This window comes from Cebidichthys violaceus, unplaced genomic scaffold (assembly GCF_023349555.1).
Source record: "Cebidichthys violaceus isolate CVI_PGR_0920_01 unplaced genomic scaffold, fCebVio1.0.p SCAF_1, whole genome shotgun sequence".
Lineage (NCBI taxonomy): Eukaryota > Metazoa > Chordata > Actinopteri > Perciformes > Stichaeidae > Cebidichthys > Cebidichthys violaceus.
This window is the reverse complement of record NW_027176262.1, coordinates 10,725,306-10,847,201: the sequence shown is the minus strand read 5'-3', so window position 1 is coordinate 10,847,201 and position 121,896 is coordinate 10,725,306. Positions and strand designations below refer to the sequence as shown.

At 40.1% G+C, this 121,896-nt stretch overlaps 9 protein-coding genes across 9 annotated transcripts; 5 read left to right on the top strand and 4 right to left on the bottom strand.

The window, feature by feature from the left end:
• The first annotated feature begins 1,058 nt into the window (after positions 1-1,058).
• On the top strand, positions 1,059-9,672 carry LOC137872014 (solute carrier family 13 member 2-like). The gene is made up of 13 exons (XM_068710207.1): positions 1,059-1,248; positions 3,684-3,812; positions 3,918-4,054; positions 4,405-4,646; positions 4,744-4,788; positions 5,187-5,376; positions 6,147-6,269; positions 6,363-6,572; positions 6,811-6,905; positions 7,935-8,050; positions 8,147-8,308; positions 8,463-8,600; positions 8,912-9,672. Exons 1-13 carry the CDS (start codon positions 1,147-1,149, stop codon positions 9,038-9,040), a joined length of 1,818 nt encoding a protein of 605 aa, XP_068566308.1. The 5' UTR covers positions 1,059-1,146; the 3' UTR covers positions 9,041-9,672.
• Positions 9,673-13,178: 3,506 nt separating this feature from the next.
• foxn1 (forkhead box N1) lies at positions 13,179-23,956 on the top strand. Its single transcript, XM_068710181.1, has 9 exons — positions 13,179-13,216; positions 17,740-17,866; positions 18,588-18,914; positions 19,444-19,539; positions 19,742-19,872; positions 20,073-20,169; positions 22,256-22,463; positions 22,715-23,155; positions 23,643-23,956. The coding sequence occupies exons 2-9, from the start codon at positions 17,759-17,761 to the stop codon at positions 23,954-23,956; spliced, it is 1,722 nt and encodes a 573-aa protein (XP_068566282.1). The 5' UTR covers positions 13,179-13,216; positions 17,740-17,758.
• Positions 23,957-25,988: 2,032 nt separating this feature from the next.
• Positions 25,989-41,552, bottom strand: unc119a1 (unc-119 lipid binding chaperone a1). The gene is made up of 5 exons (XM_068710194.1): positions 41,160-41,552; positions 28,730-28,840; positions 28,378-28,468; positions 27,318-27,490; positions 25,989-27,177 (listed from the first exon to the last, which is right to left on the bottom strand). The coding sequence occupies exons 1-5, from the start codon at positions 41,281-41,283 to the stop codon at positions 27,065-27,067; spliced, it is 612 nt and encodes a 203-aa protein (XP_068566295.1). The 5' UTR covers positions 41,284-41,552; the 3' UTR covers positions 25,989-27,064.
• Positions 41,553-43,305: 1,753 nt separating this feature from the next.
• crybb1l3 (crystallin, beta B1, like 3) lies at positions 43,306-44,578 on the bottom strand. The gene is made up of 5 exons (XM_068718569.1): positions 44,513-44,578; positions 44,299-44,417; positions 44,070-44,202; positions 43,599-43,741; positions 43,306-43,474 (listed from the first exon to the last, which is right to left on the bottom strand). The coding sequence occupies exons 1-5, from the start codon at positions 44,576-44,578 to the stop codon at positions 43,306-43,308; spliced, it is 630 nt and encodes a 209-aa protein (XP_068574670.1).
• A 4,006-nt stretch (positions 44,579-48,584) lies between these two features.
• Positions 48,585-50,877, top strand: cryba1a (crystallin, beta A1a). The gene is made up of 6 exons (XM_068718684.1): positions 48,585-48,625; positions 49,042-49,108; positions 49,275-49,393; positions 49,600-49,741; positions 50,017-50,159; positions 50,653-50,877. Exons 2-6 carry the CDS (start codon positions 49,070-49,072, stop codon positions 50,798-50,800), a joined length of 591 nt encoding a protein of 196 aa, XP_068574785.1. The 5' UTR covers positions 48,585-48,625; positions 49,042-49,069; the 3' UTR covers positions 50,801-50,877.
• Positions 50,878-52,807: 1,930 nt separating this feature from the next.
• Positions 52,808-70,866, top strand: cpda (carboxypeptidase D, a). The gene is made up of 21 exons (XM_068710140.1): positions 52,808-53,561; positions 54,676-54,923; positions 58,694-58,836; positions 59,019-59,188; positions 59,625-60,052; positions 60,224-60,415; positions 61,485-61,652; positions 62,214-62,323; positions 62,538-62,640; positions 62,746-62,888; positions 62,978-63,147; positions 63,254-63,556; positions 63,744-63,939; positions 64,162-64,297; positions 64,517-64,663; positions 64,815-64,913; positions 65,003-65,067; positions 65,175-65,306; positions 65,542-65,727; positions 67,682-67,784; positions 68,395-70,866. Exons 1-21 carry the CDS (start codon positions 52,933-52,935, stop codon positions 68,619-68,621), a joined length of 4,098 nt encoding a protein of 1,365 aa, XP_068566241.1. The 5' UTR covers positions 52,808-52,932; the 3' UTR covers positions 68,622-70,866.
• Positions 70,867-71,835: 969 nt separating this feature from the next.
• gosr1 (golgi SNAP receptor complex member 1) lies at positions 71,836-88,683 on the top strand. The gene is made up of 9 exons (XM_068710152.1): positions 71,836-71,901; positions 72,404-72,515; positions 73,739-73,826; positions 74,353-74,460; positions 74,822-74,913; positions 78,078-78,152; positions 84,499-84,528; positions 87,202-87,285; positions 87,814-88,683. The coding sequence occupies exons 1-9, from the start codon at positions 71,868-71,870 to the stop codon at positions 87,935-87,937; spliced, it is 747 nt and encodes a 248-aa protein (XP_068566253.1). The 5' UTR covers positions 71,836-71,867; the 3' UTR covers positions 87,938-88,683.
• A 2,556-nt stretch (positions 88,684-91,239) lies between these two features.
• Positions 91,240-107,168, bottom strand: trarg1a (trafficking regulator of GLUT4 (SLC2A4) 1a). The gene is made up of 3 exons (XM_068710166.1): positions 106,145-107,168; positions 94,094-94,220; positions 91,240-93,448 (listed from the first exon to the last, which is right to left on the bottom strand). The coding sequence occupies exons 1-3, from the start codon at positions 106,550-106,552 to the stop codon at positions 93,438-93,440; spliced, it is 546 nt and encodes a 181-aa protein (XP_068566267.1). The 5' UTR covers positions 106,553-107,168; the 3' UTR covers positions 91,240-93,437.
• Positions 107,169-110,671: 3,503 nt separating this feature from the next.
• aipl1 (aryl hydrocarbon receptor interacting protein-like 1) lies at positions 110,672-115,051 on the bottom strand. Its single transcript, XM_068718445.1, has 6 exons — positions 114,947-115,051; positions 113,619-113,798; positions 112,173-112,361; positions 111,882-112,058; positions 111,655-111,796; positions 110,672-110,871 (listed from the first exon to the last, which is right to left on the bottom strand). Exons 1-6 carry the CDS (start codon positions 115,049-115,051, stop codon positions 110,672-110,674), a joined length of 993 nt encoding a protein of 330 aa, XP_068574546.1.
• Positions 115,052-121,896: the final 6,845 nt, after the last annotated feature.

The window sequence follows — 121,896 nt, the reverse complement described above, 5'->3', positions numbered from 1 at the left end:
ATTCTGTCCTCCTCGATGTGTTAAGAGCAGTTTCCTTTGTATGCATGGGAGGGCATGTAAGATATTTAAAATAATATGCACAGTATATTCTGTGACGGATGCACTAGAGAATTAACTAGATATCAACCGAAAACAAAATCATTGTATTATCATAGTAATTGTTCATCCTAGTTGATGGATACTGTATAAATAATCCGTCAAAGTTTTGTGCAGGCAAAATTGTTATGTGGTATTTCTCAGTGTGTAGCCTTTCACAATTTACTTTGTTCTTTATTTATATCAAACTCTTTGATCCTCTGACCCACACTTCAACCCTAAACGTCCAGTTTGTCTCAGCCTTAAGCAGCGTTCACATGTTATATGTCCCACCCAAGTAAATGCACTCCTTATTTGTTTGTCATGTTTATATTTAAAAAAAAAAAAATGGTTATATTGTCTTTAAAATCATTCTCGAACTGTTTTTAAGTCGGCAAAAATCTATTTCCCCCCCCTTCCAAGTCTCTTAAAGGATTATGTACAACTAAGTGCAAACTTGAATTACAAATGGTTTACTTTTCTTTCCTTTTTTTTAAAATCTGAAAGTATTTGTTCCTAAAGTAACCGTCAAGGACTTTGAATGTAATTCGATAGAAACTCAAGGTTGCCTCAAGCAATAAAACATCAATCATCATACTCTCTTGTAAAACCTGTTAACCTTTTCACTTCACACACACGGTGGGAGGATTATCTGGTTTGTCTACATTTCAGCCTCTGGCAGGCTTTTCATAGGAATCACAACATCGTGTTTTGTAAGTTACGCCCACACAACTTGTATACAAGGCTATCAACACTGTTATCTAATGGAACTTTGTTTTTTATAGATTGCCCTTTCCTCTTCAAGACATTTACAACACATTGATGCCATTTCAGACATGCCCCCCCCCCCCCCCCCCCCCCCGACACATGGAAACACACCCAGTACATGCAGGGCCCTCACTCTAATAGTTAATTTTTAATTTTTTTTCAGGGTGACATACTTTATGCACAGCCATATATATACTGTGGCTTTCTGCTACTGTCTCTTAGTTAGTAGGGTGGTGTCACTAATTCTTTTTTCTCTTGACTGTTCAATACTTTGGATATCCATCACACCTTGTGGATCATATCATGGCTGGGTTTCTTAGATGGTTGTGGAGGTATAGGAATTACATTGTGATAGTCCTAACACCTCTTTTACTTCTGCCTCTGCCCATTCTCAGCCCGACCCTGGTAAGAAAATAACCATGTGTATGAGTTTTTCCTGTTGTAGTACGTATTCTAGAAATATTTGACTTCAGACCTGCAGAATAGAGATGGCTTGTCTAATTGCATAATATATATTAGTCTAAAGCTATGCAATATGATACTTTCAGCCCTTAAATGTTGCTGAATGTGTATATCTACAGTATATAGGTTAAATTATGTGTTTTTCTGATGTTGAGGTGCCTCGTTGTAAATTCTCAACGCTTCTCCCAAAACTTTAGCGATGACGAGGTTAGCAAGAAAGCCAGTTAAGTGCAGCTCACGTTCTTTCAAAGCAAGTGTCTTTTTTTTCTCTCCATCTGTACTGATGGACACATGGTGCAGTTTATTCATCAACTGTGGAGCTACTGATTGAGAGCCATGGTGGAGATGGAGTAAATAAAATAACTTGTGTTGTAGTATTGTTGCCATTTGAGTTAAAACTAGCTTGATATGGTAGATTATTTTTCGTAGATATTACCAAAACATAGTCAAACATCAAAGAACAGATCTGATAGGACTTCACGGGTTTATTATCACATCTAAACTTTGGCCAAAGGTGTTCTGATAACAAGATTAATGAACTACCTCGATGGTCATTACAGCTAATACATGAATACCACAGAGGCCCAACGTAACACCACTCAGGTCCAGATTCAGATACTTTTACTTCTATTGTAGCAACATATACTCGGCTGCAACAGTAATTTGAATGCTTAAAATCAAAGAACAATGTCATTATTAGGAGTAAGCAGTGCAAAGGTCACAGTGCCCTGACTTTAGATACGACTCTGTTGTAAAAATGATTATGCACGATACATAAGGGAAGTGGCAGAAGAGATTGTCTTGGTGGTGGAGGAAGATACTGTATCAGAGAGAGGTGCTATTTGAAGTAGAGATATGTTTAAGTGTTAATAAGGCAAATAAGGGCTGACCATGACTACTGCAAAGACAGTAAGGACTCAGAAGAGCGAAGAATAGAGGCTCATTAAACAAACACTAGAAACAGAGTTTAGGTCTTAGACAGCCAGTGAAGTATACAGAAGGGGGGTTACTCATATTTTGGGGGATTCTGGAGACAACAGTGACTAAAGCTTGCATCTTTGAGTGAGTTTTTTAATGCTCTCTGATAGATGTGTATTCAAACATTACATTATACAGTGTTTTCAAATGTATACTAACATGCAATTCACTTGAGTGGTTGTATTAATAGAATTTAAATCAGAAAATGATTATACTTGGTTTTTTTTTAATCAAATAAATCTATTTTCTATCTTTTTTTTTCTTCTCAAATTTAATCATTCAGTCCACAAAGTATTTTTGAGAGAGATAGAGTTCCTATAGTTCTGTATTCAAATCTGTGGCCACATTTTGGGAAACCATTGCAATAAAATGAAAATGATAATCAAAAGGGATCAAAGACCTCGGTCTGGAAGGACATTTGTTGCTTTACGTTGTCTTCGTAGCTGCAACGTGGCCAGGAGAGGCCCCGTCATTGACCCTTTGTACCATGTAATCTTTGACTATGATAAATTGAAAAGTGGAATCATGTTCAGGGGCTCAATCTGTCCCATTTAATCAAAGACTACAACCTCTGTTCCTATTCAGCTTGTCACAATTCCTGTACATTGTAAAAGAGATGAGCATTATTATAGCAAACTACAACACCGTTACACTGTTGTTGTTGTTTGATTAAATCTTTGCACTACTGTTTAGTTTAGTTAGTTGATTTAATATTATTCTATTTCATTGTATATATTGTGCATTTGATATTTGCATTTTATGTTTAAGATGTTTATATTTAAGGTTATTTTATTTACCTGTACCATAATTGCTGCTGTAGCAAATAAATATCCCCTCACAGGATTAATAAAGTAACTATCTATTTTATGGCTTTGTTTCCGGTTCAGCTGTTGTAAATGGAACATACAGCAAAACAAGCAATTAAGCACAAGAAAGTATCACTAAATAGAAAAAACTCAATTCATTTCCTTGTTCCTTGACTTTTGTCAGCAGTTATTTTGTTTGGTTCCGGACAACTACACAAACAAAAGCAGGAGATTACTTTGTGTGACTAATAAATGTATAATGTAATTGTTTTATGACTAGCTGATAATATTTCAACTGCAAAATTTCAACATCAAGCACATAAATGTAGCATTTCCTTGTTTAATGGAATTTGCTCAATGTTTGCTACAGATCTCACAGAATGATTAACCTCGCTAAGTGAACAACCGTAAGTTAGCCAAGGAAGTTTATGGTGTGTTGTGGTTCCTTTACAGGCTTTAATGGGATTCTCTCTCTTGAGTAGCCATCACTTGTAATTGTCAAGTGCATTTGACCACTTATGTAATTTGTGTAACATACAGTACTTAATACTGTGTATTAAGGCTGTTAAGGAACATATATGTTTGTCATTCCAGGAGGCAAAATGTGGCTATGTAATAATCCTCATGGCGCTGTACTGGTGTACAGAGTGCATCCCTCTGGCTGTGACCGCCCTGCTGCCTGTCATTCTCTTCCCCATGATGGGCATCATGGAATCAAGTGAGGTATTTCCATCTGTTTCCAATATACACACATTTTAATAAACCACTTTGAAGTAGTTTGACCGGGATTTGGGTTTCCTTACTTGTTTTTTTTCTTTTCTCATCCAGGTTTGTATTCAGTATCTGAAAGACTCCAACATGCTCTTTATTGGTGGGCTGCTGGTGGCCATTGCTGTCGAGCACTGGAACCTGCACCGGAGGATCGCCCTTCAAGTGATGCTTTTTGTGGGGGTGAAGCCATCTTTGTAAGACTTTTACATACTACAAACTACAGCTACAATATAAAGTGTGTGGAAGAACTTGACTGGCCTGCACAGAGCCCTGACCTGAACCCCATCAACACCTTTGGGATTCACTGGTAGCCCGACAATAAGCCAAGTCGACCTCAGTAATACTCTTGTGGCTGATTGGGAGCAAATCCCTGCAGCCAGGTACCAAATGTTGTATAAAGCCTTTCCAGAAGAGTGGCGGCTGTTATAATGTAATTTTTGAGTCCACATACGTTAGGCCATATCATATATATAATATCTTCTCTGTTTCTCTTTACATGATGTCTTCAACTTCCATCTAATCATTTGTTTTGCATCCTCCCCAGCCTGATGATCGGTTTCATGGGCACCACAGCTTTTCTGTCCATGTGGATCAGTAACACGGCCTCCACAGCCATGATGCTGCCCATCGCCAACGCTGTGCTGCAGCAGCTGTGTGAAGCAGAGGCCAACACTGAAGAGAGGGAGTATAACCAGTCTGCTGCAGTGGATGGTGAGGATAACCAGGCATTTGAGATGGGTGACACCAAAGAGAGCAAAGAGCTTAAACAAAGGGCCATCGACATGGGTGTGTATGACGGTCTTTTTTATGTTCTTTAAACTTTTCCTTTTTACATGTTGAAGACTATTTCTTAAATCTCTGTTGTTCTAATGGTGTTTTGCAGAGAAAGATGATCACAAAGACATGAAGGAAAATGGCATTATATCAAGTAGGTTTTTTTTAACTTTGTTTTTGAAGTTAGACCCTTGTTTAGAAAATAATAATAAAAGGTCAAAACAGAGAACATACAAGTAGATGAATAAAAGTGCCACAGTACAGGCCAAATGCATTCTTGCTGTGGTTTGTATCGGGTTTCAAATACTAATCTTAAATTAACGAAAAGTGCTTGTCCTTTTTATAGAATTTGGTTTGATTTAGTCACCCAAGATGTCAGCAAATAATGACCTGCTGCCTTAGTGAAGATATGTGTCAAACTAAACTTTCACCGAACTTAACTTTATTAACTGTGTTAAACAATTACAGCAACTGGTAAAACATGGAAGCCCAAACAGTAAATGTATGTTGCATTCAAGACACAACAATTAAGATGTCTTTTCAATACTGAAGGTCTGGACTCCCCCCCAGAGGTCTGTGACATGAATCCAGAGGCTGAGCGGCGCAGACTGAAGAGGGAGCAGAAGTATTTGAACCTGACGAAAGGCATGAGCCTTAGTGTTTGTTACGCAGCGAGCATCGGTGGGACGGCCACTCTCACTGGAACCACACCCAATGTCATCCTGAAAGGCCAGATTGATGAGTACGACCTGCATAAATGCAAATAAACACACAACACTCATATGAGCAAGTTTTCTGGCTGCAGATTAACTCTCTGGTCCTGGACCCAATCTGTGGAAACAAACCAAGATACCCAGTTATATCTTCCTTTACTCATAGTCTGGTGGGCCAGTTCTATTGCCACCAATATTCATTCACAACTACAGTAGTAGGCTGTTTCTTTTTGGTCAACATTCTTTAGTTTTTGTTAACATTTTACTCACAGATTGCATTGTTACCAGTTAACCACAGTTAACACATTTCAAACAAGTCTCTAGTTTTACTTATTTTTGTTGTTAGGATTATTAGGATATTGAAAAAAAAGATTTGAGCACACTCAATCTTCAATCCACAAGATTGAGTGTCTGTTTAAAAGAATGCTTTTCATTGTAAATTTGCATTCGCACAAAACTGGGTTATGAAAAATGTATCAAAACTCTGCAACATGTATTGGATATTTACAGTTTTCACTTCAACGTAGGTGGTTTACTGGATTACCAGAACTTGGGCTCTTTTAATATGTATAGAATAATTCTTGTAGTTGCCAAGTGACCTCCATTTTAAAGCCATGTCAAGTAGATTCAACAATTACATGTGTATATAAAGTGTTACACTACTAACTGATGAGGGATGACCAAAAAAAGAACACCCCGGTTGTACAAAACAAAATATTTTGTATTCAACTGGCTGGCAGTTGTAGGCTTGTGTGTTCTACAGTTTTTGTGATCTCTATTTTCTTTTCGTCATCAACAGACTTTTCCCAGAAAACGGAGGCGTAATCAACTTTGCAAGCTGGTTTGGCTTCTCATTCCCCAACATGGTGCTAATGCTCGTCTTGTCTTGGTTGTGGCTGCAGTTCATGTTTCTGGGCTTCAAGTAAGTTCAACAGACTGGTGTCATACTCTGGTGTGATATCTATACATCCAGATTATTAAAGCATTGTTTATTTTTAACGTTATGTTATTCCAGCTTAAAAAAATCCTTTGGATGTGGCACAAAGAGAGAAGGTGACAGAGAGGCATACCAGGTAATCAAAGATGAGTACAACAAGTTGGGCAGGATGAGCTTCGCTGAGGGTTGTGTACTGAGTATCTTCACGTTGCTGGTTCTTCTGTGGTTCACCAGGGAGCCTGGGTTCATACCCGGCTGGGCCACTGTGCTCTTCAACAAAGACAAACCGTGAGTACAATAGCTGTTTGTCATACAGCTTTTCATGACTCCTTAGTGAGAAAGTGAAGAGGTGAACAGTTAACCAGGGGATAGTCCAGTATAGTAGGAGGAGATAATAAGGGTCTACTTTTTATCAATCACTGAACTTTGTCTTTTAATCACTACACTAGCCTCAAGATAGTAGCCTGAGTATTTTCACAATGTTAATGCATGAAATGCAGACCCTTCAAATGTGTTTTCTCATCAGGTACGTCACAGATGGCACCGTGGCCATATTAATGGCATCATTCTTCTTCTGCATCCCGTCCAAATTACCCAGATGCTGCGGGATGTCCGAGGATGGTAAGACAGCTGGCATGTTTCAAATTTTGTTCAAGAAACGGGTGCATTTGTATACATATCTTATTATAAAAAGGTGTATAAATCGACTTTTTTAAGGATCACATCAAAGGGTAGTTAAATCGTAGGTCTATCACGTTTATGCCGTCATGTGTTGAGAAACATTGATAAAATAATGATGAGAAAATGTATAAATCATGTTTTAAGAGGAATAAGACTATGTTGAAGCAAGAAGGCATAAACGTGATCTCTTTTGGGCCCTATCTGCATGTCTGGACAGAACAATGGAAAGAGTTCATTCACTGTTGCATCACATTTGTGGTTTAGTTTGTCACATGAAGATAGGAGTGCAGTTTCATGAGCATGTTTGTCCTCTATCTGTGTACTATAACAACCTAAGATACAGTCAATAACTTTTACTGCCCGTGAAAACTCATCTAGCTGATTCAGCGCTTTCCCAGCAAACGTTGTCTTAACTCCTTCCTGAATTGTAGCCTGATAGCCCCCAGGTCAAGCCAGTACGACAGTACATGCTGTGCTGTTCCTTAGACAAATTACTTTTGTATCAGTGATTTTTTTTCCCCCCCTTGGTAACTTAAGTTAAGCGTGTCTTGCTCCTGCCTATAAGCAACAACTTCTTAAGTACCCGTCAAAAAATGGAAAAGCAATGTGTTTTGAACACAGAGAAGTGACACAATGATTAACACACACTTAAAAGTAAAAGGTTTAAAAGCTGTGAGGCAGACTTTGAGGTGCCATAGTCCGTTGGAAAAGGGAGAACATTAGTTTAAGAGAATGAATCCACTTACGACAATGCTTTTTTATTATGATTTTGATTGCCTTTCTATTCATCCCATTTACTTTTTATCTTTACAGAACACTTTTATAGTCACAGCATCTTATCTGTACACAATAAAAGCTCGGTTTTTCTGAAGTTGGTTAAGATATATCATTGTTTATGACTGCCCTAACCAATAGTTGAAAAGAAACTGTCCCCTCTAAAGATTGCCTTTTTTGTCCTCGTTGTAAAAGGTGCTCCTGCTGAAGCCCCTTCACCTCTGCTTAGTTGGAACGTCGTCCATGAAAAGATGCCTTGGAACATCCTTTTGCTTCTAGGAGGAGGTTTTGCATTGGCACACGGAAGTGAGGTAACGCAATTGATCCTCAAGTCCACCTCTTTCTAAAGATAATCTTTTCTATAAATGTTTGGATGCTAATGTGTGTTTTTCCACCTTGCAAAAAAGAAATCTGGACTTTCGTTGTGGCTAGGGGAGAGTCTCATACCGCTGCAGAGCATCCCTCCTTTTGCCATCTCCATCCTGCTGTGTCTGCTGGTGGCAATGTTCACTGAATGTTCCAGCAACACTGCCACCACCACACTCTTTCTGCCTATACTGGCTTCTATGGTGAGACAGGACGTCATCCTCTCTCAATCTTTAAAAGAATACATTGTTGGGTGAACAAATTAACTGCTGTTCCTCATCAACAATGAAAGAAAGAAGAAGAAAGATTTATACTAACAAGTGTGTGAATGTCCCTTTTTTAATGTGTTTAATCCAGGCAACTGCTATCAAGATACACCCACTGTACGTCATGTTTCCCTGCACCATCTCGGCCTCGCTGGCTTTCATGCTGCCCGTAGCCACTCCACCCAACGCCATCGCCTTCTCCTACGGCAACCTTAAAGTCATGGACATGGTAAGACCTTTTAGTAAAGATAGACCCCATAAGGGAGCATGTTGACATTCATGCAGTATTTTGGATAAAGGCTCATATCTAGTTTTTGGATAAACGGCTTATATTAATCCTTATATCCGATCATTATCATCTATTTGCACATGCACAATATCCTTAATATTACCATGGAAAATAAGCTCTGGGAGACTGAGCACCAAATGCAGTGTGTATACTGACAAATTCGTATCAATACCTATTCTGATAGTGTGACAACAAAACACTGTATCCAAATATAGTAGTTTTATGTTGTATTGTTTTTCTGGTTGTTCCAGGCCAAAGCTGGATTCGTTCTAAACTTTGTTGGAGTCATAACCATCAACATTGCCATTAACACGTGGGGCGTGCCCATGTTCCAGCTGAATACCTTTCCCAGTTGGGCTAATGTCACCAAAGCTCCTTGAATGTGAACTCAGGAAAATGGACACGGAGAAATTGGGGGAGATTCACAATATCTGCATTGATTAGGATTCCACCAATGGAGGACTGGGCTGGCAAGAAGACTTATTATTTTTGGTTAAAGCCCAATACTCCAGCCAGTACAGCCTGATGTGCATTGAGGCCTGTAGACGGGGTATTCAAATTAGAACCTCCCTCACATTGTGATGCTCATCAGAAACCAGCTGGACATGCTGACTGGAAACATTGGAGAACCTTTTGTTGATGTTTTGACTGAACTTGAGTTAGTTTAGTTCACATAGATAAATAATATCCTACTCTCAACCAAGCACCTTTTTAAAAACTCCATAATAACTTTCAAGCAGATTGTAATTGAAGTGGTATCCCAGGGTAGTCAGCTTTCTGGAAAAGGGAACAAACAAACCAAAATTTGTAAATGTAGCCCTCATCATGCAGCTCTCCTCTCTGTCCTAAGCCCCTCCCACCAGACGAGCATATGTGTATGCACACACTTTATACAGTAACCTGCCAAGAGGTCTAGTTTTCCCTCAGACCCTTGGTGTTACAATATGCTGAAATGTTTTTATGGATTTTTTTTTTGTCTATTGTCAAAAATAAACTGCCTACCCCAGCTTTACATGTTCTTTTTAAATATAATGGATGGTAACATGGTTGTCTGAATAAAGAGTCTTGTCACAATAGAGAACCATAATTATCCTAACTTTCTCAGTTATAGAGCAAAGTATACGCACTGTACTACATGCAGGTTTGAAAAAAACTGTGGTTACTCAAACTAATTTGTGTTGCCTGTCAACAGCAGAATATTCAGTTTCCAGGAAAATAAATCTTTGGAATAGAGATTCTACAGGATCAAGGGCTCACTGTAGTTTTTGAGACCGTTATGACTGTTATATGTAATTTAATGATGGGATCAAATCTCATTACGTCCATAGGATTAGGACCAGGGGGTCCTCAATTGATTTAAAGAGAGCAAAGAGCACAGAAGGCAAATCTCTTCAAAGGGTCAATGTGGGAGAAATGCAAAATTATGGAAGGTAGGAGAAATCAATTGTAGGAAACTGATTGAAAACATTTAATTGAACTCTTTGACAGAGGTCTGTATAACTGCTGTATGTTAAGAGCAAAGGGGATTTTTTAAAATGGCGAAACTACAGTACACATAGGTCAAAAGCATAAACAATTGGGAAATCCTAAATTTTTGTTTAATCTAGCGACTATTCTTCTGGTGAAGACTGAAAGACGGCATCACTCTTGCTGAATTGGTGCTCACAGTAATGAAGGTGGAATGGATGCTTGTTATCAGAGGTAAGATGATATCATTATGTTGTGACATCTTCTGTCTTCGTATTTTGATCCCTTTTGATCTTTTCCCAATCACAAATAGAAAAACTGCATTCGGAATGTGAAATGCTGCAGTACATTTTCTGCTCAAAAGCTCAGATGAATTGTTAGTATTTGGTATAACTCTCAGGTTACTGACCATGTGCAAGATTCTGTTCTCGCACGATGCGTAATTATCTGCAATTATCATAAACTCTGGAGAGCTTTACCACTTGACTGTACATAGCATTTCTGAACACGTTATTTTTAATATGGCACCTGAATCAGTAATGATATGGTAATTGTGAATATAAAAGACAGCTGCACATTTTAGTTATGAAGTATCCTTGGGACAGGCAAATTAATTGCTGAATTTATATAACCTCACCCTGAAGCAAAAATGTGAAGTATTTAGTGATAAATCTCGCTGCCTCAGGGACTCAATGTTTTCCTGCAAGTTTTCAAAAGACACCCATAAATCACTGTTATATAGAATTAGATTTTCCTTTACTTCATATTATACACGTCTTCTGATTTATGATTATTTCTTTATTAGAGAAACTTATTAGAATTGTTATAAAACTGAAATTATTTTTTTTTAAATGGACCATAAAGTAACAAACTTGTTGCTTCATGCTTTTGATTTGCTAGGACAGACAAGCTAAGATGTTGGTCCCTGTAATGTTTATAAACTCAGAATTTATTATAACAATCTGATAAAACGGTACTGTAAGAAATCCTGCCTTCAGAAAGGTTACACTGTTCAGTGTATGTTGACTGTATTAGAAACGTTTTGAGGCAGCAGTTTGTGTTGAATTGATGGTGTCTTTGATATTTAGGGGGACGCTATAGATAAATCTGAGGGCTTGTGAGACGACACAAAGCAGAAGAAGCATATTTCTGCCTCACAAAATCATGTCAATATTTTAAGACTATCATTTTCAGGCCTATTGTTTTTGAATTAATTGATAAATTTACATCTTCAAGGATTTTTATCTTCATCATTATTGCAACAAACACCAGGCTACAATTCTCATTCAGATATCCATCAACATTGCCAAAAGCAGATTACTTGGATTGCTCTTAAATCATTTAGATCCAGATATGAGTCAAAACAACGAAGCAGATGTTGAGTCAACATGTTCACTTGGATGACGAGGTGCTTATTTTCACATGGCAGAATATTATAAATTGCATCTTCTAATGATGGTTACCTTTCACCATGTTGTAATTGAATTTTTGACCAGAGTCTTTGGTGACGTATCATTCTTGAATAAATGCAATCCTTGTGGGCAGCCAATGACTCAAATTCAGAATCTGATGTTTGTGATTGTAAAAATTATTTGACTGGTGCTTAATAATACTGGCAGGTGATGATTAGAACAGATTAAAGAAACACAGCTTTGATGCTTTTAGATCATAAAAAGGTAAATAACTAGCTCTGCAAAACATGATATTGCAACTTAGAACACCCAAGCACTGGAGCAATTATTTCCCAGCAGACAATGAGACTTTCACTGAAGTGGCCCCTGGAATCTGTTCCCACATTACACCCTCCTCAAGAACTCCATCTTTGGCAAAAAGAGCCTTCGGCAGTAGCTTCGCTCGGCAGAAGCCTTGCACTGTAACACAAGAGTTTATTCAATCTGTAATTAATCCTCTATCTCTCTGTCATTCTGCCTCGCCCTCTCACTGAGGACAGAGTTTGTTCAAGGTATATCAACGAGCTACGGCTAAGACTGCTTTCCTGGTTCATGGGGAGGATAGGATAGGAATCTACCTGTATTGACATACCTCTACTCCCTCTCCGACTTTCTCCTTAAATTCTCTGCCTCTCTTAATCTTTGAGCCTCATACTGTCACTGGAAAAGTTTCAGAGAGGAATTTCTCAAGAAAAAAGGAAAAAATGCTTAAAAAGACACCAAAGTCACCATGGAGCATCTTAAAACATGCACAGGAGCTGCCTGATGTTCTAAGATTAGTTTGACTTCCCATCCTGCAGCCCATTGCATACCCGTTGGTGGGTATGTCCATTAGTTATGACATTAACTCTTATAGGCTGCATCAGAAACTGAAATTTCTAGATCGACAGCTTCTGTCAGAGTAGCCAGTGTTTTTGGTTCAGTGTGCTCCAGCTGCAACTTTAAGTGTGTGCTTGCATGCTTTAAATGCACAAATGATTCTGCCTGTGTCTACTCATGCACAGGTTTGATGAAGAGTGCAACAGTTAAGTGGAACTAGATCACATTATAGAGGGCGTTTGCTATGGGCGAGCTCAGAAACCAGGGCACTGCGCCCGTTCTCTGCCACTGGCTGTGATCAGCAGTGTATCTTATGTCCCGTTCAGACAAGTAACCTTTGAGTCAGGCAAAGAAATACTGATGGAAGGAGGAAGAGAGCGCTGCCAGCTGCCAATGACTGCACCAGTAGATGTTTTGGAACCTGTTGCAGCAGGTTTTTCTTTCTGTATATCTTATTGCTGGGCTAGCCTGGACGAGTGCCAACACACACACACACACACACACACACACACACACACACACACACACACACACACACACACACACACACACACACACACACACACACACACACACAATGAGTTTGATATTCCGAGCTGCCAAAATCTGAAACCAGCCCCATCGCTCATTTCCATACATATTTAGACAGTCAATCTAATCGAAGTGCTTCAGTGTGAGGGTTGAGGGGGCGTGAGGTGCACAGATCCACGAGGGATAATGGGCTCAGATGTGGACAGAGGTTATGGCTCTGACTGAGAAAATCTGACTGAAACTACTGATCCGAGTCGAGAGGGGGCAGCTATTGTTTGCAAAGTTTAGGTGAGTCAATCGACAGTTTTCCAATATGTGAAGGTTGGTGTTTATGTAAACTGCTGCAACGATTTTGCTCTGATTTGCACTCCATGTGTGTGTGAGAGAGAAGACAGTACTGCACTGATACTGTTGGCACTGCTGTAGGTGCTAAACGCTCGTTAACCGCCATGAACTTGTGAGCAGCAGCCTTCTCATGTCAACAATACTGACAAAACACTGTCAGTATATTATCCTGACAAATAGGAGATGTACCTGTCATTGTCTTCTAATTACCATAGACATGAAAGAGCCCTACTTCGCGAACACTTATGTAAAATACAAGTGCCTCAAATTTGCTTTACACAAGTATTCCCATGTGATGCAACTTTATACTTGTACTCCACTACATGTCAGAGGTAAATATTGTACTTTCTACCCCATTACTGTCCAGTGAAATTTATGTATCTTCAAATTTTGTGATTTTCAGTTTGAATTTGTCTGATAAAATGGACAAAATGTGGTTTTATCTGTAAATGTAAAAATTTGCCTACTTCTTCAGCTAAATAAACAATCTACAAAGCCTCTTGGATGAGCTGGAAAACTCATGGTCACAAAGCTGAAAACAGGGATTTTTTTCTTTTAGAGATTTGTGGTTCTCACAGGACAGCGATCATATGATGATTTTATAGAATATGATGTATTGCTGTATATTAAACTACCCAACAGTGTATAAACGAGTTAAATTAGCGCAACAGGATTCTGTACCTGTATCAATTTTGAATGTTTCTCAGCTTTGACCAGAAGATACATTTCTGAAGAGTCCCAACCTGACGAAAGGTTTTACATCCTTTGATGAAGTCAGAAACAATGTGAATAGTCCAGCTGGACGCGCTGGTTTGTTTTCATTTTTTTACACCACACCCAAGATGAATTTCCTTTTGAAAATGTCACACTACACAAATATGCAGCAGGTGACTTAATCTTTTACAGTAGCGCTTCAAATCACCCAGACAGCTGATGACACCGTGATCAAACCTACAGGGCAAGATCTGAAACAAAAAACAACCTTTTACTTGTTGAAACTGATTTGTTGGTCTTCTTTCAAGTCTTGGCATTAAGTGACATTTGCTCTGTTACGCCACAAACACAGCATTATTTGCATATGATGATCACGTAGTAAATATGTACACGTGAAGAATCTTGGCAGACTGTGGCTTTGGTCGCATAAAAAGTAGTGCTATGATGTTTGATGTTACTGTAATGAATGCAAATGCAAATCCCACTGTTCTGATTGCATAAAATAGTTAATTTCATTTATTTCAAGACTATGGTTTGTTCTTTATAAAGAGACAGTTAACCTAAAATTAGAATTAAGAAATTGCAATACATCACCTTGCTTACAATATCGCAATATATTGCAATATATTGAAGCTTAACTCCTGTATCATGATATGTATTGCCAGATTATTGTCGATACACAGCCCAATTTTGATATATGAAATATGCATATCCTGAAGTGAAGGAGGCAAAACAACAAGTACAAAAACTGAATTTCAAGTTAGGATCCTGTATTCAGATGATACTTAAGTAAAAGTATTATTAGCAAAATTAACTTAAGGATCAAAGGAAAGAGTCAAAATGAGCTTGAATTAATTAAAATGTTCTGCTTAGGTAGATCTTTCATTCCAAATAGTTGCTTAATGCTGTGTTAATGCTCTGAATATTGAATTTAGGATCTTTAACATTCATTTACTGTAGCTAGTGACGATGGGGCAATATGACATGGTGTATACTGCCGGATAGTTTTATCTACAATCATGCATCGAGATTTAAATTATATATTTCAAATCAATAAAGAAATGCTTTTTATGTAAAATATGTATCTGTAAAGGTAACTATAGATCTCAAATAAATAGTACAATACTAGTACAGGTAAAAAGTACAATATATCCCTCCGATATGTGGAGCAGATGCAGTGTAAAAATTGGAATACTGAAGTAAAGTACTAGTGACTCAAAATTGGAAGTAAATGTACATAGTTGCAACAGATACAACCTCCAGTATGAAAAATAAGAAGTGCTTTTGGCCCAGTAGAACAAATGTATTAACAATTCTTAGCTGTGTCTTAACAATGTAGGTTTTACAGTGTTGTACTTCGAATTTCTATATCTACAACGTTCAAAAACAGCATCACAAACTATCAATACAGCCTATAGTACAGTTTCATCTACTTTAGAAGTCTGCTGATGGTGAAAATGAAACAGCTACTCTGTGTTCCCTAAAGCATGACGGCTTGCAGAAAATGTTGCTAATGCATGTTACATTCTTAAATTCTGTCCTAAAAATAAGTCACAAGCCCATATGTTCACCTAATTTTTTTTAATTTCTTGCTGTAATCATTCATCCTGCTTTAAATATAAATAAAGGGGGACTATAGTCCTCCTGTGCAACATTTATTCAAAGGTTTATCTGGAGCTAATATGAGGCTTCGGCAGTCTGAGTTTGGCAAATCAAGTGTTTTTTAGTACAAACTTCCCTCTTTGTGTTGCTGCTCCTCCGCTGCTGCTCGACAGAAAAAACCCCCAAAACAACTTTGACTGTAACTGACTGCTGAACCTCAGCGTGGTTATGATAATAACTTTGAATACTTTTTGCACAAAGCATGTGGATTGAATTGTGTCCCCTCTTCTTTTGATTACATCAGCACAATCTGATTCAATATTCCTATAGACACCTGACAGACCCATCCTAAACCGTAAGATCGGTGTGCAGAGAATTGAAATAGTGGAAACATTTCTGTTCTGGTCCTGTGGGTGAACTTTACAGATTGACAAGGTATATGGAGCATCATTATTGCCAAATGTCCTCTGCTGCTTACACTGGTCAGCTTCCTTAAAATATTTTACACTTATCCTTGTTTGGATTAGTATAAAAAGGCACAAGCTGAAAAACGAGTTGAAAATCTTTTTTATTGTTAATATTAAATTCATTATTTGAGGATTCAGGAAATATCACAAATGCTGTTAAATTATGAGTTTTTAAAAGATCACTGTACAATTATTTTCTGAGAAAATCAAATGTGAAAAAAAATGTGATTCGCACGTAGTATTGACAATTGAGAAGCACACAAACCTCGGGTCTACATCTGTACCTCTGCATCCATGGGCTATCTCAGAGACTCAAACAGCTCAGTTTCTTTGGGGATCTTAATGAAGAGAACGTGAAACACACACACACACACACACACACACACACACACACACACACACACACACACACACACACACACACACCACTGCTGAAGTTTCTACTTCTCTTTCTGTAAGTGCATCCGTTCTGGCTGGTGGCAGCGTGTCTGTCAAGCAGATGAGAGGATTTGTTGCCACAGTGGTTAAAAGGCAATCTCTCAACTTTCACCATGACACTTTAGCCCAGTTGATGTGAACAGAAAGAGCTACGATTGCTACTTCTCTCTCTCTCCCTCTCTCTCTCACAAACACACACACACAATACGACACACTCTGCCTCAGCATTATTTGGCTTTACATGACCTAACAGCCATGGTTTGTTGGCAGTTTTAATGAGCTTGGTTTATGTCGGGGCTGAGGTTACCTTTACTGGAACCAGGGCCACGTGTCTGTCACCTCCGCTGGGATCAGATAACACTTCTTTACACTCAGCTGGATAAACCCCTGCCTCATGTACATCCACTTATGTCAAACTTTGGTGTTTTAATAAATGGCACTGAAAGTGAACTGTTCTCACCCCTGCACTCATACTGTCAGGAGACACAGTATAGCGTATCTCGCATATTTACAGCAGAATAAAGACTCAGTAGATATGATCTCAGAGGATCAGTAACAATAAGTGCTTTGTCAAAACAGTTGAGATGCACTTCCTGTCATATGCCAACAGCAATATAAATCAAAAGAAAAAACAAACACCTTGATTTGTTACAACTTGCTTTTTCACTCTTTCAATATTCAAAAGAATAGTTTGACATTTTGGGAAAAACGCTTATTGCTCTCTTGCTAAGCGTTGATGATATGTCAATATCACTCTGGTTCCCTTAGCTTAGCATAACGACTGGAAACAGGTAGCCTGGCTCTGTTAAAAGGCAACAAAATCTGCTTGCCAGCACCATGATGTTTGTAGATGTTTTTACCTTTGGACAGGGCAAGGCTTTATTTATATGTACCCCTGTCTCTACTCTTTATGCTAAGCTAAGCTAACCAGCTGCTGGTGATCGCTTCATATTTAGTGTTTAGCTTTACTAGTCAGTAAGAGAGTGGTATCAGCATACTTAAATCAACTGTTGGCAAGAAAGTGAACAATTACATTTCCAAAATGACAAATAATTTAGTTACAGCATAACATTTGTGTGACCTTTAATTTAAATTGATGCAGCTGACAATTCTATGATAACTGAAACATGTCATCCATCGCAAGCTATGCAGACCGCCGTTGGGCCAGAAAATGCCACTGACTAAAAATAGATGACCGTCTTTCTCTCCCGTCGCAAATTTAGCTTGTTTTCTATCTCTTCACAGGAGCAGATTTTGGTGCAGAATGTCAGACCCGCTGACGTTTTCCCACAGTGGTGGCAAGTCAACAGCAACCCCTCAGGCTAGCCAACACACATGTGAGCCCTCTTGCCAGGTGATGGCAGAATCACAGGTATCCATTTGCCTCAGGTTTTAACCAGAAACAGGTTCTTCTGTGTGACACTGGAAATAGAAAATAATTTCTGACTCTTGTACTTGCAATGTACTGCTTGTACTTTGACAAATGGCCTTAGTTTTCCATGGGCTTTCAATGGAAACTGTTTTAATCTGCCTATGATCTATATTTCTTTCTTACGGCAAATTAACTGGGGAACATACAGTATAACACCACATTTTTAAAGGAATACTTTGACATTTTGGGAAATATGTGTAGTCACATTCTTGCTGAGACACTCAGCTGAGACATAGCAAATAGTTGTTTGGTGCTATATTAATGCTCTGAATATTGTATAGAGAAACTTTCATATTGTTTCCCAAAATGTCAAACTTCTCCTTAAACCTACCAAAAGTACTGCATTTCACAATAAAATAAATAAAAACATCTCCTGCCCCAGGAATAAAGGTTTTATAACTTAAAGATTAAAGTAAGGGAACATGTAGGTTGATTTAATTTGATTTGATTAAAAGGCTGTTCTCTGTGTTTTACTATGAGAGAGGAAGTTTAATGGCCTCAGGGGATTCCCAGTAAGCATCTTTGCAGCTTCTTGGTCCAGAAATGGGAGTACAGCTAGATTTACTCATCGAAACCCAACCTTGATGGGTTTGTCAACAGTTAGTGTATATTGTGATTTGCATCTTTAAAGATTTGTATTACTATGATGATCACACCACAGACTAAAGAGGGCAGGGGCATCTGCTTCAACCAGCAAGAGAGCAACAACTTCAGCTTGAGGACTGCAGATGTGAACAGGAGGCACAGTGCTGATGGGACCATCGGTTCAGGGTCTGGATCAACACCGCGACGAGGCTCTGTTGTCTCTGACCGTTACCATCCGTACCAACGACAGTTCAGCGATGGAGCAAGGCCGGGTGCGGGTTGCCTCCAACAGGGCACGTCTTCCTTCAGCTGTCTGCAGGAGGTGTGTAGCCCTGACACTCGTTCACACAGCTCGAGACGCGAGGCATCATCATCCTGGGACCAGTACAACGGCAGCGTTCAGGTTTCTAAATTTATGCTACACTCATTTTATCCTCATTTTTATTCCAGTTTGTGCAATCCAAAACAAGTTGATATCAGAAAGGTGACTTTGAAGATGTGTATAAAGAAAGGGAGTGAGTAAAGAGAGTGACCAAAAATGTGGGAAAGACTGACACGGTTAGCGACTAGCTGGTGAACATAGTGGAGCATTTAGCTGCTAACGAGACATATATTTAAGTTTTAAATTTAACAGAGCTAAAAGAGAATATTATAATTATCTTCATCAGGTGAACAGAAACACAAGTCCAAATTAATTATTATATTACTCCGTGAGAGCTTGATGTGTAAAAAAACACTTGTTTGCTATGAAGTTCACCAATCAACTTAAAAGATGATAAGTCTTTGCTGAGCTCACAACTTGTTTCCACTGCCCCCAAGTGGCCAAATTAGGCCATTAAGTTAATTTTAAGCAGAAATGTTATTATAATTTACACTCTTGCACATGCATTTGGCTTCTCTAAACAACATTATTCTCTATTTTTTTTTAGCAGAGTTCGTTCCCAGGACTACTAACTGCACCAGTAGACCCCTCCTGCTTCCTGTCTCAAAGCTATCCATCCTACAGCTCATCGAGCCCTCTACAACAGGTGAGTGAGTGTGTCGGTTCACGAGTTGCATCAAGGACCGTGCATGAACATTAGATCTGCGTGATGAATAATAAAATCACGAGTGAGAAATATTTAGGTTTACCTGTTCGATTTGAGGGTATGACAAAAATCTGTAAAACATATCTGTTTTTAATTGTTTCCAGTTTTCAGGTGTGTGTGCTTGTGTGTGTGTCCTCTACAGGTCTCCTCTAGACTGTATCCTAATAATGATCAGTCCAACAGTGCAAAATATTCTCTCCAAAGTCTCTCCACTCAATCACACCAGGAGAGCTCCAAACAGTCCCTCTTCCCCAAGCCCATTTACTCATACAGGTAACATCGCATTTCAACATATTTTGCCATTTTTAAAAGTTCTGTCTCGCTTCATTGTGCAGTCATATTTAAAGCAACAATGTACAGAATTATTAAATGGTTCTTGTGCATTGAATATGGGTGGAGTATCTTTAAGTGCTTTGTTTGCTCCAAATGTAAATAAAATTGTAATGTGAAAAAATGTTCCTTCATGACTGCAGCATCTTGATCTTCTTGGCTCTGAAGAACAGCAAGACAGGAAGCCTGCCAGTCAGTGAGATCTACAGCTTCATGACTGAACACTTCCCCTATTTCAAGGTACCACGATTAATGTTTGTGTGTCACATATTTAACCAAATGAAAAAAGCTTGGGCTCATCAGTGGCACAACCAGAGCAGCAGTAGTTGTGACGTACAACACTTTAACAACCCAAATAAATATTCTCCTCCAGCAAGTCTCTTTAGATCAATTGATAGTTTTTCTACAGTAGATCAGTAGTTGAAAGGGTTCACACTTGTGTTTTCTTGCCCGTTACCAAACCACCATCTTTGTTGCAGCTGACATTAATTACTTTCTAATGATTAATGACACAGTGCAAAAGTCACTACACCTGCAGCTAGGTGGCCCTGGACCAGCTGAGTGGTAACCTGTTGAGGCAGAAGGCTGGCATGGGGAGTTTAATGAGGAGGGGTTTCGTATCTGTTGACTATCGACAGTGTATGTTCATGTGTGTGTATGTGGGAGTTAGTGAGGTTGTTGAGGTTGTTGTTTCACCATTCAATAAATCAAATCTGACATGTGAAACCAAAGACATATCATAATTCTATGTTATTGTTATTGAAAGTGCCTGGTAAAGTAAAACACATGCATCTTTGCTTTAATATTAATAAAATGAGGCAGCTGCAGGGTTGGACCTCTTTTTGAACCCTGGGTCGTCACAAATACTGTACATTCTTCAAAGGATTCCAGGTATCTACTAATCAAATAAGTTCAGACTCACCTCTGGAAAGAGCTCAAAGACTTGCTGACATTTGTATTTAAGAAGGCACCTCACAGATGGCTGCTTTCCAAACAGCTGCCTGTAACATTAAACACAGGCTGCAGGGCCAGAAAACACATGAGGCAGATGATAAGCGATACTCTAAGGAAAGCCAATGCATTCTGCAAAGGCTGAGATTGTTGAGATAGGTCTGAATACTTTCTGGATATTGTCAGGTATCTTTGAGATCATTTCGGTCCAGTGGACACTTACCACGGTATGCAGATATTAAACACTGCAGATTGTGGAAACATTAATACACCCTTTACCCTCCAGGGAAAGAGGTTTCTGAATATGGATTTCAGGGAATTTGAAACATCACTCATAATATCTGAGTGATGTTTAATTTGCTAGATAGATACTGAAACACTATGCTAAGATAGGGCTAAGATAGGGCAAAAAAGGGCAATTCAGTTTAATTTATATCTTTATTGTGTGAAACAAATTAAGACTAAATACATTTTTTGGATCTTTCCATGAAACGGTAATGGTTCCTGGCAGTGCGGCACCAGGAAGGCTGTCAGTCAGTCCTTGTGTATATTTTAGTTGTATTTGTTGTCATATATATATTGCATTTATTTAAACAAATATTTATATAGTATTTGGATTTAAAGCACAGTACACGAGAGGGCAACAAAGCAGTGCAGAGGGGAGCAATATGTTGCGTATGTGAAAAGTAAATCTTGACATTTGAAACTATCTATCGGATGAATTGCCATGACATTTTGTTCAAACATTCTTGTTCCCCAGAGGATGAATATCTTACTGACTTTGGTGAGCCTCAGCTGTACTTTGTGTTATTTGCCAAAAAATAACAAATGTTAGCATGCTAACATGCTCAATGGTAATTGATAATGGTATTATACATGCTAAACATCAGAATGTTAGCATTCTCATTGTAAGCATTTTTTTAGCATGCTATTGTTCTCACAGAGCTGCTAGCATGGCTGTAGACTTTTAGTCTTGTTAAATTATCCTTGGAAACCTTTTCACTTCTGAAAGAAACAAGAAAAATGTGAAACTTTCACTGTTCCAGCTTGTGCGGATTTGTTGCTTTTCTTTATCTTAGCTATGTTTTAGAAGGCCATATATACTGTAATTGATCTGATAAGCTATATGAGGACATCACTGAGATTATATTTGTCAGTTTTCCCAATTTGATGGCATTTTTATAAAGGAAATGATATGTGTCCTTGTAGCACTGTGGTTTGGATGCATATGTAACCCCATAATAATGTGTACTCATTGCTTTTCTTCTTGTACTATGAAGTACTCTGACATGACATTATAAGAACAGTCAAGAACAGCTGATTTAAACCTTTTCTTTCCCATCTGCTGCATCTATTCACTCCTCTCTGTTTTCAGTCAGCTCCTGATGGATGGAAGAACTCTGTGCGTCACAACCTCTCCCTGAACAAGTGCTTTGAGAAGGTGGAGAACAAAAATGGGAACTCGTCCCGTAAAGGCTGTCTTTGGGCTCTCAATCCCGCCAAGGTGGACAAAATGCAGGAGGAGCTGCACAAGTGGCGTCGCAAGGACCCCATCAGTGTTCGCAGGAGCATGGCGAGACCAGGTGAGTCCCTTAAATGTATTGAAAGAAGTCAGCACCCAAGAAGAGAACATTAAGCAAAGGAAGAGGAAAATAATATGTTTCAGGAGATTGATTTTTAACATGAATTCATTACAGTGACAGATTAAACAATCAAAGACGTACTGTACAAATGTTTGACCGTTTAATCAGTTCTTGCCGTTCTGACCTCTACTTCTTAAATTTAGTTCATCTTATTTGAGTCTGACTTAATTCAATACACACTTATTCTACAGAAGACCTTGATCGTCTACTGGGAGAGGGACCGAACAAGCTCAGGTCTTTGCCACTTTACACCAACCCAGCTTTGTTATCCAGGGTGGCCCCTTTCTACGCCACCTCGTCATCATGCACCCCAGCCCAGCTTCGACCACCGTTTCGGCGTCCACAGTATGCCCATGTTCAACCTCAGCAGTCCTGCTACCTTCCCCCTGCCGCTGCTCACCTCAGCAACTCCTTTGCCCTGTACTCACTCTGTGGACAGCAGCCTGCAGCTGGCGTCCCATTAGCCACTGGAGGCTTACACTCCCCCGTGGCTGGTAAGATACCACCTAGTTACAATGGCGCCCTGCAGGCTGAGTACAGCTCCAGGAGCATGCAGGACTTGCTGTTGGAGGGAGACGCCAGTTATGACATCGACACGCTCAACCCCAGTCTGACTGACCTGCAGCTGCAAGGTACGAGAGACAGTAGAGACAATATGATGGATAGGAATAAAACAAGCAAAGTGCAAGGAGACTAGAAAGTGCCGTGGCAGTGACACATCACATCGTCACATTCACTTGGGACACAGGAAGGCAACTCATCAAAGTCTTGTTTGCTCTAATTAGCTAACTAATGCTAATTAGCTGTTTTTCAGCTCGTAGCATGCTAGCAGTTGCTTAGCTCAAGGATGTCAAAATGTGGCATATTGTTTGGGTCTGCATAGGATTTGTTGATTAATATAAATCCTGTAGCTGTATTGAACCTTTTTGCTGCTATCAGACCTCAGCAGACATTTTCATGTCAAAGAAGCAAAAGCACAGGTGTAATTAATTACGTTAATGATGGATGAGACATTTTGCTTTGCTGTCTTTATCATCTAATTTACCTTTTTTTCACAGCAGTCATTTTGACTTTTCCCTGCAGGAAAAGCTTGTTAATGTGTCTGTTACCTTTTTCCAGGTAACTTGTGGGAGGAGTTACAGCAGGACAGCTTGGTGTCTGATCCACAAGTTACCACCGTGACTCCACCCACGACCTCTGCCCTGCAGGACCACCACGTCCAGACCGGCTACATGCGGGTCACGTCTCCTGACGGTCAGAGGTCAGAGGTGATGGCCGTCGGTCGACAAAGAGCAGAGGACGAATACGAGAACACAGGCGGGATCTTTGACCAGCACGGCTGTTTGAATGGACTGCATCCTGCGGTTTATTCAGGGGTGGAGAGTCTTGCTGGGTATCTGACTTCCTGTACCGCATCCATCTCCTTAATATAAAGACCTGACTGTTTGGGCTCTTTCACAATCTCTGACTATTGATGTACTATATCAACCTAAATAGGGAATATTGTCACAAGGAGCTTCTTGCCACAGTATTAGCTTGGTGGTTATTTAAACCATCAAATCCTCAAAATAGGAAATAGTTATATCTTTTTTTTGTCTGTTTCAATATACATTTCTTCCACCCCCCCCATTTATTTATTTGCAAGAGCTCCAGTTATATATTATGGTGAGTTAGCTAATGGTAATAGGTTTTATAAATGGAAAAGTAAAAAGAAGACAGTTGATATATAAATAATTGTAATTAAATTCTTTATTGAAAACTTTGTAAATTTGCTATTTATTTACCTTATACAAACTGTATTGTTACGTTGATTCTATAATGTCAAATAATTGTGGTATTGATTCATGTATTTTTAAGTAATTATAAAAAAAAATGTTTTGTCATTTACAAATTTTCATATCAAATTAAATATGATTTAGTAAAGTTTTTTATGATGAAAAGGAGGATTTCCTCTTCTTTAGCACCTTACATTGAACTGAACAACCTGAAACAAATGTACAGTTGCCTGAATTAGTCTGCTGTGTCGTGTGAACTGTTAATAAAGGCTTTTCAGTGTTGGCTGCTTTTTCAACTAACAATCAAATAAACAAAAAACAGTTATTGCAGGTCTGAATTTCTTATTGAATATGATCAAAATAATTTAACATGAATAGTATTTAAAACAAACCATATTGTATCATTTACACTGGCTCCACTGTGGTAAAAGTTTAGCATAAGAACTAAACATGAGAACTGATTAAGCTGATAAGACAATAGGAAATTCTGATATTCTGATATCAGGATTATTTTTTTTTGCGATTATTTCTAATAGAGCTATAGCTAATAAACTAAAATATAAATTATTATCAACTACATCCTTTTATTTTGTTATTCTTCATCAATACTGCTTGTTTGAATAAAAACACACAATTCAAATGATTAGGATATAAAAGACTATTTTTATTGATTATACAAGTCATGGCATTGGCAGTTTTGATGATGTAGTATTTAAGCTGCTTAGAGCTAGTGTTGTGTTCACAATTCCCTCCCCACATTCTGACGCGTTATTATTTACTTTCGTCTAATGTGCATTTTTACTGAGTGGAGCTAGAACGCACCATCATGTAACTAAATGGAACCTCCCCACGAGAGCCGAACAAGCTGCCGTTAGCTGCCAACATTCCCTCTGAAAAGGTTACAACAAAGCTTCAGGTGAGTGGCCCCACATCTCTTACGCACCAAAACAAACCGGCACACGTGTTACGTGACTCGCGCGAGAGGAGATTGCAGCGCGCCCACAAACAACGTGTCTCGCGAGATGCACTTTCAACGACGCAGGACAACATAGATGTCGCTGCTTCTTCAGTTCGTATGAAACCCTGATTTATATAATCGTGGTTACTAATGTTTAAATAGCAATGCTTGCCTGAGTGAAGGTGAAAAGTGGTGTCATGGCTAAAAATGCAGTAAGACTGTTGTCACAGAAGATGGCAGCAAAGACACTTTGCGACCTGCAGCTTGTTCAAAATTATGAGGAATTATCTTCTGATAATTAAAATGATATACAATGATTCTGCAACAGTCACATCTTTTACTTTCTCATTGTACTGTAGTACTTTTGTCTCCTACATCAAATAGCTTCATAAACACAAGGAGAACTACAATATAGACCAGCTGGAAACTTTACATGCATTATTTAAGCACTCTGGCTCTGGGTTACTTAGTTTCACCAACCACTGTCTTTCTAAAGGTATTGTCGTAAACTAATTAAAGAGTGTTATGTTTATGTAAATCTGAACTAGGTTATTTGGTAATTGTGGAACCACACACAAATTATTTATCCAAGCAACTTTTTTTTGTATGGAAAGAATATTTAATCATTGCTCTTAAATTGTTGGAAGATGGTACATTTCCAAACCTGTGTCTGCAAATCAGTAATACCATATTTGAGAAGATACCGTTTAGATTTAAACTATTGAATCAGGTAACATCATCATTTTGGAATAACTTTCCATCTCACTAATACAAGTCAGGGAAACAAGGCTGGCAAAATACATTCAATTATAAACAGTATTTACTTATTTTGTCTGATTGTGATAATTTGTAAGCTTCACTGTTTTGAACATCTGCTCAACATGATTTTTACCGTTCTGTTTACATTCTACCTTCAGTTTCATCTGTTGTGAAAAAACAAACAAACAATGGACATCAAGACTTCGAAAAAATATTTATTGCAGTGATGGAATTTCCGCTGTCAAAACTTCACATTCTTCTTAATTTTATACTTAAAACATTCATCATAATTAAAGTATACACAGTGTTCAGTACTACAGAGAACGTACTGGATATCAAAATTGGTATGGTATTGGTTTTCTGACACTTCAAAGTGGCTATTTATTTAAAAAATACTCCTTAAGTAGGCTAGTAGTACTACATGAAAACTTACAACAAATGACACATTCACATTGACAAAGTACACATTTCTGTTGGTCGTTCAAATGAACGATGACAGAATGAATCATTCAGATGTGTGCTACTAGAAATTTAAGAAACTTCTGGAGTAAAAATGTAATGAGCTCCCTATACAAACTATATAAATGTACATCTGAATGGATTAATTATTATTAAACTTTTCTAGGGTAACTTATTTTCTCTTTATGTCTCATAGTGTGTCTCTGACTCACTGTCGCCTTTCTCTCTTCATTTTTTAAAACACACAAAATGTAACGTCTTGCTGATGATCAAGTGGAACCCACATATACAGACTGAAATCAACAGTATGTACTGACACTTAGCTGCCCACACACTTGCTCACACACATTGATGCAAAATGATGATAAAACTGGCAGAATTCGATGTTCCTGCAAAGAGGCAAAGGGAGAAATCTATTGGTCTGGCAGCTGAATACCTGAATGGGTAATAATGCAGTTAACAGGTGGGAGACAAGAGCGTTTAATGCCAGTGAATTGTCCATTAGTTCATCTGTTTCTGGTCCTGAAGTGGTACATGTCATGTAAAATGTCTAGACTACAGGGAGGGGTGAAAAGTGGAGGGTGGTCTTCCTATGGCCCCCCACTGTAGGAATAGTCTGCCTTGTTGTGCATCACCAGCTTGTTGTCCACAAAGTAGAAGCTGTCAGACTGCGTCTCATAAGGGTTCAGGATCATCTCACGCACTGAGAGAGAAAAGAAACACCCAACACTCAGGATTTTACATGATTAAATCCTGTTAGATCTTAGAATACGTCTCTGTGTGGGTGCGTTTGTCTCTTGTGGTCACGTGCGTGTTGCAGCATTGTGTGTGTGTGACACTCACTGATTTCCTCAGACAGCGCCGGAAACTCGTAGATGTGCTCGCATGTGTTCTTGCTGCTGGGCATGCAGAAGCCAAACTCGAAATCAAAGCTCTTGAGCAGCTGATCGCGGAAGTAGTGTCTCTCGATCATGCGGAAGTTGTTGATTGGTGTGTCTCCCACTGTGAACTCAACTCTGCAGAAACACAGAGAGGACATTTATTCACCAACCTGGAAGCAAATGAGAAACTTTGGGGACTGCTCAAAGGTCAGGTAACCTTTAAAGGTTTATTTCAACTATAGGGCCTTATTTATGTAGCTTTGGCCTTAACGGTTATAATAACATCACATTTACGAAAATAATTGCTAACATATGGGAACATAATTACAACAAAGGCAATCAGTTCATCAATTAAACAGGTTGTTATTGACGATTTCACAGATGTCAATTCAATGTTTTGTGCTTTTCTTCTTTGTTGGTCGAATGAAAAAAGTCTGCTACTTGGACCGTTGCAGTGGCCGACAGTCTGTGGAAATATTGGATTCAAATGGGGAGACGGAATATATCTTTGGGATCATGAAAATACAAATACATGTTGGTTGAGTGTTTTTGCATGATTGCCAAATAAAGAAAATGACTATGAAAATAAAACCCAAAGTGTAAACAAAATTGTCTTTTAAAAAAGTTACCTTTTCTGAGGTGCACCTCTTCCTTTATATGGTTCACAAAGCACATTGTTTCTAACAAGGTTAGGTTTCTCTTTTTTAATATATACCAAGATTATCCAAATGAGTCACTTGTTGGATTGGATTTAAATCTGCAGTCAGTCACAAAGTAGGAGTCTGATGATGAACACAACTCAGAAGCACTGACAGCTATTTGGTGCCTGACTCAGCAGGTGGGCTCGGCTGTTCTGTATGTTCACACTTATCATCGTCAGCCTGCCGTCCCACACTGACGCCCACACACCTCCCACAGCCAGTATGGGTCTTCTGTCTGTGCAGCAGAGTTAATCAGCTTTTTACGGAAACACGTCTCTTGCTCTCTCACGGTCTTCAAAGACACACTGTATGTCAACTTACGTGGCTCCGACCTGCCGCAACTGCAGGAAGGCTGGGGTGAACTGGTATCGGACGAAGCGGCCGGCGTTGGGGTCACAGTGCTTTCTGCCTTCTGCGAAAACAAGAGACATTTAAAAGAAAAGGAGAGAGTTGGCTGAATTGAAAAATATCCATTAAGACATTAGATCATCCTCCTCATGGGTCATGGAGACAAGAAAAATATCATACAATAAAATCTAACAAGTAAAATATCCTTTAAAGGACACTATGGACAGTGAGATAAAAAAAAAACCCAAGTCCCATTACAAAATGTTCAGATGTTTGTGGATCTGTTTTATAATATGTTACTTGGTTTGTATTGTTCGGAGCTGACCTGTTGGAGGTTTAGTAATCTCAAACAGGACTGTCCCTGTTTCCATGTCCCGGATCTTAAACCTGGTGAAGTCGATCATGTGGACATTTTCTTCTGGAGAACAAAGATAATCTGAAAAAGAGAGAAAAGACCCATGAGACTGTATTCTCTGCCGATACTACAAACATCTATTTCTTCTCTTTTCATGATGTCTCTGTGAAAGAAGCAAACCTTTTATGTCAGGCAGCAAGCTGTCAATTAATGAGAAATTGTCACCTCTGTAGCCAAGATACAGTAATATCTGTTGTTACGAGCAAGTCTGAACTGATCTCAATCATAAGCCTGCTGCTTGAATACATTCTACTGAACTGTTTTTGGATGCTCACCTTGGATTTTACACATCAGATCTGTGCCAAGCCATGACATACCCTGTCAAACATGTTTTATATTGTGGAGCCAATTTAATTTTGAGTTTTTAGTGTTTCACTAACGTCATTGTTAATGTTTGTGCCACTTGTTTTATGTCTCTAATGTAGTTAGGGTGTATGCTATGTCCTGAGGTTACTGTTTTCTTTTATGTGAGTTTGATTCATTTGATTTGTACCTGTTGGAGATTGAAATCACAATAGTATCAAATAGAGAACATGAAAAAGACATAACAACACAAAACACACACACCTCCTTATTATAATATTGTTTACTGAACAGGCTGCTGTTCTTTTTGTGTTCACAGTCACTTTTCTGTTTTTTGTTCTCATTGAACAGCAGGACCGTCAACTTGACTGAACACAAGACCACTGAAAGAAAGAAAACCCAAGTACCTAAGTAGGGTGATTGATTTGGTCATGATTGCACTGTGTGTGTGTATGTGTGTGTGTGTGTGTGTGTGTGTGTGTGAGTGCATGTGAGACACCCCCCTTCCAACGTGGCAGGATTAGATCTAAGAGGCTTATTGTGTTTTACCATCACATGGACCGGCTGGTTGGGTGGGGGGTGTCGCTCTCTCTCTCTCTCTCTCTCTCTCTCTCTCTCTCTCTCTCACACACACACACCTACACACACACACACACGCTTACTATATTATTAGGGTTATTGTAAGGGCAGTTATTATTAGCGGTCTATATGTTGCAAAAGGGCTGAAGGGTCTTTCTTAGTGATGACTTCATGCAACAGATTTATAAAGACTATCAGGTCAATGGAGGTCAAAATGAATAAGATAAACACACATGAAAGCATCCGTGTGTCTGCGCATACACAAACTCTGCATCCTCTACTGTTTTGAGAGGGTTAGAGAGCAGATGGGCCAAACAAGCTTTAGCCACCTGCTTGAAGATATTTATAGTCAAGTACAGTACATCATACCTGACACCTTGACTAAAAATGCCCCTCATGTGAAACAGGACTATTTAGAGCATATTGTTGAAAGGAACAGTGTGTAACGTTTAGGGAGATTAATTGGCAGCAATGGAATATAATATTCATAACTATGTTTTAATCAGTGTATAATCACCTGGAACTAAGAATCATTATGTTTTTTTTAGCTTAGAAAAAGCGATTTATACCTACATAGGGGGTGGGTCGTCTTCCACAAAGTCAGCCATCTTGCACTGCCATGTTTCTACAGCAGCCTTTCTCTGAGTGTAGCTCGCTTGCTCTTTTTAGGGATGCGCTAAGAAACCTGGTATTCAACAGGCACGGTGCTAAAGTATTGAGTATTGATAAGCTCTGATGTTTCTGATGTCATTTATTGTCACGCTGCAGCATGCATTTGCTCTGCTCTCTCTGTCAAGCTGAGCTCCTCCAACTACACACACATAAACACAAACACACACACAAAGCGGGAGCAGATAGCTCGCTGTGGTGAAGTGAACAAGATTAAGTGAAGGATACTCGAGTTGACGGCAACTACGCTTGTTACTGTATGTGCTATGAAGTATTTGCGAGAAAAAAGCTAATACTTTATTAATACATCTGTGCAACAAAGACAGACAGTGTAAACAAAAGTGACGCCTAACTCATCGGCCACGCCGGTATGTTTACACAAGCACAGCAGGTAAGATTTTTTTTTGGTGAACTTCTGTGCTTACTGAGATAAAACATCCAGGAGGACAAAGGAAGGAGGAATGACTGACACTGACTGATGTCTGTGTTTTTTCATTCTTTCTAAACTTATAAATGTGAAAAATTATCTAAATGAATAACGTTATGTCATCTCTTTGATTATCATAATTTTCATGTCTTTTGATGTTCACTGATTTGAAATACTTTGACATGCAACCCCCCCCCCCCCCCCCAAAAGAAACCAATATCTAGAACAATTGAATATCCCCAGTGAGTCTTGTCAAGAACTAATCAGCAAAAACTATTGACTGGTATTTAGTTGTGTACGTGTTGATGGGAAGGATGTTTTTAGGCATTGTATATATGCATACATGTGTGCAGAAAACACATATATACCTACGTGTGTGTGTGTGTGTGTGTGTGTGTGTGTAGTATATATATATACTTGAAGCTGTTGCATCTCTCTGCACTGCAGAATGCACTGGGCTTGTCTCTGCTGTTGATTTCATGTTACCTTACTGTATGTGAGTGGAGTGTTTCCTCCATGAACAACACCAAGACTGGTCAAGATGTTTCCATGTTAAGCTGCTCTGGCTCAAAAACGCAGTCTCTTTATATTGCTTTCTAAACTACAGTAAAAGGGTTAGAGAGCTGCTGTTTGATGCAGTGCCCTCTGGTGCCGCTAGTTCATTTGTTGTGGGACGCTTATCTGCTCTGAGAATATTATTTTGGCCTACAGTTTGTAGGCTGCAATTGTGTTTTTTCTAAAGGAACAGCAAGGAAACACTTTCACATTCTTTTCATAGAGCACTTTCATACTAATGCACAGTCAGTGTTAAAATAGTCCTTAATCCTGCTCTGTTTTTGTAATATGTTGAATTGATATGTTTGTCTGTGTGTAACACTGTACTGCTGACACTGAACTGAGCCTTGTTATCATGCAGTACAAAAACAGAATACCTTGTTGTGTGGTCTTTCCCAAGCAATGTCTACATTGTCATCTGATGAATAAAGGGTTAATCAATAGGATTAAAAATGTATTAATAACGGCTGTAGGATTTCGTAATTATAATGATAATTAAGATCAAAACTGTTCCTGTCTGATCTTAAAGGCTGCAACAGAATTACTTTATATTACACAATTCTCTGAAGATATTTGTCTGTTTTTCCTCAATGGACAAAAAAAGCACCATAACCATCTTACTAATAATCATTTTCTATTATTCTTAACATGGTTAAAAACCTTCTGAAGGCACCGATGTTCATCCCCAAACTATAGTCACATTATATCAATATATCAATTGAAGTAATTGGTGGAAAAAACTCCTTCTTTATCCTCATTGTAAAGACCAGTATAAGTGAAGTAAGCGAGGAAGCTCGAGCAGCTCTCTTTGTGGGCAGATTAGCAATAGATGCTTTTTGTGAATCAGAGATGGCTACTTGCCAGACATGCTGAGGAAGACAGATGGAGCATTGCATCTGATACCTCAGCCGGTGAAGTCACTTTCACTCAGTCCAGTACAAGTAATCACACATAACCATGTCACTCCCACAGTTGTATCAAACGCAGAGCACGGTAGCACAGAGACTACGCCTCTTTGATTTCATAGCCTCCGCTCATGGTGACTGATGACGACCGACTACTGTTTTTTAAGAGATTTGGAGGAGTATTAATAAAAGATATTTTCAGATGCTCACTGTTCAGTGACAACAATGGGGGGGGGGGGGGGGGGGAGACAAAGACATATGCAAAGTCCAACAAAAGTCCAACAAAACTTAAAATTTGTGCAAGAAAAATCTGTTAACTGCTATTTCCCTATTGCATGAATCACCTTATCTTGATGATATGTTCATATTCAGTTCTTTCTTTATCCTTTCCTTCTGTTTTTTCCCCGAAACACACAAACACACACACACACACACACACACACACACACACACACACACACACACATGAAGTGCTCCACTTCACTTCCTTCAACACCGTCACCTAGCAACGCTCCTTCTGATAGTGTGCCAGCTCTATTAGCCCGTCTTTTTCCTTCTCCTCATCCACCTGGCTGCTCTGCAACAACAAGGTGCAGCAGTGAATCAAAGGAGAGTATCTTAGGCATCAGTGGTATGCAAATTAAATGTGTCACGTCCGATGAAGGTATATACCTGAAGCCTCCTCCTATAGCCTGAAGGCCTCCTTTTGCCAGATTTCACAAGCTTGAAGCACAGGGGGAATCAGTATGTGCAGATCGGTGTGTGTGAACATTGACTTCAATTACAATATGACATGATAGATTACACTACGCTTTCTTGTCCCCGTGGGGAAACACGTCATTGCCTCCCAGCACAGTTGATCTGCCATAATTACATACAGGACTTTCTATATTCATCTTATCGTGATTTCCATGTACTTAATTTCATGTTTTTAGCTTTGCAGTGTTGTTTCTAACAGTCAGTCTCGTCTATGCTAACAGGCATTAGTCATAGACCCAAAGACCAACAGCAGAAAAATACTGAAAATACATAGAGTCTTGAAAAGATCCCTCTGGCTGCAGCCCCTTTAAAGAGAGTAAAATTAGCACCAAGTCTTGAGTCAAACTGTGTTCCTGTGTTCAGATACAAAGAGCCTGTCTGACACCAAAGTGGCACTCATAAAGAGCAAGCAAGCTGCCATTTATAGCTCCTTAATCCTCAAGATTAGCTCGGAGTTACAGACTCTCAGCACAGGGATTGACTTCACATGTCATATTCTTTCCATTTCACCCTGTGGTCTCCGATCAATGCAACGACTGTGTACTAAATTAATCCCAGAACATGAGGAAGAACAATGCAGGCATGTTTACTTGTCTTCATGTTGAAATAATCCATAGCCAAAGGCAGCAAGTGACATTAGTGTTACACCATGATGTTCACATCGCGATGTACAGTGCACCTGTGCATAGCAGGCTGTTACATGTCTCTCCTTTAATAGCACCTATAGGCAAACTGGCAAACGCTGAGGTTCGTGGAGAGGTTGCGTTCAGAGCAGCTGAATGCAGATGAGATTCTTTCCTCTTATCTTTCACTGGCCTGCATCAGTGTGAAAAAATAAAAACATATGTGAGAGGGTTTTTTGAGGACATATATTGTGATCTAAGCTCCCTGAACCATGATGACAAAAAATACATTTTGGTATATGTTTACTCACTTTCTTGCCGATAGTTAGAAGAGTAGATCTAGACAACTCTAATGTCTGTACGGTGATATGAATCTACGGCCTAGAAACAGTTAGCTTAGCTTAGCGTAAAGCCTGCAAACAGGGCGAAACAGCTAGCCTGGCTCCGTCTGAAGGTGACAAAATCGACCTGGGACCTCTAAAGCTCACTGATTATAAAATAAACGAGACAAAAATACTAGTGAGCTTGAGAAGTGCTGGTAGGCAGGTTTTGTTTGCTTTGCTAGCTGTTTTCAGTCTTTGTGGTGAGCCAAGCTAACTGTCTGTAGCATCATATTTAGCACACAGACATGATAGATCAAGATAAGATTTTCTCATCTAACTCTTAAAGTCAATTAGAATCCTTTGTTGTGTTGGACACACACATTTCCAGGTTCAACAGAAATATATTTTAATCAAAGTTGGTGTATAAACAAGGTCAGGGTGGGTTGGGCAACCCAGCAAACCACAGGATAGGCTGATACATTTCATGAATATTTTTCCGATCAGCCTTGTATGACACAGAATGCCACGTGTTCAGCATTGCGAAACAATTGCTTACATTTAGGTGACAAAACTTATTGGTTTAGTTTTGAAAAAAGATAATGATTTGTGTTAAAACGTAAAAAACATACCAATGTAACTTCTGTAGATAAATATAATAACAACCGCCCTTAGCGGACTTTCTTGCATTACAAGCATAAACTGCCGTATCAGCACTTCTACAGCTTGCTAATTATTAAATATACAAGACATAATGTGCTAGATTAGAAGATTGATACAACCCTATACAGAGTTCTCATCTAGTGTTACTGTAACTCTGTAAGGCAAATAAGTGCTTTCCCCCAAATTTTTATATGTCGTCCTTCAAGGATTATGTTAAAATGGTTTTGTAAAATGACTAGAAAACTTAAGTTTTCCACAGCTGAAACGGGCTCAAATATTTATAAAAACAATTATGGATCACAGATGTTGCTGACCTTGTTGTCTATACTAGCAGCTGTTGTGCAGATAAATTCAGCATTTTATAATTCTACTACTCCCGACATGCAGAGGAAGCAACTGTTATTGGAGCAATTAGCGAGCTGTGTGTCTAGCGGCGTTATCAGCCCTACGGAGCGGACGTTTGAAGTCCCGCTTTGAGGAGGGCGATGGACACAAAACGGAGGACTTTCCTTTTATCGTCAATGCTTATTTTGTTCTGCACAACTATTATGAAGTTCACAAAGAAACTGTAAACGACCAAAAGCATAAACGCTCTCCAGTTGGACAGAGAATTCAGCACTGGCAGAGCTACGAGTGTAACAACGGACAACAACAAAACCGAGAGGAAACAAGTGACCACATTCTTTTGACCCATATTCTAGTCAACTTTGATTTGTAAGTATTAATTTTAAAGTAATTGTGATGTGTGTGTGTGTGTGTGTGTGTGTGTGTGTGTGAGAGAGGGAGAGAGATAGAGCAAGACCTGCAGCCTTGTAACTAAGTTTGAAAAATAAAACTTGTTTTTTTCTGTTTGAGTATATAGAGGAAGATCTTAAGTATCAAGCCTGATCTGTTATTACTCATACCATAGTATATAATATCATAGTATAATAACTCTGTTGTATCTTCTGAAACTAAGCAACCAATCTACTTCCTATTTATACCGGCACCTGCATGCCCAGTGTGCATGAATAGTCATGGGATTTTTGTTTTCAGGCATGTTAGTATGAAGGGAAATCATTTCTAAAACGGTGCTGAAATGCCCGTGTGGATGTAAATCGTTTTCGTTTTGAAACCCTGTTTCAAAACAGAAACGAACAAAAAGTGTCTTTTCTTCAGGTGATCCACATGACACCACTTTACAGAGTAACCTCTCTCTCACCAAGCACACAAACACGCGTGCGCACACACACACACACACACACACACACACACACACACACACACACACACACACACACACACACTGACCACTTATATTTAGGGGTAAGGCTGTGAGAGGAACTTGGAGGGACACAAAGGATCTCTCTTCCTTCCTCTATGAGCATGATCTAAAAAGAGAAAAAGCCCTGTGACCGGTAAATTTTTATACTCAGGATGTTCTGAAAAAGAAGCCCATAAAAGATTTCCATTGACATTAAATCATCGAGCAACAAGAAATTCATTGATGGTGTTTAACCAAACAAAATTTTGCATTTGAGTTATTTTGAAGCACATACATACAAATCAATCAATCAATGATGCATATTCAATAAAATACAGTGAATTAAATGCTTTTTTCTATACCTGCTATTACTGCCTGTCCAATGAGCGCCCACTGTTCAACAGGTCAAGGGAAGCAACTACAGCATTTCAGCTGCTCTAATTTCTTTCTTTTTTGCACAACCACGACCCAAAAAAGAATGTGAATCTAGTGTTGAGATGAATATTTTAATTGGGTACAGTGTATATTTATGTATAAATTAAGACTTATATAAATAAAGTCAGTGTTGTAGTACTTGAGATAGATCTTGGCCTTGAGACCGATCACCAGACCACTTTTTGAAGATCTCAAACTCGTATGGAACCAGTGAAGATGGGTCACAAGATGCCATTGCTTGATTTTGTGGGGCCTCGAGGAAAAAAAGGTTGGTTCTTAATGCAGAAGACATTTTTTCAACAATGTTAAGCTTGGATCATAGTTATGTACTTATGTAAATCCTGTTGGCTGACACGCTGTAGTTATAATGTGCAAGCCATTAAAAATCCACTTGTGCCATGTAAGAAGCATATCATCCATGATCATGGGAACATTGGATTATGGGGAAATGTATGCTGGCGCTCTCTGTGACGAGGTCTTTAGGATTATTTACCTCTTATCGGTATAAAGAGGGTCTTCTTTGCTTGTCGGTCTGCGCTAATGAGATTTAGTGCCAAAACCTGAAGGAATAGAGGTAGCTTAATAGATATGGATGGTGTTAAATGCTTATTATTATATTATATATTATTTCCATTTTGTCAATTAAAATCAAAAATGCACACAGCTGACAGTATGGGACTTTCACACAGAGCTTCAGCCAGAAATATCAGCACCAGCCAATAATCACTGAGTTAGTGGTATTGATCAATAACCCGATAAAACTCTAAAGGACAATCTTACATAATGCACCTTGAACGCAATAAATGGATGGATATTGAGTTAATTTGATCCCGAGTGTGTCAACAACTGCCTGATTCAAAGAGAAAGAGGAAGCACAAATAAAAGACAGTTCATGCGATTGTGTTGATTACTGATGTGGATGCAACAAGCCGTCTCTCTCCATGTCAGATCACCATGAAAGAGTAACCTTGTGACAGCTGTGCCAGGGAGATTAAGAGCTGGCTGCACCAATCAATTTTAATTAAAGCTGTATCCATTGTGTTGGCAGACATCACAGAGTGGAATCCCCCGCCCGACGTAGATAAAGCACTGCTCTGTGTCGCAGACTTATTAAGACCAAATAATTGATCACCCATTAGTGTATAAGGAACCGGGCTGTGCTGACTAAATCATTTGGATGGGGCAAAAGTACGCATCAATGTTGATTCTTTGAGTCAGGATCAAGAGAGGTAAAGCTTATACATAACCCAAGAAACCGTAATGGGATCTGAGAGTTTTTTGAAACAGCACATCTACTTCACGCAGCAAGTGGCAAGATTCAAACTTCTCCCCTAAGTCTACCTTACATACAACTACACTTTCCATTTGTACGAGTGCAACACTGTGACTGCCTTTGACAAGCAAACTGTTCACCGTCAGCCTAAAACGGCAGGCCTTTCATCCAACCTTTGTGTGTTCAGTCAGAACAGGTATGAACAGGTTTGTAATGAAAGCTTCACTGTATTGTCTTCTCTACCCCAACAACTGCACATTAAAGGTCAGATTGACATTGATTTTTTATTTTTTCCCTTCACAGTGCTAAAATGTATATCAAAGTTTATGTCAAGATCCTGGCATTTGGTTTTAGTGTTTCCTGTTTTATTTTGATAAGTTCACTCCTTATGTGTCATGTTTGGTTTTACTTCCTGTGTTTTGATCGTCTGCCCCGCTCTGATTAGTTTCCTCTGTTCCTTGGCTTAGACCTTCCTGTCCTTGTGTATTTAGTTTGTGTGTGTTCCTTCTCCCAGTGTCTTTCTCAGAAAGTAGTTTTGCCGTTATTTCCTAGATTTTCCTCGTTTGGCTCCTTCTCCTGGTACCTGCAATCGGGACAAGTTAATGTGCAGCTTTGGCAGCATGATAACTACGAGTTGGACAATCCTGTCTGAGTAGCCTATTATAAACCATTGAACAGTCTTGGTACACCTTTAAACGCATTAATCTGTTATTCAAACTGGATCTTATTTCACTGTGTCACCGGTAACAACATGTCCTCACCAACGTTGTGACCCCTGTGTATTGTTTTAATGCATGTATCTGGAGCTCCGAGGTTGCTATAATCCAACTGAAGAGTGTATCTCTTAAATTCATGGATCACATTTAAAAGATTTTGCAGTTAAATTGAAAGACTAAAGAGCATTTCCAGTAAGAGGCATGTTTTCATATTTTATCAACAGGAAATCCTGCCCTGAGCACTTACATGGAAACACAATTAGACATGGTGGATTAGAGGCAAGTGGGTACAACAGAGATCTAAATAACAATTTCCGAAATGCACTGAACACAATAAAACAGTAATAGGTTTAACAGCGGAGGTTTCTTCAAGAATTTATGTTGATTGTAATAAAGGATAATTCTATTTTACCTGTCTGCGGCCATCAACAATTATAGTAATTCTTGTTATTAGAAGGTTACAAGATGTCTACTATAAATGTAACATTTATTCTGTAACAGCGGTATTTCTGTCTGCCTGCTTGCATATCATAAATCATCCTTCATGTAAACTGATAATGTGTCATTTTTCCCATCACAGCAGCGCTTCTCTGCTGCCTGGATTATATTTCTTCTCCTCTCCGCCTGTTTGACAATGAGGCGCTCTGCCTCGCTTATCAGCACTGAACCAGCATGACAGACTGGAGCTGGGCTGCCCCAAAATGGTGGCATTTACCTCCCAAAAGCACAACTGTAAAAGTAATTTACACTGCAGGGTGACGCATTTTCTGCTTCCCTCTTTTCACAGCGCGAATTTCGTTCTCTTGCAGCAGAAAATAATAACCTGAATTGTGCGGCACACTATGCTTTTCTCTGTGGTATGGTCTGTCGTTTAAAATGATTGGGCCTTGGAGAGACATTTTTGTGCCCTCATCACTTAACAGGAAACATGGTAGCAGATTCAAATGAATTTGCATAAACCCAAACATCATCCAGCTTTGATTCAAATTAAGAGAAATATCGTTGTTGAGGGGTTACAAAAGCCATCCTTGACCATCAAGTATCTTTGAGAAAATACTTCACATATGATATCTTTCTTTTACAATTTGCACCTGACCTAGGGAACAAAACAACTGCATGTCTAATCCGACATCCACAATGTAAACAAAGTCACCTACGCTCCAGCTCCAGGGTCATTAATTACCGGAGGTGTAACGGGTCATTGCTGCGTTCCAGCCCTCCTGACATAATCCAGATTACGTAGATGTCAGTGGAGAGCGGAGATTACTGCACCATCATGACTGATTTAGGTATAATTGCACTGATGGAGCAATGAGGGGATACCCAATGAAAATAAAATTGATGGTCTGAGAGGAGATGAGAGCGAAGAGTTGATGTTTACATTTGAGGGGGTTTTGTGTTTGAGGGGATCAGTTTTGACCCTAGACTTCACCATCAATCAGTGCTATAAATATGAATTAATGAAAGTGAATGCAAATTTACCTTTTAGAAAACAATAATACGTAATTATTTCTTTGTCTTGAGTTGTCAGTTTATTAAAAGACAAACTAATCAATTTGTGAGTGAAAGCAGGTTTCAAACTTGCAACTAAAAGCGACAATAAAATTGCAAATATTTACCATTTTTTCAAGATCTATTGTGGGTTTTCTTCTTGCTATGTTTTTGAAAGTGTGGTTTAGGTAAGAAGTGAGGAAACACTCAGAATATTATTAGATTAAAAAAAATAAAATCATACACCCAAAAAAGGCAAGGTCCACTATACCAACCCCCATTCACAGTTTATAATATGCCAAAATCTACACCTGTAATTAAGATTTTTTTTATTTATTTATTTGACAAATTAATATTAAGGTCCATAAATAACTTTCATGCTGATCATTAGACTTATGAAGTAGACTCAACTAATCACATTTCTTTCTTTGAACCAACTATATTCTGTCGGCCTCCGTAGTTTTGACTCCATGCCGCCTCTGCAAACTGTACTTAAACCATGCTTGTTTCACATTTCCATTTAAGTCCCAATTTTACCCTGAATCAAAACAGCAAGATCTTGACAGCAATTTTTTTCACTAGAAATAAAAAACAAAACAAATATTGTTAAAAATATTATACTCGTGAAATAGATTTTCAATGTTTGTTAAACTCCTCAGACTTCACTCTGTTTGAAACCAGGCATAATGGCCTTTAGCAGTTTACCCTGTCCTGTTTCCATGACATAATCTGGAAACAGTTTCCATAAAAAGGCTGATAGTATTCTTCTCCTGTATTTGTTCCTCCTGACTACAGTATGTGACAAGCTATAATCAGTGGATCACATCTCTGGCCACCTGTTACCTCTGAGCCACAGGTGTCTTGAGATGAGGATGAAGTAAGAGCCAGATTTATTTTACAGCAGGATTTAAGAAGCATACCAGGAAGTGTTCAATAACCTTCTCTCTCTTTCAATGCCTGCCACACACTCAAACACAGAGCAAACACTTACAATCACACATGCTAGTATTATTAGTAACAGGAAAACGCAACATGCTGCTTGTCCCATCTAAGGTCCAATCAAAAATAGTAAATACATCAAATAGTAGCCTGACATTAAACCTGTAACTGCTTATTGACTGTGATACACACCGGTTAAAAGTGATCCGTCTTACTTGAGGCTACAGAGACTCTCTGTGTCGCTGTCCATGGTATCTGTGTCTAGTTCCTCCAGACAGTCAATCAAAACCGTAAACGAACGCAGGGAATATGTTACATTATTAGAAAGACAATGAACAAGGACGCAACAGCAAGTGGGTTGCACTAATCTACTCTAAATGCAGACTAAGGTTTTAACTACTCTCCCCACCGTGTGCAAATTACAGTAGAAGGTTACTTACTCTTGGTGATCTTCTGCAGCCCGAGCACATCGTCGGGCGTTATTACGGTATTTTTGCGCAATTCTTCTTCAGTTGTAACCGGGATCCCCATGTCTGATGAGTTGCAGCCCTGCTGCACTTTCATGTCCAACAGAAGAGGGCTGTTCGGTGCGCAACCTGGCAGGAGCTGAGGCTTTCTGATGCTCACGGCGTCGTCGCCGCAGGAGCCGATTTACTTGCGTCGCAGCCTTTAGTTGCGCGCTGGCTAATACGCCGCACAGCAAACAGGCTCGGTGCTGCTACAAGAATAACTCATTCTCCGTGCCTCCTCCCCTTCTCGATCCGGTAAAAGATAAAAATCAGCCCCTTAGCTCCCTCCCCTCCCGCGCCCAAGGCTCATCGGTTCTCTCACAAGCTATTTAATCCAAATCCTGTGGCTTTAAACCGACCAGTGGTGCGTGGCTGACAGTCTGCGCGCCTCGTCATCTGCTGATACACCAGTGCGTGCATGGCTGGGCTTTAGTCAGGAACAGTAACCGATTACTCAATATGAGCGCCCACATCCGGTGATCACCGAGGAGGAGGTTCACAGGGGTCAGAAATAACATGTTGAAATGACATTTTGTTTAGGTGAGCTGTTACCATTGTGTAAAAAGAGGTGGATGCTAAATCAGCAAACGACTGTTTGCTCCTACGTTATAGGTTCACACTGCATTTTAGCTGCTTCCCAGAACCTAAAGTTGAAATGAAATATCTTCTTGAGGTTTGACTTTTAAAGCAGTATTGTTAATGATTTTGGGCCACTTGCAAACACAATATTAACATATTAAGGCCTTACAATGTTGTCATGATCACAAACACTAACTCTCGCAAAGCTCTAATTTAGAGTCATGTTTCTGGCTTCCTGATGAATGTAATTCTGTTCTGCTTTATACTGTTAATGGTCTCGACTCCTGAAGGAAATATCTGAATGCACAATTCAGATTCTAAATGCAAATCTATCAATTTGCAATTTGCAAGTCTATCACTTTGTCATTTGGTGCGAGTGAGGTAGTGTACAGTGGATTTATCAGAGATGTATTGATGAAAACAGCAGCCTGCAGCTACTGGAAACCGTGTCGATGAGAGCGCTGAGACTGAACTCAAAACAGCAAAGTTGTGGGCCAGAAGACCAAAACATTTGGCTGAAAGACAAAATATGTGCTCCTCAGGGCTGAGAGACACTGCAGAGTTGGCCAATAATTCTCTCCACATTACACATATTCCTTTGATCCATTATTAATAAAACACATTGATTAGTGACACTTTAAATAACATCTGAGTAAAGGATCATTATGACCCTCGAGGAAAATAAAATACGCAAAAGCAGCTTTATAATATTTTTATTTCATTTTTCTTCATTGGAAAGTTGCTTTCCAGATGCCAGCATCCCTGAGAAAGTGTTAAATGCAAATCTTCCAGACAGCCCCATGAATGAGATAAAACAGGCCGGCCAAAAGATAATCACATCTGCAAAACACAACCCTGCACAGCCACCTTTCTCTCAGTTGGTCACAGGCTGGCCATGCCCTCATCCTGTCAGTGAAGTGAGCCTGTTGCTTTGAGATGAGCAGATAGTGCCTCCCTCTGCTTGGCAAACTTACTGCAGGGCATGTGCAGAGCTGAGAGCTGTCCATGGTAGTACTTTGTGAGGAATGATATGATTGTTTATCCCTTTACTCTCTAAAATCTGTGGATCCCAGGAGTGGGAGAGCACTTTGGCGAACCACCTTATTGGCATCATGTCAGCTAGAAACACGTAGGCGAGTAAATAAAAATAAAATAAAAGGGTTATAATAGCATTGAAACAAACTAATAAACACAAACTATCAACTAATCCCCTATAATCCCCCTTTCATAATCTTTCTACGAGGTCTGTAGACAGAGAGCATTGCTTCAGTTTTAGTGGAGTTACAGTTACTCTGGAAGTCTGTGACAATCAGAGTTTCTTATCAGAATCATTCACGATGCCACATACTCCCAAATCCTACCAGTAAAAGCATAACAATACTCAAAAGCCATTAGCTTATGTGGCGGTTGAAGAATTTCCAAGGGATGGTTAGCAGCATAGCAAGCCTGACCCCTTTGCTATTCCCTCCTGTTAGCCCACAGTCTGCTGGACTCCTCTCTATGCGGTCATCTCGAAGCAGCCCCTGCGGTGTGTCTGCATGTCCCTCACCCTGCGGATGGACTGGATCTGGGGGTGCTGGGCTCCCCACTCGTTCCAGTGCTTGTAAGGGCCCATTTCAAACACATACTGGTAGCCGCGGTAGCCAGGGTACTGGTAGCCCACCCAGCTGTGAGGGGAAGTGGAGAGAAACACCAGTGAACAACAAAGCTCTACTTTTGTTGGCCATGTAGCTTATCTAGCTGCGTGCCCTTTTAGTTTCCATTTCATTCTGGTGGACAGAAATGACTTACGTTCCACCGGTGACCTGAATGCTGGCAACGCGGTCCTGGAAGCCATAAGACCACAGGCTGGGGATATCCTCATCGCACACCTCCATCTTACGACCCTCAAAGTTTGGACATTCATACAGGCAAATCTTGTGATCCTGGGGATCCTGTAAGAGACACAAATCACTTTTAAATTAGTAACTGTAGATGTCGGTGGTGCAGCTTCTGTTTTGAATAATAATGCTGTTTTAGAAGCCAGGACCAAACCTCTGGGGAAAACATTGAAGACTTGTAGTTATCTGTATTTTTTTAGTCAGAACTTTGTCAGATTGAAACATTGTGGCAAGAGAAATGTCAGCTAATAAAAGCTTTAATCCAAAAATACTGCCAGTGGAATGAACCTATAAATACACATATAAGAGCATCCATAAAAAGCACTTTCTCTCGTGCCAATAGAAGATGGATGAGTGGTGAAAATGGAGCGAGACAACTCACCATTTTGACGGGCCTGACCGACATGAAGCGGTCACACCTGTAGCTGTTGGACCAGGTGTCCCAGCGGGGATACTCTCCCTTCTCCAGCATGAACATCTCACCGGTCATGTTCTGCTGCTCATAACCCATCCAGCTGGAGAGATAGATAGAAAGACAGATCCATATTTAATTTAGGAAACATGTACACAGTGTTGTAACACATATTGTGATGGCAGGTATGGTGACTTACGGTCCACACTCTACTCTGATAGAGCCGATTCTATCGAAACCCTTCTCGCACAGGTTTTTGCACTCTCCAAACAGGTCCATCCTACGGCCTTGGAAGTTCTCATATTCATAGAGGTATATCTGAAAGGTAAAACAAGCTGTTGGCATTAATCTCTTAAAATATTTTCAATGATTCAATGATTAGTCGATTAAAAATGAATAAATAGTAGAAGTACCTTGTTTTTGCTCAGCCCAATGGCAGAGTGGCTGCCAATACTACCTTGAGCACCTGAGTGAGACATGATCAGATCTAGAGACAGAAGCAAAAAGTCAGTCAGCCATTTTTACATCGCTGTGGGGCTTTGAAGAGTTACTCAATTCTTCACTGCTGGAATACAGCATGTACAATAAAAGTGGTGTGTGAGCACAATGGTTGCTGTTGTTGATAGTCAGGATCCTTCCAAGCCAACGTTCATTCATTCATTGTTTGCCTTTTGGCTAAAAGGGAACATTTTCTTGTTCATACAGTATCTTTTCTGTTGTTAAAGAGACTTCTAGATAGATTTCTAGATGTACCTTTATTTTTTATGGTGTTACTGTAAAATTTGGCTGACTGCAGCATTATGAGGGCTTTAAAGGGTTAACTAACACTGCCCTCTGTGGTTGAAAGTTTCCACTGGTTTCACCCCGACCATAATCAGAATCCCTGATGGGTGTGGTTGAGTGAGCAACTGTAACCACACCCAACAATGATGTCATGAATCACTGACAGACCCCGGAGTACACTCACCACTCTAGCAAGGAGAGAAATTAAACTGCCGGAAGTCAACAAAAACTACATTTTCAAGGAGTGTTAAGTTGCTCTTCAAGGTTGAAACACATTGTGGAAAAAATCCATCATATCTTTTTCTCTTGGACTTCTTTTCTTGTGTACTGAAACATAAACCTCAAGACTTTTCACTCAATCTAAATTTGGAAACAAAAATACAAAAAAAGTAAGCAGATTTCTACAATAATGTACATGCAAGCATTTGTAAACCATGCTGCTCTTTCTTTTACTGTTCCCATTAAAAGTGAGGAATAACTGAACTCTTTTTAATGTTTTGCTTTTGTAAGTCCATCCCAACAACATTTTTGTTCGAAACCTAATTGTATCTGATTCTTCCCTTAAAGTGTTGTTCCTCTTTATATTTCCCAGTTAATTCCCTGAGGTGTTTTCCTTTCCATGAGAGCAAGAACACTTATTAAACAGCAACAAAGAACTGATCTCTTCAAACCTTCCATGATCCATTTTTTAAGGATAAAGTATTTGGTACAGCCCCTCATGTTTCTTTTACATCTTACCTCAGAATGAGCAGCTGAACACGAGAGCAGCACTAAAAAGTTAAATCATACCCTACTGTATTTCATGTCAATATTCCATCTGCTCGGTCCAAAGTTAAGGTTTAACAGAAGAGCCAATACTTGCTTGGTTCTTTCAGTCCAAAGCGTGAGCAGACAAGGAAAACCACAGTATCCCCCTTAATATCCCATTAATTTAGCAGTTTTAGAAAAGTTAGAAGACCTTAAGTGGAAACTTACAATTGCAGGTTGAAACGGACCGACCTTTGGAGAAAGTGATGGACGCAGGCGTTGCTAGTGGGTATATATATATATATACATTCACATCCATGCCATGTCTATAGAGGCCGGATTCTGACTTCTCATTGGCTGTGGGCTCTTTGGAGCACGAAGCGAGGTCAAAGGTCACATTGATAATCTACGAGCAAGTCGTGCTGACGCGGCGGCCTGTTTTGTTGTCCTGCACCATTGTGGGGGACCGGGAACAGTCACTGCCATCAGCAGAAAGTTTGCTTTTCTACACACACAAACACTCACACACACACACACACACACACACACACACACACACACACACACACACACACACACACACACACAGTCAGTTACTTTTGCACACACTGCTCTCACATTCCATCCCTCACTTACTATTAAAATTCTTTCTCTATTTTCTTTCTTTATTATTCCCTTCATTCATTTTCTCCAGTTTCTCTGTGATCTGTTTTGTCTTTTTCTGTCTCTCTTTCTTTTGATCCTTGGTGCAGCCGGTCCAAGCCTTTGAGCCCTGTGTTTGTAATGTGCTGACTGCAGGAGCGGCGTCCATCTCTCTATTGTTTGGAGAGGCGAGTGTTGGACACTCTTTTGCGTATTATAGCGTTGTACAGACAGGCGGTCTCCATTATTACACATCTCATACAACCCCACCTACACACTCATGTCATATGCACACATGCATTTGTGGATGCACACTAACAGAATATTACCTTTATGTAACTTGTGAAAACAGCTAGGACCCTGTGACCAAAAGACTAAAGATATATTAAATGTTTGTTTTTTCAGCAAAACAAAATATTAATATTTGTATCTGACTGCTTCCTATGTGTTCTAATAAGTGTGCAGTGTATGAATACTTGGCCAAAGATCTCTCACACCTGTGGCACTATGATCTTTTAAATGCTTGCTAAACTAATTTCAAGCAGACAGATCTTATTAGAACATTTTGATTTCCACCTGATGTCATTTTAATGACTTTGATGCAGCTGTTAGACAGTGGTGAAAGGCCTTTGGGCAAATATTAGCAATATAAAGCAAATTATTAGAGCATAGAAAAAGAACACAGGAAATGTCATCTTTTGTTTTATTTTTTTATTTAAAGACAAGATGAAAACATTTGACGTCAAAGCTGTATTAGACATTTACATCATTGACATGGGAGGAAGAACACTTCAGAATATTCTGAATCACTCTGATTCAGAATATTCTGCTCTTACTGCTCAGTTTGAAAATATAACACCGAACCATTTACAACGGGCCCCTCACAGGACTGATGCTGTTATTACCTGTGTGACCACTAACATGTGCTCTTCCCTGCTTGTACACATTTGCATTACCTGCATGCCTGGGGCATCTAACCCTTTTGACCAAGACTAGAATTTAGGTGTGTTTCTGTCTTTTGGTGTGATTGTTTTATCTTCACCTTTGCAAGTCATGCTACATTTACAGAAACATTGGTCTTTATAAAGGTATTGCAAGCTTACAGCATATACAACGTAACCTGGTATAAAATATTAACACCATATCTCTCATCATCTTCTGGGTGTGGCTCAAATATCAGTTTGCAAAACATAGATACTGAATGTTTTTACATTTTAGAATATTGCTAAATCACAGTTGACTGTCTCATATAATTATTTAATTCCTCAACGACCCAGAATTTTAATGGTATACTCTAAGTAGCTCTGTAATATGTGTATAACAATGATAATGCATAATTGGAGTTTTTGTTAAAGTGACCATGAGTTTAGAGTTAGCTAGCTAGGTGAACTGCTTTGAAAACACTGACCTGTGGGGAAGCTTGTGTGAGGAATTTCAATTTTGTATTAAATGCAATAAAAATGTACTTTTCCAGGATATTTAGGCTAAAGTGGATGTTTTAATTATTTGTTTTTTTATCGGCATAAAGAAAAAAACATTAAATTAAATAAAGTAATGTGTAAAGTTGTAAACTGACTTCAAGGTCCGTTGTCTCTGTCTAAATGGATGTGTAGGATGTGTAAGTGTGTGAGTTCCTTTGTATGCTCTGAATGTATTTCTGACGGCATGAAAAGGCCTATACGTGCCTGTTTCTGACCATGACTATGTGTGTGCATGACTGAGCATGTGTGTATATGGGAGTGAGTGAAAAGGTGAAAGGACCAGAGACATGGGGTCAGTTGAGGTGGACATGGCGTGCAGATCGGAGACAGAGCACAGCTCAGTGTGGAAGGAACTAAGCAGGTACATTATTAAAATACAAATCTGGCTTATTAATCAGACAATTCTGTCATTTTGAGTCAGGCGTCTTTTAGGATAGAAATTTTAAATACAAGTACCAACAAGTTAAGATGTTCTGTTTGTGGTCTGCATTATCAGTTTGATTTTCACTTGAACACTGAATGTGTTTTTTCCTTTTGCACCACAGTCACTGGCAAGACTGTCTACATCTGTGATGATCTGTTTCCTGGACCAGGCCGTGCCAGGACTTGGTCCGGCCCGCTGATCGTGGACCATTTGGAACTTGCGCTTATGTGCACTGGGCACGGTGCCCTCCATCCAGTCCGACTAAAGCCCGGCAGCTCAGTGCTGAACAATGACTGCAACAGCAATGTGCTGACTCCTGCCCCGACCCACGGGCCCAGCTGCTTTTCAGCACCAGCGTGTATAAATAGGTCCGTTTACTCTGGGGTCGGGACATCGTATTTGTGGAGCCCCCTGTGAGCACTGCACTGCTATTCTTTGGGGCCGGTCAGGTAAGCCCTCCATCTCAATCCATTCATTGTCACTTTATCTTTCTGTGTCTTTTGTCTTTGTTGTTTCTGCTGAGCCACATAAATGTATAGACTGAGGTCAGACATGCACATGTAAACACATACTGATCATACACCGGGAGAACAAACAGCATTGTGTCTACGACAACAGCTGCATCATCAAGTGTGAGCATATAGTCAGCTTCAAGAAAGGGTTCATACCTCTTTCATAGAGGTCCAGATTCTTCCTACAGTATGAAACATGCAGCACACAAAGAATATGAATATACCTCCTACATAGGCTATTGACAATAACTTAGCTCAAAAAGTTTGTGTGGAGGAGGTGACAGGTTGTGTTTGAACTGTGTGATGTTTTCCTTAAGTTGCCTATACGATTCTCCCTTCTCTCGACACTGAAGGTGAATCAGCTTTGAGACACACAGTAGCATGGCTTTGAACAATCCCAACCCACTGGGGCCATGGAAGGTGAGTGTCATGTCTTGCCATTGGTGCATAACAAAAGCAGATTCACATTCTTTTTTAAATTCATACCTAGCCTGACAATGTCAATGATGATGTGTGTGTCTGTACACACATCAGTGTGTGCGTGTGGCATGTTCATACTACATGGATGCATTTGTGTCCTCACCAGATCACAGTTTATGACCAGGAGAACTTCCAAGGGAAGCGTCTGGAGTTTACCTCAGCCTGCCAGAACATCATGGAGTGTGGCGTTGACAACATCCGCTCCCTGAAGGTGGAGTGTGGAGCGTAAGTCAAAACGAAGAGCTCTGCAGAATCTTTCACAAAGGAGGAAATTACATTCAGTGAAAGAGATCGACCTGTGAAAACATTCATATTCAGCAATAGTGGAAATGTTCAGCAGGTCCAATATCTGGTAATCAGTCTGTTTTTATCAAAGTGTCCTAATGGTCCTGCATGCTGTGTACATGTATCTGTCTACTTGCTGGGGACAGCTGGGCAGGATATGAGCACTCCAGCTTCTGTGGACAGCAGTTTGTGTTGGAGAGAGGAGAGTATCCACACTGGGAGTCGTGGAGCGGCAGCAACGCCTACCACATTGAGAGGATGATGTCCTTCCGCCCCATCTGCGCTGCTGTGAGTTTAGGTCCCACTCCAAAGGCTTCTGTTTCCCCTCTATTTGACATCTCATGTGTCTCCAGAAGATTCTGAATTAAAAGGCGCTAAGTTTGACTCATCAAATTGACCCGCTTGGTTTCTTGTGTGAAAAGCCTACGGATCCCAACAGCCTAAAAATAAACTATTGTGCAGCAGGATCTTATGCACGATAACATTATGGACTTCCCACACAAATTCTATGAATAGGCCCGTGTAGTAAATAACTTGTATTTTCTTGCATCACGTGCACACAGAACCACAAGGAGTCCAAGATGGTGTTGTTCGAGAAGGAGAACTTCATGGGACGCCAGTGGGAGATAAACGATGACTACCCCTCTCTGCAGGCGATGGGCTGGGGCAACAACGAGATTGGATCTATGCAAGTTCAGAGCGGCACGTAAGTCTCTTCAGAGGCTTCTGACTTGCTAATGCTGCAGTTAACCAACATGCTGTATTTGAACTCACATGGCACAATACATGTTATAATAATACACTAACAATCTGGCGACACCATAACCACCACCTCATCCCAAAATTATGCATTTCATTATTTATTACAACTTAATTTTGTCAGTTTATTTGTAATTATTTGTGTCTCAACAATGCATGCATCGTTAGGTATCCAATTTATTATATAAGGATAAACCTTTTGAGATGTATTTATTTTTCAAGAGCAGTCATATGTCTGTGTGGATTATGCTGTATTGCTCTGTACATTTTACTTTTAACTTTTGTTGAATGGATTAAGCTCTCACTGACAAGAATACGCCCTGTTTTTAACTGCTGCCTTCTTCCCACTATAGTTTTGAAGTGTGGTTATCTTCAATCATTAATCACTGGTTTCATTTCCTCCTCTAAACACTCCTCCTCCCCCCTTCCTTCTTCTCCAGCTGGGTGTGCTACCAGTTTCCTGGTTACCGGGGCTACCAGTACATCATGGAGTGTGATCGTCATGGCGGCGAGTACAAACATTACAGAGAGTGGGGCTCCCATGCTCAGTCCTTCCAGGTGCAGTCGCTGCGTCGAATCCAGCAGTGAGACCTGTAGCCTCCTCTCTCAACCTTTCACTCTTTACCTCCCCCCTCCTCCTCCTCCTCCCCCTTAACCCAGTCATTCCAAGCTTTATCCAGCTCTGTCAGACCTGACTGAACTAAGGCTTTGACACTTTGCTGGTGCTTCACAATCAAGATGTTTACCGCACTTTTGTTGTGTTCTGTTGCCAAATAAGAATAAGGAGAAATGATGGAAAGAATTAAGGAAAGAAAAGAAATAGTCACTGAAGAGAAGCCCCTGACTGACGCCCCACTAAGGAGAGAAGAGGAGGAAGTTAACGGGCGCATGGCGGCAGGGTGGTGATGTCACTCAGTCATTGCTCCTCATCTTTGTGGGTAAAGATGGTGTTACCAGTGATCAATAACAAAGGAATGGGCAACACAAAATAAACATAAATACAAGAGTCTGCTGCTAACCTCCATGGTGCTCAGTTGTGATTTATTTGTATTCTCTGCTTTTGGAAAGTTTTATATTGAAGTACATTTACACAAAAAGGGGGCTCACAAATCCACATGAAGCTTGCGCCAAAGCGGAGCAGTGTAAATTAGGATAATCCTTGTATTACCTGTGTATTATAATTATAGGAAGTCTTACAGAAAATATGCAGTTGGAGATAGGAAAACAATGCACACATACAGTAAACATCACCAACATGTTGTCACTGATACTGGTTAATTACTGGAAATCATGAGCAAGAGTTTTTTTTGTGTGTGAGAATATCATCCTCTGATATCGTTGTAACAGAGGATTAATACTTTTAAAGCTTTAATCAACAACTCAAAGTACTATTTTCCCATCTAATGCGGTTGCTCCGCCCGTACATAAGAAGCATTGTTACATGAGTTACTGATAACAGTTAATAGCATAACAGCATTGATAAGAAAATTACTCAGTAAAATTAATTTTCATTAAGATCTCTCGTGTTTGCTTTAGGGAAAGAGTGGTTAGAACACATTAAATCAATAATCCTCAAATTGAGCCAAAACCCAGATCCCCTTCAGATAAACAGTTACAGAGCCTCTGCTCCACTGATAGCTAAAATATATTGGGTTTAGAGTCTCGAAAACTTTGAGAAACACTCCACATTCATCAAATGTGTGTATTAATATTAGTGGGTGGACATGGCTAACATAAGTTTGGGTGCAGGGGTGAGGGTTGTGAGGGTTCAACATATTCGATGATTAATACAACAAAAAATGGTTTGAAAATGTATTGCCTGTGGCCGTTGAAAAAGAAAAACCGAAAGCAAACAGAATATCAGAATCAGAATCATTTTTATTGGCCATGTATGTGTATGCATACATGGAATTTGACTCTGGTTTACACATCAGAATCAGAATCAGAATCAGAAATGTTTATATTGCCAGAGTATGTTGCATATACAAGGAATTTTACATGGTGGATGGTGCATAACATTAAACAATCAACACAGTGCAAAAAATTTAAAATATTAAAATTTACAATACAATATAACATAAAGTGCACAAACAAACAGATAACAGTACTTTAAACAAGTGTAATGTAAGTGTGATGTAAAAGTATGAAGGGTTCACTCTCATTGCTCTCAACGTACATACATGGAATATACAAATAAACAAGAAAAATATAAAAACTTTATAAGATATTAAAGACAACTAAGTAGAACAGAGAAGCTAAGCATGAACATTTAACATTTAACTACTCTGTACAATATAAATATGAATATATATCGAAGAATATATTTGAACATAAAGAACCACAGCAATGACAATGGACATTTGGGATGCAAATATACAGCAACTCTGGCGCCCACATTAATACAAATTTACATCTAATCTAATTCGCAGTACATCTCCCGAAAATATACAGCCGCCAGCATGTTACTTTAGTTACATGTGTGAAATTGGGACAAAAAGGTAAAAAAAATAAAGTTGAACTCCACCGGTCGACCTTAAAACATTACGTCATCCTTACGCCCCGCCCGTCTGAGAGGAGCGGAAGTAGATGGAAACAACCAGGCCAGACTCTCTGACAGCAAAGATACGCCTGTCGCTGGGGAGCCAAACTCTCCGGACCTGGTGTTGATTTTTCTTTGACTTGAAAGTCCGAATGGTGTAAAATTAGAAGATAACGTCAACATGGTGCACATTTCGGAGCATCCGTCGTCCACGCCGAAACTCCGGGCGTCACTTTTCGCCTTTCTTCTCTTTCTTGTTGTCCCACGGACACGAAGCGTCACCCCCTCGACGGAGGAAACGGTAGAAACTTACAACAAATACTACAATTATGTTGACCTGACCGGGCTTTTGCAGTCCTTAGCTCAGAGATACCCTCACATAGCTAACCTGTCGAGCATAGGTCAGTCCGTTGAGGGACGGGAGCTCTGGGTGATGCGGATCACCAAGGACCCCAACAGAGACGCACCGGGGAAACCTCAATTTAAATACGTCGGGAACATGCACGGGGACGAAACCGTGTCCAGGCAGGTGCTGGTGTACGTTGTAGAATACCTGCTGACTAACTATGGAGAGGAATCGCGTGTTACTGAGCTGGTGGACACCACGGATGTTTACATCATGCCCAGCATGAACCCTGACGGCTTTGAGAGGTCCATAGAGGGAGACTGCGGTGGCAGCAGCGAGGGTCGAAACAATGCCCAAAATAAGGACCTCAATAGAAGCTTTCCTGACCAGTATGATGGGACAAGGGTCGATCCAGAGACCATCCCCGAGGTGATGGCTGTGATCAGATGGATCCAGGAGAACAAGTGAGTTCCTCTCTTCTTTGAAACACACGCTGCACACATAATCCACGTAGTTCAGTTGTTGTAGGCCTTGTTGTCCAAGAGCACAGGTTAGAATGACTTAAGTAAACTTTGTTGATCTCAAAACACTTTGTGGTCAATGCAAATCTCACAGTGGAGGATTTGGAGAGTGAGAAACATTCCTATCAATGAGCAACTATGTTCTTTGTCTCATTTATTAAGGCCTCAGGGGTTGTGTGACTCACTATGAAGTCAAGAACTACTGAACTGGGACACCATAATGGCACGGTGTGTAAGACTGAGGTGCAAAAACGATTTGTAGATTAGTCAATCGGCAAAAAATGAACTCATAACTCTTTTTCTAATTGAATAAATATTTAAGTCACGTTTCAAGCAAAAGATGCAGTGGTTCCAGCTTCTTAAATGTGATGGATGTTCTTGTGTCCCGAGTATCTTTGGGCTCTGCGACTGCTGGTCAGTCCAAAAAAAGCAATTTCTCGACATCACCTTGGCATCAGGAAATTGTGGTGGACATTTTTTCACCACTTTCTTATATTTTATTGACCATCTGAAAATAATAGATTTATCCCCCCCCAACCAAATATTGGGGGGCGTCCTGGAAGCTGAAAATTGGGGTCAAGTACCATATAAATAACGTCCAGGGACCTTCCATGTCGTACCTCCCTCGCTCTCTTTCCTTGTTTCCTCTCTGCCTCTATCCAATACAGCTGTAAATGGATCAAAAGTGCTGCAGCCAATTTTAAGAGCAGCAAACATTTTTGTCAATGAGTAACTCATTTCCCCCTTAGTTCCCTTCTTAATCAGGACCTCAGTGTGGGACTCAAAATAAAGTCTGAAAGAAATGCTGTTCTGGGACGCCATAATAACATCGTGTGTAAGACTGAGGTTCACTTGGAAGACTAGAAGACTTGGAAGACTAGACGGCTTGTATTCTAGAAGATGCCTAGAATTTACTTCCAAGCATCTTCACACAACAGAATTCTTTCCTTGTCGCTTTTTAAAGTTATGAGGAGAAGACACACATGTACATGTTTATAATTGTTTTAAGAACCTATACTTAAAGGCTGCTTCTAAAATGTTCCTTTCGTCTCTCAAGTTTCGTGCTGTCAGGAAACCTGCATGGCGGCACCGTGGTTGCCAGCTACCCTTTTGACGACTCGGCCTCCCACCTGCAGCAGGGCTACTACAGCCAGGCAGAAGACGACGGCCTGTTTCGCCACTTGGCCCTGGTGTATTCCCAGAACCACCCTGGGATGAAGACCGGAGAGCCCAACTGTCCCGATGCCCTGAAAGAAACTTTTAAAGATGGCATCACCAACGGGGCGCAGTGGTATGATGTTCCTGGTAAGAGGACTTTTTGTTGTTTTCAATGCCTAGTTTAGTGATGGAGAACACATCATTGTAGATGAATTGTGTGAAGTACCACAGCTCTGAAAACCGTGGCCAGTTGATTTTGTGTTGACCAGCACGACTTAAAAATTCTGTCTGTAAGGTGAGGATATCCAGCCGCAGCCAGTTTAAAGTTGTTGTGTTTTTTTTTTGGATTAAAGAGATATTGTGGTAGAAGATGTTTTTTCCTGTCATTGTTCTCTCGTATGCTTCAAGTGTTATATTTATTGTGCACAGCAGGCAAGTAAAACTCTTTTGTAGAAAATAAATAAATAAAAAATTGCAATGACAGTCTAACCGGTGTTGCTGCTTATCTACACATCTGAGAGTGATGAATGTTCAAGTTGGCTGCATACAATATGTTGGTTCCCACAAGTGTTATGTACAAGCAACAACCGGTTTGAGGAGAGTTTTTTTTGGAGTGGAGTTGTTCAAAGTTACATTCAGAGATCAACTTAAACAACTTGCTTTTTCAAAGCATCTTAGAGGCAGTGCCAGTAGCTTTAGTCCGGCATTTAATAAGTTAAAGAATCATACTCATACTTCAGTCCTTGCTGCATTGAATAGTGTGGCCTGGTTTTGGGTTTGCCAGGTGTCAAAACGCAAAGAAATCTGTAAGTTTAGAGTGTTTTTCTGCCAAAGCCAGTAATTCCTGAAAGTGTTAGAGTAGTAACAGGTTGCCATGACAGCTCAGTCTGGGCATATTAAAGCTCATATATGTGTATCCTTGTCCTCTTTTAGGTGTCTTTAAATAGTAAGTTAGTAAGTAAATGCAGATTGTGTTGTTTCCCGACCGTCTACAGTTCATTCGGGTTAAAAAAAGGTTCTACTCTGCATTAACCGGGCAGAAACTTGATCAGCTTACTCTCTACTTTTGTTTGGTTGATTTGGTCCGGGGGGGTTGGCAGGTGATGATGTGTATGCAACTTCAGCTTACCGCACTGCTTTTCCTGTTGAGATGTCCTTTGTTGTAGTCAATTTTAGGTAAGGATAGTGTTTCTTCTAATTGGTCATTTCACATGGATTAGCATGCATTCGCCCCAGTTTTCTACCATGTAGTATGAATGTACTTTAGAGACTGTTTGGGGGAAATCTACAGGCTGTAATCAGAAGTAGTTATTATCTTTAAGGACCTGCTCTAATTGAATTTACCAGATGTTGTGATGTAGGTTGATAAACTGACCCACAATTTAAAAGATTCCTTAAAAACTAGTATTTGTTCACTTGCAGATCACTTTAACCTAGACAATATGTCATTATATGTCACAATATCCGTTTACCACCAGGACCTGGAGCTGTTAATCATTGGCAAACTTGAGCACACACGTTTAAACAGCAGCAAAAGTTTGCTAATACTTATCTGCGTAAATATTGGCTTTAATTGTCATCAGAAAGGAAAAGCACTGTGATTACTGAATGGTGGTTTTAGCTGAAGATGACCTCATTTACTCTTAGCGGCAACACTATCAAGATGAAGATGGACAGCAGAAAGTGTAAAACACTTCAATAGACAGTGCTTTGATCTGTCTGACACGTCTCATGGGACGGAATCTCACTGCTAAAACTGGGCTAATGGCAGATGATGGAAACAACCACGGCATTGTGTGACATAATGAGTGGTCCAGGCAGAGCGCCAGGACCAGGAGATTTTTTCGTGTGTGGCAGTCGGGGCTTGAAATAATGATTCAGCACAACACGTTATCTTGACTCTTAATCTCTTGACACAGTCTGGCCTCTCAGGGCATTCGTTTCTTGAGCTGAACTGTGGTTCATGTAACCCTCAGAAACATAACTAGGACACTCTGGTGTTGCTGGAAATGTATAATGTTGGTTGTAAGCTTTTCCTTTTTAACTTGCACAATGTGTAAGTCCCACCTTGTGTAATTTATGAGCGATTCAGAGTCTTGAAACAGCATACAATGTTTTTCTGTGACTTCTTTAAAGCTGTAGGTTGTAATGCAGTATGTGTTGAGATACACGTCACTGTCTTTAGACATGCAAGAGTACGAGGTCCATTTTACTGTATGGAAACGCGGCTCTATTGCTGTGATAATCTGATGTTTAGACCTCTGATGGCTGTAAATTCATGCTGCGTCACCGTAACCTCATATGACAGTACTACAGTTATTTTTTTCCTGCAGGATTATCCTTTTAAATGTTTGACTAACCTAGTTTATTGCATTGTGTCTCTGAACCCTTAAAATCACCCTGCTTTTTAAACATCCCAATGCCCTACACATCAAGTTCAGCTACCAGCTCTGACTTTGGCTCCATTGTCTCGCTGGTGGTTTCCTTCCAATTCCAGGGTGTGTCCCTGGATCCGGTACATGGACAGGATATTTAAGGCTGAGTCTGCCATAGTGTGCCTGTTTGTTTGTCAGACTATGTTAGCATATGGGAGGTGTTTACTTTAAGTAAATGGGACCTGATCCGTATGAACAAAGTACTTAAAGTAACTTGGCGCAGGACGACGCCTAATGTCTTGTGGCCGGACAAAAAGCTCTTGTGTTGTTTGTCATGATGAATTGTCACAGCTGGATGTAGATCCAGCGTTATTTGCTCATCATTAACAGGTGAGATTTTTTCAAAGGGTACATTTAGTTTGGTTGACAAAGCAATCTGCTGTCTCTGCTGCCACCGCAAGGGGTAAAAACTTTGATGAATTCCTCCAACGCACCTCTACACACTATCACGTTCAAAATAAGCTCAGAGGGCATGGTCACTGTTGTCTAGTGTCCCTGTTTGTATCCACCAGTTAGGTGGAACGCGTCTCAGAGTTCTTCATTTCTTCTTAAGTTGCCCTTCACAGTTTCCAGTGAATGAGCTGGCAGCCAGTCGCCCCTCGCGCTGACCAGCTGCTGTTTGACCGGGGACGACTTAGAGGAACCTGTGTTTGTGGTGTATTTCAGTACGCCTGCTCTCAGAGCCAAGCCGGATACCACATTACAGCCTGCAGCTGTTCTCCACAGTTGTATGGGATGCATTGTAGTTTTCTTTACTGCAAGACCTCCAAGTTTATATTGTTTAAGAAATGTGCAGAAGTATGAATTTCTGGCAATGGTTGTTCTAGTGATGGTGCAGTACAATAGAAATAGAGATTTAATGAAATAAGTTTCAAGAAGCACTGACTAAAGCAGTATCCACGGCACGCCATGTAAAACTGTGGTGTACTATAGAGTATTGTAAAGTCTTGGGGTTGTGGATTTAAGGTGTTTTGTTAAATACTGTGCTTGTCTTTGTTGTGCATCACAGATAGTTAAAGGCCATTGTTTCCTGGTTGATGTCTTCCTTACTGTGACTGGTGGGAGGCTGGTTGCTTTGCTAAAGTTATTTGTTAGCGTTTGAGCCCTATTACAAAGGTCAGTGATTCACTGGGTTCCTGCAGCCACCCAGCAGGCGGTCTTGGCAACCGTCCAGCCATGGAGCCTCTGGCTGCCTGCTGTCGCTCCGGTGGGATGGCTAGTGTGCCCTCCTCTACGTCTTTCTGTTTGCCTAACCGCAGACGACACGCCGTGTTGACACATTAAACACTATCTGTAAACTGTGACATCGAAGAGACGAAGATGGGCTCTGGTGGGGGTCAAATTAAGATTTAGATTTTACATTACGTTTGCATGTTAATTCCTGGATGTAGACACATTCTTCTCTATTATACAACATATCATTTAATGTGTTATGCCATTTCTAGCCTAATTTGTTCATTACATTTCTGTCCTGTTGTCTAGGTGGGATGCAGGACTACAACTACCTGCATGGTAACTGTCTGGAAATCACCATGGAGTTGAGCTGCTGCAAATATCCTCTTGCTTCTGAGCTCCATAAGGAATGGGATCTGAACAGGGAATCCCTACTAGCCTACATAGAAAAGGTAGAGCTCATAACTACGAAAAGGAGTAATGATGCATCAGCATTCATAATAATGTTACCTTCTTTTTTGTGTTTATTTAAAAGGACAATGCCACAATGCCACACCTTGCCTGATACCCTTACCATACCATTTCTCCAGTTTAGCCGGATGCCCTTGGTATTTACAATATCACTGTCTTCCAGGTTCACATAGGTGTCCATGGTTATGTGAAAACGGCCATCAATGGTGCTGCCCTTGCCAATGTCAGCATTGTGGTGGCAAGCATTCGCCATAACCTGACCACAGGAAAACATGGGGACTACTACCGCCTTCTACTCCCAGGAACATACAACATCACAGCTGTGGCCCCGGGGTGAGTAACACCATTGAACTTCCTTCGCAAAGCAGGTTGTTAAAAATAGAGTAACATCGTAATTAATTGTCATGTTTCAAATGTCATTGCAATGACTGATGTCCGCACAGAGAGCGGGGCATTCATCGCTGCTTGTTGCTTGCTGCCAAATCCAACAGCAAAATTTGTAATCTGGCTCTTCCAGACTATTAGAAAGTGAAACTCAGTGTCAATGTCCCAGACAGATTTACCTAGAAGTGCTGCATTTCTCTTGAGAGTTGCAGAGTAATTATCTTTCTGAAGAAAAATGTATGTCACAGGTTCATTGGTGAACGACTTCCTGGTAGAGAGAAGAAAAGAAAATGTTGTTGTTGCTGTGTCATCTAATTTCGGCACTTCCTGGTATTTTTAAGGTGGAGTGGAAGTACTCAAGCATGCATTGTTTTTCTGTACACAGGTACACACCAATGACAGTCCACAGTGTTGTGGTCGTGGAGGGCAAAGCCACAGAACTTAACTTTACCTTGGCACCTGTGGTCAACAAGGGCCCAGGTGGCATCACTGTGACTACATACGCCATGCCATCCACCAATGATCCAAACCTCTCTACCACCACCACCACCACCGACTCTTCTGACTCCACCCAGACCCGGTTGGTTCCTGAAGCAACGAGCAACAGCAGCCCCCCTATACTTCCCCCCAAACATCAGCCCATCCAGCCTCAGGAGTTTCGCCACCACAGCTACGCAGACATGGAGCTGTTCTTGCGCAAGTACAGCAGCGAGTTCCCCTCTGTTGCCCATCTTTACAGCATCGGCCACTCCGTGGAAGGCCGTGAGCTCTACGTGATGGTTATCTCAGACAACCCCACTGTCCATGAGCATGGTATGTCTTGGATGGGTTGATTAAAGGAATTTGTATTTATGCGTCATGAAGAATTTTCCCTTAAAATGTGATGTGTGCACTCCATTATGTTATTGCTATCTATTAATACAAATTTGTACTCTTTTTTTTTTTTTTGTTGTTGTTGTTTTTTTTGTTTTGTTTTGATGTCAGGTGAGCCAGAGTTTAAGTATGTAGCCAACATGCACGGTAATGAAGTGGTGGGCCGAGAGTTATTGCTCAACCTCATTGAGTACCTGTGCCGTAATTACGGTACTGACCTGGAGGTCACTCAGTTGGTCAACAATACCCGCATCCACATCATGCCTTCTATGAACCCTGATGGATATGAGGTAGCCACTGAAGGTAAGGGACACAATAAAGTAACACTATCTGCACAGTATGGAATTAAGACTAGTAACATTATCTTAGTATACAGGCCACACAGGTGTCAGATACATTTCTTTGGTTACATGAGCAAAGATGTAACATGACATGTTTTGAACAGTAATTTGATCACTTGACTAACATTCCTTGAGTGTACACAAAGCATTCTTTTTTTCACATATAAGCTGCTCTTTTCATTTCCTTTTGCGAAATGGTCTATCCTTGCATATTAACTCCTTACATACTGCAGGCTTCACCTCATCTGCTGGTTTAAATGGCTTTAGTTGCACCATCTTGCTTCTGTTAACATTTTTTTAAAGAATGGGGAAATTTCAAAAAGCACTTCCTCTGTCTGCCGATGTCTTTTAGCTGATAGCTGCTGCTGATGTGTAACAGGAAGTGTAGGGGAGGTGGCGCTGAGGTTGTGTTCATCTCATCAGCCAGAACATGCTGTGGTTACAGATAGATAGATAGATAGATAGATAGATAGATAGATAGATAGATAGATAGATAGATACTAACTTTATTGATCCCGCGAGGGGAAATTATTTTGTTACAAGCAGCAATAGGTTACAGAGCAGCAATAGGTCACAGGTAAAAAATCTTATTATATATAAAGAAAAAAGAAAAAGAAAAATACACATGTCACAATATATACAATTATAATATAGTAAAGATGTTATATAAAAAATGCACACTATATACACAGTGAATAGAACAGAATAATATTAAATCAACTAAATAAACAGTAGTGCAGAGGTTTAACGATTTGATTTGGCCCGAGGTGATTTGTTATTCAGTCTTATAGCAGTAGGCAGGAATGTTCTCCTGTACCTGTCCTTATGACAGCGGAGCTGGATCATTCTGTTGGAGAAAGTGCTCCGCTGTCCCTGCAGTAGGTGGTGGAGAGGGTGGTCCTGGTTATCCAATATGGATAATAGTTTCTTCAGTGTCCTCCTCTCCACCACCTGTTCCAGATAGTCTTGTTTACAGCCGAGATAAGGACACATGTAGGTAACTCATAGCTAGTCATTGTTTTCTCTCACAGGTGATGTAGCTGGTTACAAAGGGCGCAACAACAGCAAAGACTTTGACCTGAACCGCAACTTCCCAGACCAGTTTTTTACCATCAAAGAGCCCAGACAGCCAGAAACTATAGCTGTGATGAACTGGATGAAGAGCATCCCTTTCACCCTGTCAGCCAACCTTCATGGAGGTACGGTCTCATTTTGAGCTTTAGTGCCAAAGATTGCAGATTTCAGTGTCAGTTCTGCTATTTGATTGTAATCTCTCTGGTCTGTTAACCCTATTTGTAATTTGATTATAATATGTTTTGCTTGTTTTTTCACACTTGATTGGATTGATTTTAAAGTTTATTCTATAAACCTGCTATGATTTTAAGTTTTGGCTTTGAATCCATACTTTAAGTCTAGATATTAGGACATTATGAAAAGTAAACACGGGGTGACCGTGGCTAAGTGGAGAGCAGGGCCGCCTTTCAATCAGAGGTTCGATCCCCGGCTCCTGTTCTACTAGTCTCATGTCAATGTGTCCGTGACCAAGACACTTAACCCCAAAATTGATCCCGTAGCTTCGTCTACGGTGTGTAGATAGATACTGAATTGTAGGTCGCTGTGGATAAAAGCCTTCTGCTAAATGACCGTAATGTATTTTGTAATGTAAACAAATGATGCATAGCAAGTATATTTCAGCCACAAATGTAACGTAATTAGTTTTTTTCACTTGTTTGTCTAATGTTTGTGCTGTGGAATATTAGGCTCCCTGGTCGTCAACTACCCCTATGATGATGACAAAGAGGGGATAACGAAGTACAGCCAGACGCCTGATGATAAAGTCTTTCAGCAGGTGTCCAGAGCCTACTCAGAGGTAACTGGACACTCTTGCTGTTGGATCTGTTTCAGGCTGGGATAATGTGTGCATGTGGTTTCATGTTATAATTGAAAACAAAATAGTTCAAGTGAGGAGTCGAACATGGAAGGGCTGCTGGCTTTTTGTGACATCTGTGGAAAGACGAGGTTTGAAGACCTGACCCCAACAGTACTCATTGTTGTTTTCTCTTGTGTGTGTGATACGCGTGCAGGAGAATCCTTTGATGCACAGTGGACACACTTGTGAGGACCTGTACCATGGGGAGTATTTTAGGGATGGCATCACCAATGGTGCCGTCTGGTACAATGTTGCAGGTAAGCTTAAATCTACCATAACGCCATTGTTGCTCGCCACATTCATTTTTTTTTTTGGAAGCTTTTAAGTTTTCAATGAAGTTTAAAGGAGCACTTTTTCTCCAGGTGGCATGCAGGACTGGAACTACGTAAACACCAACTGTTTTGAGGTGACCATCGAGCTAGGCTGTGTGAAGTACCCCATGAGCATAGAATTGCCAAAATACTGGGAACAAAACCGACGGGCCTTGCTTCAGTTTATACACCAGGTAGTAAACTCTTAACATTCCCCCGAGCTTTCTCCCTACATACTCAATTTTGCATCAACTCATGTTAATGCGGTAATGTGTCTCCGTAGGTTCACAGTGGAGTTAAAGGCACAGTCTCTGACACTAGGGATGGCACAGGAATTCCCAATGTCACCATTAGTGTGGAGGAGATAGACCACAATATCACCACAGCTCTCACTGGAGACTACTGGAGGCTGCTGGTCCCTGGGACTTACTCCATCACTGCCTCCGCCCATGGGTAAGATTTCGTTTTCAGAAGGAAGAACAAATGGAGAATTTTCTACATATTTCTGTGCTGTTATGTCCCCTGATTTTCACTGCTATTTACTTTTTCTATTGTCCAGGTATAAACCTGTGAGGACCTACGCCACAGTCTCAAAGGATCATGTAGAGTTGGTGGATTTCAGACTGACACGTGTTCACTCAGACCCTAATGGCCAGTCTCCCAAGGGCCCCCAACCTACTCAGAACCCATCTGAGAAGGCATTCCAGAGCTTAATCAAGGACCTCTCTCTGGGCCAGGGTTTGGAGCAGTTGGTCAGGAGCACAGCCACGGAGAACAGCTTCCGCTACAGACGCTACAAAGAGCTCTCTGGCTTCGTGAGAGGCCTCACACTTAACTTTCCCAAAATTACATCTTTACACAGGTATTTGAACCAGCCAGCGTCATTTCTACTTAAGGATACATAACTTTTTGACATCATACCTCTATATCTCTCATCCTCTGTATGCCACAAGTCAATACTGTCCAGAACTGTTCTGTTTTTTCCCAAACTTTAGTTACATTTCTTATAATACTGATGTATATTCTGGTTTCTTCTCTTGTGTTTCCAGTTTAGGCCAAAGTGTAGAGTTTCGAACCATTTGGGCTTTGGAAATCTCCAACAAACCAGGGGAAGCTGAACCCTCTGAGCCCAAGATCCGCTTGGTAGCTGGGATCCATGGCAATGCCCCTGTGGGCACAGAACTGCTGCTGGAGTTTGCTGCCCTCCTGTGTATCAACTATGGCAAAAACCCAATCATCACCAGGGTGAGTTTTGGAGGGTTTCAGGAAATATAGTGTATTGATAGCCTGGAATAAACCTTATTTAAAAGTAGGACATTTTACTCATTGGAATCAACACAATTCTTTGTTCATACACTCTTTTTATATCCGGAATTGGGTTCAGTTTGTACTGTTACCGGTCCCAGTAAATACAGCATAAGATGCAGCCATGTCTGTATTTGTTCATTCTCTGTTTCCCTTCCGTAGCTGATCAATGAGACCCGGATTGTCATCGTGCCTTCTATCAACCCAGATGGACGAGAACAGGCTATTGAGAAGCAGTGCACCTCCATGCAGGGCTTGAACAATGCTCATGGCAAAGATCTGGACACAGATTTCTTTGGTCAGTTGTCAGGATTTGTGTGTGCGTGCACAATTAAATTGAGATACGAAAATTTAATTTAAAAAAAGATTTAATCAATTAATTCACACTGCAATTGTGAAAGATTTGTGGTGAATGTCACAAATAAATGTCATTGCACTTTCTACATACACTTGCCATAAAAAGCTAGGTTTTCTCTTAACATTTCCTGTCCACCATCTGTTTTCCTCCTATTTTTAGGCAATGCGTCACAGCGTGTGGTGGAGGCCCAACCAGAGACCAGAGCCATGATGGACTTGATTCTAGACAAGACCTACACTCTGTCTGTTGCCCTTGATGGAGGCTCCCTTGTTGCTACCTACCCTTATGACAAGCCTGTCCAGTCTGGTAGTTTTCTTTACAGCTTACAGATTGACTTGACAAGCTTTTTATCTGCAGCAGCAATTTGCAAAGAGTAGGACAAACAATGTGCCATCTTAACACTGATTGCTGTTTGGCCTTGTGGTTTTATTTACTCTTTATTTTTAATTTTTTCCAGTTGAAAATGAGGGCACATTGAAGTACTTGGCAAGTGTTTACGCCAACAACCATCCTAAGATGCACCTCGGGGACACTGGATGTTCAAATAATGGGCAGAGTATGTACTTTAACTACCAAGAATAAACCCTGTTGTCATGTTGGTATTGAATCGTTATTAATACCTAACGGAACTTCTCTGTGACTCAGTGGGCAACATCCCAGATGGAGTTATGAGGGCAGCAGAGAGACAAAGTCACATGGGGAGCATGAAGGTAAGTCTCTCCACTACAGTGTCTGTGATTGCAGTTTCTGCAGTTAAGTTGGCGTCCATGCTCCCACTACATAGTATTTCATAAACAAATTTTTCGTGTCCTACCAGGACTTCAGCATGGACTTTGGTCACTGTCCAGAGATCACCGTGTATAGTGGCTGCTGTTTCTTTCCTCCTGCTGAGCAGCTGCCCACACTCTGGGCTGAGAACAAGAAGGCTCTCCTAAGCATGCTGGTGGAGGTATGATGGCAGATTTAATTGGCACAATATGGACTTGTTTAATGGACTTGTTTTTCATTGCTATATGAATATTGTTGATAATGACTTGTTTACCTTTGTAACTGATTTTAAATTAGATATTTTCAAAAAGTGTTTTAATGGCATATATACATATATACACAATATATATTGTTCGGAAATTAAGGATTTAAGATTTTTACAGCCTTAATTTCCCCTCCATTTTTACCCCACCCAGGTCCATAAAGGGGTGCGTGGCGTGGTGCGGGACAAGAGTGGAAAGCCTATTGTTGGGGCGATCATTGTACTGAACGGGGGAGTGAGAGTTTTTACTGCAGAGGGCGGCTACTTTCATGCTCTGCTGGCTCCTGGTAACCACAACATTGAAGCCGTTGCTGATGGCTACCAGCAACAACGTCAAGAGGTACACAGTTCTATTCATACCATGTGTTATACCGTCAAGGGATGTACTAGCCTTTAGGGCGACGACCATGATGACACTTTACAAGTAAATCAAAGTTATAGCGTCTAATTATTATTTTCCATTATGATCACTTGAAATGCATACGAAATAGTTTAAAAACATGTAATGAGCCTTTGAAAATTTTATGTATACATAACAATTTTGAAGATGAGCCTTGAATGTGGATGATAATGCTAGTAGAAGAAGAGGCTTACAATGTCTGGTTGTCAGCATGATTTTTATGCTTGAGTTGTGCCTTGGTTGCAACCACATGTGACCTGTGATCATACACAAACAGTACAAACTAATAATTTGATATAGTGAGCACTTAGGCAGATGCAGACCCCAATAAAAAATGCAGCATTCATTTGGCTTTGTTGGTCTTGCATAATTGTTTTTTTTAAAACTGTTCATAAAGAAGAGCTTTTTTGCCCATGTGAAATAGACTTTTTTTTTTTTTTTCAATAAACATTTGAAATATAAATCCAGCTGCTACTTTACATTTCAAGGAAAATGAAAACTGTCTCAAAGTATCAAGAGACATAAATAATAATAAATATCACAGTCATCTCATAGAAAGTTGGTGAGAGGATATTATTGTGGTTCCCCATTACGGTCTATATCTATGAAAGGTGTTGGGCGGAGCACACAAAATCTCTCCATCAGCTCCACCTTTCCATTTGACTGCTCTGAAATTTGCAGCGTGGGGTAGGCCAGCTCTTCAAACAGATGTTCCTTAATGTTTCTGCCCCGCTCCAGACTGTAGGCTGCGAGCTTCCCGCAAGGCCTTAAGAGCAAGGGATCCACTACTGAATGATACGTCTGCTGGTACTCTGGTACTGTGAAGCCGTGAATCATCAGAGGTCCCGGCTGGCTAGTTGACAAGCTGCTGGAGGTCTTCTCTTCAGTAGTGAGGGCTCCATCGCTGTGGGGCAGGTGGAGATCTGGAAGAACGGCAGCGTTCCTTATATACTTGTCATCCAGGGGTTTCTGGGGGTCACAGAAAAGTTCCAAATCGTAACTCGGGGCCAACATGTATTTCCTCTCTTTAATAGTCTCCCCATATTTCTTAGGACATCGAATACTCCGCCTTAGACCATAGGGACGCATTTCATTCCTCTGGAAATTAAAGTGTCAGTTTCAGTGGATTTAGTTTCTCTATTGACTATTCTGTGTCATATTGTCAAAAAACTACCAGAGAACCATGTTGATGATAAAAACAAGGAAAGAAATTAGGATGAAGAGGTGCACTTACTCTTTGTCAACAACTCTTGGCTGTGTGTTCAGGCCACATTACTGAATCAGGTCTGAAACCACATGGTTTGACATCCTTGTTTCTGGAGCTTTTGGTCTACTTTCCCCCATTTTTAAATAATGACACTGAATAAATAAGATACACTTAAGACTTGCTATGGAGAAAAGTCAAGCAAGTTACAAAAAGAGATTTCTGAAATTCCAGTAATTTACCTCTCTGAAAATAGCTGTTTAATTTAGGATTTATATGAGCCAGCACTCAAATCCTATTTTAGACATTCAACACAACCTGCACCAGATTATACTAAGCAGTCACACCTGTGACGGAGGCTTGCTAATTAGGTAATTAACAACCACACTTTAGTAGGGAGCTTTGGCAGACGGCTAAATGGCTTTTACCTCGATTTAGAGAAACGGACCGAATGGATGAGATGATCCTGTTTATGTTGCATTTTGAGTGATGTCAAAAGTTAGTTAAGAAGATAATTTAGCAAAGCAGTTTATATTCAGAGGCTATCACACTAAACAAACAAATACCTTGATTTTGATGAGTTCTCCTGTTATGTTTCTGTTTTACTGTAAATCATCTCGGCATTGATGGAATGTGACCGTGTTTCAGGAAGGCTCAGAGGCTTACTGAACGATTTGTGCTGTGTTGCAGGTGGTGGTGTCTTCATATGAAGCTGCTAGCTCCATCATCATTGAGTTTGACATGGACAACAGTATCTTTGGCCTGCCCAGAGAGTTTGTGGTGGCCAGTGCAGGTAAGCATGTCTATTAAAAGGACTTTAGAAACCAGTGTTGACTATAAGCATGATGTGATCGGTCCACATAAAATAAAGCATGTATATTGTATTCTAGCTACTGTGATGTGCTAAAATGGCCCTCTAATTTGCAGTTCATGTTTTGATTTATTGTGTCGAAAACTTTTAACTGTTCTGGCAACTCTTGCTTGAGAAGTCTCAAAATTAAACAAATCTCCCCCCTTAGTGTGTTTTTGACTACATCTAATTTGTGACAGACAGACAGACAGACAGACAGAATTCCCCTTTTTTTTAATTTTTTTTATAAATGCTGTTGAAGCACACAATTCCTCTCCTTTTCAGTGTTTTTATGAGCGGTTGGAACCAAGACTTTTAACTGGTTTTCACGAAGGAATTTTCTTCGTCGACACTGTATTCAGTGTCTTCTCACATGATCTTTGTCATAGACACTTTATGGAGGTCAGTCTTATGTTTAGTATTCTTAATCATCAAAACAAAAATCTTAACACTCAAGTGTTGTGTGATGGTATTTAAATGTTCTTATGGCTAGAAACGGTGTACGCATGTAAGCAGACATGCTGAGTTGTGTGTTTTCTTTGCTTCCTTGCAGCAGCCTCCATGACGGCGTTGGTGGTGACGGCCTGCATCATCTGGTGTGTGTGTGCAGCCAAGTCTAACCGTCAAAAAGATGGCTTCCACCGCTTGCGACAGCACCGAGACGAGTATGACGATGAGATCCGGCTCACCTCCATGGGCTCCAAGAAGTCGCTGCTTGCCAATGAGTTTCAGGACGAGACTGAAAGCGACGAGGAGACACTGTATGCCAACAAAATCTGAGGACCATTGCACGAATTTGGGTGTTGGCTCAGTGTTTTATTTTGATCTCTCCCTTAAATTTACCCAACAAGGAACAGTTTGAACTCTAGACAGCATCCCTGTCTCTCTTTTTATGACGGAAATGCAAGAGTGATAAAGACTCTTTTGTTCTGTTATAACAAGGACTCACTCCCAGTCACTCAGTTATTAGTGCTACTAAATTATTTCTTTAAGAGCATCCTGCTGGTGTCTGGACTGAAGGGCTTGCTCCATCTCTACCTGACTGGATCAGGAGAAATGGACGAAGAGAAGGTGATAAAAGAGGGAGAGAAATAAACGTTTGAGCCACTGTGGCCCTCATCCATCCTTAAAGCAGGTTTTGAGTTCCACAGCCTTTTCATTTCTGAGCCATGCAATAGTGCTCTTATAGATCACCACCTGTCCTGCCTGGCTGAGGGGTTCCAGCTGATACGTCCTAATTAACTCTCCTTTTTTTCTTTTTCTTTTTTTTTTTAATACAAAGGATGTGTAATGAAATCTGAATGGAAGTGCTTAATATCACACAATCTCCCATCTGATACCATGCATTCATTTCAATACAGCTTTGAGCTGAGAAATTATACGTTTCTTCTATCCGAGACAGCATTGCTACATTGAAGTGTCCAAGCCTTTGGGAGACTGAATCCAACACTGTGCCTTGGCTTCTATAAAGATTACGGTCCGGTCGAGCTGAAGTATGTGACGCAAAGCAGCAACATAGTGAATAGATAATATTGGATCCCTCCTATACTCAGGTGGTAGGAAAAGAGAGAAGTTGTGATTAAAGGACTGCTGAATCGTCTGTGTTGCACTGTTTCTGCACAGGTGACTCAAGGCTGTCCGGTCTTGGTTCAGTAGTTTTGTATTTTCCCATTGAGTCAATGTTGTGGCCACAATCATCGTCATCATGGGAGTGAACTTCTCAAAAGCTTTAGAGCTTCATGGGGAATCTGTTACCAATGAAATGCTTGAATGAAACCCTTCCCAGTGAGTGTGTGGGGTGCTCTAATGTATGCATTGAGGTCACTTGCACTGACTGGAAAGCAAGGATTGTCTCATATCATTGGCCGAGAAAAGAAACACTGAGTTTTTATATGTAATCATAAATAAGAATGTATTTGTTTTCCCCTTTCTGTGTTTATTGTAAGTTAATTTAAAACTGTCTACATGGATAGTTGAGTGTGTGCCCTGTTTTTATCAAGGATGTGCATTCTCACCATGTCTCATAAAAAGGAATATCAATTATGTTTTCTTTTCAATGTGTTGGTGTTTATTCTCCCACTAAACAATACTTTGGAGCGCAACAGTCTCCTAGGTTGTCTTTCTATTACTGATCACCGTCTATGAATCACCGTCAGAGCCGTCCCCCTACACGATTTGAAGGTCCAATGCCAAGAAAACGATAGATCATAATCCATTTGACTGAGAGATGTGGTTGAAAGCTGCAAATGGACCTTTGACTTTAGGCTTTTAAAGCTACTCAGCACATAACTACCATTGTGTAAATGTAACATGCTCTGTTATTTAAGCTCCTTCAGCCAGTTGTCAGAGATGCTGAAAAAGAGGACAAAAAAGCTTCAAAGAACATCATAGTCTGGTGAGAGATAATGCAGTAAATTGCCGTTTCTCTTGCATGTTAAAGAAGCTCATTTCTCATTGGACAACATTTGAGCGGGGTATATGGACAAATCTAGGGAGCAGGTTTGTGTTGGTAATCCCGTCCAACATGCACAGATTTAACTAGAAGCATCTCCTAGTGAATTTGAATTGAACTACGAAAACAATCCAAACATGGTTTTCTTTACACAAGAAATCTGTGTAAATATCTCTAATTAAAACTGATGCACTGGATCATTAAAATAAGGTGGCTCCTGGGAATGCCATGCATGTGTTTCATCACTTTTTTTGAAGGAATAGACTCTTGTTCACGAAAGAATTTCCCTCGATTTTCCAATTGCTTTGAGAGGAGATTATTTTCCTCAGGTCATAAGTAAAGTTAAAAACCCAATATCTGCGTAGGGAGACAGTTTTGTACATTATTTTTCTTTCTTATACCGTGTCTGTGGATGCGTGCGTATGGATATTGAAAGTTGAGTGTGTTTCGGGGTCACAGTGTTGGTGTGAAGATTTTATATGAAATGGAATCAATTGTAAATGATGTTTGACAAATGACAAATGAGAATGGAGAAATAAATGCAGTTCATGTTAACCATGAATCTACACAAAACGTCCAATAAAAACCTCTGTGTGATCATGACATGCTAACAATGCACAAAAACTCATAAAACCATTGAATAAAACACTTCTGAACCTCTCTCTATTCTTTAGCATTGTGCTATTTATAATAATAGGGGAGATTGGAGGACACTGTGGCTCATCGGGTCAATCAGGTCGTCATTTAATTGCAGGCAGGGTTGGTGATTCGATCGCTTGCTCCTCCTTTCTACATGTCAAAGTGTCCTTGAGCAAGACACTGAACCCCAAATTTCCCCTGATGGCTAATGTGTGAATATGTACCTGTACACGTGTGAGTGAAAGTGTAAAGTGAATTGTCCTATGAAGGTTGAGAAGTGCTGTGAAAATGCAGTTCATTTTCCCACATATATGGAGACCACAGTCGGAGTGACATTATGAGATCTTGATATTGTAAGTGTTTTATTAGAGCGAGAAAGAAGGAGGCCATACTGGGAATGTGTGATGCATAGAATCAAAATTGCACAAGTAAAACCAAACATTTTAACAGCCTGTCATTTCTCAACATTCATCAATAAAATATTGATATTGTTCAATGGACCAACTAGGCAATGGTGTCTGTTCTACGTCTATTAAAAAATATAAACAAATGATTGGTCTTTTGAAAAACTATGATGCCAACATTAAACATTTCCCATAGGGATTTAAGTACAAAAACACCAAATTGACATCAATTATCACACAATTTGACAGCATACATATAATCTACAATATATTGTGTATCTGCATGATATATCAAAATTAACACATAATGTAACTAATTGTTGAAACTTACATGACCTCTAGGAAGCGCTATTTATAATATATTAGCTGGCTGTTACATGTGGAGCCTGGTGGATCCTGAGGAGTGTGTTGCCTGAGAGGCGCAGCTGAGGGCGATAAAAACACAGTTTTCGTGTCAGTGGAACGTCTTGTTCTGATTCTGACACGTGACACACCCAGGCCGGAACTCGGTGACGTCGCAGGACAACAAAGATGGCAGGAATAGGAGGCAGCAACTACTGGGAAGGTAAGGGACACTCGATTTAAGAAAACAGTATATAAAGCAACAGCTGCTACAGGTTTCACAATTCCAACATTTAAACTGCCGCCGTTGGCTCTTTGTTTGTCTCATATCTATGGTTTGAACACATAACGTTACGTGTCTCTACAACGACTAGCTCACAACAAGCTAGCTAACATGTCGCCATGCAAATCAACGTTATTTCTTAAACTGTTAGTTAAATTCATGTCGCCACTCTGAACGATTCATCAACTACACACATATGGAGAGTCCGTTGTGCCAGCTGTCACACCCATTAGATGGTGTTTTGTTTATTTTTTCCCTCGGTTTATGTAAGTTAGCAATACGTTCATGTCACTCTAACGTACTAGGAAGAAAGCGTTGCTCTAATCATGATGCCATTGCTTATGGCTGTGGCATTAAACTAACATGAGCCGTTGTTAAGAGCTTAATTGTTGTGTGTGTGTGTGTGTGTGTGTGTGTGTGTGTGTGTGTGTGTGTGTTACAGATCTGCGAAAGCAGGCCAGACAGTTGGAGAACGAACTGGACCTGAAGTTGGTCTCCTTCAGTAAACTGTGCACCAGCTACAGCAGCTCCAGAGATGGACGTCGAGGAGAAACGTAAGATCCGTCTCACCTGCAGAGTTAACAACCGCACAAAGTATATAAGTATATTATTCTCAGTCATACGGGTCATGGGATATAAGGAAGCAGTTAGACTACACAGTTAACTCACTACTCCAAGTACAAGCAGCAAGTCAAACTGCTCTTTACGATGTAAATCTAGGCAAGAACACATTTGTATATTCAAGTATAAACGTTTCTGATTCCAACTTCTAATAGGGTTTGCTGCTTTTCTTTGTCATATATGATTGTAATTTAGTATTATTGGATTGTATATCCATTGTTTTTTGACATTTTAAAGACTAAGTTAATCAAGAAATTAATTGTCAGATAACTTGATAATCAAAATAATTGTCTCTTGCATTTCTAAGTAATTTAAGTCCTTCTAATTTGTGTTAGTGAAGGGATCCGTGCTTAATACTTAACCAATAAGAGGGTGATAATCTATGGAAGGAAGTGTCCTTCATTTAGTGAGAATTTTAAAAAAATTATCAGAAAAGGGGCCTAGTAGTTGTCGTGGTCAGAGGACCTGGATATTTGTGTGGACGCTTGCCCTCACAGGAAATAGTTGGTTGCAGGAAGGAAGTGTCTATGAACAATACATTGAATACATACCAACACAAAGGCTGTTGTTCAATAGCTACACTATCCTTGGAGGGGGGCAAGTTAAGGAGAACTTCTATGGAGACTTTAATATTGTAACAGTACCAGTTCACTTTTTGTTTCTTGAATCAAGCCACTGCTTGCGAGCTGAAGGGATGAAAATATGAGATCTAGCTCACCTTAAATTTCAATTCTTCAAAATAACTTCTCTAGAAACAGTCTATATAAAACATTCTTTGTTGCCAAGTGGTGCTGTTTTTTTCAGTCAGTGTACAATTCTACTGATGCATCCTTACATAGGACAGTCACTAAACCATTACCAGCTAAGAAATCCATGAACTACCCATATACCCAGATAATCTAAGAAAATGTCAACCACACTTACACTTACGTCCTTCCTACGTGAATTGTGTTAATAAAATATTACTTATTAAAGTTAATAGTGAGTCATTTCTAATTCAACATGTATTTTCATTTGGTGCCAAATGTAATTTGGTAAACAAAAGTTTGTGCACAAGATTCATCACACACAGCAGCATATGCAGAGTCACACATATTTTAAAACAAACAACTTTAATCTTTCTAATTGTTCTCCATTCTTTGGTTTCCTCTTCAAGGTCAGACACTACTCCACTGCTCAACAACTCAACCCAAGACAGGATGTTTGACACCATGTCAGTGGAGATTGAACAGCTGCTGGCCAAAGTAAGTCAATTCTCATGGGCCAGTGGCCCGTAAAAGGTCAACAAAAAGACTGTAATAAGAAAAGCACTGGATTTATGCCAAGGGTCTTGTCTTCCGTCAAGGAGAGAGCGGACTGCAGGCTCCACTTCTTCACATAGCTTTGCATTGGACCCTAAAGTTCTTTTATTGTATTTGACTCAGTTCAAGTAAAGTTTTTCATTTGACACAATTACAAGAGATATTAGTCAAAAACAACGGCTACATTTTGATAGTAATATTGTGCCTTTCTAATCTCAAAATGGTACAATGCAGTTATCCCAATAATGTCTTGTATCATTTGTCTATTTGGCATGAAAGACATCCCTTTTGATATTGAATTGACACGTGTTGTTTCCGCGTTACCGTGTTGTTTGATATTCTGTGTGAGTCTTTACCTTATCTGCTGCTCTCCTGTTCTCACTGATGTCTTCCCGCTCCATCTGTGAATCCATTTTTTTTTTTTTTTTTTATAAACCTTAAACCATTAAATTTCCATCTCTCTTGTCAGTTGACTCTAGTGAACGACAAGATGGCGGAGTACACCAACACCCCGGGCACAGCTTCTCTCAATGCTGCACTCATGCACACGCTCCAGAGACACAGAGACATCCTACAGGTTTGCTCATCTATTTTCTGTACTCTATATATTCTACTTTATATGTTTTTGGTTTTCTATAAAACACCACAAATTTGTGAAGTACACATGCCTCAGTGTTTCCATGTAGTCCTCTTGGTGTTCACTGTTTGTTCCAGTGACGTGCGTTGAGGTTCGTGGCTGGTGAGGCACTGACTTGAGTCAGATTTGCAAATATATGAACCCAATAGAGTAGCTAAAATCAGTAGAGAAATTTTATTTTATTTTATCATTGTTTGTTTTTTTACTTTTCATGAAGTAGCCTCACCTGACTGCACGTCCCTGGTTTGTTCCTCTTTAACCTTCTTCTTCATTTTCTCTTTGATTTGTTTTTTTTATGCAGGATTACACGCATGAATTCCACAAAACCAAAGGCAACTTCGTGGCCATCAGGGAAAAGGAAGACCTGCTTGGTTCTGTCAGGAAAGACATTGAGTAAGTAACCAGTTGCACTACCTTTTTGATTAATTTCACCGTGCAGGTAATTTACCAGCATATGTCCAAAGTTATGGGAATGTGTACTCTGTAGTTTATTGACACTGTAAAACCAATTTCAATGCACATAACTATTGATAACTGTATTGACTGCTGAAGGTGCAGTAAACAAGGAGTCGGAGCCAACGCACACATTGAAGCTGTTCATGGTACTGCATACAAAACAAATAATGTTGTCACGTGATGCAGTGCTTGTGTTTGATCTTAGTGGCTCTGGAGGAATAAAAACTGCCGAGCATTATTCAGTGTTTTTATGTTGTGGAACTTTTATTCCTTAGAGGGATAGTTGAACCTTGACTTCCATCTGGCCTGCTTTTGAAAAATGTCGGCCATTAAAACCATAGAAGATTCACGGCCTCTCTGGCCTCGAATTGAGAAAGTGTGTCCTCTGCTCCGATTGGCTCGGCTGTGAGAGAGTGCATTGAAATGAGATGGAGGCTCCCACAAACCGTGACTCTTGTGTTTTTTGTTTTTTTTCTTTGTAATGGCTTATTGATCTGTAAGACGCAGCAGTGAGCGTACGGTGAGCACTGCAGGATTCCTATTGATCACTTTCCATCCATCTACTGTAGTATGCAGATGGTCTGCGGATGCATCATACAGTCCTACATGTCCCATAGGCCTCATAGTCACTTTGTATCGTATATCTTTCTCACGCATAAACCCATTTAAAGATGTGTCTACTTCATAAGAGCTTGTCAGTTCTTATATTACTAAATGATTTGATTTCTTCCCATTGGTATTTACTGGCAAAGGTTATATCGGTGTAATCATAAACTTACTTGTATAAATTGGATTTTGGGAATATATAACAGGCTATCAACAGTTGTGCCTCCATGTTTTCTATAGATAATGTATAATTGAACAAAATATAATTGTTTGTTTTTCTGTTATCTCTTATCCAAACTACTTGTATCAATGCACCACCAAGCCATTATTGTCCAATTATAATTTAAAGTCACGCTGCACATTGGCAATTACATTTACTGTTAATCTACTCGGTAACTTCCGTCCCATGAGGTCAGCACTACATGCAACAGCTCCCCCAATCCTCTCATTAAATCACATTTCTAAGGAGTGCCACTGACCTGACTTAATGGGCTGCTGATGAATCTAATGCATAGAAATGAGCCTGAGTCTTGTTGACCCATTGCTCAGGCTAACGATGACTAATGTGCCCGGGAGCTGCTAATGAGAGAACCGTCTGATGCGTACAGGTAGGGGAGTTACAACTGCTGGTGGGGCACGGGGAAAGATATAATATATTACAGCAGTCGATCCTGGACTGCTGGAAGGATAGCCTGTTATCTTTCAAGACTTGGATCTGTTGAACTGCCTTGCCTGTAATGCATCTTATGAGGTTTAACTAAAATATCAGCTGATGTGATATCAGTAAGACACTTTTCATCTTCCATGCTGTTGATGCAGTGATGGCTGTTTCTGCTACAGCTGAGCCTTTTGTCCCTTTTGTCAGGCAGAGGGCAGTAGAGATCTAGAGCATGTAGGCAACCGTGTCAGTATCTTTCTATCTACTTGGAGACTCTGTCAACAAAACATATTCTCGTTCACACGCGCGCACACACACGCATGCATGCACAGCCGCACCATTCATAACAGTAGACTAGAGTAGAGCTGAGCTCAGACCTGACGCTCCCTCTCCTCCTGCTTTCATTCTAAATGTCAGCAACAACAATGACAGCTTTCCTGATTTACATCGGTGCCCTTTTAAAAAGGAAAAAAAAAACCTGCCGGAGTGATGAAGCTAGCTGTCAGTGTGGGCAATTCTAGCCATGCAAAGGCTTCAGCTTCTGCTGGTGGGGCGTTCAAGGTAGCCGCTATGGAGCGTGCTGCGTGTGCACTGAATGTGGTATTTCCATTCAGCGGCGTCGGGTGGCGGTCTGGGGATGAAGTAGGCACATTTGTTCTTGGACCGCTCACACTATCACAGAGCGGCTGATGCAGAAGAGAATGGTGTGTGTGATGTGTTTGCTCTGTGAGTGGTATAACAACCCATCCATTAACTACCAGATAGCTTTGTAATAGGTCAGGCTTTGGCCCTTTCCCACTGCCCAGTATGATGTTTTTAGCTGTGTTGTAGCATGCAGAACTGTGGTTTTTAGGTATTTCTATTGTTGCTTCATAGCAGGGAATTACCACAGGGAACAGGACGGTCATCTCTGCCCTTCTGTGTTGTGTTGTTGCAGTAAACTAATCGGCTCAACATACCATGCAGTGGATCAGCTATCGTAATGGTAGAAGCTTCTGTGTTAAATGTGCGGTGGTTTGTTCCACCCTGTCCTTGCTTTTAACCAACCATCAACGGTCTGTTTTCTTATCTGCTCTACTGCAACCATACCGGTGCTGAATTCGATGTGTTAAGTTACGGCTAATGCAAAGCGAATATTTCCTGCCGCCGCTATCAATTACCTTCAGAAGTCACATCATTGGTTAAATAAAAGTCCACCTGTGTGCAAAAAGTGTCACCAGCAGCACCTTAAGTCCATTATTACAAGATAGAAAAAATGTCACGGAAACAAACCGGCCAAGAGAGGACCAAGGATGACATTAATCAGAGAGGCATCAAAGAGACCAAAGATAACCCTGAACGCGATTGGAAGCTCCACACTGGAAATTGGACTATCTGTCCATAAGACCACTTTAAGCTCCACAGAGCAGAGCTTCATGAAAAAGAGGCCAGAAAAAAAGACGTTGCTTCAGAAATAAAGAAAAACGGTTTTAGTTTTTCTTTCACTTCACAGATTTTGACTATTTAAAGTAGGACCATTACATACAAGCCATTCAATTCCAGCCTATAGTGCAACAAAATAGGAAAAACACCAAGGGGGGTGCAAGACACTGTAGCAGCAAACCATTTTCACTCAGTGGTCTTTTGACTGTTAAGGGGAAAGAAAAAGGTTTTGATGGTGATTTTAAAAAACTAGACTGGTTGCCATTCCGATTTTCTCTGAGCGACAACGGACAAGAATCATTAGTGTCAGATAAAACAAATAGCAAATATTGTTGCATAACTTTCTTTTAATTTGTGACCTCATTCAAAGTGACAGTGTTGTTTTTACCATTGTCTCTGTGTTTCCCTTTTTCAGGTCCTACAAGAGTGGCTCCGGGGTCAACAACAGAAGAACAGAGATGTTTCTGAAGGAGCATGAGCATCTGAGAAAGTAAGTTCCCATCACCTTACTTGAAATCAAGAATCCAACTTTGTAATCCACTCAGTGCAGAGTTTTTAAAGATGCTTATTAGTTAGTGTTGGTGTATCAGTCACAGCAGTTCAAAGTAGAAAGTAGCTGTACAGCCTTTCCTGGCGAAGCAATAGCCTCAACTTCCCAGAAATCAAAGCTGGGATAACTCATCTTGATAGTGCTGTGCAGAAATTTGGAATAACACTGGAAATCATTGCTGCTACTAATGCTTGCTTTGTTAAGCTCCGTCAACCCATGGCCCTTTATCTCTTCATGCTTTTACTCTCTAGCAGATGGGAAGCCACTTTTTCACGATGATGCATTCATTAAACTAGAGTTTGTTGTATTATTCAGGACAATGGAGTTTGGATTTGAGTGCTTTGTTCTGGCTGGTTGAGAAAACAAAACGTTTGTGTTTTACTTGATGTCCTGTTGGAGAAAATGTGGGCAGAGACAGGTTTAGATTAGATGTAGAGAGGATTTACGTTGTCACATGATGCAGAGTAAACTAATCCAACATGTTTTCTCCAACTTAGCATCTTACAGTTTGAAAAAGTTAGGCATACTTTAGATACTGTCACAGTACACTATGATCTGCCAGCAACCTCATTAGTGTCCTACTATCATTTGGCTGACTCTCCAGTCCTGCAGAACTGCGTGTGCGCGTGTGTGTGGCACCCTATGTTGAAAGTAAAATTGGATGTCAGCAGGGAACACGCATGCACACACACACACAAACAAAACACAAGTAATACACAGAAGGCTAACATTTCCCAGGCTTGAGGATCCCATCTGATAATTTGAACATAGAAAATGTTCTCAAAGGAATAATATCCCAATTATCCCCCATAAAAGACCTTTCAATTAATTCCAAAATGGGCTTCACCTGTTTCGACATGGCATAAATAAGATAACCCTGCAATGCCATTATTTTATAATTCTAAGATAAACCCAGTTTGCAAATTTTACAATAAATTTGAGAAAAAGAGAATTGCAAAAAGATTGCTGTAGCTGCAGAATGCTGCCACCTCTAGACTCCTTCAGTGAATTCATTAATGAAGCGTAATTGCATTAGCGTTCTGTCAGTTTAGCCCCACAGGGGGTTTCCAAACACATAGACACTCAGACATTGTGTCATTGTGATACTCACTATGACACTACAAGGAAAGACCCAAGTGAAATCCTTAATGGATTCACGTACTGAAGCAGAGAGAGAGTCATTCTTCCTGTCCTGCCACTGAGGGAGTGGCCCTGAAAATAATAGCACCTTGGATTCTGGCTTGAGAGAGCAAAGGAAGATAAGACACTCTCTTTAGTCATTTATTAAAATTGGGCTCAAAGTGAAATGGGAACAAGATTGTCTTTGTGACACATTGTGTTCTTCAGCTTCCTGCAGCCACCGGCATTCCCAGCAGCCGAGCCCTCGAGTCAATCCAGCACAATTGATCAAGATATCCATAATAGAATTACCCTATTAAACCACATCCCATATTAAAGGGCTTCTCCCAGACCATTGACAACAACGGGAGGAGATTGGAGATGAGGATCGAGTTACGCTTGATTGATCCTATTAGAGCCATGAAACAGGAAAGAGGCCCTTAAGCGAAAATGACTAAAATGTGTTATTGGCCAGAGAAACGTTCTGAAGTCAGAGCACGGATACGAGATGAGAGATTTGATCTTTTTCATCTCTGTGACGACACTCTTGTCATAAAAGACTGTTTTAGTGTGTGTGTGTGTGTGTGTGTGTGTGTGTGTGTGTGTGTGTGTGTGTGTGTGTGTGTGTGTGTGTGTGTATAATATATTGGTAAGTCTTGGTACCAGCATTGCCAAACTGATCAGCTAAAACTAATCACTTCCTAAAGAATAAAAAAAGAAGTCCCTTCCAGTTAATCTACAGATTTCTGCAGTGGGTGGAGTGCTTGCCAGCCTGAATTTAATAAGACTGACATGTCCAGATTAATGTTTAAGATAACCTCCTCTTTAGTTCTTCATCAGTCAGACCTCCCTCTACATTATGTTTGAAAAGCTGTTGTTGCAGGAGACAACAGTAAATAAGAGTGACACTTAAGGTGCTTTCAGACATCGAGCGAGCCACCGCCAAGGTTGGCAGCGGCAGAGGCACACACAGCTGTTTGGTGCTGCGTTCAGAGTTTAAGATGGTTCAACTTTTACAACGTGCCGCCAACGCAGCTTGCAGTGACACCGCAGCCATCGCAGAAACTACAATGGTAGGATCTGAGGTGGGCCCCGGTGCTGCCGAGACAAAACTGCCGGAAAAGCACGTTTTGATACTTGAGCTAGTGTTTGTGTTAGTGTTGGCTGAATTTAACTTGATGCTGTTAAGTAAGCGTGACTTTTTCAGTCCTGATATCAATACCGATACCTTGCCTTTGGGTATTGGCAGATACCGAGAGTCCTGATCCAATTAATAATTAAAAAGCTGTATGCCTCACTGTGTGGAAGTGACTGGGATTATTCTCTTATAAGTAAGGCAACATCTGGCTTAACTTTAATAAATATATAGATATACAATTACTGGAACCTTGTTTATTTTTAAAATCATAAATTAGAATAATCATAAATTATTACAGGAATTGCAAGTCAAGTGTTTATAAACCTTTTTAATGCTGCAACAAATAGGTCAAAACTTGAACAGGAATTCAAATTCCGGTCTATAATGTGTACAGTATTTAAAAATAGATCGGCTCCATTGTCACCGATACCCAGCTATTGGAGTCCGTATTGGCCCGGTATCTGATCCGGTATCAGTGCATCCCTGGTCCTGTTCTCCTACCTCGTATATCTGTTTTTACATCTCTCTGCCATAAATGTCGGAGTTCATGAATAATCTAGTACGAGGGAGGGCAGGTTTATTAAAAGTTCATGTAGGAAATGCTCTAATGGTAGTGGTCACTCTGATAAGGACATCCTGTCAAACGGAGGGTTTCTTCTTTTTTTTTGACACGGCAATGTTTTCGGTGTTACTTGCCTCAAAGTCTAGTTCCCAACGACTTCCTATGCAATTATGCAGCATCTAAAAGTCCTAAAAACCTGTCAAAATGTAACGCACTATTGGAAACGATTCCTTTCTATGATGGCCTATTAGGGCCATTGAGGATACAAAAATAAAATTAATAAGAGCGTACTCCAAACACGTTATCCTGATGGGCCTACAGGTGATAGAACTATTTTCAAAGTTTCTAACTTTTTAGTTTTTCAAAATGTTATTGGAGATTCTCATTTTTACAAAAGTCCAATATTACTTGGCTGAAGCTGGTGAATGGCAGCCTTACTGTCATCTCTGTGAATCTCACCATTTGTGAGCTGTGCTGAGTGTGTAGCTCCGAGCTTTGATTTGTGGCCACTTCACCTCTTTGCTGATGCAGTTTGCTTTCTGCATCTGTTGCCAACATTTGCTCGACTGTTTTCTCGGCAAAGTAATTAATGTTTCAGTTTACCTGGCTGATTGTATTAGTTGCCTGACATTGCTTTAAAAGCCAACCTGACAGAGCATTACTCTCAGGAGGTTGCTGCAAAGCATTTCCTTTTCAAAATGCCACTTGAATAGTCAAATAAGTGATGAGTCTACAGAAAACAAATTGGTTATTAGTTTGATTATCTATTAATCTTTGTAGCCATGGATGGTACCTGCGTAACACTGCCAATGCACACATCTTTTTGGTGGAAGGATGCGTGCGTGGCATGAGATGGCAAGAGAACATGGGGGTGAGGGTGGGTGGATCAATCACACTGGGAAAAGCAATTAGCTTGGAGCTAATGAGTTATATAATGACTTGAGCAATATGCCACTGACCAGGGAAAACAGAAGGAACCCACCCAGAAGGCCCACATCCATGAATGTGACGGTACGATCAACCTCACAACTACAGCTGCAGCTTGATGATGGGGGGAATAACGCATAAATGCTTTGCCCTCATCTCATCCTTGCATATAAAAGCTCCATGAACCAAGGCTCACCTCAGCTCACAGCTGCTCTCTCTTTTTTTGCTCTTCAAGTCATAGTTTATAAGGTGAACACTGTTGACAGACAGACAGTTTAAGGTTTGTTTTTCTCAGTTAGTCATTTATCCGTCCACCATGATGTTTTTTCTTCCATCAGGTGTCATGTGGCTGTCTGGCCTTCATCTAACCACATTCTTCTTAAGTTTTTTTTTTTTTTTTTTTATATTTATTTTTTTATATATTTCAGACTTGCAGCCTTTGTTAGCTCATTGCTTGATCTTATGTACCTAATGATCAAATAAGCATACTGAGTTAGTAAAATTTAAAAAATGACAGTTTTAGAACTAAAAAAATAGAAGTTATAGCTGGCCTGACTTCATTGCTCTTTTGCACAACCAACTCTACTTTTCCCACAATCCACGTGAGCAAACTGCCAGCCTTCATTCCGAATGATGTGCCAGTTACATCCCATTTTGCCAAATGAGTTGATTCCTGTAAATTATTCCATTTCAGTGTGACAATGCCAAGATATATTACAAACTGCTGCCAAATAGCAGACTGGTGCTTGTGTGCGGAGCTATGATCCAAGAACAGAAGGCTGTCCCGCCCACACTGTGAGTGCACAGTGTCCCTCGCAGTGTCCAGTCTTATGGGCGACACTCCTGGGTTCACAAGCAATTACACCCAACAATCAAACGTTAACTAGTTGAGGTCAGTCCTGTGTGGCCCACCAGCAGAGTGAAGGATGCTGACATTACAGGCCATTAGCAGGGCCAATCTCAAAGTGATTACACCTAATAAATAAATAAATATATATATATATATATATATATATATATATATATATATATATATATATATATATATATATAAAAACAACCAGAAAATGGCCTGTCCTTCGAGAAATCAGTTGGCCAATACTTGAATTGTAGAAGGTCACATCCGTGGTCCACAATCAGATTTGGATTAGAACCCCTGGATGGTATTGCTTGGTTTTGTAGTTATGATGCCATCATTTTTGGTCTACCTGAATGAGCTTTGCAGTGCTTCTTCTGTAATAATAATCAAAATTAGATTTTCTTTTGAGATTATTGGGTCTTCCTTGAATTAATCATTTTTAATAAAACACAAAAAAACTGTTAGCTCAGCAAACCTACAATGCCGAGCAGAGAGGGACCACTCTATTTAATGTGTAGACCCATTCGCCATACGATGAAACAAATTAAAGTTGAACGCAAAAGCAGGTATTGTTATTTTAATATACAGGATTAGGTTAAATTTCAGACAATGAAGTCTAGTCTGACTTTAAGATTCAACATTTAAGATAGACTTTTTTCACTGAAGACATTTTGACATCTTACAGTAAGAAGTACAGGTGTAAGTAATAAAAAATAACAAGGAATGAATTCTATTTTGCTGCTTGAGTTTCAGAGTCCTGGTATTGTGCACACTGGTAAAATTATTCTCATATGGAGTGAGAGAATCTTCAGAAGCTGACATGAAATTATGCTGATTGAGCAGATTACTTAGCCTGAGATGGTCAAATTAAGGTATGAGTGAAGGTTGGAGATAGTTGTGGATTAATGTAGGAATCTTTGAGAGACCATCCCTCTCTTCCTGTAACTTTGGTTGGATAATAAAAGGATGCCAAGAGCTTAACACAAACCACACATGGAGCTGCATGATGAGGAAATAGAGTTGTTGAATGGATGTTGAAATATGATGTACATGCCCTGCAGTTTTGTTTGATTGGTTTTACTTTGGTTCTCTGAAACATCATCCAAATTGATTCCAATTAGGGAATAAACCGCTAAGAGCATTATTGTTTATGAGCAACCTGAGACACAAAACTGATTACAACAGTTTTAGTGTGTGTGTGTGTGTGTGTGTGTGTGTGTGTGTGTGTGTGTGTGTGTGTGTGTGTGTGTGTGTGTGTGTGTGTGTGTGTGTGTGTGTGTGTGTGTGTGTGTGTGTGTGTGTGTGTGTGTGTGTTTCCAATATTCTCTGTAGGACAAAAGCAAGCATCTGAAACAAGTGTTGAGAGCACAAAGAGACCCTGATGTCAGTGGGAAGATTCTAATCACGTTACACTGTGTTCTGCCAGACTGGTCGGTTAGTCTCTATGTGGGGGTTGATGAGATTGATACAGAGACAAGAAAAGGAAATTCAGTCCCAAACAACATAATAATGTGATTCAATTTATTACACGATCAGAATTCAGTATTTATTGTAGCCAAACTGAAACTGATCAGGTTAACTGCCCCCACTTCATTTATTTATCATCCATGTGTTGCTACATTGCCTCATGTCAATAACTTCATCTTTTTCTTCCCACTCCCCTCTCCTACTCTGTCTATAGTTCGGACCGACTGATGGATGACACAATAAGGTAAGACCTACTTTCTGTCCTCCACATATGGGGAGACATAGATTTGCATACGTGACGGCTCCCACCCCTCTTCTCCATTCCCTTATCTATCGACTGAATGTGACTCAGAACCATCAGGATGTGTGCCACAATGGACCTTAACATGTCCTGGATATGTCAAGCCCAACAGGTCCTGTTTAGCTTGGGCTGAACACCTGTAGACATGTTTATTAGGCCTCATCCTTCTGTAGCCACTATATGGCAGAAATACTAAGCCTGAGTGAGGAAATTAATAGTTTCTACCCAAAAAAATAATGTTTTCTTCCTAACCCAATTTTAGAAATGCAATTTAAGAAAATTGAGTTAACCTATGGACCTGTATATATCAAACAATACTCTATTTGAGTCTCTAGGATACAAAAAAACTAAAACATGAGCAGTATTCTTTTGACATAGCATATAACAAAAAACATCTGGCAGAGCTGTACATTTTTAGAAACACATGTAAAAAAAAAAAGTTATCAATTAACTTTTCACTGCAGTTGCTCATTGTTTGTACTGATGATTCAACTGTGGGGAGTTTCAATCACATCAAAGCCTTGGAAGTGCAGCCACATAACATTGTGTGTGCATGACATGAATGGGGCTGACGTGTGCCTAGAATAAGTCCTCCTACTTCACTGATTTATAGTTACCATCCATCTCTCACTGGTCACTGCTCCTTTCCCTCACTGCAGACCTGCACAAATGACAAATATGTTGCTTAGGATTTACTCTCCCTCCTTGCTGACTGTTTTCTTTCCTCCTCCCTCCTTCTTCCTTGCATCACGTAAAACTATCCTGACCCAGGTAGTGGCTTGGACCGCGGTCTGATTGGTGTATTTTCAGATGATGCTGCATGTTATATCTCCCCCTTTGTTTCCATTCTTTCCTTACTGTAGTTGTTCATTTTGCCCAACCCTAGCATTATTTCCCACAGCTCTCATCTGAGCTTCTGCCCACCTATGTCATTGCGTTTCTTCATCCTAAAGCCTGGGTTAGCACGAGGCTAGTATGACATTAATCACTCATGTGATTTAGACCCCCCCCCGTCTTTTCTTGTCTGAATGGACCTCGGTCTGAAGATAGCTGGTGTCGCATGTCTTAAAGATTATAAAGCCCCCCTGAGGTATATTTATTGATTTTGTTATTTTGGCTTGTATGAATTTAATTGACTTCAACTTGACTGGTTAATCGACAACTTGAGACCACTCCTTTGGATCATACAGTGTTGGTGATGGGGAACCGTCATCCTCCAGCCCAGATGCTCATGAGCCGGTTCACATTGGGATAGAGGCTTGTCAAGGTTGCTGGAATCAGCAAAGTGTTTCTTCCTGACTGAGGAGAACATGATCCCTAAAACACAGCTGCAGGCCAAGACTGCGGACTTACAGGAGATGCCATGACACCACACACACACACACACACACACACACACACACACACACACACACACACACACACACACTGTCGCTCTGGGATGGGAGGAGTTGGTCCCCTTTGGACCCTGCTGTTCAAGAGTTCCATAATATTGTTGTCACATCTGTTTTTTGAGCATATCAACACTTTACTTAAGTCGATATTTTGACTTTGTCGGAAGGTTTTAGGGAGCTGATTTCTTTTTGTCACTGTGAAGGGCACAAACATGGGCTCAGTAGCTGCCTGCCATTGATTATTGTGTGTAACAGACGCCACAGAGGGAAAACAAAGGGCCTGAAACTTTTGCAGCCAACTGCCCAACTGCACTTTCCCCGTACTGAAAGTTGCTGATGCCCAGGTTGGAGAGCAAGAGAGCTACAATATCACCTCAATTTTATACACTCACACACATACTGCAAGGACCCACGTACAGCTGAAGGAAAACCTGATAGGATGACTTGTGTTTCACCCCAAAATAATTCCTTTACTTGTAGCATGGACATGCCTACAGTCATATAGTCTTTAAATACCTATTTTTATTCATTACACAGGAGGTTTCACATCCTATAATGTTAAGTCTGTGTGAATGTTGATTAAAAAGTTATCAAATAGGTGATGTTGACCTTTTCAGCAGGCTAAATATCTTAATTGAATATCGAATAATTTGGATTTATTTGATTGAACAGCTGTTACCACTGGTTTAACCCATAAAAACAGTTCTGCAGATGTTTTTTCTCTCCATTATCCATTATTGCCTTAAAATGCTTTATGTACTTTTTTTGGCTGACAAAATTGTTATAGAAACAGTCTTTTATTGGATTTAATTTGCTTATCTACCCCAAAAGCTTGAAATCTTGACTAAACTTAAATTTAGCTTTTAGATGTGGTGCAGTTTGTAGGGACTGAATTTAGATGACGGGACGTAGGCTTGTGCCGATTGGTGATCGGATCGTATTTTGATGATTGAAGGGATGATTGATGATTGACGCCGATATCAAGATGGATGCTTCCCACTGTGCATTCTGAGTTGTTTTTCCGATACTCGGCGCGAGTGACGGGTGAATTTTAAATCCTTAACTACAAAACATTTTGCTGTCTCTCTTTGCACAGATCAGATGGGTCACATCTGCGAGAATCATATGTGCACTCCTTTGCTGTCAAAGGCACTTTACAGTATTAATGAACCAAACGCAGCATATTGTTCCTCCTCAATCCATTTCTCTCTTGTCTTTTTAGTATTGCCATGGCGACCAAGGAGAACATGACCTCCCAACGGGGCTTCTTGAAATCCATACAGAGCCGGGTCAACACACTGGCTAATATCCTTTAGTGTGTGTGTGTGTGTGTGTGTGTGTGTGTGTGTGTGTGTGTGTGTGTGTGTGTGTGTGTGTGTGTGTGTGTGTGTGTGTGTGTGTGTGTGTGTGTGTGTGTGTGAACCTGATATGAAATCACTACTGGTTGTTCAGAAATCAATGCTCACACATTGCTCTTCTGTGACCACATTATCTGTGATGTACCAGGTGGTTCCTGGGTCATTCACCCAAATTATCCTTTGATTTTTGTAGAGGCCAAATAATGCAAGAAAGTCTGAGTAAAGGGCCACAGCAGGTTAAAAGGGGAGTTTCACCTATCTACACTGTCAGTTCAGCCAACGCTCAAACTGATTCAAATTATTACTAATTCAGTAATACCTGTCTTGATTATTAGTAATTGCCTTTGAAGCCCAATTGCTTTTGTGGGTGTTCGACAGACAAAGTATTTGATTCACTCCTGCTGACAAATGTAACTTGTTTCTTTTTTCTGTAACTCAAATATTTGTGATCTTCCTTAACGGTTGATTCTTCCAGACCGTTTCCCAACCATCAACAATCTCATCCAGCGGGTCAACCTGCGGAAGAGGAGGGACTCTCTCATCCTCGGCACAGTGATCGGCGTCTGCACCATCCTCCTCCTGCTCTATGCTTTCCACTGAAAGCCAGACCTGGTGGAATCTTTAAAGCAGCGGGATCGATCTGCTCTTTGTAACGTGGGAACCTCAGGAGACTGAGCTGAGTTATCGGAGGACCCTGGAGGCTCCTGAGCAGAAAGACATTCAGTTGGTCCAGTTCTTGGATGGGAACCCATTTTGGCCAACATGAACTACTGAACTTGTAATTAGCAGTGGGACAGATGGAGGGCTGCCAACACGTGAACGGAGACCAAAAGTACAAATATGACTAGATTTGAATCGATAATATTGATATCTCACTTGGAGAGAAATGGAGGAAAGTGTGAAGCGTGTGATGCATCATTCTTTTAGTTCAGGGGTCCTTTTTAATTCATGAAGTGGGATGGTTTAGTTCATTGTGGACTGTAAAATGTGAATTAATAAATTATTTGTTTCAAAATGTGCAAAAAAGTGTGCGACACTACTAGATACTGAACATTTAAACATTTTATTTTCAAAATATATGATCTGAACTCTATTGGGCCTCATTTCCGTGCAAGATTAGCCAATAGGATGCCACAGCAGGCCTTGCATACATTTTATTTTTACTACATATTTTTGGGTATTTTAAACCTTTGTTAGCGAGAGATAGGTGAGGAATGATATGAGGACACTAGCTGGACTCGAACCTTGAACGCTGTGGTTCATGGTCAGTGCTTAAACCTTTCTGAATTTACATCTGGTCTGGAGCTGAATTTACCAATGTGACAATTAAACAGGAAATTATCTAAGATTTTGGTTAGTGATGAATTGTTAAAGACACCCCCCCCCCCCCCCCCCCCCCAGGTTAACACTGTTGGCTCCATCAGCACTGTTGCCATTGTTTGCACTGTTTGTGCTGGTAGCTGCGGACCGCCAGCTTAGCTGTAGCCATGTTGAAAAATGTGTTAAGGCCAAAGACATGCTCTGAATATGGAATTTAGCCGTTTTTTAGGTAATTCTTTAAACAGTTGTTTAGGCCACACAATAGCAGTCACGACAGAGCTGCTAGATTCATGTATTAAGTCTCTTCAAAGGGCACCGAACCAGCCAGTTCTAGTGCACTATGTCTAGGATTCTATCAAAGAAAAAGGAGAAAGCACTGCTTTGAGGATTGGCTGTTGAAGGAGGTAACCGTTGTACACGTATAGTGCGCCCGACGGAGCCCCTGAGCCCCTATTTGATTTCACTCCACTTGAAACACAAAGTGACGTGTGTTTGAAGGTGAGAACCGAAGCATTCATCTGAGAAGGGGCTGGATTTGACTCACTAGATCAGTTAAGTCTTTCTTTGTTGGCAGAGGGGGTGTCGGAATTTAACAGCAAGGCAGCTGTGTGAGAAACATCAAAGTGTTTTTGTCTCACAGCATTAGGTTCACTTCAGCAAACTGAAGAGGATGAATACGTCCCAGCTGTAGCCAGACAAACATTGCTATCTTCCCCTGAATATCTCACTTCCTTTTACGATGGAAACCCTGTGCTGAAGTCTAAATGTGGTCCCAGACGTGTGTACACGCCGTCAGTAAGACTGCAGAGGTTTGGCTGCTGAAATGTCTGCCACTCAAAGTGAGCGCCACCCAAGCAGAGCTAAGTGCCAGATCCTCTCACTTGGAAGTTTCGCGCTACGCTAACTCCTGACAGCACAAAGTCTGTTTAATTACAGCAGCTGAAATGGAAGACGGAAGACTGGTCCTCTGTGTTTGTGTGAAAACTAAACTTTTGTTTATTTGTTTGTTGATGGATTAAAAGACTTTTCAGTGAAGTTCAAGATAGGCATAGGTCTAGTTTTCCTTTTTTTGGCAAATTAAAACAACTTTATGTATCTGAACCCTAGAAAAAGCCTTTACCTTCAATGGTAGAAGAAAGAATGCAGTTTGTTTTTGTTTGTTTCAGGTCTGTGGGTTCCTCAGTATTCTAGAGCCATTCATAACCCAGTTGTGGCAGCCATGAAAAATGGCATTTGTGTGCACTGAGGCACAATTGTGTACCAGGACCTGCTGCATGTACAGGGTTTAGATATATTAAATGCAGCAGCTGTGTTATACAGGCCCAGTGCAATCCAATAAAACAGCTTTGCAGAGTTGAATCAATCTCTCTGATTAAGTCTCGGGAAAATTGAATCGTGTCCACCCTTCCTTAATGTGACGTCCAAGAATTTTTTGCTTCCATGATTTTGATGTTCCTACCTCTGTTCTCAACCATTTTCATTTTGCGCAATTGAAGACATTCTTCATCAGTGTTTTTGTTTTTAACAACTGTTAAAAATGTGCGGTCGCTATCTGGCATTTCCTTCTTACCCACAGTTGAAAGTCAGTCTGTCGAATGGTCCGCCTTTTGGTCCAGACGGAAATCTGAAGCCCACTGACTTTGGTTATATATCATTGTTTTTGTTCTTTATAAAGGAATTCTTTGGTTTATCATTGAATACACTCCCTGTCAGCCACAGCTGCACTTTGTATTGTGTAGTAGTCAATGACAGCATGCTGATTAGCTAAGGTATGATGGTGAACGTGGTAAACATTGTACCTGCTCGATGTCAACATGTTGACGTTGTCATTGTGACCGTGTTAGCATGCTGACGTTAGCAATTATTTCAAAGCACCACTACACCTAAGTACAGTTTAACAAAGCAGCTGCATGGCGGTAAATTATTATGCTGTGTTCACACCAAGTGCGATTAGATTACATACAAAATCGATGCAAAGACGCGATTAGACTCAAATTGCACGTTTTGCATTCGCGCCAGTTGAAATTTTGTCACGTCCTGCCGTTGTTGAATCAAGAAATTGTATTTGTAGCCATAGGTGGGCACCCAGAGCTCTATGATACCTCATATTAGTAGAGACCGGACGAAACTGTATAAATATGTGTATAAACCATATGGTACAAACAATGAATAAGACGCTGCCGTATTTACACCTAGATGACGTTATTTTAAGTGTTGATGGAGCTGCTACATTGTTAGCATAGTCTAGCAAGTATTTTAAAAATTATTTGCTTGTTGTCTTGCGGACAACGCTGATAGGTTCTTAACGTTGATAGGCACAGCGTCACGCAAATGTTTCGCCTGAGTTGAAAAATGAATGCGCGAATGAGGTGAATTCCACGTTATTCGCACCGCGCCATTCGCTTCACATGATGCAAATTTGCGTTTACTCGTGTCTATTCACGTATTTGCAGTGACTTTGTATGTACACTACTAGCGCGGAAAATTTGCACCGCGTTTGGTGTGAACACAGCATTAGTCTTCTTAACTCACTTTTAGATGTCATCACAACTCTTTATAAACAGTATGATCAAAAGGCAGGAAACCTGGACCATGCATGGTAACATTTATTCCGGACATGCACAATGTACACAACAGAGATGAAAACTGGCACGTACAGTATATTGGAAAAGAAACGGTGTTATATAACAAAATGAAATGGAGGTTTGAACTGTTTTACTGACAGAGCAGAGCTTATACGTTAAACAGTTAGACAGTTGGCTCCTAACCACTTTTAGTGATGGGAAATGTGTATCTTATATAGTAACACAAGAGCGGTAAACTACACTCAATGTGATCCACAGAAATTAAACACATTGTAATGTAATATAACATTTTTTTTTTTAGATTGGTAGTAAACACGGGGAATCTTTGGATTTTGCTGCTTTCAGATGTTTGGATAAAGAATATGATTTTTATGTACAACTATGAATTTGAATGGAATTGATAAAAGCCCATTTCACACAAAGCATTGTGCATTATAGTGTTAACACTTTAAAGATTGCAGTTGTTCGGCCTTACATTGATGATGTTCAATTAAGGACTTGGTAGAGTATCTTCAGCTGGATACATTTCATCCCTCATCAGTTCAAATTAGCTGGTGTTCCTCTAGTTTCACTGGTATGAGCCCTTAAACAAACATGTTTTATCACTTTAAAATGAGGTCCTAATGATTCCTGATTAAAATAGCACAAGATTAAAGTGAAAATAAAAAAGCTGATTTAAATATTGCTACATGATGATGTTACCTGTGCTTGTAGCATAAGCCAGTAATGTGTCAATACAACAGTCCTATTACAGTGACTTCTCTCTGATAAAGTGATGAATACAGACAATCTGTCGTGCTTGGATTTCAGAGAAATGTTCTTTAAATGCTATTTGTTGTTACTCAGTCAAACTCGGGCCTGTTCATTTACAAAAAATAAATGTGTTTAAGCCGGTTTGGCCAATAGCATGCGTACATATTGCATATATATTTTCCCATATAAATACATTTCATACCAATACAAGGAGCAGAAGTGAAACAATGGCATTTAACAGTCAATGTATAACAATGTAAGAATGATAATGGAAAATGGGGAGCTATGGTGTAGAAAGGTAGTACAAGGTAATTTGTAAAATGGAGTTTAGGGGAACAAGATGAAGAATAGCAGCCACTAAATCAGGTTTTGTGGTAAAGAACTGGAGGATGTGAATGGAAAAGTAGGAGGGAGTGTTGGCATGCGTTTTATTATGCCAGAGCAAGGCAAGGTTCATGAGATTTTGGAGATATAAAGGGGGTTAGATCCCAGCCCTCTCACATTCTACAGTATGTAATGTACACAATAAAGTAAACAATAATAATCACTCTTCCATGTGCAAACCTGTTAGCCTCTTTGACTCCTTCATAAGAAAAGAGACAACTAATAACAGTCAAAAAGAAGGCAGAATGTTGGTTATCTACATTCAGACATGCAGTTGGTCTCCATTTGTTTTCTAGTTAAAAAAATTATAATAGACAACAAAAATTAAAAATGTGTTCCCTGCCCCTTTTCACAAACCCTTGAATTTCTACTGATAATCCAAGTGCTGTCAAAGCAGCCATCGTGACAGTCTTAACAAACCCAGCACCACTTGGCATACAAACATTTTTATAAAATGTACATCTATATATGTATTCATATATCCATATTTCAAATATATTTGTAGCTGTATATGCTTTGAATGCAAGAGGTTCAGTAAGGAATATATGAGGATTATACGCAGCTGTCCGAAGTTTGAAGCCCAAACTCAGAATCTGTTTTTCGAAGGAGCCCAGACATAGAAACGTCTATCGTTCATTCTCTCCTCATACGTAGATCATCCTCTTCATTTAAGAAGTCCATTATTCCAAAAGTAAACATTCATGAGTCCTCCTGGCCACACACACATCTGCATTTTCTTTTTCCTCGGTTTTAACCCAAACAATTTTACATCAGGTTTTCATTATTTTTGTCAAGCAAATGTTACTGGATTCTAATGCATGCATCTCTGATTTTTTCTCTGAATGTTTTTATTTGTTTACTTGCTGCAGTACCTACTCTCATGAGTTGCCTGTTTTTTTTTTTTTTTGCTTTCTGAGGTCAGTCATGATGTAATTACAATATGGCATAAAGTTGAGAATTTAGTTTCTTGATTTTTTTTTTTATTGGGCTTTTTCCCCTCTTTGTTACATCCGTGGTTTGGCATTCACGGTTCATTTTTCCCCCTCAGGTCGTCCATGTCAATGGCTTACTGCAAAAGAAAGAAGAGGAGACGCGAGACATCGTCAGAGAAAGTCAGGTCAGACACAAAGACAGCTTGAACTCAACATCAAATTAATTACTCTGACTGGTGCAGCTCAAGTGTCGAAGGCTTTGAGCAATAGGTTAGCCGCCCTTGCTGCGCAGTCAGCCCACTACGGCCACTGCAGTACTAAATCAATCTTCACACACACACACACACACACACACACACACACACACACACACACACACACACACACACACACACACACACACACACACACACACACACACAAGGCTAGGAAATGTGCTGAGTTGAGACGTAGAAAAACACGCATCTCATGCTTGTGTGGTAGTGTCATATATCACCCTGTAATTGTAATGCAGTAGGTATTCTTTGTTGTTGAACACTTGTTGTTAAAGCCCTGTGCTCGTCTGAGTGGACATGCGCACACATACCATACATGATTTTCAAGTGATATACCTTTGCATATTCATAAGATATACTACAATCATACAGTTAAGATTAGGCACTATGCACTGCATCACTGAAGCTTCACCAAATACTGCTTGTAATTATGAGTCATTATCACAAACACTTAAAGGAGCTATCATTGTATTTTGAAATTTGTCCTCCTTGTCGTTGTTTCTGCACCTGAAACTGAGACGTAGACTACGATGGTGACCACGCCCAGGACAATGGAGACGATACTGAGCAGACGAGCCAGTCGACCCAGCCTCCTGGCCCCATCAATATCCCCCACCTGGAGGCTGTTTCTGGACTGGAGACACACAAAAGCACAGGGTATTACCAAGAGGAACGCTTGAATGAGAATGTTAAGCAAGGCATAGACATATAAGATGTTACATAATAATTGTAAACAACACCACATAAAAAACGGGTTCATGAATACATTTTATTCCTTTCACAAATTGGTGTAAGAGAGGAATGGTCATATTACTCCCTAACAAGGCAAATAACTGCTCAAATTAAAGATAAGGAAGGTGATCGCTCACAAAGAAGTTACTTTATTTAATGTATATATTCTACTCGTATGAAGGAACCTTCACCCCAATGAAAAGCAATTTACCTATTATTCACCTTGCCTCATGGAAAATTGCTAAAAATAAAGTTTTCTTCAGGTCAGAGATTAGCTTTGTAAAGAAATTAAACAAATGGAGGATAGTGAACTAACTTGGTCAATATATTCATGAATGCATACGATTAAAAACATGTAATAGCAAGAATATACAATAGAATACAAACCCCTCAAAACTACACTGTTGGCTAGCAGAACATTAGCCCAGACCAAAGCCCAATCAAAATTAAGTCTCAAGCGTGGGACATTTTTTTCTGCAAAGCATGGGAATGTCTTTGTAAGAGGACTCAAGTTGGTAAGTATAGAAAGCAGAGACAAAGCACCTGGAGGTTCCTCTATCAGTGATGACTTTGTGAAGAGGGTGTTGTTTAAATGGCTGATGGGCACTGGACCCCATAAGCCCAAAGAGCCACTCTAAATGAAAGAAGAAATAAGTGCTTTTCAGACCCTGGAATGAGCAGAGACTGGTGTCATTGTAAATATATTCTAAAAACTCACAGGTCTCCGACCTATGAGTAGTTGGTTGCTGTTAAATATCGAAGAGTTGAGAGGCCAGGGGCATTGAATAGTGCATGATTTATTAATATTATTATGATATATGGGAAAGCCAGGCTATCACTGCCAACTCCTGGAGAGAGTTCAATTCAATTAAATTCAATTTATTTTTGTATAGCCCAAAATCACAAATTACAAATTTGCCTCAGAGGGCTTGACACAGAGTTCTGTTGTAAGATCATAATACAAATTTCTGTGACTCCAAAATTGAATTGTATTCAGAGGGCTTATCAGGAGCTAAATGAATGCTGGAGATATTCATATTGGCAAGAGATCACTTAAGAAATAATGACAGTTTGTGGAATAGAACTTGATTGCTCTTTTGTCACCATGGATAAGTGGAGAGCAGGGCCGTCTTTCAATCAGAGGGTCGGCGGTTCAATCCCCAGCGACTGCTCTACTAGTCTCATGTCAATGTGTCCTTGAGCAAGACACTTAACCCCCAAATTGCTCCCGTAGCTGCGTCTACGGTGTGTAGATAGATACTGAATTGTAAGTCGTTTTGGATAAAAGCGTCTGCTAAATGACTGTAATGTAATGTAATGTTGTCACATTATTTGTGACAAAAAATTCCCAGACAAACTCATGGCTCAGAAAGAGCTAGAATGCCCTCAATCAAAGGACAATTGCCAATGAAATTTACTGTATGTAGAAATGTACCTCTACCTCAAGACAAAGATATAATCAATAACTGTAAAGTGTTGGAAAAAATGGGCTACGTATATGTACCTATGAGAATCCATTATATATGTCATTGAAAGATGCTTTTCCTGTACAAGTGTAATGTAAAATACAAATAGTTGCAAAGTCACTGATCCGCAGTGACTTTCAAGGAATACAACTCTCCAGTCGCTTCAATGTATTGATAAAAGCAACCAGCACATTAACTCTATCAGCACAACATTAAAGTAACACCACAAACCAACGGAATTTACAGTTTGGAGTCCCTAATACAAAGATCCCACCACAGTACAAGCAGCTCGAGGCTCTCCAGCAGCTCTCTGAGAGTTAAACTTTAAAATATTTATCAGGTTTCCATTAATTGACAGCCGAGTTATTTTAAAGGGGAATTGACACACATAGAGTAAAGTAATGTTGACTTGTCTACTCTTATACTAGAGTACCTCAAAGTAAAATGGCAACAATAATTGACGGTGAATTTGTCTTTTTCAGACTGGCAGATTGGGATTGATGGAAGGATGTGACTTGCAGAGCCAATTGGAGGGGGGAGGTGAGCGAAGCGGTGTGAAAGGGTTGTAGATCAACTTGATGTTGTATGTATATTGCTTTATGTATACTGCAGCTATGGAGACAGGATGATTTATGTGTGTGTGTGAGGCATGATGGATGGGAATCCTCAATCCTTGTGTATTGCTTTCATGTGTGAGAACCCCAAAACAACACATCTCACACGGTTGATGTCACCATCTTCTCATCAAAATGAGTTTGATTTGAGCTGCTTTTAATTTGTAATTTGTGATACTGTCAAACACATATTACTGTTCATGGCACATACACAACATTTTTTTTACATCTTGTATTGATTTTGCAGGAAAACAAAACGTTCAAGTTAATGAAATGTTTTTTCAAATCAATTGAACTGTTTGTTGTCTTTTAAGCATTTTAACAAACGGTCTTAACTCCTTTTATATATGTTACTGAAGTTATTTCTATCACTACTACTTAAGTAGTATTTACAAGAGTGTACTTTTCAACACAAAATTGTCAACAAATCCTATGAATTGATCCTACTAACTACTAGGTATCAGCTGTTTAAACTACAGTGCCCAGCTTCTTTAGGAAATACTGAGCCTTTCTAAAAGATTTTAATATATAGTGATTAGTGATCGTTTTTTAAAATCAGTGCTAAAGACAGAGCAGAAAATTCCAATGATTCATATTTTTATGAAAGTATGAATCACAGACTAGAATTTAGTTGGTTTTGGTAATTTAATGTATCTTGTTGATGAGAAACTTATAGATAGACTGACTAGGTGAATCAGGTCAAGAGACCTGTTTGATTTGAAGTCAAATAAAAATGATATGTGATATAACAGACGGGAAGAAGTAATTAAATATGATACTCGGTGTCAGATTAAAGATTAAAATAGACACACAGGAAGCCTGCAGAGCATCATCAGTGCATTATTGGTGTATGACAGTTAATGGCCGAACAGAGTTGTGTTTCTATCAACATTGAACAAGAATTACAGGTTGACCTGAGGGAAAGGAAACAACGACATTGGACACTGGAGAGTTGGAAAACATTGCCTGGTCTGATTAATTCCACTTCTTGCTGCTTCCCTCTGGTTGTGTGACCAAATGCATCCATCATGCAGAGTGAAAACGCTGCAGTATTGTCGTAGTGTGATGGTGTTGATGACGTTTGCATGGCACTCACTGAGCCCCTTTATGATGAACATTTGAATGCTACCGGACAACTGGCCATCCCTTTATGCCAACATCTGTCAACAATCTTTCAATAAGATCACGCACCACGCCAGGAGGTTAACACTTTCCAGGAATGCTTTCATGAACAAAACTGTGAAATGAAGTTATCAGGTTATGTAGTGGCCTGTCCGTTCACTAGATTTCAACCTAGAGCTTTTTGGGCTATGTCCATCATAGCAGCTTGTGTGAGTCAGCCTCCGTCAGCATCCCTGTGGGGTGATTTTAACTACTTTTTGGGTCCATGCTGAGATTGTTCGAAAGGTCAGACAACAGTATTAGAAAAGTGTCGCTCACACTCTGTGTTAAAACAACAGCAAAGACAGAAGGTGAAGAGATCCCATGTAACAAAGCTTGCGTTTTAAATTCAAACCCTCCCATGCAATTTGTTATTTTACTTTTTAAAGCCTGATGGAAACTGTCGGAGCTGTCCTTGGTGCTGAATGTGACTTTTTGAACCAGAGGAGGTGCACAGTACAGCAGGAAATGGACCTCTCACTCCTCTCATCTATATTCAATTTCACCATTATATTTCTGTAGGGTGCTTTTCTCCATAAAGATAATGTGGCGTTAAATGGAATAATTACTGTCGTCCCTATCCATTTTTAAAACAGCAGTATAACGGTATTGGAGAGGGAGAGAGAGAGAGAGACCTGCCTCCACCCTCCCTGAATCTCCTCCGAGTTACTTCAGCCCCTCACTCCCATGAGCCTCTCTGTCTCCAGGCTGTCTTGGGTGTTGTCAGATCCCACAGCGCACATCACTTGGTGGGTGTGGACACTGGTCCACTTAATCAGATGCTGAAAACCAGGGAACTACTTTTAAAATACACTGATATTGCATTTCTTTTTTTCTTTATGTTTGTGAAAACAGTTTATATAATTTCAAATAATGTGTAAACTGCCTGTTTTCCGCTGGGTTTTTACGGATTGTAAAACACACAGAATGCAGCCAGTTTTAAATATATTTTCTTACAGGAATATTAATACTTTAGTTATTTATTCAAGAAGCATACCCAAAATATGATCTTAACTGCTGGTTTGAGAGTGAGGGTTTGTTTTTTAATGAATTCAATTAAGATAACATAATTAATTCAATAGGCTTAAATTCACATTCCTTCTAAAGCATAATAATGCATTTCAAAGAAAATGATAAGACATTGAATTGACAATTTTTGTTATTGGAGGTCTAATTCTAAGATGAAAGACCTGAATACATTTCAAAAACATTCAAATTGACTTTGGTACATCTTCAACTTGACTTAAGCCAAAAAAACTCAGTCAATGCACGTGTTAATCTGGGCCCCAGAAGGTACAATAAGAGATACTTTTTCTCTCACACAAAGCTTCTCACTTCCAGGACTGCAATGTGAAGCTATACGGTGCAAACATAATCCCAGTAGAGCCTTTATTGATCTGGGTTCACATCACAGAGAAAAGCAACATCAGCACCTTAAATCAATGGAAGCCCCTTTCAGAAAACACTGTTATATTTCGCCTGCTCAGAGAGAACATATTAATGAAGGTAGGTTCAAAACGATGATGTTGTTTTCCACCCATCATGAAAAGGAAAAGGAAAGAAAATAAGAGATGGCTTCTATGTCAGCATCCTTGTTTAATAAACCCTATATGGTTTGATATTAGCTACGGGGACTGCAAGAGATTTTTTCTGTGTGTGTGTGAGTGTGTGTGTGTGTGTGTGTGTGTGTGTGTGTGTGGGGTTAGGGGGAGGTATCCTTCACTCAGCTGATGTATGTCTATATTGATTCGATGAGAGAGTAAGCCTGGTCATCTCTGTTTTCTGAATGGGAAATTCTACCCTCAAAGTGTCTTGTCCAGTGTTTATTGTGCTACCAGTGTACACACACACACACACACACACACACACACACACACACACACACACACACACACACACACACTTCTCTCTTTCTCTGTAGTTCATGTGTTCAGCAGAGGATGGTGGAGGCTAGTAAGTCAGTAAGTGCTTCCCTTTTCTTGTGTCATTAATAATGAAGAGCCAGCATCAGCCTGGTGGAGAGGGACAATGTACAACCAGGAGCTGGTGTGTCCGATAGGCTGAAATTATCATCAAATTAAAATGTTTTATTTGCATTTATGCCCCTAACTTCCAATAAAATGTACATTTTTCTTCATACTTTTCCTTTTATGTGTCTCTTATTAAAGTGTCTTCCCCATTTGATACGTATTTTACTTTTTTAACTTTGAAGCTTTAGTAGAAAAAAAGTTTGCCAAAAGTCGTGGTTGAGGGCATTTTAGAATTGAGTAATTGCAGTCATTTTTAAGACGAGAACAAGGCTGTTGGTCTAAAACACTTTGGTCTGGTTGGGTGTAAGGAGCATCGCGGCCTCTAGGGGCTGCTAAACAGGGCTTTTAGACTCGGTCCTGTTACACTCAAATCTCCATTAAAATTGCAAACCACTCAATGCGGTCCGATGATCAAGTCTGTCAGACCCATGATGGCTCCGCTCTCATTCTCGGAGCTGTAAACTGCATTCTAGCTACTGCTGCAGCTCATCAATTTTAATTGTTTTTATATCGTGGTTAGCTTGTGAACTGGAAACACAATTCAAAAAAAGCTAACTAAGCCTAGTTTTAGCACCATAAAAACACAAGGCCGTAATGGTGAATGCCTTATTCCATTTAACACATCAGTAATAAGTGAATCGTCGTTTATTTAGATAATCCCGGGTAAAGCTGCACAATTAAGTTCACAGCGCAGCACACTGTTATCAAGATTAACAGAGCATAGCGCTTTGTTTGTCAAAGCGAAATGAGATTATCATTAGTCAGTACATCTATAAAGTGCTGGCTGTCCTGTCCATAAAGGGGCAAACACATCTGTAACTGAATAGGTATCAGATTGATACAGGAAAAGGAAGCACTCATCACCAATCAGGAGATGGTTTGTCCCGATCCATCAACAGATTTAAAATGATTACCAGACAACAATAGTCTAGTACAACATTACATGCATGTATAGTTCCTCACTACTTCGATGTGATGAGGTGTAAAGGTTTACATGTTCACTATCTTAGTTTAGTATTTGTTAATTAGCACTACACACAAAGTACAGCTGAATCTCAAGGGGACGTCATTAGTTTTACAGTATTTAGTAATAAACTAAAGTTGTTTTCATAACCACTATCTGACTTTTGGTGGCTGCTATCAATATTGGGTATAAATAAAAACTTAGCGCACATATGATGATATGTTGTACATAATCCAGCGCCTCTTAAACCACGCTTTTGTACAGTTATGGTAGCGGACTCTCTCTCCACCTCCCTGGACTCGTATTTTGAGTGTAATTTATTTGCATTGTTATCGGGGTATTGTGACAGCTATACATTATATCCTATTTTAACCACTGTGGAATGATAATATCATTACCTGCACAGATTTAACATTGCAAATGATACATCTATTTTCTATTATAATATGAGCAGTGTCTGGTTTTCTCTCTGCAGGACTCTGATAGGCTTCATATAATTAGCAACAACAGTAAAAAGTGCTCTCCCACTATATCTGCAGTATTAGATTGCTAATAAGAAGTAATTTACCTATACGCATACTCACACACTCACACATTCATAGTCATCCATCCAGTGCAGCATTGCGTGTCCATATTTCACAGGCAAATCTGCAGAGCGTGCAATAATGCTCCTGCAGTTTGGGCCTTCCCATTACTGGGATAGGCCCGTCTAAGCAGTAAAAACCTATTACCCCTGCCTTTCCAATCCCCATAATTGACTGCACATCTTCCGTGTTTGCCAGCCACAAGCCTTCTCCACCAGAGCATCTGTCAGAGATCTGTGGCGGCAGCCAGCTGGAAGTTGGCTTTTAGGTTGTCCTGCTGCTGGAAGTGGTGGTGGATGATGATGGATGCAGTCCTGTTGTTAGTAATGCACCATCTGCCGGTACAAAAAAGATGCTGACTCCTTTTACAAAGCTAAGTGAGGCCTTAACAGATTGTATTTTAATTATGGTTCATTTTGGTCATTTACCGGATTAAAAGACAGATATTGTCTTGTTAAAGTTGCATTATTTGCTTGCTGCGCCTTTCCTACAGTGATGACTCATAAAGGTTAGTTAAAACAGGCAGTGGAATTCAGAAATGCATTCTTTGTAATGTGGACATATGTAAATTATTATAAGATTATATGTATACAACCATAAAAGGGTCATATGGCTGAATTTAAATCCAATATTCCTGCTCCATTTAATTCTGTTTGGGTTTTTACCAGCTCCTGATGGAAATATTTGGGTCTTTAGCAGCTAAACACTCCACTGTGTGCACCAGCCAGCTGCTAATTTTGAAGGTTAGAGTACAGTGGGGTTTTTTTAGGACTCAAATTAGTTAAATAGCAGTTTCTTTTTTGTCTCCTAAACTTTCCAGAAGTATTCATTTCACATGGGCGGGGATAATATCAGCACTTAGCCGTGAGCTTGCTCTCTAGGGCTGAATCGTGCGGTATCAACCACATTACTTTTGATTCATTTGTTCACAGCGAGTGTTGTAAACCTCTGCTTTCCTGCTCTGACTCACTTGCACTTATCTGACATCGCTGTGGTATCTGATTCAATTCCTTTCTAATCCAGTGATAAGAACTACTTTATAGCCATTTTCTGTCTCTCTCACACCCATCTGCCCTTGTAGCGAATCATGTTTTGATCTTCTTTGCGAGGCCCGTATCCTCTTTCCATACCCTCAGGAAAGAGAGAGCATGTTGATGGCTGCCACAGAGCTTGACTAACTGCTGCAATCTGCCCTCTGCAGAGGAACTAAATAGACTTCTCTCGCCTTCTATTGAATTAGAGGCCAGCTCCAGTTTCTCCCTCCTTCACTTTTCTTTCTTTTGCCCTCTGTCAATGCCTCTCTCTCTCTCTCTCTCTCTCTCTCTCTCACACACACACACACACTCTCCGTGCCATTAGCGAACGGCTGACTTGTGAATGTCAGTGGGTTGATGATGATGATGATGGCTCAGGGAAGTACAGAGCGTCTCGTGGATACCGCCTGATATTCCCTTTGGTGTGTAGTGCCCACAGGAGTGATATTACAGAACTAATGGGTTTACTGCATTGCCTTTGCCTTGTTTCTCTGTAGATCTGAGTGCTGGCTGCTGTACAGTGTCAGAAGTAAAGAGCGCTGAAAAACCCAAATGGCTGTGCCAATAGCAACTAAGCGCCACCAGCCAACGGGAGTTAAAAACCTGACACAACAGAGTTGCTATACTGATGCCACTAAAAGACTCCTGGTAAAATACTGCCAGATACTTAATGCAAAAGTGTGTCAACATCCTTATTTATCTGCACTGCGCAGTTACAGTAGACTGCCATCTCTGCTGTTGTTTCCTGGCTCGAACGCACAGAGATTCAGTGGTGGAGGAAGTATTCAGATCCTTTACTGAAGTACAAGTACTAATACCAGTCCCGCCATTGAAAATTGTTACTTAGGCCTCCTAAAAAATAAAAGTATGTAAAGATAATCAGGAAAAATATTTTTTAAAGTATTAAAGATAATCAATGCAGACAAAATGTTCCCTGTAACTGCAACTATATATTATCATTAGAGTATCATTATTCATGCATTCATGTAAAAACAGGATTTGAATGTAGTTGGTTGAGGTGGAGCTCATTTTTAATTATTTAGGATTATTGCAACTAATGATTAATCTGCTGATTATATTCTCTATTATCAAATGATTGTTTGGTTCAAAGAATTTAAAAATTGTGAAAAATTCCCACACAATTACCCACAACCCAAAGTAACTAAAGCTGTGAAATAATTGTAATGAAGTCAAAACTACTATAGCTCCTTCTGAAATGTACGGAGTAGAAGCAGAAAGTTGCATGTGATTCAAATACTCAAGTAAAGTACAAGTACAGTACCTTAAATTTGTACTCGATGAGGAAATGTACTTTCCAAAACTGCAGAGGTTCTCATGTTACATTTGGTGGCACAAGCAGAGGTCGCGTACAACAAGACACTTTGCCTGTTTTTGTTTTGGTTGTTATGGATTTGGAAGGAGGGCCATGCGTTGCTCATTTCATGTCTTTAATACAAAAGAAAATATCTTTTATTGGCTTCCCATTTTGGAGTAATTCCTAAGTTCAGGGATATAACACTTGATGCCTCTTTACAATAAACTGAGCCAAACAAAAATTCTGTTTGAAATGAAGCACAATCCCATTGAAGGAGTCTGTAGTTATACACACACACACACACACACACACGTATACAATAGTAGCGTCTCATCAGTAACAAAAGACAAAAGGGTTTCGTGAGATTCAGCTGGGGATTTGAGCCTGATGTACACTTTCAACACCTCAGTAGATTAGCATGCTGATGCCTGGATTTTATCCCAGCAGTGTCAGTCAACTGAAGACCTTTTTACTGAAGATTAAGACAATTACAAAGTGAAAGGTTCGGGATTACTGACCTGCCAGTCTTGGAGGAAATTCCTGCTGTGTCACATTATGTGAATGCGTAACGATCCCTGAGATTTTTTTCAGATTGTGTACGCAGCGACACATAAAGTAAAGTACGGTGTAGTGCATAATGACAAAACAGGTGTAATTACTTAATTCAAATAAGTATTGGGCCTTTTCAAGTTCTTTTCCCATCAAACGCTGACAATGTTTTATTTCATATATTGACTTTGTGAATTTACAAGATCGACTTTTAACACCTGAGTCTACTATGATGAAGGAGTGTGAAGATCAGCAGGGTGGGAGGAGGGGCATACTGACATGGCTAAAGTACACTGCTAATTGTCTGGGACAATTTAATCATCCCGGTTATCACAAGCATTCTGCAGCTTCCACAGGAGCTTCCTCTAGCAGAATGTTTTATTGTATCAACTTGCACAAGTAATTTGGAGCCATGTTGAACAGGCTGAAATGCCACTTTTTATTAATGGGTTTTTAGCTTTGCCGCAATATCACCGCATGAGTAATGAGTTTTTCTTAATAGTGTATGAAGTGAAGAGAGGGTCATACAGCCTACTTCATCAATGCTGTATCGTAGCTGTAGTTTTTTTAATTTACAGGTTTTACCGGTTTCCATTTGACCTTCACACCATGTTTGCATTTTCACACCTAAAATTCAGCAGTTAACTCGCGTCGATATCCGGGACATTCTCTAAATGTTACTCTGGCCGGTTGAAACGAGCCACGAGCTCTCACAGCCTTCAATAACAAGTCCACCATTTTTACTGCAGACCTCTCACCACTGCAGAGGGTGACAACAAGAAAAGTGTCAGCTTTCAGTTTTATCGCAGAGCACCCTCAACACAGATCTCGTAGACTCTGTTAGAGGTGCTGTGATGTGAATGCAAAGAGGCCACATAGTCTATAGTTGGGTTGGAAAAGAGTGTTTGTTGATGAGCAACTGAGGATCGTATCCCCAGAATGTATTGATTGGAGAGCACTAAACAGCAGCAGCATATCAAGCATCTGTGGCTGCCCAGCGAGGCGTCAGTGTCTTAGCTGCATCTTGTATCAGCATTTCCTGCATCCTGAAACTTTCAGGAGAGGATTAATGAAGCGCCTCTAAACCAGAACAACCCGTAGCTGAAGCCTGAACACTAAAAGCTGAGAATACACTGAGCTCTACATGTAGGTGTGTGTGTGTGTGTGTGTGTGTGTGTGTGTGTGTGTGTGTGCGTGCGTGCGTGCGCGTGTGTGTGTGTGTATTCCAGGGAACCCTGGTATTCAGAGTTTACCTGGGACCGCAGAGCCAACTGCACTGCACTTGAACACAACAATTTACAATCAATGCAATATGAGGAATTTTTAGGATATTCAAATACGTCATTGCGCTGTTCTGTGGAGGTCTGTAATGCTGCTGAGGGGTTTTGGTGGAATTGCTTGGAAACATCTTTCATAATCTTTTTTTCTCCTCAATTTTTCAGATAGAAAATAAAAAGTCCAATAAAGAAAATCAAACAGTGACTATTTTGACAATTGATGAATCATTGGTTGTGATTTATCAACACCAAATATAAGTGCTGCTTCTTTCAGTTATAAATTATGGTAAGTTTGGACTGTTGCTCAAACAAATTAAATCATTTTAAGACGTCATCCTGGGTCATCTGTGTCATCTGTGTCATTGTTTTTTGCTATTTATCCAAAAAACAATCATTTTTAATTAAAAAGTGATTCATCAATCCAATCAAGTACAATTATATATTTCTTAACAATTTTATAATTATCATTAAGGATGAATATTCCTCTCAGAATAAGTTTGATGCCCATCCTTTAATACAGACCAATATTGCTCTTAGTGAAGAGAAATATCCACTTTCTCCTAAATATCACCCTCACTTTCTTCAAACATCAAAATTATGAAGACAATAGCTGCATGCTAACTGAAAAAAACTATAACAGAGGTTGGAGGCAATTTTCAAGTTTATGAAGTTTGAAATCAAAGACTTAGCCTACAAAATACAGACAATTTTTGATTTTTTTTTGTTCAACTGATGCTATTCACAGTTCATCAGCCTGTGGTCTCTCCATCATATTGACAAAACATATTTATTCATCCATTCTGAGCTACAGAAACAGTAAAATGATGCTCACCATGATGGAGTACACCAGTGCGACAATGCTTACGGGCCAGACGGGGCAGAAGCAGGACAGGATGACAAGGATGAGGTAATCCTTGGGCTTCGGGGTCTCCTGCACGGTGGCGTTCCCGGTGGAGGAGCGGCTCAGACTGGCCTTGGACGGGGAGAGAGGGGCGGCGGCGCCCAGTTGCCCGGCGGAGCCCGATCTCACGGCGACGCTGTGGCCGTTCAGGTCGGCCTCCTGGCCCTTGTCGCTGTCCATGTTGACCGTGAAGGAGGTGGACATCTTCATGCCATTTCCTCCGGGCTCGGTGGTCAGCGCCAGGAGTTTCTCCGTCTCGTGGGGGTCCGCAGGCTGAGTGCGTCCTCCACCCTCACTTAGGTTGGACTTCAGGAAGTCGGTGTCCGTGTTGATGGCCATGTTCAGCTCTTAATTGTATCAAATTAGATTAGAAAATAAATATAAAAAAAAATAAAAATGTTTTAAATTAATTACAAGCCAGGAGGCACCGACATCCCATAACACAGCTGAATGTGAGCTATTACAAAAGATCTTTCAATTTTGATTGAACAATGTGATCAACCGGCCAAGGTGCGGAGGGTGGATGAAAATGTGACAATTTGAAAAGGTACTTTAAAAAGCTCGGATGTAAAAGATCAGCCACCCACTAAAAGAAGAAGAATGAAATCAGAGAGGAGATGAAAGCAGCGTGATTCCTGCAGATATCATCTTCCTCTTGGATCACTTCCCGTCACCTTCCTTCACGTCCAACGTGTGGCTCATTTCCGAAAGAGGCTCAGATCAGAAAAAACCTCCCCTCCTCACTGATACAATCCAAGAAGGAACAATTCAGTAAGAGGAGCTCCTGTCGCCCGCCTTGATCCAGTTACACCACTTTCCCCTAAAGTCTGTCTGTTCATTGAAAAGTAGCCTCAACACTTCTCTTTCCTTTTCTTTACGCAGAAGGATGAGGGTGACGCGTCTCCGTCAAAGCAGGTCTACCTCAAATCAGCCACTTTCTCCCTCTCTCCTCCACTGTCTCCACTACGCAGCAGCACAGCGACTGTACTCAACTTGGGACCAGTGTCAAGTCACCCACTTTAAAGCAGATCACTTCCGGTGATGACATACAAAATAAAAGCCCCAGCCCCATCGACTATAGTGAAAGTAATGAATCCACATAATACCCTATATATTGTACAGTTTGTGAACACTGCAACAATGCAAACTGCAATGTAATAAAGAATTACGCAATTTTCGGTATGGATAAAAAAAAAGGTCGCTTCTGCCGTGGCACAAATCTAACACACATAGGTGCGTGCTAGTTCTGATTAACATGCTAAAATGCTAATCCTCCAGCACTGTAACGTTGCCTGCGGGACTTTTATGCCTCTGTGCTGTTTGCGACTACAGAGTCTCGTTCAGCACAACGTGTTTTTCAACTTTGAGGGTTCGCGTGGGACATAGAGGCTGAGTGGACTGGTAACGTCCTGCTTTGAGAACGAGGAAATGAGTGGAACCTGAAGCAGGATGAGGAGGACAGGAGGCCACTTTGCGTTGCACGAGGTTCAGACGGTGAGTTTAATGATACTCTTTGTTTGTGTGTGCTCTACACTTGCAAAAACTGTGCATCCCCCCCCCCCCACAATATGTTTGTGAATTAAGATATTGTTTTGATGTTTTATTCTGCTGTTGATTCTTTAAGAAGTGGCAGGTCATTTTCTTTATGTGGCTAAATGTTTATTGTATCTGCCTTGGTGTCAATAGATTCGTATTTATTTATTGTCAGTTACTTCTGTTTGATTCTGAGTTTTGTCCTCATTTCCGGTTGTGGGATTGATACTCAGTTGTGTGCAGACTGCAGACTGTTGTTGGTTTGGACATGACATTTAAGTGGTGTAACTTTGATGTCCATGCACTTTATCCTTTAGCCTAAATAAGTTGTCAATTAATTTAATTAGCCTATCATATAACTTCATCACATTTTTTCCCCTACCCTCCCAACTCTACAACAAGACTGTCTTTTATACAGAGAATTCCACAGTCTTTTTTTGGGGAAACACACTTTAAAAGGCAAATTATGTACATTGACAAAATATTCTGTGTTAAAAAGTATTGTTGCTGTACTATAACTGTAGTTTTAAAGCCTGTGTAGCTTCTGCTCTAGGGGTGCTGGTTCAGAATCCAGCTCCATCTGCCTTCATGCAAGTATTTGTCAAATGAATGCAATGTATAATAATGAAAGAGAGAAAACATATGCACTACATAAAGTAATTGTATTGCCACATACATTATAAATTAATACAAAAGTAGCATGCAAAGTGTGAATACCAATACAAGAAACAAAGTAAAAACATTTTCTTTATTACCTTCCTTTTGAAATATGTGTTTTATTTTGATTATACAATCACCGTACTTCCTGTATGAGATTGTCCTTTTCCTGCCGTCTTGACACATATTATGTTGGAGCAGGGCAGTCTGCTGAGGACCAGCCTCCCCCTCCTCCTCCTCCTCCTCCTCCTCCTCCTCCCTTTCTTCCCCTCTTCTCAACATCAGCACCAGTGGTTTATGGAGGAAAGCCAGCAGCAGATTGTGCTGCTATGCAGAATTTACTGTCGCTCTGTGTTTTAGTCCAGGGCAGGGTTTCCTATGGCACAGCCCTTCATCATAAATCTATTCTTTCTAAGTCCATTTTTTCTAATTAGCACTGATGATATCAAGTGTGAAGATTGATAAAATGTAATACTGAATCTGAGAAGAGATGAAGTGCATATGGTCTCTAATGCGTGCTGTATCACACCACAGTTTTAGTCTCCTTGTTTAGTTGCCTCACATCAGGCAAGACTCGACAGGAACTGCATTAGTAACAGTGGTTGTAAAGGGCTGGATGCTTTAGCCTGAATGTTTAATCCGTTTTTCTTTGATCTGCTCTTATTGATTTTCCTCTTCGTTAGACTGGTGCATTAGCGTCAGCCTCATTTCCCTGAGTGACTGCTACACTGCGCTGTGACCTGTGGTAGTGATGAATGGGGGGGTGACAGTGCAGATAGTGATGAGTGGGGATTCCCTCAATGAAACTGAGCTCTCAGTGTGATGTCATGCTATTGATCTAATATTTCATCTCAATTCACAAACACGAGTGCATTGAAATGTGTTGTTTAGTGCATTTCCCCCGGATGTGGTAGTAATAACTCAGCCTTTTGCATGAAACGCCCTCTGTTTCCTTCTGCTCTCTCTTTTCAAGATGTACAAAGGAAAAGATGGGGAGGAGACAAGCCGTACATTTAAGCCAGATCATTTATTTTTACGAGCCCCTAGACTCCTCATAAAAAATGACAATGCTGTGCTCAGGATAATTTCTCCAACAGGATTCAGGTTGAAACAGTGGAGCAATACGGTTAGAGCTCCACCTTGTGGAGGGCCAATGTTATTACAAGAGTCAGAGAAGTAACTTGGCTTTATTTTTATTTTATATGACTTCTGACTATAGATAACAATTTAGAAACAACATAGCCACCTAAACTCTTCAAAATTATTTATTTAACATTTGGCTTGAAAAAACTACAATAATGGTGTTGCTGTGGAGTCGCACAACATCTGGTGTGGGGACATATTTAGAAAGATATCCAACAGTTAACTAGTGTCAATCAATCAGGGTCAAATGGATGATTTTTTTTCTATACATGATGAGAACATTTATTGAAACAATATTACAAATCGGAACAATAGCAAAGGAATAGTTCAACATGTTGGGAAGTACGCTTATGTGCTTCCTTTCCGAGAGTTAGATAAGAGGACAAATACACCTAGTGTCTGAGTGGTAAATATGTAACTAAGTAGCTTAGCATAAACACTGGAGATGAGGGGAAGCGGCTAGCATGGCTCTGTCCAAATGAATGCAAAATCCACCTACCAACACAGCTGAAGATTGCATGTTATAATGGTGTTGGACAGAGCCAGGCTAGCAGTTTCCTCTTGTTTAAGGTATTTATGCTAAGTAAGCGGGTGCTATCTCCAGCTACATGTTTTGCATACAAACATGTGAGTGGTAGGCCATCGATCTTCTCATCTACCTCTCTGCAAGAAAGCACGTAAGCGTACTAATAAACAAACCTGCACACGCATTACATTTACATCTCCACACATGTTTATATGCGTTACATTGACACTTCTTTTTGGGCTATTATCTCTGTACATCACATATTCTTTTTATTCTCAATACTGTGAATATTTACACATCCCCTAGATGGTATTTTTGCACATTTCTTGTCAATGAACCAAAGCAAACACCTTGTAAACTTCACCTTAAGTGAGATTATAAGAGTGAAAAGTTCTTAATTTAATAGGTTGTCTCACTCATTGTTCCGAGGAAATAGAAAGACATCAGAATAGGAGGGGCTTACAACTTTCTGATTTAAACTGATAAACCTGGATCATCTTGTGAAAGTCAATGCAAGTGTGGAGATTTGTGATTTACCAACGTTACTCTTCTTTAGCTCATGGCTTCTCTGGTCCTCAAACCTCTGCTTCAGTCTCCTGTCAAAACATGCCTTTGTACTTGTTCCTGTCCTCCTGGTTCTTCTCCTCCATGCGCATGTTCAGCACAGCCAGCTCCCTCTTGACGGCCTTCTTCATGCCGGGATCCAGGTCCAGCACCCTGCTGAAGTCCTGCCGAGCCTCGGCCTCGTTCCACACTTCCGCGTGGGCCTTCCCTCGCAGGTAGTAGGCCTTAAAATCACCTGGAGGCCAAATACAAGCATGTTTGTCAGCAGCTCTTGTCAACAATACAATATTTAATATATAATACAAGCATACAGCTTGATGTTCTTAACTGATGTAAAATATTTGCAAAAATGTAATAATTCTATGTCTTTTACTTTGTTTGGTTTACGTGTGCATCTATGAACACATACACATATAGGGTATTTCTCAAAGTATAGCAACCGGCTGGAATGGGATATTGTACTTGGTTGAACCCCTCCACCATGGTAGAAGTACACCATCTGTATATAGTAAGTGGAAGTAGTCACCATGATTCACCCGTTGTTTTAAGGTGACAGAATAGGGTCACAGGCAGTATAGCTGACCCTAATCACATGTTTAACCACCAAGATGTTACAATTAACTTTCATTAGCTGAAAACACAATGTGAAAGTTGTAAGAGAAAAACATCGACAACTTCCAGGCTGAAAAAACGCAGTGGTAGCAACCTGTGAATCACAAGGTAGCCCCGCCCTAAATCACACCCTACTTTATGGTCTTTTACTCTAAATGGGACCATCATTTACTAAATGAATATTATGCGGTATTGAAGAGGACTTGAAAACTAGTAATTGAAACCATAAACTCTTATTTACAATGTTTACTCCGGTAATAAATCGAGTGTAAGTTTCTCATAGCCTTCCATTTGATCTGACTTGTTAGATGCTAGTTCCAGACACTCCCGCATTGACTTCACTTTTCAGAACTGCAGGTTGCCGCCTGAGTCGCACACATCACACCAGTCTCTGTCGGTGCCAAACCTGGGTGCTGGTTGATAATGTCGCTGGTGTGCTCGATGGCCTCGTAGTATTCTTCCATGCGGAGTAGACACTGGCAGTAGTTGAGCGTTAAGGTGTTGGCCATCTTCTCCAGCTTCAGCCACGGGACCTCCCATGCTTTTTCCTGAAGAGGAAAGTGGTTTAGATCCATGTCTATGCATACTGTTTTATAGAAGGAAATATGATTTTAGACCGATGATTTGCTGTACCTTCGTCTGAACATTCTTGATGCAGATGATGGCCTCCTTGTACTTTTGTGTGGCCTCCTGGTAGTGTCCTTGTTTGTAGAGCTTGTTGCCCTGGCCGTGCAGCACAGGAACCACCTTCAGCCTCTCCTCATCGCTCATAGCCCACGTCTCCCTGTTATACTCGCTAGGCTGCTGCACCTACCAAACACACACATTGTTTAAAAAAACCCCAAAAAACCCCTCCTCTCTTGTAAAGCTTCCTTTTGACACAGATCCACACAAATCTGTGTGGCCGACTCTGTTCTGTCTCACCCTGATCAGCTCCAGGACAAAGTAGAGGGGTTTTGGTTCCTTCATCAGCTCATCCAGGTCGTCGTAGCCAAGGCTGTGGTAGGCGAACATGTTGGCCATACCACACGTATGGATGTGCCAGTCCACTGGGTCTTTGCCCTCTGCAATGCGCCTCATACTCTTGGCCACAAGTGGATAAACACCAGTGTGCTGGAGAGGGGAGAGGATCGCAACAGTCAAAATATAAAATGGAATTAGACTAAAGGTGACTTTTGATATTTAAGCCTCTTTCAAATTCTGTCTTATGCACTTCCTGTGATATAGATCATACTTCTCCTACTGCAGTTACCATAAACAGGAATTGTGATACATCTTGCATCAAACTGATTAAAGATTGATTGCAATTAAAATAAAAATTAGTTGTTTCACATTATCTCCAGTCCATCTCCTCAGTCTAACGTGGCAAGTTTGCCCTCCACTGGTGTGTGTGTGTGTGTGTGTGTGTGTGTGTGTGTGTGTGTGTGTGTGTGTGTGTGTGTGTGTGTGTGTGTGTGTGTGTGAGAGAGAGAGAGAGAGAGTGATGCAGCCATGTTGTTCAGAGGAGTGAATACATGCTCTAAGCCCCATCAAATCTAATCAGAGGAGGCGAGTCACTAGTGCTGATTCAGCCGGAATCAGAGCCGATTAGGGAAAAGTGAGGCTGTTGCAGATTACTGACAGTATGCCTCAACCCATCTGTCTCTGAGACACACCCACACACACGAGCACTCACACACCAGAAAGAACAAATGATAGATTGAATAAGATACACCTTCAGCGACACATTCAGAGGAAGTATGTTTGCCTCATAACACCTGTCTCTGGTATCGGGGCTTATATATTTATATATTACATATCGTTATAGTCTATGGAACAACATTTCATTACAGGAGGAGGTCACACAGCAACCACATTCATTATAGTTAAGTAAAACTAAACTGAAAGTTAATCAAATGTTCCTGAGGCAGTTTTCTTATTACATGAATACAAACCACATTTATCATCATTATTATTTTTGTTATGTAAGTGTTTATGTTTCAGGCAGCCTGTTGATCCAGTTTTGAAAAGAGCACCCCACTCTGTTCTTTGCATGTATTGTCTCGATACATCTGTGTTCATTTTCTGTTTCACGAACAGCAGAGTAATCAAGTGGGTGCAAGATACTCAGCCGCATGCGTATGCTTTATGTTTAAGCTTCACTTGTATAAGTGGGGCACTTACAACACTTGTTATTAAAAGCAGGGTTTGCAACTTCCACATCTGCAGTGTGACGTCGTTCTGAATAAAGTGAACAGTCTAACTTCTCAGAAGGGATTTGTACTAACAGACAATGATGCACGGTGCTTAATAAGCAAGAAGGAAAACAAGGCAACACACAAACAGATTAAAACAGGAAACAGCTGACACTTAACGTCTTTTAGCACTCACAATGGTGTCACACCAGAATTCAGCCACCTCCCCAATCCTCATGGAAGACAACAAGGTCTCCCAGATGTCTAGTTTAAACATGTTGCCGATCACTATCTCCATGGGCGTCCCCACCACTTTGCTGTCGTCTATCACTGTGCGTTCATCATCGCACAACTGGGTGCGGAAGTGGAACGTCACCTGGAGTAAAAAGAACCATAGAGAAGGAGAACCACACAGAGAGAAGAGCTACACGAAGCTTCCTCGTTACAACTATACAGTGTGGACAGAAAGTGGGAGAAATAACAGCTTTAAAATGGATTAAGACTCTTTCAGGTAACGCAATGAGCTACTCCCATATTTCATGATACCAGTGCCCTCGTATACAGAACCAGTACTATTTGAGAATGATTTTATGAACCTAGGATGAGGTCAAATGCCTGAAGTGACTCATCAGTCATCAAACTTCCACTGTCAGAAAGCAAAGAAGGAAACTGCCATTTAACCACATACAGTTCGTCATGAGTGTAAGAACAGGGAAATGGCAAGACTACACACTTGTGTGACACCTCTTGAAAAATAATTGCACACATACATAACTCTTTACCGTATAGACTCATTTTGTCAAACCTGATGCAGATGGTTCGAGGTGTATTAATTTAGGTTTTGAAAATGTTCTTCTCATTAAAGGGTCATTGTCTACCAAGGGGAATTGCAACTACACGAATGTGCCTCCCCTCACCTCATAACAGTTGCAATAGCTTCAAATTGGCCCAAGAAAAATAAATAAATCTCAAAGTAATGAAGCCATGCATCATCAAACCTTCACAGATCATAGTCTCAGCAGGCTATTCACTTTACTGTTCCTTATTGCTTCTTTTAAATCTGGTTCTTATTAAGAGGAGACACATCTGAATGAATCCATTATTAGATCATATATCAGAAGAAAACAGCATATCTGTTATGCTTAAAATCAAGTCTACATGATATATTTATGCTTTGCAACCATGGTCTAGAGAAATGGTTTGCTCTTTTGTCTCTGCATGCTCAAGATGCTGTGCATAATTAGTGTGCATGTTGACTTCTATTAGTACCTCCAATTAGATTTAGAACACTTGAAACTAGCTTTGTGAGACACATTTTCAATCATTCAGCCATTTGTCCAAAGTACAGACCATAAATTACTGTTATTTTTCAGAAAATTGGTTCAGTTAGATTCTCAGTTAGGCTGTATAGTGAAATAGCTGTGTACTCACACCACTTAGTCTATAACTGATGACGGCCAAGTTGATTAGCAGTCCAAAAAGGGAACATAAAGACGTGATTTATCAGAAAATGTAAATAAATACCTTTGCCCCAGTGATGAGTTTTGGGATGTCTCCGGTGCCTCCATGCAGGATGTTTTTTTTGATTCCCTCCAAGCCCAGCAACATTGTATCCTGCATATTCGCCATCTTTTTTTTTAGTTTATTACTATGGATCACCTTTTACTACCATGCATGTGTGTGTGTGTGTGTGTATATATATATATATATATATATATATATATATATATATATATATAAATATCTGTGTGTGTCACAATGATGTGTGAGGTACAACATGTGTACATGGGTATGGATTACTTGGAGGTGTTCCTGGTGGATTAGTTTCAGTGGGGATAATGAGATTGGAGACTTCTCCTCCTCTCCTTATGTTTCATAATCTCTCTGCTGGTTTGAGTATTGGTCATCATCAGCACTTTCTCTGAATATTGCCGGACCCCAGAAACATCCTGAAAGGACAAGAAACAGAGTCTTTTTGGAAAGATTAAATTAGTTTTTTTTGTTTGTTTTCTTAGGTGTGCACGTCAATGTATGTGTGGTTGACTCCCAACCCTGTTGAATGTACCACGAGACCAGAATAAAAGTGCTTGAGGGAAAGAAAATAAACACAAATAGGCCTGTGAGAGTAGGACATGGTTTCCATTCCAGAGGAAATTTCCTGGACTTATGTGGATGTGGTGATCTGAACAATGCCGAGAATACTGAGAAATGGTGGAGGAGACAATTACTGTATGGACTCCTTGACCTTGTCTGTTAAACATCTGTCTACCATCTGGGCAGTGTGTGTGCGTATGTGTGTGTGAGTAATCCAAGGCTCCTGTTGTGTTTGTGAAAAAAGTCTGCAAGCAGTTTGAGGGGGCAATTATTCTAAAACATTACCCAGTGTTAATGCCTTATTCCGTACTAATTGTGCAAATAGAAAACCCCATAACTGCACCTTGGCAGCACTCACAATTGAATAACTTAACAGCTTTGTGTTTTCTCTGTGGAGCAACATGGAGGAATATGTATTTCACCATGTATTATCAGACAAGGTTACAGTCTTCTAATAAGATCTCGTTATCCTTGCAAAGTGCTGAAACATACTATAAAGTTAGCCTTTTTTTTCCAACTGATGTGACAGAGGAGTGGGCAACAGTTTTCTATCTACTTGGCAGCTCTGCAAGCACAGGCAATGAGGAGGTTCTGCACTCTCTTGTGGAGGAGATCGGTACTGCAGCAGGAGTTGGTCCTCTTCTTGAACCTTTTGGGCCTGATTTGGCCCCTTTGAGACATTTATATGGAATACTGGGCTACATAAATAAACTTCATACGACTTAATAATTCATCTATAATAGTCACAACAAACGGTGACTCCTCAGAGGTGGTAGGGGATGCTGGCTTCATGAGCAACAACATCATTATTATAATAATAATAATGATCCTATATACTTAAATAACATAAAAAAACCAAGTGAAATTTCTCCTTCACTGTGGAAACACTGGTCATATGGTGGGGTGCTTGGATGACAGGTTTGTGTTGCTATAGTTACACCCTTTTACATAACTATCATATCTGAGTTTAAAAGAAAAATAATGAAAAGTGCGATGTAATCATTGTTGGACAGCTGTCTGTACTATAAACAGGAAAGAACATTTCATGAGAGGTTTGTAAGGTCCGTGTCCTCACATCTAGTGAGTTTTCATAGGAGTGAGTGAAGGGAGAGCAGCGATAAACTCAACCTGTTGGAGAGGTAATACCATGACAATGGTGTGCGTTCTAACTGGGGCTTTGTGTCAGAGTGACTCATAAATGCTTGCGTCACACCGCCTACATCTCTCTCTGCTCTGGCTATGCGTGTCTAGCTGCATTTGTTTCTGTGTGTGTATACGTGCATGAGGATTTGCTGTATGTACATTGTAGCGTAGGAAATTGAATGTGCCAGTTTGCTGAATTTCATGCACACACGTCTTTGAGAGCAGCTTCAGCTACAAGCAGTCCTTCCAGCAGGAGGTACACCCCGGTCTCCATCACGTTTAGCCTTGCTGGAAACCCGTATCTGATGCATTAGTTCCACTTTAAGCAAATCATACTCTATTTTTGGAAAGTACAGTGGTGGATTTCCTGGGGAGGAGCCATTCCCTGTGTAGAAGCCATTCATTCATATACATAACCCACGTGGGAGGGCTCCTTCCATGACGCACAACATATACGCACATAGCATAATGTTTAAGAATGTGTAAACCTTTTGTGCTTGTGCTGTGAGAATGAGGCAGAGAGAAGCCATCTTTCTCTCCCTGTCAGACTGATGTGTAGAGCTGACCGAGCAGATCTAAAAGGGAGAGGAACATGCAATAAGAGCAGTGTGGGGCTCACTGTGCAATGTTGAGAGACAACACCACTACATTTATTTGGTAGATGTAGTCACTATGTATTTTGCTGATTTCAATTTGTAAAACCTACAATGATAAAATAATTAGCACCATCGAGGCCTGCTACAACATGAAAATGCTGCATACATTAAATTGTCAGTAAACATAATCCAACTAACGCTGACAGAGGTTTTCTGTTGCCTAATGAGTGCTTTTACTTTAAATTGCATTACATGGTTTTTTTTTGCCACATGAGGGCAGTGTGACAAGCTTCAAAGCAACATTCACATACTTCATTTTTGATATTTGATAGCGGTGCCTTGTAACCATGTAAATGTTTTGCATAAAACTGACTAATAAATGAGAATGTCGGCAAACTGTTACATATTAACACATCAGCAGACACAGAGCAACATTATCATGAATTGAAGTGTATTCACCTTTCTTTTTAACTGTCGTTTTGGCGTCCACCTGAGGGATATCTAACTCTTTAACTTCTAGATGCTCCACTATGTTCACCAGTCACTATGTGTGTCTGTATGTTGTTTGGTGCTGAGCAGGTAGTATAAAGTTGGTTTATCAGAGCTTTTTTTTTTTAAATGCCTGCTGCGGCTGGAAACGGGTTGATTGTTGAGAGTTAACCAAAACAGTGAAGTTATGGCCCGTAAAACCAAAACAACGAGCTGAAAGATGCTAAAATGCACCAAAGACTGCACAGTCTGATAATATTCTTTGGATCTGTCTCCACCTCTTTAACATACAAGTTAACTTGAGCAGTTGTAAGGAACCTTTTTAAGAGCAAGACATATACTATTATTACTTGTATTTAAAGTAAAGGATGGGAATAATTCATCGCTGCACTGACACACACATCCGCAGATTAAGACCAAGGCACCATCTCCTTTGTGCCTTTGTGTTTGTACGTGTGTCGTTGCATAGTGAATCACAGGCTCCCTGGCCACTTCCATAGAGGGAGAGAGAGAGAGAGAGAGAGAGACGCACGCACGCACGCACACACACACACACACACACACACACACCTGGTATGGTTAATCTACTATGCACACCTACATTCTGGGCTAAAGACAAATGCACAAATATTCTATCACACTCTCAGCCTTGCCCTGTTCCTGCACACACACAATGATTGAGGCGTGCTCTCTGAGAATCACAGGCATGTGCACACTGTGCTGCCTTGCGGCTGTACCCTCAGCTGGAAATGTGGATCTGACACACAAGCACTCATACACTTGCACATCAGTAATGCATATAACAGAATTCCTAACATGAGTGGAGACATTTTGCCAGAGGTTTCATCTGCTCTGACTTTGAAAGGAAAACGGCTTCCAACCTACAGATGCTTTCAAACACTCTTTACATTAATTATGTTGTCTTGCTTGAAAGTCTTTTATTCTTCTTTTATTTAATCAGTTTTAAGTTTTTGGATCATTCGCTGGTTTGGGATAGCCTGGCACAATTATTGCTTTCTTCATTTTGGTATAGCAAGGCCGTGGATTAAATACTTGGTGACAGATGTAATTTTAAGTGTTCTGACTGGATAATAGATGATTCACAGTTTTCTCCTTAGGTTACATATCAATATTAACCCTTCTTGAATTAATGCACTATATGCTGGACTTATCATTGGTCTTTTAAATATATGGCTGCTCTGGAAATGTCAATTTGCTCCTGAAAATCCGTTTCTGAATAAAAGTAGGGGGAGAAGATGCATAACACACTTTATTTAATATTTACTGCTTTGTGATAAATTTACTATCGGGAACAGTGAAGAAACGTTCCTCAACTCAACCGTCATTTGAGCATGCATACGATAATAAATGTCTGCGTTACTAGAAGTAATCCAGCAGTATTTTCATGTTGGTGTGTGTCATGGATTCTACAGCGAATACCATTCTGAATTGAACAGGAGAAGAATCAGAGATTGGACATAATAACAGCAACACAACATAATGCAGTTCTTTATTTACTGTCAATGAAGCACAAATTCATCCCTCATAAAATGAATAAATGATGCAACTTTTTTTGGACCTTTGATAGAAAGTGCAGCAACAATCTTTTTGGTTACCTGCACCATTGCAATGTAAGTATGTGGTGCACAGATGTGTACTATCAAATGATCCAAAACATAATAATAATAATAATAATAATAATAATAATAATAATACATTTTATTTATATAGCGCTTTAAAAGGCACTCAAAGACACTCATGGTAAAAAAACAAAACAATAAAAGCATTTATAATAAGAACAAAATCATAACAGTAAGGAACATGAGTCATTATGCACTTTTGCATCTTTTTCTTCCAATTTTGAAATCTGTCTTTTTGATGTAACATTGCTTCTGCAGTCAATAAATAAATATGAATTAATAAAAGTTATGCCTTTTTACTCTTCTACTCCACCAGATTAGGAAGTGAAATGTTGAAGATTTCCAGTCCATCCCTCATATTTCCTGCAAAGATTTAAAAAGGATAAGCAACATGGCAGCAGTTCTATCAAGCCAGTCAAATCCTCCAGGCTCAAGATTTCATATTTGGATCTTCCTCTCCACCTTTTAAACTGTGTGTGCCTTATTTATCAAAGGGACCAAAATGGAGGAAAGCTGTGCACACAACTTTCATTCATACGTTACAGATGTCTGTGGAATTTGAACAATCACCCGCTGGCCTAAGCTCCCAAACAATGTATCTACAAAGTTATGGTTGTATATGCCCTTCCTTCAATTTATCTAGTATTTATCACCAGATCATGCAGGTGTTCATGATATTGTTTCTAACCCTTGTAATGTTTCACTGGCACACATTTATAAGTCTAATTTCCTTGTAGGCTTTGCAGAACAAGGTCAGAGATCTGAAATATTGCATAACAAATGCCAGCCTCCCAAACATTTCTTACAATCTTCTGCAGTGAGTCAACAAGACAATGATAATTTGTTCTATGGCTAGTTATTCTTGGGAAAAATACTAAAGCCATATTTAGCTTGACGCAATCTAGGTCATGTGATAACTACTTAATTCTCTTTTCCTTGTGTAAATCCAGTCTATTCATCCAGCAAAACACATCCCTGACGTGTGTAAAGCACACTGCTGGCCACGAGTCAGAAAAGGTCAGAGGTCAGTATCACCGTTCTCTAAACCGCTGAGGCAGAAGACTTTTGACCCTGCAGTACCGCTTATGGCCAACAGGAAGACTGCTTTTTGTGTGTGTGTGTGCGTGTGTGTGTGTGTGTGTGTGTGTGTGTGTGTGTGTGTGTGTGTGTGTGTGTGTGTGTGTGTGTGTGTGTGGTAGCTAGCTAGCTATCTCGACTTGCAGCATTCTCAGGAGCAGCTTGCGCATGAGCCCTGTGAACGCATGCAGTGAGTTAATGACGGGCGAGAAGTTTCTGGAATGTCATAGCTCACATTTCCGAGATGTTGCTGCTCTTAAATTACACACACGTTTTACTTCAGTCTCGGTAGAGGGATATGAAATATACATAGTGCACTAACTGATTATTTCCTCTTGCATTCTATAGCCTGTAATCTTTTAGCCTGTGCACAAGGATCTGCATTGTTGTGCTCTGATATCCATGGCTCCGTCCTAATCCCCTCTTTCTTCAGAGCCGCTGGCCTTTGGCTCTGCAGTTCTTCCCAGCCACGGCTCCCCCTGACCGGGCCCCTGTCGTCCTGCTCTCCGCCTGGCCCCGACCTTTAGCTACATACCAGAACGCATAGCAGCCAGGACAAAGGGCAAATGCACACGACACATAAACACACTCATACAGTACATACCGGCTCCCTGTTGCTTATACACATGCAAAGGTGATTTCTGTGCCCCCAGGTCTGTGACGTGCAACAAGAAGGGAATAGATGAAATAAAGTGAATATACACACACGTTCGCGCAGCATGGTCGCTTACACAGTCACTGCTGGGTTACCATTCAGCTATTAGGGGATATTTTGGAATTGAACTGGGCACCTATAAGCCATCTCACACACACAATTATATATAAATACATGGATTACTATATTCAGGAATGGATGAACAAGTGATGGATCAGTAGAAGTAGTAAGAAGTATCTTCTATAAAAAGTAAGTGTGTGTGTGCAAGTGCAGCAAAATTACTTAAATATTAATCTGCACCACTACTCATCAGCAGGCCCTATTAACAAAAACACTGTCAGACTCCACTATGAAACTTAATACAATCCTATTTAAGCATCGTTTAGCCTCCTTTTTATTTATCGTTCAAGATTTTAAGTTACATATCTGTTGCTGGAACTCCTCTTATCCTGATGCCTGTAAAGTGTCAGTAATTGCAGTATAGTTTTGATGAGACAATGACCAAGACAAGGCAAATCCGGCTGTGCCCATGCTGCAAGCTAATAGAGCCAATTTACCTAACAGACCTAACAGCCCTGTACACAGACAAACCTAATTCTAGCATTTAGAGGTCATGACACTATTAAGACATCTACTAAGTCTTAGTAGATGTCTTAATAGTGTCATCCAGACATCCAGATCTCTTTGTTTGCCACCTGAACGACAAACAAAATGCAAAGGAAGCCTGTACACAGAAATTTAGGACATTTTCATGAGAACATTTGTGCCAATGCAAAATAA

Excerpts from the sequence above, each read along its gene's own strand:
- LOC137872014 (XM_068710207.1), top strand. The coding sequence starts at position 1,147 with ATGGCTGGGTTTCTTAGATGGTTGTGGAGGTATAGGAATTACATTGTG. Across the intron at positions 4,789-5,186 it reads GGAAAATGGCATTATATCAA|GTCTGGACTCCCCCCCAGAG; the intron begins GTAGGTTTTTTT and ends TCAATACTGAAG. Across the intron at positions 6,906-7,934 it reads CTGCGGGATGTCCGAGGATG|GTGCTCCTGCTGAAGCCCCT; the intron begins GTAAGACAGCTG and ends TCGTTGTAAAAG.
- foxn1 (XM_068710181.1), top strand. The coding sequence starts at position 17,759 with ATGTCAGACCCGCTGACGTTTTCCCACAGTGGTGGCAAGTCAACAGCA. Across the intron at positions 20,170-22,255 it reads AACACTTCCCCTATTTCAAG|TCAGCTCCTGATGGATGGAA; the intron begins GTACCACGATTA and ends CTCTGTTTTCAG. Across the intron at positions 23,156-23,642 it reads GACTGACCTGCAGCTGCAAG|GTAACTTGTGGGAGGAGTTA; the intron begins GTACGAGAGACA and ends ACCTTTTTCCAG.
- unc119a1 (XM_068710194.1), bottom strand. The coding sequence starts at position 41,283 with ATGAAAGTGCAGCAGGGCTGCAACTCATCAGACATGGGGATCCCGGTT. Across the intron at positions 28,841-41,159 it reads GCTGCAGAAGATCACCAAGA|ATTATCTTTGTTCTCCAGAA; the intron begins GTAAGTAACCTT and ends TCTCTTTTTCAG. Across the intron at positions 28,469-28,729 it reads GATTACTAAACCTCCAACAG|AAGGCAGAAAGCACTGTGAC; the intron begins GTCAGCTCCGAA and ends TTGTTTTCGCAG.
- crybb1l3 (XM_068718569.1), bottom strand. The coding sequence starts at position 44,578 with ATGTCTCACTCAGGTGCTCAAGGTAGTATTGGCAGCCACTCTGCCATT. Across the intron at positions 44,203-44,298 it reads ATCAGAGTAGAGTGTGGACC|CTGGATGGGTTATGAGCAGC; the intron begins GTAAGTCACCAT and ends CTATCTCTCCAG. Across the intron at positions 43,475-43,598 it reads ATTCAGGTCACCGGTGGAAC|CTGGGTGGGCTACCAGTACC; the intron begins GTAAGTCATTTC and ends TTCCCCTCACAG.
- cryba1a (XM_068718684.1), top strand. The coding sequence starts at position 49,070 with ATGGCTTTGAACAATCCCAACCCACTGGGGCCATGGAAG. Across the intron at positions 49,109-49,274 it reads ACCCACTGGGGCCATGGAAG|ATCACAGTTTATGACCAGGA; the intron begins GTGAGTGTCATG and ends TGTCCTCACCAG. Across the intron at positions 49,742-50,016 it reads TCCGCCCCATCTGCGCTGCT|AACCACAAGGAGTCCAAGAT; the intron begins GTGAGTTTAGGT and ends ACGTGCACACAG.
- cpda (XM_068710140.1), top strand. The coding sequence starts at position 52,933 with ATGGTGCACATTTCGGAGCATCCGTCGTCCACGCCGAAACTCCGGGCG. Across the intron at positions 54,924-58,693 it reads GCAGTGGTATGATGTTCCTG|GTGGGATGCAGGACTACAAC; the intron begins GTAAGAGGACTT and ends CCTGTTGTCTAG. Across the intron at positions 63,940-64,161 it reads AAAACCCAATCATCACCAGG|CTGATCAATGAGACCCGGAT; the intron begins GTGAGTTTTGGA and ends TCCCTTCCGTAG.
- gosr1 (XM_068710152.1), top strand. The coding sequence starts at position 71,868 with ATGGCAGGAATAGGAGGCAGCAACTACTGGGAAG. Across the intron at positions 72,516-73,738 it reads GATGGACGTCGAGGAGAAAC|GTCAGACACTACTCCACTGC; the intron begins GTAAGATCCGTC and ends TTCCTCTTCAAG. Across the intron at positions 78,153-84,498 it reads GAGCATGAGCATCTGAGAAA|TTCGGACCGACTGATGGATG; the intron begins GTAAGTTCCCAT and ends CTCTGTCTATAG.
- trarg1a (XM_068710166.1), bottom strand. The coding sequence starts at position 106,552 with ATGGCCATCAACACGGACACCGACTTCCTGAAGTCCAACCTAAGTGAG. Across the intron at positions 94,221-106,144 it reads CACTGGTGTACTCCATCATG|TCCAGAAACAGCCTCCAGGT; the intron begins GTGAGCATCATT and ends GTGTGTCTCCAG.
- aipl1 (XM_068718445.1), bottom strand. The coding sequence starts at position 115,051 with ATGGCGAATATGCAGGATACAATGTTGCTGGGCTTGGAGGGAATCAAA. Across the intron at positions 112,362-113,618 it reads AATTCTGGTGTGACACCATT|CACACTGGTGTTTATCCACT; the intron begins GTGAGTGCTAAA and ends TCCCCTCTCCAG. Across the intron at positions 112,059-112,172 it reads TTGTCCTGGAGCTGATCAGG|GTGCAGCAGCCTAGCGAGTA; the intron begins GTGAGACAGAAC and ends TGTGTTTGGTAG.